Source organism: Hesperophylax consimilis, chromosome 27 (genome assembly GCF_061612785.1).
Source record: "Hesperophylax consimilis isolate HC1 chromosome 27, BYU_Hcon_1.0, whole genome shotgun sequence".
Taxonomy (NCBI): domain Eukaryota; kingdom Metazoa; phylum Arthropoda; class Insecta; order Trichoptera; family Limnephilidae; genus Hesperophylax; species Hesperophylax consimilis.
The window spans coordinates 8,075,335-8,195,245 of record NC_142862.1 but is presented as its reverse complement, the minus strand read 5'-3'; the positions used below and the strand labels follow the sequence as shown (position 1 = coordinate 8,195,245).

The 119,911-nt window shown below is 34.9% G+C and overlaps 1 protein-coding gene across 1 annotated transcript; it reads left to right on the top strand.

The window, feature by feature from the left end:
* The first annotated feature begins 816 nt into the window (after positions 1–816).
* sff (BRSK family serine/threonine-protein kinase sugar-free frosting) lies at positions 817–70,549 on the top strand. Its single transcript, XM_089648282.1, has 25 exons — positions 817–1,004; positions 2,187–2,648; positions 16,525–16,619; positions 29,398–29,483; positions 34,741–34,881; positions 44,266–44,416; positions 45,130–45,345; positions 48,819–48,953; positions 49,505–49,569; positions 53,784–53,928; positions 54,140–54,222; positions 54,535–54,638; positions 55,676–55,756; positions 56,054–56,155; positions 56,925–57,077; positions 57,864–57,950; positions 58,375–58,488; positions 58,763–58,929; positions 59,424–59,528; positions 59,621–59,702; positions 59,859–59,987; positions 60,510–60,685; positions 61,299–61,583; positions 62,322–62,460; positions 63,934–70,549. Exons 2-25 carry the CDS (start codon positions 2,561–2,563, stop codon positions 64,035–64,037), a joined length of 3,033 nt encoding a protein of 1,010 aa, XP_089504408.1. The 5' UTR covers positions 817–1,004; positions 2,187–2,560; the 3' UTR covers positions 64,038–70,549.
* The last annotated feature ends 49,362 nt before the right edge of the window (positions 70,550–119,911 follow it).

The window sequence follows — 119,911 nt, the reverse complement described above, 5'->3', positions numbered from 1 at the left end:
CATTTTAATTGTGTGATATTGAGCTTTTAAATACTCACTTTACTGTCAAAGAAATAGATAATGACACACCAAATGATTTGTTACTTATTTTTCAAAGGTTCAATAAATGAAATAAGATTTCTGAAAAAAAAATTAAAAATGCAAAAAAAAGATACATATTCGCCTTCCTGGGTGAAACAATTTTTTTTGTGGTACATGCTAATTTTTAGTTCTTGAATGACCATTTAGAAAATCATTCAGTTAAATGATAATAAAAAAACCAAAAATGCAACAACGCTTAGATATAGGTACCTAAAATAAATGTAACGAAAGAAATGGTTATTAATCATACATTTTTTATTTTATTTCTGGCAACTTCAGAGTTCCTACTTGGCACTACTTGGGTAGGTACCAACCCCCTACTCGAGTTAACCATCTTCCCTCCACTCCAACTGAGGGGGCGAGAAATACCCCCCGCCCCCTCACTCCCAGCGAGGGGGGCGCGACTCAACCCCGAATTATACCCATTACCCATTGAGGGGAAAACTTCCCCTAGGTTGGCAGCCTGCAACCCAACCCCTTGAATTCCTAAACACCCTCTGCGCAAACGCGCGAAACGCGACAAAAAATAAACAATATCAATGAAAAATGATTGAAATTGTGCTTTTTCCTTGTTTAACCGTGTAAAAATGGATAAAAATCGCAAAATGTTCACTGTTTGTACAAAATTATGTTTTATTCTGTTGTTTTGAGACATGTAAAGTATTTTAGGGGTAGTTGTTATTTTGAAATCGGTGCTTTTTGTATTAGTACAGTGCTGCCACCGTTAGGGGTAGTGCGAAGATTTTTAAGAGAAGCGGGCGCCCGTGTTAAGTCCGTCTTAAAACCATGTAACCATTTTTAAAAAATCATCAAAATGGTGTTTAAAGCGTCGGCTAACGTGTACGCCAATAAAAGTGACGGTTTATAAATGATTTCGGGTGTTTTCCGATACTGTGAGACTAGTTTGCCTAAGGTTGCGCGTTGTAGGTAAACCGTATTGATTTTTCTTCTTGAAACATGTGTTTATATGAATCAGAGTGTGAACCAAATATTTCGACTACAGTCGTATCTAAAACTCTCAGATAGCAACTCTAATCCGGCATAAAAATAATAAAAAAATGTTAACAAGATTATTAGATTAATTCAGCGTTGAAGAGGTCTCTGTGATTTTCGCTGCAAACAATTCTATTAATTGACATATCTGACATATAGCTTCAGTTCTATTGATCGTCGTTAAATCACTACTCAAATTCGTTTTTGACATTAGCATAACCTTCGTGTATCGGAAACTAAACCAGCCTCTTGCAATCTATCAATAATCCAACTAGATTCAAAAGAGAATAAAACAAATATACGTCGTAAATTCAAAGTAATCTCTGCTTTGAAGAGAAAGAAAGCTGGCGAAGAAGTGTGCTGTACAAAGTGAACACAATCAACAATAAACTACGAATTAGATTAAACTATCTTTGATTTTTAGAAAAGAGTCAAGAGATAAGAACGACATAAACAGAAACTGGATTGAATCCATTTAATAACATTTCGATGTTTTATTATAATATTTTAATTGAACATATTTCTGTTGTGATATTTTATACATAAAACCAGCTCTGTTTAATTTTAAACCAATAGGATAAACACAATAAAAGCAAGAAGATAGTCATTTAGAATTTTGATTGAAGATAACGAATATAGAAGTTGGCTTGATTTTTGGCGCATTCTTTATATACAATCTCAAGATGGGTTGATTTTATTAACATCAGAATCGATAAGTTTTACATTGATTTTAAAATCATTACAACATTAAATATAGTTTCATTTATATATTAACTACTTTGTAAAACATTTTTGTAAAGTTTTAATTTTTTCATCCATCAATCTAACAATCGGTTGTATAAAAAGTAAACAGCAAAAACGTAGAGATTTTTAAATTGTTAAAGAAGTAATCTAATTTGTTAAAACACTATAAAATTAATATTCTTTTGTTTAGAATTTGCTACGTAGTATCTGACGTATATAAAATACTGCAAAAACCCCGAAATACGATATCAGTTGCCGAGGGTAGCATGATTATAAGAGAAGTCTTACAAATTCAAGGCTGACTGAAAAATAAATACTAAAAGAAAGTGGTCTAATCATTATCATATCCATAAGTGTTTTGTAATAAGTAGAAGAACGACATTAAAGCTTTTGCAAACATAATCTTAAATAAAAGTGTTTTTTTACAAAACCAAGACGATAAAAAGAACCAAGATGTTTCCGAAATCTAAAAGCTAGAAAAGTGGACTATTTAAAATTTAACAAGTAGGTTGTTATCTAATCAGAGTTGAAATGTGTTTTTAAGAATATTTTTGGACCATGGTTCGACGTGGAATCAGCGCAATTTCTAAATTAAGTGCTAAGGGCAAAATGAGCCTCTGTGCGTTGAGAATGGATGGAAGTGAATGGAGGTATAACACTCTACCTGTTCTGGGAGTGTCGTGAAGGAAGATGATCGTGGGAGAGGTAGAAGTGTCTATCGGAGGTCCTCGCTGGTAGCAAGATGCAGAAAGAGAACGGGGGGAGCACGGAAGGCCAGCAGTATGTTGGGCCCTACAGGCTCGAGAAGACCCTGGGCAAGGGGCAGACAGGTTCGTAATAGCAACAGTGGTTAACACTTTGTCTAATACTATATTCAATAAGTACGATAGAGTTTTATCTGGCAGTCTCCTTTCTTGATAATCTCTTTGAGGGTGGAAGATTGTTGCAATGTCGGCAATATGGGCCCAGGCATGGTCCAACGAGATCCAACACTGGTAACGTTCTTTGGTTTAACTAACAAAATCTCTCATAATATTATCTGGGAGTGCTGATTGCCAAACTCACATAGAAACTGAAAAAAGCACTAAAGAATAGCAATATTTGCACAACAGGTTTATGGTAAAAAATATTAAAACCGTGCGCGGTAAAATGATTCAATTCACAAATGTATCATTGTACCTATTTAGAGATGACCTTCGCTGATTACCAGATTCAGCAGAATGCGGAAATCAAACGAAAGCATAACATTGGTTGTCTGCAGGCAAACAAATATTTGAGTTGGTACTCCCTGTTAATAGCAATATGTAGAAAAGAGAGACTGGGTATGTCGGATCCTACAAGCTTGAGAATATCCTGGGCAGATATTTCACAGCAAAACCATTTCAATAAGAAAGCATTTTGTTGAGTTCTACGGACTCAAGAAGACTTTCGGAAAGTTAAAGGAGGATTTTCTGTGTAACGATCAATATTGGCAAAGAACTTGATCTGGTAATTGAGTTTTGTAAATGTCCCGTAGGGTCTTTTTGTGGTTCTTTCTGGTCTCAATATGCAGCAAATGAGGAAGCTCGGACGGCAAGTATTATGGATTCAAGAAGTTCGAGAAAAAAATGGTTATCTTCCATGATTCAAAAACAAAACTACTTCTCCCAAAGCCCGAAAGTTGGACTCAAGAAAAAATTAGCCAGGAACAACAAATGGATGATGAGGAAACGATTCTATGAATGATTCGGTCATGGCTTTTTCTTCGTCTTCATCTCAAGACTGACGGTAGTCGTTACACTAAAAATTCTCTATACTAGCGTCTTTATAGTGTCCAACATTGAACATGGATCTCCCTTCAATGTCTCCAGTTTTAGCGATTCTTTTATTTGCTTCTCTCAGTCCATATGCAGTAGGTCAATTTGGGAGGCGGGTTTGGGTATCGCCGCCCCGGGAACCATTTATTGGATAACCAACACCTTTGCCATGTGTCAACTCAAGTTCTTTGCTACGTTTGGTGATTTAACGGGGATGCCCGGGTTCATCGGATGAAGTGTGTTTAGGATGCTCCTAGCCAGATTGGGAAAGGTTGGTTGGGTGAGACTCTTTGACATATATATATATATACCTTATACCTTTTGGCTTCCCAGAACTTCCTCTCCTTCCTTTCCCACACAGCATCTCAAAGATGACATAGGCCCCTAGAGAAATTATTTTCCTCAGGGCCTCCAACGTGGGGCCAATGTAAAAAAAGGTCTAATGTGTTCTCTAATTTTCCCAGAGAAATAACTTACCCTTTCCAAACTATCATCCAAACCCCTGTGGTTCTGGATAGAGCAAGGCTGAATAAAGGGCGTATTTTATAAATTTGAAGAGGAAACTGGAAGAAGCGTATTTGTAAATCGTTTAAATGGGCGCATATAAAACGAATGTATTATTCTCCGAGCAGGCCCGCAAATCGACAAATATTAGCATATCCCAAAGTCGTAACGTAGTGCCCCACTGGCCTCGGGGGTCCCCGTCATTGGTCCCATCCACTCGGTCGGTAAGGGACCTAGGGGAAGTACCGTTAGTTTCAACAAAAGTGGGTCAGCATGGCACATCCGGTTCCGGCCGAATACTGCAGGGGAAGCCCACTAATAATACTGTGCTGATAAATTATTTTTAAATTTCATGAACATTAAATTTATACAATGGAATTGAATAAAAGTTGTAAAAACAATATAACAGAAACTATGTATTTATATGTAAACACAGCATTGGTAGTTTTGAATTCGCAAAAATGTTGGTTAATCCAGTATTTGAGAGGAATTCACAAGCCAAAAATGTATGTATTCTAAATGTGCCTTACATCACCGTGAAAATAGGTAATAGGCATAAAAATCGCTTTGCAAACGGACTCTAGAATTAGTTGATAGTTGATTAGCTCAAACGTGGATTTAATTTATTTTTTTAAGACACATAAAAGTAAATCAAGGGAAATGGTCACAAATAATCTTGGCCATTAAATTGTATTTTTTGTTACTTATTTAGTTGATTCTTATATGCGTCCATCTATTTCTGATGAAAAAATACATTTTTTAGTAGTTTACGCTGATATATTTTTTAATGTAATTAAAACATTTATTTTAGTTCTACTAAATGGAAATGCTAGGAAAAACTTCAATTTATCCAAAGCTTATTTTTTTGATAGTCGTAAGATATACCGATTTGTAGTAAAGATTAATCGAAAATAGCCATTTAGCATCGAGCTTCGCAAAAAAACACACGTACTCGTAGGCATTTGTGACGCGAAATTTTGCAACGATTTTACAAACTACGGGCAAATTAATAATTACTGTTTGGGCGCATTCCGTGTGACTTTGTAATGGTTGTATACACTGACGTCAGACGTACTAGATGTGCAAGCGAATTTTAGGTCGCGTGATTACACAATTTTACACCAAAAGGAAAAGTTCATTTCTTTTATTCAGGAATCAACATTTCTTTATTATTATCAGCAATTAGCATGCTACGAAATAGTGTTTATCTCTTTTGACGATGTGGGTTCATTTCCTCTTCTAGCTAATTCCACCATCATTGCACAAGCAATATCTTCAGATTTTAATGAAAACCTTCGTATGAATTCAAATATTTTAGTTTTTTTCTTTCAGTTTATTAGTAACAAGAGAATGTTTCTCTAAAAAAACACGATTTCGCCAAGCATTACTTAATTTAATTCAATAAACATGTTTTAAATTTAACGTTAACTATTTACCCTACATCAACGGTTGTTTATCATTTATATTAAATTTAAAACACGTTTATTTGTAAAGGAGTAGGTACGCATTGAACTTTTTTTTTTATATCTTGATTTAAATTACGTTACGATCTCAAAATTGTTGCGTTGTCCTATAAATTCAAGATAGAGAAATCTATATAAATTTCATGACAACAGAGCCATCACCATTCGAGAGTTTTTGCTATTTCAGAGAACAGACTTCAATCTTTTTTCGTTTTTGTTGTTCTACCTAACCATTTTTGTGAATACAATAAGGGACCGGAAAGTGCTTGAAACGTCGAGTATTGATGAATTTATAAGACCTTAGTTGAATCTACCCCAACCAATTAGCAGTTTACTCGTTAAAAACTCTGTAGCCCCGCTGACGGGAAAATTAAATAAATTCTACTGGAGTGCTCATGGAGGGTACCAAACGTTTGCCAAGTTTCATCTTTCTAGGTCAAGAGAATTCAGACTTTCAGAGAACCAACAACATACGAGTAGGTACCTACATATTCCACTGAAGAGTTTAACCGATAGAAGTGTGTTGTGGGCGTGTCTGGAGGTCTAGCACGGACGGTCGTTAAAGTCCTTTGTCAATAAGATATTGATGAAATCCGTCAGCTAGCGATATTTGCGAGCACGGTCAGAATATTATTCAGACAGTCGGTAGACAAAGGCCGCTGCTTGAAAATGTGTTAGATAAGCTGTGAATATACACATCTTTTTTAACAATATCGTTCGTAATACAAAACAACTGGCTGATTATATTCCACGTAACGAATGGAGGTGAACTAATGAAGCTCTTAGGATTGAAAGAAATCGTATACACGATCCATGGACTTTATTAATTCATCTAAGATGCTATTAATTTATGCCTAAAGACTTCTTTAACTAATTAACGACCATTTTAGTGTCAAAAAGTACATGTGGGCTGCCATAATATTTCAATTCGAAATTGTCGAATTTATTAGTATTTTTTTAATTTATGTAGCCGTTTGATGTTTAGGAATGTCAATTCAGAGCTGTCTACGTCTGTCTGTGCCAGTGTTGCCAAAGTTTATCGAATATCGGTTTGGCTATCAACAGCGCAACCGTGCTCGCGAAATCGGTAAAAAAATGTCGGTAGTTAAGCCTATGAATCCGATATTGTAAAGTTATCGATTCACTCTGCTAGACTTAATTTATAGAATAAAGAACAAAAGAAGAAAAGCGAGTGGGCGTGTTTCGTGATCAAAAAGCAGACAAAAATTGAGAACTGTGTTTAATCATCATCGTGAAATTTTAATTCGATCAAATGAGATGGCGATACACGAAGTCAGCGGCGAAATTCATTTCCATTCAAATCTACTTTTTAAGGCATTTCTAGTGCGCATTATCTATTCAGTGATCCACAAGTTAAAGGTCTTATGTCAATTGGTGACGTCAGTTTTCTTTCAGATCGGTTTGTTAGACTTGTTTTAATCTTAACAGAATTAAAATGAACACAATGACATTACAATGCAAATGGACACGGTATTGTCTCACAAAATGAACTCAACATGTGGCAATTAATAAACATTCTCACGTTTCCAGTAAATTCTTAATTCAAACGTTGTTCATGTATGACAAAGATAGAAATTCAAATAAAATGCACGACCGAACGAAATAGAAATAGAACCATGCAGCGTTTACACACTTTAAATTTGCGGCGAATACTACATTCTGGATCACGGGTATGACTGAGATGACAAGATACGCTTACTCGCTTACACTAAGCGAATACGTAACGCTATTTGAGATGACCTTCTTCCAATAGGTTGTCCTTCTTATTCTTATGTGTTGCTACGTCCTCTATCTCACTTTATTTTAGTTTGAAATTTGCCGTTTGTGGGTAGCTTGCCCAAAAGTAAATAATTGTATTTATTAAGGCGATGCACTACGTCGTGTAGTATTTTAAATTGAGCCGCTATCAATAACAACCCTTACGTAGATGGCGATAAGGTTTAAACTCCCGCTTAACACCATCCGCCTGTTTTGATTTATGCAAGAAAAAAACATGGCCAAAAAGTGCCTTTTATGTTATTTTGTGGATGTTCAGGCATAAATATTTAATTTTTTTTCGATCATTTTATAAATAACTTATTGCCACACTATACAATAAAATTATAACCGAAAATGGGTTTGTAAGTAGGAGATTTTGAATTTTAAAGCAGTTTTCATAGGCCTTATACATTATTTTTTTCTGGGCTTATAAAAAGACTTATCAAAAAAATACTCGATAGTTTCAAAGGCCAAGATGTATTCTACTCACAGTATTTAATTAAAGCATCTGAAACATTTCTAGGCGACCAAATTTTCAAACCAAAAACACATGATTTTGCATTACTACGTATGGCATCGCCTTAAACTAATATGTTATATGGGTGTATTTACGATTGGAAAGAAGCAATACTAAACGCTGGAAATCTTAAGTATGTCCACTGGACCTAGCTCAGTGAAATCACACGCGTTGTCTCAGTAACCTGTCTTCACTTGTTACTTTATCTAAGCATGAACGTATAAATCTAATTGATTTGTTAGATTCTATAGTTCTCAAAGACTGTGATCTCCTGGACGATGGTGGAAGAATGCCAGTTGATAGGACACCACAAATTATGACCAAGCTTGTGCCACAGTGAAAAAAGTGGATAGACGGCGAGAGGGGGCATTTGTTGAAAAAATTTGTTAACAAATTTCGTTTCTGCAAGCCCGAACCAAGGCAGAGTCGTTGGCCCGAGTGGATTCAACTCGCCGCAAATATTAATTCTTTCAATTCTTAGAGCTTCGTTAGTTCAACTCCGTTCAATAACATTATTAAAAAATACGTGTATATTGACATTTAACCGAAGAATATCAAATACTATGGAGGCCGCGCTAAAGATCTGTCGGCGGTCGGAATATTTCTTATCAATCGTTGACCGTGATCGCAAATATCGCTAACTAACCATAGATGACGACTATATTCAATATCATATTTACATAGGGCTTTATCGATCGTCCGTGCTAGACCTCCGTGGTCCAGGGGTAAGGTTCTCCACTAGCAAGCTGAAGGTCACGGTTTCAAAACCCGGCGTGCGCAAGTAAATTTTATTTGATTAATTTGTGTTATTTGATCATTTTCAGAGGGAAAGCGCCAAGAGCGCCCTTGAGGTGATTTTGCACAAAAACGGCGCTATACAAGTCATCCAATTATTATTATTATTATTAAAGATACTCTCAGTATTGCCCTAGTGTAAGACCACCATTTAGAATTGAGACGTGGCTTGAAAGGTAATATATAGCTTGGCCGTGTGTGGTAACCATATCTGAATATCCAAGTACTTCCCAGTCATCCTCTTTCTCCATCTCCTTCACCTCTCCACTACCTTCAGTCTCATAACATACCCCAGGAACTCTGCCTACTGAAGGACACTAAAAATGTATTTCTTATTGGGGATGAATAAATAAATATTCTAGAAAATTGACATCCCAAAAGAATACCATATCTGCAGATAATAGCTTCCATGGACTGGATATCCTAATAAAAAGTGGGCGAGAATGAAAGTTGCATCGACCATATTATGAGTAAAACAAAAGAAATGACTCAAACTGTTTAAGTCAACTATAACTGTTGTATTTAAGTCAATCATAACCGATCATTATACAACTGTTGTATTTAAGCCATCCATAACCGATCATTGTACAACTGTTGTATTTAAGCCATCCATAACCGATCATTGTACAACTGTTGTATTTACGCCAACCATAACCGATCATTGTACAAATGTTGTATTTAAGCCAACTATAACCGATCATTGTACAACTGTTGTATTTAAGCCAACCATAACCGATCATTATACAAGTATGCTTTCAATACAAATAAACAAACCAAATAAAATGATGAAAAGACCTAACTGCACTAGCAGCGGAAAAAAACAGAAACCAACTGGAATGTCATTAAACACAATGTACCGATTGGAATAAACTACAAAGTATGGACAGTACAAAGGAAGCATGGAATTATTTAATGGAACTCATTCGCCATAACATTCTCTCTAATACCATAAAAATTGTAAAGAAAATTTCACATTAAAGTGTACACATTCAGCCATGAATCACACATAATGTTTTAAACTGCATAGTAAAAAAAGATGAGTTACACAAGAAACTAAAATAAAACCATACGAAATACATGTAAAAGATATTGAAACATTTGCAAAAAAGTTATTGCATATAATAGAAAAAATAATAAAAAAATAATTGAAGACTGTAAACAAAACCTCCGGAAAATGTGTCAAATAATAAATGAAATAACCCGTTCTAAATTTACCAACGTTACATCAATTGACGAGCTGAATATAAACAATGTCCCCAGGACATGCGCTGATAACCCTGACGAAATTCTTGAATATGTCAATATTTTTTCATAAATTTAGGAACGAATTTAGCAAAGAAAACAACGCAATGTGATGAAGCAATACAAATAATCGAACCTCGTGAGCAGAGAAAGAAGCTTGAGTTTAAAATAATCACAACTGATGAAATCAAAAACACAATTTCTTTTCTAAAATCAAATGTATCTTCAGGGAGGACTTATTGTAAAGTGTTTTCCCCACAGCTCTCAAATAATCTATTGTTTTGACCAATATTTAAACATGGATGTAAAAAGGTCATAAAAAACTATCGACCAATAAGCCTACTCAATACTTTAATAAAAAATTGGTGAGAATACTAAAATAACAACTCCTATCCTACTTAGAAGATAATAAAATGTTATCAGAAACACAGTGTGGTTTTAAGGAGAACTTCAGTACTGGTGAAGCCATAAAAACTATTACAGATATAATCACAAAAACATCACAAAGACAGTGGAGAAAAAACATTGTCAATCTTAATTGACTTACAAAAGGCTTATAATACAATAGATCACAAAATCGCATTTAAAAACTTAAAAAAATGGTATATCAAATACAACTCCAAACATAGTAAAAAGTTTTTTGATTGAGCGTACACAGGGAGTTCAAATTAACAAGAGAAAAAGCAAACCTCTCCTAATCAACCATGGAGTACCGCAAGAAAGCGTATACGGACCGATATTATTTGTAATATATATCAATGACATCTGTTCACACACCTAGGAATGAGGAGAAAAATCATTAGTTTTGCTGACGACACAGTAATTTTATTTAATGAAAAATATTGGAAAAGTACTTACAAAGAAGCAGAACATAGACTTGGTCTCCTGCAAAACTGGCTTAAGTTGTCCTCACAATTCAAGGAATTACGAAATCACACTTCTAGGTATTGTCTGTTCAGTGACACAATATACATATTTGACACCCTCATATATTTTTAAAATATATGTTCTCCTGGACATGAGTCGCAGTTACAGGGCAAAATCAAACGTCAAGCGTTTATATTACCATTTCTAATGCATGATATTTTAACAAAAATCCAAGTCAGTCAAGGAAGTCAAGAAATTCAATGATAACAAAAAGAGGTTAATATATTTTAAAAAAATCCTTATTATTTTTCGCGACTTTATTGATTGTCTTAGAATTTTTATACCGAAAAGGCGAGGTCTTTTGAATATTTAAAATAATGCTTTTTTTAATATTGTGAATTATGTTTAAAGTCGAGGGTTTGGATCAAAGATATTCGAATATGAGTCTATGATTTGGTAGAAACTTGCTTTAAATATTCTATTCACTGTTGTTTTCGTGAATATTCATTCGAACGCAAATTTTTTAATCAGTAACTAACCCACTTCCCGACGTTCACAGCCCTTGAGGTGATTTTTCACAAAAACGGCGCTCTACAAATTATCAAATTATTATTATTATTATTGTTAACTTCCCGAGTTGAAACTCTGCAGATATACTCGCTGTCGACGAAAATGCATTCCATCATCTTTCAGTGGCAGTCACACGGAAATAAAACTTACTAATATAAAATATTGTTAATTTACTAAACATTTGGTCAAATTATTCGTTCTCCTGTTAATAACGGGACTGCAGGCCATTAACGAATGAATTGACTTTATATAAGTTTCGTAACGCCGTTTTCCGCAGGGGTAGGTAGAGAGGACGGACCGCCAAAAAACTCGGCCTTTGCACACACTCCTTGCCTCATTCACATTCATACATCGTCTCATACATAGGTACTCTTCTATTATTTTGACTTTTGACATGGCTCGAATCAAGTATCTGATTCACTTGGTGGTACCATTTCTTCCTCGGGCGTCCCCGACTTCTGCTACCATTCACATTTGCATCATAAATTCTCCTGACACTCCTTTCTTCGCTCATTCGCTCTACATGCCCAAACCATCTAAGTGTCCCCTTCTTAATCTTAGTCATTATGCTTATATCAATCTTCCACTATTTGCGGAACTTCACATTTTTCACACGATCATACATGTTTTTACTTCACATACGCCTCAGGGATCTCATTTCTGCAGCATTTAGTCTAATTTCATCCTTTCTCTGCCAGTTTCATGCCTCACTTCCATTGTGGACTGTGGACTCCCATTGTGGACTGCTAGCTTCGCTTCTTTGGACATTTTTTTGCTAGCTCCAACAATGTCGTTCAGTCCTCCATGAATGAAGTTACCTGCATTTACCCTTCTTTCGATATCTCTGTCAGCCTTCCCATCTCTCTAGAACATGCTTCCTTAATACAAAAACTCATCCATCTGCTCCAAGTATTCCCCATTCACAACTATATTGCACACTGTTATTGTACTCTCTCTTTCAAACACCATGACTTTAGACTTACTTACATTAATCATTAACTCATTCTTCATACATACTTCGTTCATCCTAGACACGAGAGACTGTAGATCATCTATACTATTAGCAATCAGCACCGCATCATCAGCATACAACAGGCAACATACTTTCACATTACTCAAATTCGTGCCCAATCCTACCTCTTTCAATCCTTGAATGCAATTATCATTGTATATATTAAATAACGGTGGTGACATTACGCAGCCTTGTTTAACACCTTTTGTTTTTTAAAGGTTGATTTCTTCAATTCTAATATAAAATCATCTAAGAAGGATATAAAGTAAATAAATCTAAGCGAAACATTAAATAGACACAGAAAACAAGGTAACGGTCGCAATTGGGAATCCAGAATTTCTGTTTCACCTGGACATGGCCTTTAACCATTTCGCCATGAGACCTGATAACAGTCAATCATTGAAGACGATATTAACGGCTCTCAAACGAAAGATGTGATTCAGAAATGATTCAGCAGCATCTAGGAATTGAACCCAGGACTTCTTCCTTGCCGGGGAAGTGCTCTAAACAAATAACTGAATGATTCACGTTGAAAACAATAATAACTACATTACAAGTCTTAATATATATTTGTTGTTATCATGCTTAATTTGTAGAACTCCATCAACTTCAAGTTTTTATTAATGATTTGCCCCCAAAACATTCAAATTGCCTCCCCGGGGTAAGGCGTGCGCCCCCAATTGAGAAACAATGGGCTAAGGGTTAATTTCCCTTATCCGTATGTTTATTTAAATCGACTAAAAATAGGGAGTTCGACGTAAACTTGTGTTTACATTAAATAATTTACTGTGATTAGTTTTTTTACCAAAACGTTACATATTCAGTATAAAACATGAAGAAGTTACTTTTCAAGAAGACGCAATTTTGTTTATTTATTTATGCTAAAGAATTCGATCTCATGTTGAATAAGTTACGAACATGATGAAAGTTTTGTGTACTTCCAGAAGAGATATTGAATTTCTTCGCAGTACACGATGTCTTGCTCAGGACGGGGTGTTTCAAAAAATTTGAACAATTTACCATATTTCACAGTTTATTTTCAAGTTCTGTGAAGGTTCTATTCAAAGTCTTTCATCATTTCAGGTTTTTGAAACAACTGGCCAATAATGATAACAGAACTTGAATAAATCATCTTTTAATTTTGATGAATTGTTCAAATTCTGCGAAATAACCGGTCCTTAGTATGTCTTTTTTAAAAAGAAAGAGGCAAACGTTCCTTGAGTTCCAAATAATATGATGATTTAATGTATTAAAAACTTCTACTGCCTTCATTATAAGCGAAAAATGCTGATAGGATAGAGGAGTATAACCCACGACGCCAGGGTGGGACCTCGTCGCATTTGTCTACTCAGCTATAAACGGTTAACCTACCTACATATTTTTTTGAAACCTGCCAATGAAAGCCACATTTTTTTTTAAATTAGTTCCACACAGGAGGACCTGAAGAAGACGGTTCCTCAGGGTCTATGTCATCTTTGAGGATGCTGTGTAGAGGATTTTTTAAAGGAAAGGAAGGAGATGAAGATCTGATAATGAAAAAGATAGGGGTGGCTAGGAATCTGGTGTTTAGGTTGTCCAGGAGTGATGGACGTTTGAATTCATCCCTCCCACTACAGTGAAAAGCGAAGTGTCGAGAGAGTCCTGCTAGAGAGGTAAAAATATCTCTCCGAACCAGTCTCTAAATCCGGCCCGTCACACAGTAGGTGGGCAGATGTATCCGCCGCTCAAACCTATTCAATCCTCTCCCCATGAACCCCAGCACCCCTGTCAAGTCACCAAACGTAGTGTATCACTTGAGGTATCAAGTGGTTCACTTCATATCAGAGGTGTTGGTTATCGAATGTAAGTTTCCCAGGGTGACGGTACCCATACTTCGCTTCCCAAATTGATATTTTATAAAACAGTACCTATTTTCCTGCTTGTTCCCGTTTGGTACAGAATGTTCTTCTATTTCAAATGAAAATTGGCATCTCAATACAATGTAATGTATTAAAGTAACAATTTTCTCTTTTTAAACTTACCTGCAAAGAAAACTTCAAACTTCAGTATTCTAGAAAGCGATTTACAAAATAGTTCCAGCGATGCAAGAAGGACTAGACAGAATTAAATATCATTCAATGCATGTTTCTCCGAATTCAAGAAAAGTTTAACGCGTAGAAACGAATGTATGAAGTTAATTTATTTATGCGCTGCCGGAGAATTCCAAAGTTTATGCCTTCAGAGCAATAGCGTAAAATCAATACAAATACTTTGGTGATATATAATTCATTGCAAAATTAAATGTAGGTTACTGAACGAATTGGCTGCATTTTATATATATTTTTTTGGGGGATGCTGTGTTGTGAGTATTTTTAGGGAAAGGAAAGAGGTCTTAAGGGAACCCATATTGTGGGAGGGAGGAAGCACAAATTAATAATAATAATAATACTAATGTTTTTTTGGATATTTGCAGTTCGTTTGGCGAGTCTTCCGGATGTGGACCAGGAAGTCTAGCACAGATGATCGATAAAGCCCCACGTCAATACGATATTGAATAAATCCGTACGGTAGTTAGCGATATTTGCAAGCACGGTCAACGATTGATTATGAGAAATATTCCGACCCACGATAGACAAATTCTAGCGGACCTCCATAGTATCAGACAAGCTTCAGTTAACTGTCAATATACACATCTATTTTAATAATGTCGTTCGTTGCGCAAAATTACTGACTTGTTTATGAATTGAGTTGAACTAACAAAGCTAAGAGCCTAATTGAAAGAATTCACAAAAGCGGCAAGTTTAACTAATTAACTCCCTTTTTAGTGTCAAAAGGTAGGTACGTGTGGACTGCCAATGCATATTTAGGTTAGTATTTCAATTCAACATTGCCAATTTTTACGTAACTTTATGACGTTTTTGAATGTCAGTTTACAGATTGAACTCCAGCGTTGCAAGCGTATGTCGATTTATGATTTATTGCTTCATCAATATCGGTCTGGTTATCAATAGCGTGACCGTGCTCGGGAAATAAATATAAAATCATCGTTAGATAGGCTTATTGATCCGATATTGTAAAGACCCCTGTTGCGAAGAGATCAATACAGCTGTTTCTTTCTTTGAATAATTGGTGAAATGAACACATAATTTCCATCCGACATCGTGATATGTTCAAAAGATTGGTCCTCGTTTTTCTTGCCTGTTATTTATTGCACATAGTCAAGAATTTTTCAGACACGAAGGGGTTCTCGAATTATATATTTTTTTACATTATCTTTACACAGGAGGCCGAAGATAATTTTCTTCAGGGCCTTGTCATCTTTGGTATTGCTAAGTGGAGGGTATTTTTGAGAAGAGGAAGGAGTGAACATGCGTCTCAAAGAGAACTATGTTTTCGGAGGAAGGATCCACAGATGCCATCAAATCTTTCCACAACCGAGCTGTTGAACTCGAGAAAGAGTCGTTAAGACGACCAGTTCTCATATGACAAATGTCAAGCGTGTACAAATTTTTGACGCGCGTTTGGCGTATTTCCCCACTATTCACCGGTGCCAAAGGAATCAATGACGCTAGTTACTCGGAGCATCTTCCATTAAAATACCGGTAGAACCAGAATAGAATTCCCACCTCACACCGCTCAAAAGATTGCAAAGCATTTGTTAAGATCGGGGAATCTAACAAATGAACCGCTACACACAGAGGCAAAAGTTTTTTCAAGTATTTTGGGGCTCCAGACCAGTGGTGGCTGCCAAATTCAACAGTGGGGCTCACTTGCGATTTGCAGAGTATCTGCATGCCCTGTATAGTAGTGAAAAGCTAACTTGACTCTGGCTTCGATGTAGACCTCGCTCCGGAGCTGGTCACTTAGAGTTACACCAAGCATCAATCAATAGAAAGCATGTTTAGAAGATTCCTTTCGTTGAAGGAGACTGGAAAGTCATTTTGCCATCAGTAAGTTAGAGGTTTTTTATTGTGTCTGTCCATGAAACTGTCCATGTCTTCACAACACTATTCTCGCTGTTAACCATTTGATACATACTCACTGCTTTTTGTTTCCTCACTTCGAAGGCTTTTAGTTCCTTCTGTGTTTTATTTTACAGGGTCTACGATTCAGGTGTTATATACGCATGATATTTAGAAGAAAAGGTTATAATTCTAACCATTCCACTATTATCTTTTTCAGGTCTGGTGAAGCTGGGAGTGCACTGCGTTCTTGGGAAAAAGGTTGCCATCAAAATCATCAACAGGGAAAAACTCAGCGAGTCTGTTCTCATGAAGGTCAGTCTAACCTCTTAATCCAATTAATCTAATTAATTAATCAAACTACGTAATGGTGAACTCTCTATCTCTGAGCAATTCCATTCTGCATGCATTTACACATTGTACAACTTACTAACTGGACTACCCAACCACAATAATTAACAACACGCCCTAGACGAACCGCCAAATAACTCGATTTTGGCACACACTTCTTGCCTCATTCACATTCATACATAGGTCTATTATTTTGCCTCTTGACATGGTCTGACTCAAGTATCTGGTTAACTTGAATGTAAAGTATCTGTTGAGTCTTCTCCGACTTTATTTATTAATTGTTACCAAATTTGACATTCATAAAGTTTACATTGGGATGTGCATAGATATTAAAACTCCAATTTAAAATTTGCACAGCGTAAATCAAGTTAACTTGTAACTAAGTGGAGATGATACTAGTGACATAACACAAATAATTATAAGTAAAATAAAATATAATAAAAATAATATCATTATTCAATAATAATAATAAAATAGAAAAAAATATGTCCAATCAAAAAACAGTTGAATTGTACATAAAAAGGAATAGAATGATTATAATAAGAGAATAATATATCTATATTCAGCTATAGAACGAATTAATTTACCTAGAAATTTAGGAGGTAGAGGTATAGTCAAAATAACTTCTTTGAAACCTAATCAGGTAGAAATGCTAAGAACTTTTTTTCCATAGGAAAGTTCATAGCTCAGAAATGCACATAATAATTTGCAAGGCAGATCGAAATATTACCTTTAAATTTATACGATGAGGATGCTAACATTTTTATAAATCCCAACCAGGAATTATTAGATTGCTGGTCAAATAAAATTTTACACGCAAAACACTTCAATTATCTCAACCAAACGTATGTTGACAAATTTTCGTCAAACAAATGGAAAGGAGTATTGGAAAGATACAAATCAAATTGATGATTTATGTAGAAAATATTTGGCTTTTCCGGAAACATTATATAAAGCATCGATGACACGGGGCTAGTTTACAAGCTACAAGCCAGCGAGTTCGCTAGCAGCTTGTAAACTAGCCCCGTGTCATCGGCTTTTTTACAATCTGCTAGTTGACTATCCGATTGTAAAAAAGCAGCGAATAAAATAGAAAGACGGGCTAATTTACTCGCCATTCGCTGGCGTGTTGGCTTATAAGCTAGTTAACTAGCCGTGTGTCATCATCGCTGCTAGTAACTAGTTGCGAGTATCTTTGCGTTTTGGCAGTCATCTATCTTTTATTTTCTAGATTCTTATATTCCATGAAGTGATGATCATTTAAATTTACTGAATTTAAAGTTAATGTTCTTTATACAAATAGAACGGCGTCATATGAGCCTCACAAATTTTACCTCATATGGGTTTATTCAAATATTACCTGGCTTTTATAGACTTAGAGGCCTTGTATTTTCTCGGTAGGGAAAAAATTTGTTACCAAAAAACCCTACTAAAATTGCATTTTTCAACTTAAAAAAATAAACGATAGAATGCAAACAACACGTCACGCAAAATAACACGTGATTCCAACTCGCTAGCTAGTTCGCTACTGAGCGAGTGGAAAGTTTTGTGTGTCATCGACACTCGCTAACTCGCTTACTCGCTAGCTTGTAGACTCGTCGACTAGCAGCTCGTAAACTAGCTCCGTGTCATCGATGCTTTACATTATATCGGAATGTTCTATATTAGCACCGTTCGAGTATACATTTATGAACAATCAAGATTTAAAAATAATTCACCAAAACTTGATTGACTGCCGTAATATAATACCATATTATGAATACGAACCAAATTCCTTTTTAGAAAACGAATTTTATAAAATATATTATGATAAAACTATACTAACAGACCGAACGATTAGTCATAATAGACCCGATATAATTTTACCTGACAAAATTAAAAAATAACTTATATCATTGATGTCGCTATTCCAAATTCCTGTAATATTCAAAAATTTGTTAATGAAAAAATAAGAAAATACACAGATTTAGGAAATGAAATAAAAAGAATTTGACATTCTCAGACTATAAAAATATTACCATTAGTTATTTCGGCTACTGGCATTATACCTAGCTCTCTCATTAAAAATTTAGGCGTATTAGATCTATCAAAAAAATTATATATAAAGATGCAAAAGTCGGTCATTTTGAATACATGTAGGATAAAGAAAGATTTTTTAAATATTTATGCTGAGGGATCAGTAGGATTTATAGGCCCTGTTAGAAGTTCTACCGAGCCGAACCTTCTGATATGAAAATATCTGGAGTCGGTGAATTATTTTCCCATTTGACTTCTGGTGAGTTGACGTGTTGTTCTTGTATTGTTTTGTATTTATTTTGCTTATATAATGCACTTGCATAATGTTGAATGACTAGATGATCATTTGTGGAAAAGTGTGTGGAAGGGTTTAGTTTTTCCTATTGGGAAGATTTAACCCGGACATAAAATCGGAAGTTATTAAAAAATGGTAAGTGGAAGCCTTTAGGGAAACGTGAATATATTAGGAGCTTTTTGTTGTTGCTTGTTTTTGGGGTGTTATGCCGTGTTGCGCTAACTCCTTCTTTAGCCGACGTTTCGGACAGCGTTGCAGTGTCCATCATCAGGGCAGATCCTGGACACTGCAACGCTGTCCGAAACGTCGGCTAAAGAAGGAGTTAGCGCAACACGGCATAACACCCCAAAAACAAACAACTAAAATGCTTTTGGCCGTGAAAATCTAAAAACTTACCATATTAGGAGCTAGTATTTTTCTCCAGTGTGCGTCAATGCTGAAGGATGGAGTGAGGCGGGCTTCCATAGTGAGGATATTTAAAGAGCTGCTTATCCATTCCCTCATTCCTGCCACCCTGGATCTAAGAAGGGCTGCATATCCGGGAACTCGCCCTTCCGTGAACATATGGGAAGCGCTGCAGTATCTGGGGAGACAAAAACTAATTTTCAACTATAAACATGCGAATAGATAGAATACATAACAATTAGATAAAGTTGAGGATTCTCATAACCAGCCTCACTAGGCTAGCGGCTAGCCTGTGTTGAGGCAGTCATATAAAACATAGAATATATGAGGCGTGTTGAAACAAAGACAGCAATCTCCACTTCTTTTCATTTTGAGTAAAATGCAATAAATTTTTTGTATTTTTCCAATACCTTATGTATCACACCAGCTGTTCACACTTTGTATGGGGTGGCGGTTTTAAATATCATATTTCTGGGTCTCTGATTGGCTCAAACAAAAACTGCTGTTTTTGTTCCGTAACCTGAAGGAAATCGCCATGTTTGTTGTGGAACTAAATATTAAAATTCAAAAATGTATGGAATATTCTCGTTTATGCTCCGAAACCTTTGCAGCAGTCGATAGTTTTTTTGATTCTCTATCCATCGCCATATCTAACTCATTTTACACCAATGGTGGAGATTGCTGTCTTTGTTTCAACACGCCTCATATATTGTATAGAACAACAGTATAGAGAAACAGTAGAGAGAAATAATATAGAGAAAGAAAAGAAATAGTAATCATAATACAGCAATTATATAATTTTTGGTTCAAATCTTTTGCCCTGACATCATTTTAGCTTAAAGCTAATAAAAATAATATTTTTTTATACGATGCTGTTTACAAAGATGTCTTTGTCGTCGCGTTATACAATCTACACATTCGAGATATTGGATTGGATTAGGCTTCATTGTTATTGAATACTTTTTCCACCATTCACATTTGCGTCATATTAATTCCTTACCCCAGTTTCTTCGTTCACAAAATAATTATTTGATTCATCTTTTCCTTGGGCGCCCGTTTTTTCTACCCGTAAAGTAGAATGACATTTACATTGTTACTGTTAAAAAACTATATGTTTCGACTCTGTTTCTCAGATAATGCGTTAGGTCTTCCTCGGGCGTCCCAAACTGTATCTACCACTCGCTGCTGTATACCACATTGTTACTTTAAAACAACTACATTCTTCTTCTTTCGTATGGTGGGGGGGTCAGAAAGGGACATCTAGGTCTGCGAGTCAGTCTAGGGCCTCAGGCGTCGCCATGTGAACCTCATCAATCCCGCCGGGGAATGAATGGAGCGGGCATTCGTTGACCACATGTTCGGAGGTCTGCACCGCACCACATTCACACATCGCCGACTCTTCAAGGCCCCATCTGTGCATTATGTGAGGGGAAACTACATTAAATCAACTTGACAAGACTCAGTTCAACTCATTTCAGTGCAGAGATAAAACGATATATTCCTCTAAACACTAATGACACTAAAAAGAACAAACTTTGAAATTTTCTGAGAAATCGGCCAGTCAGTTTTTGAATACACAGTGTTTTCCAATAAGAGGTGTTATTTTGAATAGCCCGCTATTTCGGTAGATGTTACTTTTGATGCTGCAATTTTTTGACATTTGACAAGTAGAAACTACGCCATTAATAAAAATGGAACGATACACGCTTCAACAACGCATTGAAATTATTAAAATTACACATGGTGAAAATTTGGCCGAGAAGGTTCGTAAAACTTGAACATTTTTGGGTCGTCGTGAAGCACCTTGTCGGACCGCAATACAGAAATTGGTGGAAAATTCGAGCTGTTGGGACAACTTAGTGATGTGAAGAATAAAACCAGTGCACGTCGCTTAAGAACAGTCGAGAATATTGCTGCTGTACCCGAAAGTGTTGAAGAAAACCCAGGTTTGTCCATTTCTCATCATTCTTTGGAATTAGGCATTCCACAAACGTCATTACACCGTATTTTGCATGAAGATTTGTGTCTTAAGGCTTATAAAGTTCAGAACACAAAAAATCAAGGCGGCTGATCAAAATAATAATAATAATAATTGGATGACTTGTATAGCGCCGTTTTTGTGCAAAATCACCTCAAGGGCGCAGTAACAACAACACCTCTAAAAAAAATAATACCTCTTATTGGAAAACCCTGTTTAAGCCACACACGTATGGAAATCGCCTTTTATTTATGTGGAAGTCTAAGCGCATTTAGTTTCAGTGAATTTTCTAAGCCTTTTTTTAAAGTCAGTTATTCTCTGATTAATAAATTACACCACTCCCGCATTCCAATATAAAACGGCATAATATCTGGATTGTAATGTGGGTTGGTTAGACAATTTGCCCATTTCTAGAGCAATGTGGAATTTTTCTTCGGCGCTCAGAAATGAGAAAAAATGTGAATTGCTTTCGTCTACTAATATTAATCAATATATCTCTACTAAAAGACATAGACGTCTGAATATCGGTATATACCAACATAAAATGCAGAAAAAAAAACATTTTTAAAAGCCTGAAGAAATATAAGTACTCAATTAAAAAAAGTTTTTCCTGTCTGGATTTTCAACGCAATAGTTTTTATCTCGCAATGTCAAGTCCTACATGAATTCTTTAGTTTTTAAATATTCTTTTATCCCTCTTTGAGAGGCATAGTTTTATCCACTCGAACGATTTTTAGCATTTTATGACAAATTTGCAAAAAACTCTCGAGCGATCGCTTGCTATAATGTGCCAAATTCGTAGAACCTAAACATATGAGATAAACGGTGAAATCTAGGTGGAGTAATTGGCTTTAAACCGCATTATGCAGTTCATGTATGTTTCTATATTAATATTTTGAGGAATGCTATTTGTTGCGTACCGAATCGATTGGTACTCTAGTAATGAACAATCGTGTTTATCACAAGGAATAATAGGAGTAGGAATGAGGTTTTTGGCTTTGTGAATGTTGTGGCTTCATTTGGAAGTGCCGATATTGATCTTGAATGTTCTGTGCATACTAAAGTTTGTATATGTACATCTAGTATTTCACATTTTTAATGGTTAACAAAACGAACGGTTTTTGTATCGCAAATATTTATTGTTTCACTTTTGATAATGTACAGTATTTATTTGATGATTGGTGCTAATAAATTATAATGTTTTCCGATAATTATTACGAGGGGGCGACAAATATGCAACGACGAAAATAACATCAATCATAACAAAAGATACTTGCTTTTTTTTCTTCTATTTTTCAAATCTTCTTGGTTCTTTTTTCGAGGGTAAGACCTTTAGGAAATGGAATTAAAACAAGGGATAGGGCAATTTAGGTAGGAACCGGTTTTTGGAATAACCATAAAAGTGTTTCAATCCTAAACAATATGAATTAAATTGAATGGCGCTCGAGCCGGCGCGGCGGTACAGGTACAATTGTCCCCTCGTATATTTTGTACGTTTTGAAAAATCTCAGCATATCTCATTGTTTTGTCTGTCAAGACAAGATATAGAAACAACGTAAAAATAGAAAAAACCTGTGTAGTTTGCATGCAACCTGTTTGCGAAAAACATTCAGTATCAAAGAAAAATGTATTACTTGTGAAAAAAATGTTGGCATTTCCTTTTAAAATGAATGAACGCACAATTGAACATGTGTGTAAAATAACTTGACCCCTTTATCCCGGGTAAAAAAATGCTTTTAACCCATATTATCCCAAGCATATCTAGACTTGTACGATTTTGATGAAAATTTGGTCTTAGCACCTTATAATGTATGTCATAAAAAATCAATAAAAAAAAATATATAATTTCATTTATTTGCTGAGTTTTGAAACCGATCGATAAATCGATCAGTAGGAATATACCTACGTGGGTTGTATTCATAAGAATGTTACTTATTGTGAAATTAAAAACTGTGTATATACCATACTTTATTATTTTTTATAAAAATTATATATTTTAAAACTGTTTGGAATTAATTAAGACATTGTGTATATGTATGAAATTTATTTTGAATGGAAAACGACAGAACATTTCTGATGTAAAGCGACATTGCACGTTGAACATTTCATAAATGTATTTTTATGACATAATCCACATCGGGTAGATTTAATTTGGTTGACAATGTGATGGGCCTTTCCATCTAGCCTTATAGAGTCTGGAACCCGTTTTATAACAGCCAGTGATGACCTAGGCACCAAAAGTTTACCAACGGAGGTGTTGGATGCTTCTTTCATTAGAAAATATGTCGAAACTATATACCTGGTAAATGATAATAGATCATGACAACTGTTGCCCTTTTTCGATGCTGGGGATATTTTATATAATTGAAAGGCATTGTTCACACACGCATTGAGAGGGAACATAAGTAGTTGCCAATACCATCTCTTCAGCCTAATGGAAATTCGGTAGCACCCCACATTTTGATCTAGGCGATCTACGCCGCCCATATATTTATTATAATTTATAAAACACCTGGGTTGATCAACATCCTTTTTTTGTTTGTCACAAAAACGCTTGACCTTTCCTACAGGTTGTACACCACACTGCGTAGACGCAACCGTAACAATGTTGTTGTCGTTGTATCGAACAAGAGTAATATCAGACATTACATCCGTGATTTGGTTATATGATCCCCTTGGAGTCTTTTTCATCTCCTTTGTATCTTTTAATGGCGCATTATCTACTCTATTCGCCCTGATAGTACCTGTTGCATCATGCCCTAATTTCTTCAGTTCATCTAACAGTGGCAAAGAAGTGAAAAAATTGTCCATATATAGACTATAACTACCAGGTGGCAATTTTTTTAGGAGGTCCAGTACAACAGACGCGCCAACGCCAAGCTCTGGGTGAGTATTTCCAGTGCTAGCTCCTTGGTACAGCTCACCGTATATTATATAGCCGAGACGAGTGCATATAGACCAATTTTTGTACCCAAACCGGATTGGCTTTCCATGTATGTGCTGCTTAGCTCCATGCTTTCCGTAATAGGGAATCATCGATTCATCAATGCTCAAATTTTTGTCGCCGGGATAATATTTTAGCCATCTGTGGTTGAGTAGATTCCAAAGTGGACGAACTTTTCCAAATTTATCATTTGGTGGTAAATTATTATTATCAGCGACATGGAAGTAACGAAGCAAATCTTCAAATCTGTTTCGAGGCATAAGAGATCCTACTACTTGAAAATAGCAATCAATTTGTTGTTCCCAATACATTCGGTACCTCGCCACACTGTTATATCCTGACAGTAATAATATTCCGATAAAATGTTTTATCTCAGTCACAGTAACTCTAAAATTGTGTTTTCCTTTCTGAATGGCATTTTTTTCAGTTTCTGAACGCAACAGCTCAAATACCTCTTCATCAAAAAACAACTCGAAAAATTGTATTGGTGTTTCAACATCTTCAAGGAAACTGGGTATTGTGGTCACTTGTTCAGGCTTATCTGGAATATCTATAGCCCTCCAACGTCTAGATACTGGAACACGTTTTTTTTTCTGCGGAGGTGGTTTTGCTGATGATGTACTAGGCGTAGGTTGGAGAGAGTGATCGTCCAAGAAACTGTCTTCCACGTCAATACAAGTTTCTGTAGCAACAGTGGCCCTAAGTTCAGCTTCTGCTAATAGTTGTTGCCTCGACAAATTATTTATATGGGTAGATTCCTCGTCACCACTATCTTCGTCACTTTTATCATAATTATCTGGTGGAGTAATATAAATATCAGCCGATAAAATATTCGTGTCATCTTCCAGATATGAAATAATTTCATTTACTGACAAACTGTAACAAAAACAACAAAAATATCTAAATAAAACCTTCATATGAATGCATAACAACACACTGGTATATCATCCTACTGATCGAAAAATCGATCACTTTATAAAATACCAATTTTTCTACCCACAATCTATTTTATAATAATTTCAATATGTTACAATATTGTGACAAACATTATTCTTAGTATAAAACCACAAACATAAATAAAATTATATTATAATATACCAAAACTACTTACGTTTTACGACAAGACATATTTTTTAAGAAAAATTGCCTTAGAAACAGTATAAATTGGAATAATATACGCGTGAATTGTGAAACGTCAAAAATGCTGCTTGACAACTAATAGTTTCAGGTGTACCAATATAAAAAAATTAACAACGAATGTGTTCACAATTTCACACAAAAAAATAAAGTATCAACCGATCAAATAAACGATCACTAGGAAGATATGGGTTAATATATGTAATTAATCTAAAAAAAATTAAGAGATTCCACGAAATTTCCGGTAACTAGGACTTCTACAAAACAAAATACAAAAATCTAAACTTCCAAAAGTTAAAAATGTGCCTATTCTTTATCAAAAAAATTAAAATAATTCATACGCCATATTGCGTGGTTGTTGTCTTGTTACATGCATCTATTTGAATTTAACTTTTGTTTTCGGTAATGAATGAATGCAAATCTTGGAAGCAGAAATTAACCCACTTCCCTACGTCCACTTTCAGTGGTAATCACGCACACACACGCGGACATTCATTTCTCTGAAATCGATGACATAACAGCAGTTAATATTAAAAATAAATGTCGGTCCTACCCAATTGGCATTTGGCGAGGTTGGTTGTGAGCTGTGGACTCCAGTTCCTGGGTAGGAAGGTTAATTCCTCAGTCAAAGCAGTTTTTTTTTAGTTTTAAATGACATTCTAAAATCGATGTATTGATTTTTTAAATCAAATTGCCGAACGAAGCCGAGATGTGAAGCTAGTAAAAGCATAAATGTGAAAATGTCGATTAATATTAGACTGTAATTTAATTTCTAAAATTAATTAAGTTGTTATATCGAGGTCTTCCGAAGGGATGACCCTTTGAGTATAATTATGCATTAAATAATTACCCACATCAATTTTGTAACCCGATATGTGGAAACTATCATATATAAAATAATTAGGTACCGTTTCATAATGACGTAGTTAGAATATCAGCGTGAGGTAATTATTTCTACTCGACCGTTTCGCATTTCGTTTGTTAGTAGATTTGTTTGTTCACACCGCTTCCATTTCATAGTGGTGGTAATTATTTACCACCAATACCCTATAATAAACTCACAATACCCTAAAATAAACTCACAATCTTAACGACGTAAGTGAAGAAGCCATGCATAAACATAATTGACGCGCGTCCCTGTTGTATTAGACCGACCCACGGTTGAATTTTCCCTATCAAGAAAAGTGGAAACCTTAACGACATGTATTTATTTTTTTATTGCAAGTAAATTATTTAAAATTTCAAATGATAACAATATGCAGACTTGTAAAAAATTTTTTTTTTGTTATTATTCTACTACTCCATAAATTGAGCTCTGTGTTTGTGGAAGGAGAAGGTTTAGAGTAAGATAATGTTCTAGTGATGTTTTAAACATTAATCAAAAACTTATGAAAAAAATACAAACATAATATTAACAAGGGTACACAAATGAGAAAAATAGTTTTTTAAAGAAAACAAAAATAATATATCTTTTTATAGATAATGTAAGTGTAAGAAAATTAAGGGTACAATATATCATTATCCAATTTTAGGGAATTGTTCATAATTCAAAGTTTCGGTTACACTACACTAATTTTATTTTTGGACAATAATATATTGTACCATCTCACACCTAAATACAAATAGTGGTGCTGAGACGTTTTCGTTCTATACATAGGGATGGCTATTAAGCCATTGGTTTTGAATCTATTTCTTATGCTATCGGAGGGGTGAATTTTATATATAAAATATAACAATAACAACACGACAAAATACACTATTGCATTGCAACACACATAAGCGCAATTACATTGCGAACTCCCCAATACAACGGTTTCACACTATGGGAAACCAATACTTAGGTGATGTCGATATATTTAATATTAACTTTGCGAATTTTGTGGATTACGTAAAAGACTTATTTCAACACTATTCCTAGATGGAAGTTATATTTTTGTAAACCAGTCAAATCGCTGTATTTTTTAATTTATGTAATTGTTATTTTTAATTTTGTTTCTTGCATATATTATTTTTTAATGCAATTTTATTTTTATTATTTCTTTCTCATGTTTCAAAACTGTCATTAAAATTGTACCACCTGCATGTAAAAGCCCTCTGGGCGTTAAATAAATAAATAATAACATAAGTGATTAAGTCGTGTAAAAACAATATTCGGCTCTCGGCCCGACGTAATGGATGGACCTACGGCTGAATTTACCCCAGCAGGCCTAGAAAATTGATATTTCCGTGGGGTTTATTTTAATTATTCCTGATGAACGTATTACTAAGATCTCAGATGTTTCTAGAGGGATCCCTCGGGATGTAACTAATTCATTTTGTAGAAAAATAAAACCTGGTGCTTACCGCTAATTTCATAGTTGAAAGACGTTTTATGAAATTTTCAAATCGTTTTACATAAAATAATTTAATGGTAAGGTACTGTTTTTATTCGCTCTAAATATATATGGATATTATCTTTACGAATTAATCAAGTGTAAATATTGGAATGGATTTGATTGTCAATCAAACGTGACGAAATATGAAACATCACAACCATACCATACCACAAGATATTACGTTTTATTAGTTTTCATTAGAAATTATTTGAATATCGACGAATTGTTTCATTTGATTGATCTGTGGTGGGTTTGCAAATAAGATATTTAATTTGATTTCTGCTGTTGGTATTAGGCGATAATAATCATATTTTAATTAAAAATAAATAATACGTTTTCATAACAAAAGCAAACTTGAAGCACAGTAAACAATATTTAATTTCATTAAAAAAGGAATAATTAATAATCATTCTATGTAATAAATATATTTATTTATTTATTTCACGCTTATTGAGGCTTTTACATATATATATACAAAATATTAACGATTTTATACATGAAAATAGTGCAGGCGACTATTTAAAACAATTGCAGAAAAATAACTATAAAGTCAAAATATCACTGAACTTGATCTAAACAGCATGCAGGCACAAAACATAAAAAATCCAAAATATTTTTTTTTGTTTCAGTTTACAAAATTATTATGTGTTAGTCAAATCAAATTAAATACCTTCATTAAAATCTTCCACTACTTGATGAAAATAACTTCAATAGGGTATGCTTATACAGGGTGTCCGGAAACTCGTAGTACAAGCGGGAAACTGGTGAATCTACATCACATTTGGAGTCGATTTTGTAGTATATATTTTTTTTTATTTGAGCTTTCGTTATCGAGTAAATCGAGTTTGAAGTTGATTTTTTTTTTTTTTTAATCAAATTCTTATAAATTATTACTGAAGATCAAAGTACCCAACTAATTTAAACTGTTTGAAAGTAAAACAAATGAAGAAACTCGGATTTGAAGCATTATTTTGAAATCATCCTTCATTTAACCCGGTGTAATCATAAAATATTTCTGCTCTGCAGGGTTAAAACATCTGTTATTCAACCCTAAACACCAGAAAAAACTTTAACCCTAAAATAGCCGAAAAATATTTTTTTTGGTTTTTTTTTTTTTTTTGAAAATGCTCAAATCAAAAAACTTTATGTTTTTTTGGGTTCCCCATGTGGTGTAGATTCTCCAGTTTCCCGCTTGTACTACGAGTTTCCGGACACCGTGTATATTGAAATTGATGTACTAAATATATCAACAACATCGTAGTATTTGTTTCCTAGCTGTTGAATCCGTCGCATAGGAGTGTGATATTGGGACGTTGAAATAGAATTGCTACAATAATATGGTAGGTATATATGTATGTTATATTTGCGGAAAAATCTATGATTTCGTTACCTTCATAAAATCTCAATTCTGCACTGGTCTGGATGCCCTTTACTTACCTTATAAATTATAATGGCGCTACTCCCCACCAGTGGCGAAAGAGTATAAATATTTGTTTTCAATTACCTTCAAGGTAAACATTTACCACTTTTAACCTAATAACCGTTGACCTAATCTGTGTGTAATTTGTTGGTTGACTTCTGTTTGTTTGCAGGTGGAGAGGGAGATCGCTATCATGAAATTGATCGACCACCCGCACGTGCTGGGCCTGTCAGATGTATATGAAAACAACAAGTACCTGTAAGTTACCGTTTCCATTGATTAATGTAATTGAAACTTAAAGGTTCGTTGCTTAAGTTGAGATAGTGATATTCCTAGTGGGATTCCCAATGCTGCTTATATCATTTATATAAACAAAAGGAATTACTTCATTATATCAATTTGCCGTAATATTATCATTCAGTTGCTTGAACGAAAGTCACCATTGCCTGCCACTCAAACTTTGGACAATAGATTTTAACAAATAATATCATTTAGCCGCACCACCGATGAAAAAACTAGGCATTTGTTACATGTTTACAAATACAAGAAAAAATATACGTTTTTTAAACAATATTAATATCATTGAAACGACGAAGAATATGACATTATTTTTATTTATTTCGCAAAATCAATCTCTAACTTTCATAGAAAATGATTCGGAAACTCCATTCATATGTATTATTCCTCTTGTCAGGATTCTGTGCCAACACATTTATACGTTTGACAAAACACTTCACGTTTACACCGATTTAGAGGAAATAGTAATAAACGGAGACACTAATGCATGCATTGGTCTATTTAGTGGCTTGTCCCATCAACTTAATCAAGCCAAAGTTTTCCTTAATATAATTAAGTTTATAGGATTCAAGAAATAAAATTAAAAAAATAAATAATCGACGTAAATCTATTTTTAAGCAAAAAAATCCACTGGAACAGCGTTCTGATGTAATGAAATTAGCACAGCCCTTTCTGTCTGGAATTTAAAGGTCAATTCAACTAATTTGGACTCCGTGGTTGAGGGGATTCGCTGGAGGTCGCGGATTCAAATCCCGGCGCGCACAATTAAATTTTATTTGATTAATTTGTGTTATTTCACAAATTACTCATTTAGTATATTACCGGCACGTTCCAGAGTGCAAGTTACTTTCAGTATCACCCTGGTGTAAGACCACCATTCAGAATTGAAACGTTGCTTGAAATGGCATTGGCCGTGTTTGGTGACCAGATCTGAATAGCCAGGTACTTCCTCACCTTCCTCTTCCAATCTTAACTTCCCACTACCTTCAGCCTAACAACATACACCGTTTGGGGATTCCATGGTCTAAATGGCTCGTGGTGTTTGGGAGCAGTTGGGACTCTTGTGCAGTTTCACATAAAAAAAGAAAAATATCTCAATATCAATTCCATTGTGAATGAGACCAGGTAAGAATGTTGAAATGACGTCGTTGCCAAAGCTAGGTATTAGTCGAAAAATATATATTTTAAATTTAAAATACTTTTTATTTCTCAAAAAGATAATAGAAAAACTTGTTTATTTTAAACATCAAACCCTCATTTCCCACCCCCAAACGCGTGTCCCCCTAAAGCGGGTTAAATTAATCAATAATCACATCCTCTTTCGGAAGAGAGGTTATTTCGGTATCTTGGAATATATCTACCAAACGGACTGATTAGGTCCGCCTTAGTTAACTTGCCCTAAACTAAATCGATAATGTATTCGGTATACTCCAAAGGAAAGCATCGAAGCGCATTAAGTGAAAATTGTTTTATTTTCTTCGCTTTTCAACACCTTTTCCTGCGCGAATCCATACTTGGTTTACCTATTTTTTTCTGTGCAAAGTGGTGAAGGTGCTGGTCTCTTGGATAAAAAATTATGATTATTATTAAATTATAGATGGAAGAGTGAACAATAAATATAGAACAAAATAAACAGTTATATTCGCAATAATTTCTCTTTTGGGGCTAAATGATTTAAACCGAAAAAGTGTATCAGTAATTTAATAAGAAGACTGGAGGTCTACCAAAAGTATCCTACAATACTGAAACAAAAAGGTTTTTATCAATATTATCAGTGTTTTATTTTCTATTGACATTTTTGACAGTTTATATCGACTAAAGTAAGATTATTTTATCTAGCCTGTTTTGTCCCTAGGTCGTTAACAAAATTTGCGTAGAATCAAAATTATTGACAGCTTTTTAATGAACAGAGACAGATTTGAACTAGTATATAGAGCTAGAGAAAAAAACAATCGGTAAATTTCTAAATTATTTATTAAAATCAATTTTTCATAAGAAAATCGTTTGAATTTGACGTTTCAAAACGACAAATTGTTCTTTATGGTATAGATGGAATGGTCGGCGTTATCGCCCTAGCCCGATTTTTTCAATTCATACTGATACAATTATCTATAATAATTAGACAATTCTGGGCAAGCTCGCGATATTAATCAAACAGCTAGTGTGTCGTGTCGATTTTGCTTAGCTGTCGATATGGTCATGATAGGTGTTGGACCTCTAATATGCGGCATTTCAATTTCTAGTTATGCGTTTTTATTATTCTGCCACTCCATGTCAAAACAGGAGCCAAAGAGTGCTTATCAACGACACTTTAAGCGACCCTGCTAATATTAAATTCAGTGTACCCCAAGGAAGTACACTAGGACCACTTTTATTCAATTTATATATAAATGATCTATGTAACAGTTCCCTTGCCGACCACATTATCACCTTTGCCGACGACACAGTTTTATTATTTGAAGGCAAAAGCTGGAAAGTTGTTCACGGTAAAGCAGAAGTGAGCTTAAACAAAGTCAAACAATGTCTAGAAAACAATCTCCTCACCCTCAACCTACATAAAACCAAATGCATCCGTTTCAGTGCAACACAAGCAGGAAAACCAAAAGAAATACACAACATCTTTATACACCACTGTAACGACCGAAACACTTGTAATTGTATTATCTTAGAATGTGTCGATAGCATCAAATACATAGGAGTTATCATAGACAAATCTCTGAGATGGGGTGAACATATAGACGTATAAAATTAGATCACAAAGATCAGAAAACTAACTCATCTATTCATGTCTATTAGAAATATACTTTGCGTAAAAGATCTTAAACAAATGTACCATGCCTTGTGTAACTCATTGCTGGAATATGCATCGTTGGGATGGGGAGGATGTTGCAAAACTTTATTTGACCCTCTAGCAAAAGCACAAAAATCACTTCTAAGGGTCATTCTTAAGAAACCATTTAGGTATCCCAGTGATCTATTATTTGAAGAGGTACGAGTTCTTGATGTGCGGCAACTGTATATAAGAATATTATTTTACATACACAAAAACATCGACACCACTATTCATCCATTGATCATCTCCACAACACCCGTCATGCAAGGAGGAATCCAGTAGTTCCACCCACTACAAACAAATCTCATGCACAAAAACAACACTCCTACTTAGGGCCTAAAGTGTTCAACCTCATTCCCGATGCATGGAAATCGAAAAGTGCTAGCGCGTTGCGAAAATTGGTTAGCAATTGACTTCTGGACATGGGGAGAATCGAGAGCGAACTCATGCTAACACAAACTCACATATCTAAAATAAACTAATAAGTGTTTAGTAAAAAAAAATAAATTAATTAAACTTTTTATATTTTTTAGTACTTATTTAAGTACTTAGATAGAAAAAAATATAATAGCTTTGATAATATAATGTAAAATTTTATTTTTTATATTTCAAAAGGCTATTTTATACTTATGAGAGATGAGGATCTGAAGTCACTTTTTATTTCAAGTTTAAAAATGGTTATTTTCGTTCCTAATACTTGATCTTCATTGTTGTTATTATTTAAATTTACGAATTTGTATAGTACGATTACTCTATAATAATGACTAGCCATTTAATAAATAGAGATTCGAAATTTTAAAATTGGAAATTCATTCAAATTGACCCTGGTAATAAATTACATCTTTGCGATTCTTTCAAGGATAAAGAAACCATCCTGTCACTTCGAATGCAATCAACAATGTTCCCAAAATTTGTTTTGACAGCATCGCCATTCCATTGTTAGAATATTATATACTAAATACACAATTAGGCTGTCCTGAAACGGGAATCCTTCCCAGTTGGACATAGTCGGCCATTTGACGGCATTTTACGGACATTTGACGGCCGGCATAGTCCAGTGGTAACGCATTGGACTGCCATTCCGAAGGTCGCGGGTTCGAACCCGGCGTGCGCAAATAAATTTTATTTGATTAATTTGTGTTATTTCACAATTAATTAATTAAAATTAAAAATAATATATAGTATATTTGCGGCACGTTCCAGAGTGGAAGATACTACCAGTATCGCCCTGGTGTAAGACCACCATTCAGAATTGAAACGTTGCTCCAAATGGCTTTAGCCGTGTTTAGTGACTAGATCTGAATAGCCAGGTACATCCCCACCTTCCTCTTTCCCTTCCCCACTTACCTTCAGCCTCACAACATCCCCCAATTGGGGATGCCATAGTCTCACTGGCTCCAGACGGGAGCAGTTGGGACTCTTGTGAGGTATTCACTATAAAAAAAAAAAAAAAAAAAAAAAAAAAAAGACAAAGGTTCATTTTGTTAAGTATTGTTTGTAATTTATATATATAAAATAAATAAATAAATGTCATCATCAACATCACGGCACTAAATCCTAGCTTGGGATTTGGCTTCTTCCATAAATGTTCTTCACTGGTTGCGGACCCTCGTCATTCGCATCCAGTCCTGCGTCATTCCTGGGGCTCTATTCCTGAATCGAGGGCGCTCGTAATCGCCGTCGAAAGTATGTACGTTGGTCGTCGTTGCTATTCCCGAAATTGGTCGAAGGTACATACTTCGACGCCAAACGTCAAAAGTCATTCCACACAACAACTACTGGGTATAACCAGTAGAAACAGGGCAGCGAGTGGTAGGTTGTTGGCGTTTCTATGGAATTGGCTGTCAAAATCTAGTCTAGCTGTCAATTTTTGTTTTACCGCGCGGATTCCGCAAATGAAAAAGTGGGTGAAAATTTCCCACTTACTAAGTCTTTATCGGAGCTTACAAGCTCAATTAAGAGTTGCTTTTGGCAATTTGTAATATGTCCCGCAGCCATTTCTGTTTTGAATAACGAATAACTGTTGTCTATTTGACAGTCACACCATAGAAATCCCAAAAACATCAGGAACATAGACAATATTCACAGGGGTGCCAATATAATCATCTCTTCTACCAACTTCGACCGTTCGACGCTCAAGAATACGTAAAATTGAAACATTCGAAAAAGTTAGTCGCGACGACTAGTAGTTTTTCACTCGAAGACGGCGCATACGAAAACGATTGATCGTTTAACTCCAGAATCGCAGGCCTGTCCTGCTCCAATCCTCTTTCACAAGTTATCCATATCTTTCTCGGTCTGCCTCTGGGTCGCTTCCACTAGAGCGTCCATCATCTGGCAAACTTTCTACTCCACGTGACACTTGTATTGGTTGGTTGTTTGCAGGTACCTGGTGCTCGAGCACGTGTCGGGCGGGGAGCTGTTTGACTACCTGGTGAAGAAGGGGAGGTTGACGCCTAAGGAGGCGCGCCGCTTCTTCAGGCAGATCATCTCTGCGCTGGACTTCTGCCACAGTCACTCCATATGGTAAGAAAAACTTCACATATTACCTTTTCTTAAGCCGTTTTCTTACTGCTGGGGATTACCTCTCCTCGCGGTCTAGAGGCAGAGCGTTCGACACTGCTGGGGATTGTATCAATTTCTATGGTCGACAGAGCTCCTTTATTCCTCGCCACTCGCCACCTCGCACTGAGTTAACACTTGTGTTGCATGGAGAGCTGCTGAACTGCTTTTGACTGCACTAAAATTACGTTTCACAACCTGAAAATAGTTCTTGCCTAGTAGTGAAAACTGTGGTTGTCCTTCTGCCGAGAAAGGTTTTTTTCAAGTAATGGATTGTACAATGTTGGTTTTCACCACAGACGAGAGATCAGGGTAGGGAATAGATATGGAAGTCTGTGAAATCAACACCTTCGTTGCGACGAATCCTTCTGAATGTTTCTCATAATCACTCATTTAATTTTTACGGTTCGTTAATCTTCCACTTTGTAAAACGAGACAAGGCTTTATATTGCTTCCGGCAATCTGTCATGACAACCAGCGATTTAATACTGGTTTATTTGTAACTAGCTGCCGTATACCCGGCGTTACTCGTGGTTGGAAATGATTTGGAATAAAATTTGGAGTTTGTGAATTCTAGAATAAACATCAATTTTTCTCTACTTTCTAAAAATATAATATGCATGTACTCTATATATAAACCTTCCAGAAAAAAATCTCTAAATAATATTTAAAAACCCTTTCAAAGTCCGTTGCTTAATTTAGAAGAACTAAGCGCACAAACAGACATACGCGGATAGTGAAGTTATTTTATTTATTTATAGAAGATATATTTAGCTAAGCTGGCGGTGCGGTGTGACAAAATTGTCAGCCGGGTAGGAATAAATAAGGAATGAAATTCGGAGAATTGTTGTAATTTCGCCAACCAAAAGATATTTATTTGTCAGTAAAGCCAATATCGTCCAATGATCCTACTGGAGGAAGTTTCTACGTAATAATAATCAAAGTATATTATACCAAATTAATTTTAATTAAATTTTGTAATTCTTTTTTTTATATTATTTACGTTTCACAGAGCATGTTTAATCATTTTACGTGTATAATCCATTGAAAATACTAGAAAAGCTTTAAAAATTTCAATTATCAATTATATTATTGTTGTTTTGAGGCTGGATATAAGGCCATATGGCGTGAAATGATGTTAATATATTGAATTTCGTAAAATCATTAATTTATCTGACCTGTGTCATTTTTGGGTATGCTGTGTGAAAGGAAATAAAAGAATTTGGGGAAGTTCTGTTGTGGAAGTTGGTGGGTAGGAATATACGGTTCGGTGGGTCCAGGAGTGACGGTCGTATGAATTCATCCCTCCCACTGAGATTCGAGGCGAGAGAGTCTGGCTAGAGAGATCAAAGGGTCTACCTCAACCAGCATCTCCCAATCCACCCCGGGTGCATTCGCCGCCAAGACCTGGACAATTATTGGACATTCCTCGTCCCATGAGAGATCATAGAGGATAGATAGATAGATCATAGATCCGAGAGGACACCCCTCCACGTGACCAAACGAAGCGAACCATTTGGGGTGACTTCTGGGATTGTAGAAAAGGTGTTAGTTATCCAATGAATGGTTTACAGGGTGGCGGTACCCATAACCGCCTCCAAATTGAGGATAACTTTTCAAATTCTCAAGAAAACCCCTTAAATCATCCGTGGTATAAATATTTTTCAATGAGACACTTCAAACATCTTTTATTCTCGTTTTGCTTTTCCGATGAACAAATCGCAAAAGGTTTAGTGATCTAATAATAACCGCCGTCTATTGTTGACAATATTCCCTGTAAGTGAGCGAACGCAAAGCAGGGAAATGAATATTATCTTCCACATCTTTCTTTGAGAAATCACGTGGGTGGAAATGTGGGCGAAGTAATCAAAGGGAGAGGAAAAGATTCAATTCGAGGCGACATTCAATTTATATTTTTATATAGGATTTTCAAATGATGAATATAACCTTCACTAGTATCTTAGAATAACATATTTTTTACAGCATTTTTACTCGCCATTAATAAATAATTCTAAAAAATATCTTCGCATCCTTTGAGTGAAGAGAAGAAATTGAATAAAAATAACCCTTGAAGCAATCATTCATGCGTTCTAAGGCTAAATCAATGTCATCATTATCCTATGGTGAGATTTGGTATTCTCCACAATTACTTATTCTACACTGGCTCCGGTCTCTGGTCTCTAGTCGTTCTTCTTCTCAGCTCAGTTCTCGCCTCCGTGTGAGAACGCAGCGAAATTTTTGCTCCGCAACAAGTCTCTACAAACCGGTTACGGAACAAAGTTTTCAAACCTCAAATAGTGCCAGTCGGTGCCATTTTTTACGGGCTATCCGCCTGTATTGTTTTTTATGTTTAAAAGTGTTAACCCATTCCATTATAAAACAAATTGGTGTTTTTTACGTTTAATTGCCATCTTGGCTGTGCTAAAGAAAAATCCCTGTATCTACTATTGATACAGGGCGTAGTTTGTGGTTCAGCACCCTTAGTGCGAATTTTCAGTTTGATTGACTCTTTCTATGAGCATAAAACTGAGAGTTTAAGTTTTTGTTGTGCGGTGTTACCCGAGGATCGCCCCAATTCTGAGTGATCCATAGTGTTAGTGATAACAAAACCTAGACCACTCGACGCAGAAATTTTTTCTGCGTCTAGTGTCCGTTTTACTTTTTCTGTGGGTGTAATACTTTTCTAGTTATTAGTGTTCAAGTGCTCGCCACGTGCGTAATAATTCTAGAACATTCCACGTCGATTTCTTGTAAAGTGACGAAAGAACTTTTAGGAGGACGTGTCCACTCCTTGAGAACACAGTTATTTTGATACCCTTTTTGGAATTTTTTAAATTCAGTGGTAAATTGACCAACTTTCTTATTATTCACTTTTTTTGACTTTTGATCGAAGTTTAGGTGTAAAATTTTCCCCATTTTTTTTCCCCATTTTTGGGGAAAATTGAAAATCTGGGGTAAATTTTTGCATTTTCCCCACTTTTTCGAAAAAAATGCCGCTCGACTCAGAATTGTCGGGCGAGTCGCGTGGTCCCACTGGCAACCCAGTGGGACCACCAGGGGACGCGGAAAAAATTGTTAAGCAGATCCAAGACCTCTTGAGCCCCACTGCTTCCACCTCTGCACTGTCGCAGACTAAAAAAAGGCTGAAACCAAAGACACAAAGGGAACCACAGTCGGTTGACTCCGACAGCGACTCATCCGCGTGTGAGATGCCCTCGATTGCTCCATCTACCACCCCGAATGCGGAAAACAAAAAACGGGTCCGCTATAGCGACTCGCCGACCAACCAGGAGTGGAAGGCAATTCCAGCCTTGATTAAATGTCAGAAAATCCGGTCTGTTTGTATGGATGGCCTTAACAAACTAAACAAGGCCGATAAAAGCCTGATAAACACCACACTTGATGATCTAATGTCAGACATCACTAGGATGATGTTGGAACTAAACACCCTGTCTACGAGAAGCACGACGATTGACGAGATGCTGTCCGCCCAATCAGCTCTGTCCACCAAACTCGACCAAGCCATCAAAACGCGTCCTGCTTCTTCGAGTACTGCTCCCACCAGAGAGTCTATGTCCTACGCTAATGCGGCGGCAAACCTGCCTGCCTCCAAGAAGATCTTGATTAACGGCTTTGAACGCCCGATCCCCAAGAAGCCTCTGACCGTACTGGTCTACCCAGATGCCCCTGAAGGCAAAACTTCGGAGCAAACACTGAAGGCCCTGGAGAAAATCCTGAATCCCAGGAAGGATGACTTCCAGATCGTCCGATCCAGAAAGATTAAAGGGGCTGGTATGGCTTTCCAAGCCAAGGACGTGAAGGGTTTGGACAACATTAAGAAGGCAGAAGCGAGGCTCGCAGCAGGTGGTTTAAAGATGATCAACCCCTTGGGCCGCCTTCCCAAAATAGTTATATACAATGTGCCAAAGAATGAACAATCCGCTGACCCAGAATTATTTACTGAGATCTATTCAAACAACCTTGCAGGCCAGACAACACTGTCTTTGGAAGATCATCTTCGTACCATGCGGCGAGTCTCCCTATTTGGCAAGCGCGACATCCCCACCATGAACATGGTGGTGACATGTCATCCTGCCGCTCGCAAAGTCCTTCTAGACAGCGGAATGTGCTTCCTTGGGTGGAACGCCTGCCGCACCCGGGATTATACTGGAGCTACTAGATGTTTCAAGTGTCAACAGTACGGACACATTAGTAAATCCTGCTCTCAGGAAAAGGAAACATGTCGCCACTGCGCCGCTGTGGGTCATTCTCATGAGGATTGCCCCAAGAAGGCACTTCCCGCTGTCTGTGCTACTTGTACCCGTTTCAGGAAGTCAGCTGACCACCCCACTGGGGATAGGGATTGCCCTGCCCAACTGGCCGCTATTAACGCCCAAGTCAGAATGACTGACTATGGCTCCTGTTAATCTTCTCTCCTTAGGTCAGATCAATCTGCAGCGATCCCGGTTGGCCACACTGGATGTGCAGCGGGTCATGTCTGACCTGAATATTGACATAATGCTTATACAGGAGCAATACACCTGGGAAGGTAAAACACCAATTGAATTTCCGGGAGCGGTACTCGAAGTCGGCTCATCGCCGGGGGCGGGTGTTCTGGTCAATACATCATTGATCAGCCCCCTCCTTCTGGCAGGGCTGTCTAATGAGTACCAAACCTGTGTATGTATTAAATTTGCTGATACTGAGATCTATCTGATCTCAGTCTATTTTAAATGGGGGAATCCGGTAGGACCACATATCCTGAGTCTGACGCGCGCCCTAAACGCGCTTAAAGGTCGTAACGTAGTTATCGGAGGGGACTTTAACGCTCGCTCTCCTCTTTGGTTTGACAATAATAAAAACCATTCAGTACGATCACGGACTGACGCCGTTGAAGACCTTATTGCTGCGCAAGGCCTTTGTATCGTTAACGAACAGAGTTCGTTCTTTACCTTTTCAAACACAATGGGAGAGAGCAACATTGATCTAACTCTTTGCTCTGGATCAGTTGCGGCCAGGATATCTAAATGGAGGGTCCATGAATGCGCAATAGTTTCGGATCATAGATTAATCACATTTACAATAGGTGTTAAGAAAACTGAAACTCCGAGATCCTCCTGGAATTTCAACACCTCTAGGGCGAATTGGGATAACTTTGGGGAGGCGCTACGAGATACATTAAGGGATTTTCACCACGTAGCAGCTAGTGATCCGGACAATTTGGGGAACTTTTTCAATTCTGCCGTTGTATCTGCGGCTGACTCCTCTCTGGGCAGATCAAACCCAAAGACGAAAATTAGAACGCCGTGGTGGTCACCTGAGCTGACTTCGCTGAAGGGGGCCTATAAAGGAGCCTACAGGGCCTTGGGACTGTCCAGGAGGGGATGCTGTACGGAGGAGGAGACAGCTACCCTTCAGGCAGCTCTCAGGAGGTCCAGGGCAACTTTCAAACAGGCGGTTCTCCTTGCGAAACGAGCTGCTTGGCATGACTGGGTTAATAATGTGGGAAACGCCAACCCGTGGGAAATCCACAGCGCAATTGAAAAATCCGGAAAAGGATCGGATCGGTTTTTGTCTAGTCTCATTGGGATCACAGAAGGTAGGAACGCTGAGACGATAGATGTGGCCTCTACTCTCAATACACTTTTGGGCAAGTTAGTTCCTGTAGAATCAGTAATTGGGGAAAGTGACCACCATAAACAGGTTAGACTCCTGGCACGGCTTCCACCTAGAGACCTCGCCCAAGAGGATAGAGTCATTCCAGTCACTAGAGCAGAAATCGACCTAATAATTAAGGGTTTGGGTCCTAAGAAGGCACCAGGGCATGACAGACTTAATGGCGTGATAGCGAAGCAAGTCTGGATCCACGCTAGGGAGGAGCTCTTCCAAGTGATGGAAACGTGTTTGAGAAGAGGAGTTTTCCCTTCTGAATGGAAGAGAGGCGTGCTCAGGGTCATACCAAAGGGGAACGGTAAGCCACTAACTGATGTCAAGGCCTATCGGCCCATCACCTTACTTCCAGTGCTTGGCAAGATCCTGGAAAAACTTATCCGGCATAGGCTAGAACAATCACTCTCCCCGTCTAGTGATCTCCAATTTGGCTTCGTCTCCGGTAGATCCACCGTGCACGCCATTTCGTTTGCGCTTAACTGGGTGAAGGTTTGTACAAAGAAGTATGTAGTTGCAATCTTCCTCGATATAACTGGTGCCTTCGACTTCGCATGGTGGGACATGATACGTATCAAGGTTAAAAATAGGAACTGCCCAAAAACCCTATTTAAGTCAGTAGACAACTATTTATCGGGCCGAACTGTTATCATTTCTCACGGTGACACTGTTATTGAACGCGAAACCGATATGGGGTGTCCTCAAGGCTCCGCACTAGGTCCTAAATTTTGGAACATAACCTTCGATGACTCCTCTAGGTTACCCTTACCTGAAGGATGTATCATGATCGACTATGCGGATGATAAAATGTATCTTGTCTCTGGGGACAGTAGAAGAGAAGTCGAACGTAAGGCTGGTGAAGGTTTGGACACCCTCCTTAAATGGGGGGAGAGGAATAAAATGACCTTCGCTCCCCAGAAGACTATGGGCCTCCTGATGAAGGGTTCTTTCAATAAGACAAGAAACCCTACCATCCGTATGGGAGACACTAATATCAAATTTGTGGATAACGTTAAATATTTAGGTGTCACTCTAGATCGATCGTCCTCCTTTCTGGCTCATGTCAAAGATGTATCCTGCAGGGCTCAGTCGCTGTTTCTGAAGCTTCGAAGAATCTCCACGGCAGAGTGGGGACTTCGCAGACCGGCTTTGCACGCTCTCTACAAGGGGGTATATGTTGCGCAAGTCGCATATGCCGCCTCTGTTTGGGAGCATCGCCTGGATAACTGCTTAATACTTCTTGCTCTCACTGGGGGTCAGCGCACTCCCCTGCTGGCACTATCTGGGGCATATCGAACCGTTGCTTCGGACGCTTTGCCAATTTTGGCTGGTATATTACCAATCGATCTAGAAATTAGGGAGGTGTTAGCGAAGCAGCGATTGATCCGTGGATCCCCGGCCAACCACCTTGGTGTCGTCCTGACACCGGGTGGACCAGGAACTCTCCCAGGACTGCTCCGAACGATGAGGGACCTGTCGCTCAAAGAGTGGCAGGTCCGTTGGGATAGGTCGAGCAAGGGAAGATGGACCTTCTCCTTCTTCCCTTCAGTTAAACTCAGAATGGAAGGGGCCTTCCTCAAACTGGACCATCACGTTACGCAGCTCCTTTCAGGACATGGGGAATTCAGGGGAAGGCTTCACAGCTTTGCCCTGTCCACCCACCCCAATTGCGCTTGTGGCAATAATTACCAGTCGGCCGAGCACATTCTGTGGCACTGTGAGATTTTGAAGGATGCCAGAGACGAAATGATAGAAGGTCTGAATGTCCCCATTAGACCGGTGTGGAACACCGATCTTGTTTCTAACAGTGTGAATTTCGAATGTTTGAGGAAGTTTACTAGGATCTGGGTTGAGAGATGGCCTGTGCTTAGAGTCGTTGACTAGTGTAATAATTGGGAACTCCCGGTGTACTGCTCCTGCGCCATGACTTATTCTTTTGCAACTCTTTCATTATTGTATATGCTATTCTGTTTTTCTTATTTTATTATTCTTATCTTATTTCTTTTTCTTACTGTACCAGCTGTTGCAGATGATTTCCATTCGTTTATATTTTGTTTTTTTTTAATTAACTTGTCTTGTACTTTTTAATTCTTATTTTCTGTTTTCTCTTCATATGTTTCTTTTTCCCTGTCAAGGTTAACACACTGTTTTTCTTTTTACAGACACTGTAAGCACTCTTATATATTTGTGTTTACTAATTATCTCTCTTACTTTACTTTGTTATCTTATTCAATACTTACTGTCCTCTTTACAGACCATGCAGATCTTATTTTTACACTTTTACTTTTGTTTTTTTACTTATTTACCGTTGCCCTTATGTGGCACTTTTTGGATTGATTATTGTTTTTCATTTTTCCTCTTATTTTCTCTTCTTTTTACATGTATTTTTTCCGGTTTTCTTTTCTTTTTTTTTTAGTAACAGCAACGAGTTTACAGGCGAGAACTGAACTCCGTTGTCTGTTTTGTCTTGTTTATTTTCCCCATTAGGGGTTGGATAACGGGCCTCGTCCCCGCATGCACGACTGGAGCTTCTTATTATTCTTTCTTACCGGGGGACTCCGCCAGTCACCTGCGCCACCCCTGATGAGCGTTGGTGGTCAGAGGGGTGACTGTGCGGGCTGGGGTAACCTCCACCCTGCCTCCGACCTCCTGACGCTTCTTTCCCCTAGGTTCTTTAGGGTTTTATCCCTCTTTTTCCAATACTTATCCTCAGGGCACCACCGGGTGGTCGGCTAAGGGGTGTGGAAGTCCTGACCTGCACCAGTCGCCCCAACCACCACCAATTTCTCAACAGGACTGCCAGTCGTGGTTCGGCGAAACTCCCCCGTCACTCTATTGTTTACTTTACTTTTATGTGTTTACAGGTACTGGAGTGTGGGTCCCCTCCACCAACTATCTGCCTGACTCTTGAACTTGATTGTTTTTTTGTTTATTTTTCTGTGTTGTCCTTAGTTTAGTACTTGTAAGCGCTTGCATACCGTTTCATAACACCGTATGCGGGGACTTTGAAGGCCTAGCTTCATTTATATAAATTGTAGAGCCGTTTATTCAAAAAAATTAGATTCATGCGAGAGCTCCGAAGGGGTGACCATAAGTCACCTATACCGGGGTGGGACAGGGTGGGTGTACCTTCAAAGTCGTTCTTCTTCAGTCCTCAGTCCTTCCGATCCTGCACAAATTTAAATCTACCTCTTCCTCGACTTAATCTGGATCTTTTCCACCGAGGCACCCACTTGTTCTAGACTCATCATCATCATCTAGAGTCATCTGGCATCCTTTCAACACAACCAATCCATCGCAGTCTTTGAGAGAAACAAGAAAAGGTATCTAGGGCTCATTTAGATTCTTGAGATGAGGGTTTTAAGTATTTTGCCATCAATGACAGTTAAATTTGCCTTGGGCAACACGAAACACAATGGAAGGTGTGCTCTTATGTTTTTGCAGTACAAGCAGTAAACTTATTTGATCCAATTTTTAGGAACGTGATAGCCCATCGCAGTTTTTTTAGAACTCACAGAATCTTACATTAGTTTCATGTTCAACTAAATTTTGAGTCCATTGTTCATTTTAATTCTGCAGTATCTAAGAATATTAATCAGTTACATGAGGCATTATCAACGAAAAGATGTATTTATCGTGTTAAATCATGCGTATTTACAACTGATTTTTTATTGTTCCTAGCCACCGTGATCTGAAGCCCGAGAACCTTTTGCTGGATGAGAGGAACAACATAAAGGTTGCGGACTTCGGCATGGCCTCGCTACAGCCGGCTGGCTGTTTGCTTGAGACCTCCTGCGGGTCCCCCCACTACGCCTGTCCAGAGGTCATAAGAGTGAGTGAAGTATTTAGTCATCATTGGTAGACGGTGTTCAAGATTTTGACATTTCGCGAATAGTATAAGGCATTTCGAAGTTCCACAAAATCGTGAGCAACAGCCAAACAATCAATATGTAGAAGCCCGGTAGGGCTTAAAACCTTATAAATACATAAAAAAATAAAGGCTGATTCTTTTTTTAATGCTCCATTCAACTAAATGTTGACCATAAGACATTGAATGGCCTTTGCTGACTGACAAATTCCAATGACAGTGGTCTGATTCTATCCATATTCATAAACTTTTGGCATATTTCTTCAAACAATGTCAGAAACCATCTACGTCGAACTTAACGATCTTTTGAGATGGTTAATAACTAGTTTGTGGTGATATTCGTGTTCATTCCTCAATGTTAGGCAAGACTATCCGGGTTTCCTGTCTTTTAATTTTTCCTTTTATTCCTCTAACATTCACCATCGTACTTCTGTGTTAAGAACTGGTGGTCCATGAACCATTTGTGAACTTTTTAACCTTCTTCTCATTTTTTAAACGAAATGTTTGATTTTGCTTCTTATTTAACTGTGCTCCATACTCTGATGGGTAGAGTCCTGTGTTTCCAATGGTTACTGTTTTGAACCAGTGATATTTCAAATCCATCTGCTGACTGCGCATGCGCTGGTCTGCCCTCCTCTCTCTCCCACATATCACAGATTTTCCGTTCCTGTTTCCAGGGTGAGAAGTACGACGGGCGGCGCGCTGACGTGTGGTCGTGCGGCGTGATCCTGTACGCGCTTCTGGTGGGGGCGCTACCCTTCGACGACGACAACCTGCGCCAGCTGCTGGAGAAGGTGAAGCGCGGCGTGTTCCACATCCCGCACTTCGTGCCACCCGACTGCCAGGCGCTGCTCAGGGGCATGATAGAAGTCAGTCCGGACAAGCGACTCACGGTAACTGATGCACATTAAACACATAACCATTCCATATATAGACATTCATAACAGACATCGTCTAGTAAGGTACATGTATTCAAATTAAAAGCAAAGTCTTCTGATTCAGCAAAATTATTTCCCTACGTTAGCATTCTGGGAAATGAAGAATAGGTACATAATGATACTAGTTAGTCCCAGAATAAATAAATCCCGACTTCTTAATCCGAAAACTTATCAATGCACCCAATTCTGGACTATCAAATGAATCATTTAAAGTTTTATTAATACCAAGAAGGAAAGAAATACCAATTCAGTGAAAATCCTTCTGTGCAACAATTTTTGCATATACATACCATTTAAAAAAGTGCAAAAAAGAGTTCAACAAAATTGCTGGAATACCCATTTCAAAACTAAGAAGATTTAAGAATTTATTTGTACTCTTTCAAAAGCTTGTACACGATTATTGTGATGCGAATTCTGGTCGTGATAATTGTATTCACGTAAGCGTCCAACAGAGGCAAAATAAAACAGTTCAATAGTCAGTGGCAATGGAAAAATAACCTAACCTAAGAAGTTGTCTCCTAACAGATTCTGATTAGTCTCTGGTAAATGTTATTATTTATAACTACTCTCAAAATTGAATGAACGGTCAACTATCTAATCAATTCAACACAACATATAACCCATCCGAAGAAGACATATCCTTAATAGGTGTAAACACAGCAGCGGCTCTACCAGATATCTTCAAACCTCTCCTCTTTTACATGATTGCGTATGCTGGATTCTAGCCAAAGAAGGAGTTCAGTTTAAAACTAGTAGTATTTTAGTATAGTGGACAGTATATGATGTTGATTATTCTGATTTGACAGCTCGTAACGCTCATGCAAACACTGGCGGAGTAAAAAGGTACTATCCAACACGGCTACTATCTTGATAGAATTGACTGGACACGAACATACAAATAAATTTATAGACAGACGAAATTGAAAGCGCTCTAGTTAAAAGAGGACTTCCCTACGGTCAGTCAATAATATTATTTGTGATATAAAATGCACTAAACTGACTGAGTGACACGGCCATACTTGATTGCTCTCTGCGTATAGGACAATCTCACTTTCAAGTCATAGAGACATCTCGCGCTCAAGTCTGATGCGTTGAACAGACTGGTGGAATCTTCTCGAATGAATACTGTGAAGTTTTGTTAACAGAGCATTTAACGCGCTGAGTCTATGTTCTTGGATTAACCTGCAAATTAGGCTGAGCTCAGAAACCGCATTTGAAATCTTTAAAAGTTAAAGTTTTAATTGAAAGAGGATTCATTATAACATCACCGAACCTAACCTTTATTAATGATATTTAATAAAGGTTAGGTTCGTTATTATTTTAACTCATGTTTAATATTACCCCTAATTTCGAATGATTATTTCATAAAGTGATAACGGCCAATCAGTTTTGTAGGCCACGGTTTATGTGATTCGGATTCGGATTGGAATATTGGCTAAATTGTTGGCGGAATTGATTAAAGAGCTGGGAATAAGCTTGGTTAAGTCAATCGGTGGGTTATTTCCTGCCTGCGGCGCCTACTGATGAGCTTTATTTACTCGGCTGACTTGAGGGGGAAATTCCTACCAAGTAGATTATCAATGACGTCAGGAATGGATTTGCTCGCAGCTACTTGTAGATTCGAAAATATTTTTAGAAAATTATCGTCCCAAATCTTTTGCATTTTAACTGTTTTTTGCCTGTAGTCTCAATCAGAGCTGATTAACCTTCGACATGTCATGATCCCAAAATGCAAAACAAAACTTGTGTTACCACGAAGGGTCACTGAGATATCCACACGTATTTCATCATTAAAATGTACTATTTAAAGGTTTTGTAGAAATACAAATAATACCATTATTCGTACAATAGATTACATATCTAAGACGACATTCGGAATCAGGCGAAATCACGTAGTCCTTATGTAAATAGCGAAAAGGATAAAATTCCCGCCGCCCGTTTTGATTTACGCAAAAAAATCTCTAAAAACATTTTTTGTTTTATTTTGTGAAGATCAGGCACAAATATTAAAATATTGTTCGATATTTTTTTGAAAAACTTAATTTTCCTCATTCTACAATCAAACTACATCCGAAAAGGGGGTTCGTAAGTAAAAGATTAAATTTTAAATTTTTAAATTTTTCTGGGGTAATAAAAAGACTTTTTGATCTTAGAAAAAAATGCAACATGATTTTAAAGGTCAAGACGTGTTCTGATTTAATTAAAGTATCTGTAATATTTCTAAGCCTTGAACATTTCAAACCAAAACCATTTGATTTTGCATTACTTCGCCTTAAGCTAAAACATGCAGGATTGTAATTTCAGAGAGTTTGGTTACCTCTATTAGTTAGGTACCTCTGTTAGTTAGTTACTCCTGTTAAAATCAAACTGTTCAAATGCATATAAAACAAAAATAGGACCAGTAGTTACCCACAGTTCAGAGGCGTTTAAATTGAGAAACTTCATTAGTAGTCCATGAGTGTAATATTTTTGGACCTGAGCCAAAAAAGGAACCTTCAGAATTAAAGTGAACATTTTATTGAGCATGAAACTAGGTTTCTGTAGGTCCCAAAGGCTGTGATTGCTGGCCATGTTGAATGAATACCAAATAGTTGGACCCAAAATTGGATATTGATTAAGCATCTCCAATATTTTCAAAAATTAAACTTCTTGAATTCTCGGATTTGGTGACATTCATGTGGGAACCTTTTATCACACATTGCTTATGTGTGGTGAATAGAATCCAATTAAAAGGTGCCTGTTCTGCGAGTGTGCTACTTTAAACACCTTACACTTTCATTTTTACTTTGTGACTCCAAACCAACTTAAAAAATATTTTTATAACACACTTACCTTATGCATCTCCTCTCCGTTCTCAGTATTGAAATACTAATAAAAACGTGAATCGATTGCCTAAAGCACCCTTAAAGGGTCGGATCCAAAAATTGGTTGAAAAAACGTTAACATTTTAAGACTCATTCCGAATTTATATCTTGAAAGAAGACCTTGAAGACTTTAATTTTTTAAGCTCTTAAAAATATTTGTTATGTTTTAAGGTAATCTTTATTCAGATGCCGATTGAAAAGGTGAAATTCATATAAAAAAATTGCAAAGTATGCTCAAACAATTATAAAAACGTCTCTTTTTGTCATTTAACATGTTATGGACACTTGTTTTATTTACGTGGGTAAAATACGTGTTTCTTTAAATGATACTGAACTCAAATCTCGAGAAATTTTTGCTCTACTTTAAATAAGTCGTGTTTGATTAAATATTCTCACAACAGTCGCTTACGTCATATTCCGTATAATCATTTATTTAATAGCGCGCTCCATCTATCATTCGTATCTCCCTTTCAAACCATTTTCAGTAATATTTTTCTTCTTCTTTTCTCTTATAACGGAGTTTAAATAAAATTTAACAATGTTTATTTTATGTTCTATTTTCAGCTGGCGGACATAAACCGCCACCCCTGGGTGACGGCGGGTGGGAAGGGGGAGTTGGAACTGGAGTTGCCCATGATGGAAGTAGTGCAGACTCACATCATCCCCACCATGGAGGCCATGGACCCCGATGTTCTGCAGGTACTCGAACATATCTCTTGGTCTTCGATGGTATTGTACCTTCTCTCATGTTCTGGATGCCGGCCATTGCTTGTGCTTATGGTTCCGAAAGTGCGACTTTCTTTGGCTTCGGAGATGTTTTTGCCGCAATAAAATGAGTTTACTAATTTCACATTGCTTTACCATCAGACGGTTTCTTTATTTTTTTCTTTTTACTTCCGTATTCATCTAACTAAGTCACTAGAGAATTGTTCGAATTTGAACTTAGTAGAAAGATACCTTTGTGATCCTGGTACTCTTTAGGGGATTATTCACAAAAACGGCGGAACGAAAGCCATCCAAACATCACCATCATTTATTATTACCGAAATTCCCTTTAGACTCTACCTTTTTTCTCGAGTATCACATTATACTCGTATAATATATTATGTCACCCAATATTCCATACTGAATGAAACATATTTATTATATCACATTTACATTGCGTTCTTAAAACAGAAACTTTTTGCTTTATGAATAACGAGAGAGAAAAAACAAACATTACTAATTACGAACATGTTTTTTTTTTGCAGGCCATATCGAGTTTAGGATGTTTCAAGCACAGAGAGAAATTAATTCAAGAATTACTTAGTCCAAGGTAAGAACAAACTTTGACTTCTGATGCTACGTACAAACAGGACAAAATTGCGCCGTTTGCGGTTACTTCTTTCCTTTCTCATAATTCGCGGCTCGGCTCGCAGAAATTTTGTCCTGTTTTTACGCACCCTTAGATTTTTCAAATGGCAAAATCTAGGAGATCTAACTCAAAAGCTGAGTAACCAAAGCACAAATCTCAAAATAATTTTTCTGCTTCTGGTGGACTTTCTTATCGGACATAGGTTCCTTTCATCATAAATGCAATCGTACCTACCAGTTACGCTAGATTGGAAGTCATGTAATAATATTGACAAATTGACATATCAACAATATCTCAATTAAATATCACGGTCTATTATCTTCCTGGTCCTCCCGCGGTGGGTGGTGGAGATGAATGTTGGAGAATTCCTCCAGGCCGATGATCGTCACCGTGGATGGTAGAGATAAACGGTTGTGAATTTTCCAGGCCGTTGCGTGACACCGTAGATGGTGGAGATCAACGGTGACAAATTTCTCCAGACCGATGCTCGGTACCGTGGGTGGTGAAGATAAACGGTGGTGAATTCCGGAGTGTGGTCAAAGGGATGGGTTGGTACTCATGCAGGTGAAGGGCTAGCGACGCGAGTGTCTCCAGCCGCAAGTCCCGGTGATCTATTGACTAACTATATTTGAGTACCAGACTAAACTGAGTAGCCGGCGGCAAATGTGTATATAGGCGCACGTCTTGGTGGTGCGGTCCGAACTATTCTAATAACTGTGAGAAAGACGGCGCGTTTTCGTTGCAAATTTCGATGTTTCCAGGCGCGCGGCCCGTATCAGAAGAAGCGTATTGATACAGTTCTTTATCCGACTTGTCGTTAGCCTAAGCGCGTCATTCAGTGGTACCCATAAAGACCAAAAGACCTCGACAGTAGTTCGGTTGAAACACGGGTCAGCGAAAATTAGTAACCTTGAGAGTGGAAGCACTTGTAGAAGCTTCAACAAGTGGAAGTAGAATACTATTATACCCACAGACAAAGGAATTAATAGACGAGAAGATAAAGGCGAGGGGTAAAATCAACTGTTGAAGAACGAAGGGAGTGAAGATGACTGTGATTCGTCAGTAAATCAATCTGACAGTAAATAGGCATCTCGCATTATAATATCACCATTTACTTCTTAAAAGTAAAATCTGCTTTGAATGAATAGACATTTTTACATGGGAGCGCAAATTACTCGCCACGTTATGAACAAATTTGCGAAGTCCAAATTCGGCAAAGTAAATTTCTTCTGTTTGCAGAGTCGTAGTTAGTTTCAGAGTATTTAGTTAAGACCCTTTTACGAATGTTCATAATTTACTTACCCCAGTAAACAGCGACAAGCACACTTGACAACGGCTATATTATTACTTTAAGCAACGGCCACATTCGAACATTATTTCATCACAATAATAATCACAATAATACGTAGCATTTACATTATTATTTGCTCCTTGTTTTTGTAGATACTCTCAGTATCGCCCCAACTACTTGAAATGGCTTTAGGCGTGTTCAGTGACCAGATTTACATAGCTAGGTACTTCTCACCACCACATAGCCAGGTGTGGGGTATTATTTGGGAGTATTTTGTCGATGAAGGTGCTTTTTATTTATTTTTTGGGTATAATATTTGCATAAACATTTTTTTAGGTACATTTAAGCATCATAATATGTCTGCAAGAAATTAGTAAAACAGTATTATATACACCGACATAATAACAGTATTCTAAGACTATGCATAATATTATTAAAAAATATACGAGTTATACATATAAATTATGTATATATAAATATATACGGACAATGGAAGAAATCAAAAGAAAAAGACAAAAGGGTTAATAATTAAAGTATATTTGTGAGAACAGCATCCAATAAACAACTTACAGGGGTTTAAATAATGTACAAAAATAAAAGCACAGTTTAAGAGAAAACAACATGTACAATAGTTATATTATCGATGCTAGATAAATAATAACAGCTGAATAAAAATATATTTTAAAGATGAACCAACATAGAAAGAAGGTATTAATCTGTTGACTGTGATGACGCCCGTGTCCGTGAGAAAAATTACAAATCATAGATATGAAGGTCTCCGTAGTCGAGGGGTAACGCTCTCAACTAGCAAGCGGGAAGTTTCGGGTTCGAAACCCAGCGTGCAAATAAAATTTTTATTTGATTAATTTGAATTATTTCACGATTTACTAATTTAAAATAATTTAAAGGATGTTTGCGGCACGTTCTAAAGTGGAAGATAATATATTCCAACGCCGTCAAAGAAGCTGCGTTTATCAAATAAAAAATATTTCCTAAAGAAATATTTAGCGCAAGCGATTCTGGCCGTATTATTCATACAGTTCCTTTGTAAACACTTCAATTAAAAACAAAAAACATGTTTTTCTATCACACATCGCCACTCGGTATAACCTAGCGCATTACGTGATATGCACTCCTTCTCGTTCCAGCAGTACCGTACATACGAAACAACGCGCGTACCTAACACGTGGTCCGTTGCGACGTGTGATAGTATGATCCAAAGATAATATATGATCGGTGGCGACGTACGATAGAAAAATATAATATTTTTAATTTTAATAGATAAAAATATCATCGGCCAGCAAAATGACACATACATTTTTCATTCCAAACATGCTCACTGTATCTACATTTTACTTCCAAACATACCAATTTTTCGTTTTATCCTATATTAAGTGTTGTTTATGAATTGTGTAAAATTATTATTATTAATAACTATTAGTAATAACGCCATTAAAGTGGAATAAATTTAAAAATGATTGGTTTATTATCCTTTATTAATACGACGGAGTTCCAACAAGAAATAACACATGAAAAAATAGACGTTCCAAATGATACTATTATACAGGGTGTATCGGCAAGTACCCGACAAACTTTAACCAGCTATTTATTGCTCAGCACATTTGGAGTAAAAAATATTATGGGCGCTTTGCTGTCCGGTAACATTTTTTTTCCATTAAAAACAAAAAATAAATAAAAAATCCACACTCCGTCACTGTCATTTGCCTTGTTTCTCGCGTTCAACAGCTGTTATTAGCAAGTGCGTCAAAAAGTGTCCTCGCTCTTTCGTACACACTAAATAATAAAAGTTAAAAATGAGACGAATGGTGCTGTGCCATTTCGTTGTGATTGTAAAAGCGCGCCAACGTAGGTACATAGTACATTATTCAACGAAACTCGAACAAAATATTGCCAGACGGGTTTTCAAACTTAGACAAAGGATAAAACATTGGTGACATGTGGTGAAAATATGAATAGTAAATTTTTTATTAAAAAAAAAATGTTACCGGACAGCAAAGTGCCCATAACATTTTTTACTCCATATGTGCTAAGGAATAGCTGGTTAAAGTTTGTCGGGTACGTGCCGATACAACCTGTATATATTTATATATATCTACTATACTATTATATATTTTATATTATTTAAAATATTTAGTTAGCAACTGCTTGTATCAACCAAGAAAACTTTTCAAATTATTTATAAAGAGCAATAATTAAGTAAAAGTCAATACACTAGACAAAACAAGAATCGCATTTAATAAATCTGCCTATTTCTGACTGTCCTAAAACAGGTTTATCTCCTAGTTGGACAGCCAAAGATCACTGTAATATGTAATGTTTTTTTTTTTAAATTAATAAAAAAAAATATATATATATATATACATATTTTATCAAAGCGCAAAAGGCGAAGGCACATCCCTGATTCTTGTGGACACGGCTTTGTTGTTCGCGTCCATCGCGTGATAGTATATGTTTCTAAAACTGATCTATATTATACGATGTGATAAGCTTAAAACAAATTAAAATAATGCTTACCTATGGAATGTAATACGACAATTGGGTTTATTCTCTTTTTCACTTCTATTTTTACAAGTTTTCATAGCGCAACCGACCATTTTGCCGCGTTATTTCGTAAAACGAACTCGACCGTAGCTCGACGCTAGTTCGAACAAGAATGATGACGTCACATTCTTTTGATTCATGGGAAGCCATACGCGAGCCCAGCCGGCTCAATGGAACCGGTATGGGGAGTGGGGATAATACGCTTTTAATCACTTAGGGCAGGTCTACTAATATTCATATGTCTATGATTATACCGCATTCTGGTTGTTTCCTATGAATCTTTTGTACATATTAACGTAATATTTGCTTTGTCTTATTCCAGTCACAACACAGAGAAGGTGATCTACTTCCTGCTGCTCGAGAGGAAACGACGGAGGCCAGCCTTCGAAGACGACACGGACTGCCTTTTGAGGAGCAGGGCTATCGACAGCGGGGATCCCCCAAGGAAGAGAATCGACACCTGCAAGGTAACTATTTCCACCATCAACAATAAATTATTACAATATTTTTTCCCCTTCCTTCCAATAAGGTCTGGGGTAAATGAGTGTATATAAGGCACCCAAAAAGAAAAGGATAGTCTTAAAAGGAATGAGTTCGTTTAAGGGAAACGCTCGATCAACCATAAATAACAATTATTAATGATTTAACCGATTCAAGATTAATATGTAGCAATTTTAGTTTCAGTTGAATGGACAGACGACAGTACAGTTTGGACAGATTAGCGAAGGATCACCGCTCACTCCGAGAAGACAACAATTCAAGTAAGTCAAGCAACCTACCTCTCATCTAAACAATAGATGTTAAATCGTTTCATACATCCAGCAACTACTTTCTTACGTAACAGGTCAACATTAAACAGAACTCATTAACATAATTTTGTAGCTTGTGTCCTTATAAATATTTATCTCGAAATATTCGATTAAACATCTATTATTTCTGAATCCACTCATTATTTGACTGTGTAGCTTGTGTAAATTTTATTTCGATTAATTAAAAGAGCCCTTTGCTAAAAATCGTTAAAATAAATCTTCATTTCGTAATTAAAAATTAAACTTCTTCATTAACCTTTTCAGTGTCCTTTCGTGTCGACAATCCAGTAGAAGGGAAGGTCGGCGATCTCCTTCTGGAGCCAGTCCTGCTAGATCTAGTCCTCTACACTTTAGCATGGTCCACCAGGGTGAGAATTACAACTTTATTACCTTATTTATGTTAGAATTAATTTTTCTTCTCTTTTTCTCTCTATGGGTCCTATTTATATCATTACTAAGTTGCGAAAAATTTTCTTTTAAGCTTGAATTATTGTTTTTTGTTTTCTTATTGGCATACCATTTTATTGCTTTGTTTTATTAATTCAATTAGTTACCAATAATCTGTTTTAGTTTGTAAGGATTTTGACATTCACTTGATTAAATATTTTTGGTGACATCAACCTCCCCTAAAGGGTATGGTTAGATCCTCATCCCAGCTTCAACACAGGTGACTTTGTTCATCGTTAAGTTTTCTTAAATTTATAAAATAATGAGGTTTTTGGTTTTGCACCATATTTTTCCGAATATTGTTGTGATATTTTTCGATATTGTTGTAAGTATTGTTTAATTTTTGGTGAAATTTCGGTTTTCTAGTTTGTAAATACTAATCCAATATCCACACACATATACATATTACTAATTCCTGCTGCGCAAGAACACTTCTGAGAGTCTAGAATAGTTTTTACCCAAATTTAGCTTCGTTTACTTAAAAAAAAGTATAGTCCTTGTAGTGCGCCTTGAAGTAGTAACCATTTTTTACTTATAACAGGGCGGGAAAGTGGTGGATCCTCTGAACTTACCCATGTCATATTCTACAATTCATTCTAATTTTCCGCACCTACTAGCAATTTTACGCCTTTGTACTAGCAACCAATTAACAATACCTAATGGGAACTACTTCATGATATCCAATATTAGAGGGTATTTTTAGAAATTTAAAAAATCGCTATGATATGGAATTACTTCCACATCAGTAAACTTATATTCTACAATTCAATCTCATGTTTCGCACCTACCCATGTCATATTCAACATTTCTATATCATGTTCTGCACCTACAGGTCAGATATTTGTCGTGGCGACAGGCTTCATTTACCCATAGTTATTTTATCGTGTGTGCCAAATGGCAATTTTTGCCAACATGTTAACAGACTTCTGACAAATTGTGTGTATTCTTTGATTTGCAGGCCATGCGCACTCCCACCGAGCATCTTCTCTGGGCGGAACTCCCCCCTCTCCGATGTCCCCCCAAACCCACGGTAATAAAAGTTCGTGAATTCATACTATCAAAGCACATTATATTTTTATTTAATATTCACACACTTACAACTAAAGACCGGTAATTTTGAGTAATAATTTTTTAGCAAAAATCAGCATAACACAACAAATATTATGCAATTTTGCTGGTTGCAATTTTCCTGGATATACATTTTATAATAAAACAATAATTGTATTTGTCCTAATTTCTTATTTAAGATATTTTAAGCTTTCTTTTGGTCTGTGCTCTAATGATATCCATTAGAATGGCTTCTACGTGACTGTGTAACTAACCATGACATTTTCAGGGGGCACCTCCATGTCCGCGGGGCAGAGTCCCGGAACCAGCCCCCGGGAACCCCACCACCAAAGGGCCAACTCCACGGGACCCACCATCAGCCTCAACATTAGTAATAAATTATATAAACATTTTTTTTTTTAAATCGTTAAAGAAAATAATCTTTAATAAGAACGAAACAAAACATTTTTTTTATTTACGGATTTTAATTTATACAAAACATAAATATATTTGAAAACAGAGTAATAATTTACACGTATAATATATATAGTCAGATATCATTTTATGTAAATGCATCTATATTATATATTTAAAGATGTACCCCCATAGAAATTAAGCTTTTGTGTATGGGAGAGGGGTGTTTTTTATAAAGACGATTTTTAATATTTTGTTTTAATTTAGATCATTTTTTTTAATTTATTATTTTTTCATAAATATATATTTTTTTTAGATTAAGTTTTCAGTATCTTTTTTAGGTTGTGTTTTGAATTCTTTAAAGTTGCTTTTAAGGGATCCTATGTTTTCTGGTAATTTATTAAAGAATTTTGTTCATAGGTATTTGTCTGTTGATCCAAAGTTTTTTTACATCATTTTCGTAATCGGTAACATCTATTTTTGCGTTTCCTGTATTTTTATTTAGTAAGTAAGTTGAATAAATACAATAATAAAAAATAATAAAGTAATTATAATAATAATTCTGACCTAGTTGAAATGAATATCAAATTAGCAGACAAAGACACTTTCACTGTTCACTCTTTGCAGAATCAGCTCCAATCGCGAACTTCGTTTTAGGAGTTTTGTGAACTCAATTTTCTGAGGCCTTTTATTTTTAAAACTTTCCCCCCTTGAACCTTTTTAAAACATAGACATTTATTTTCCAGCTGGCGATCCCAGCGAGGGTGTCATCATCATCAACGACTCCCACCTGGTGGGGGGTAGCGGAGGGGGTGGTTCATCCAATAGCAGCGCAACTGGAGCAGGCAGAGCGGGGGGTGCCAGTCCCACGTCTCTCGCAGGCGACTCACCACAGAGAGGCAAGTCTTTTAAAATGATAAACCATTTTAATAAAAAGCATTTCAAATAATTTATGTTCTTATTACAATTACAGAAAACAAAAATGATTATAGATAAACAACCATGATTTCATCAATTTCTCCACTCTTAGAAAAAATATTTTTTGCTAACTTATGCGAACGAATTTGGAGACCGCTCCGTTACCTCCCACTTTTTTAATTTTTTCTTCTTTCTTTTTCACTTCCTGTGGTGTAGAACTGGGTAGGTACTTTAGATCATATATTTTTGGTTGTACCTCTATTAAGCAAATATTCTATTTTATTTCAAGCATTATATCTTAATTACCCTCCTCCGTTCAACATTATTTCAACTATTTAATTTTGAACTCGATTCCAATTTTTTTCCATATAATTATTGAATTCACTCATATAAATAATGCTTTATGTTTCTCATTATATAAAAGTTATGGCCTTTTATAAAATGAGATAGGGGAACCCTTAAAGAGTCAAAGCCAGAAACATTTAAAAAAATATATTAACACACTTGGAGAGTCCTTGTCGCCTCCTCGAAACTTCTACAGCTACCGTTCGTTATTCCCAAGAAAGTAAGATTTACCACCACATCACCAAATTGTAGATCTCCATCACGCCATCTTGTCATGCAGGTAATCGGCTATCTTCCATCCTTGCTTGTCCTGCCCAGCGGAGCCATCCCATTTTCCCGAATTCTATTGACATCTCATCTCTCATCAAAATTTTTGGAATGGCTCTTGGATAAAAAATCAATGCTTAGCTTTATTTCATTAGATGGCAGAGAAAGGTGTTCTCTTCCTGGTAATACTAGCCAAACTAGCACCGCCGGAGGAATGTTCGGCAACCTGGGCAACCTCACTGGTGAGTTCTGTAATAATTACAAGGCATGCCTATAAAACACAACACAAAACGAAAAACAAAGAATCTTCCACAATCAGTGTGTTTCTTATTTTGTTGGCATAATCAAAATTTAAGGCATACACAAAATATATTACATTTTACAAATACACTCACCAGTAGGTTCAACTAAAAATGGGAAGATTGTTAATCTAAAACTTAAAATCTAAGCTCTCCCGCCCTCTAAATATAAAAGAGGTTTTATCCAGAAAAGTTATTCGGTTCATTGACCAAAACTTACACTGCAAGTTAAAAGCCTAAACAATATATTTTGTTATCTCATGGGACGTACAGACAAAAATTACTCATTCCCTCTGTAGGTATTTATGAATTTGTCTCTAAACGCCAAATGAATTAATGGAATTGTTATGTTTTGATGTTATTTCAGGTATGGTGCTGACGCCACCCCTCTCCCCAACTCCTCCTCCTTGGAGAGCGCGATTGACAACTATCAAGAATTCCTTCCTAGGCTCACCAAGGTTTCACAGGAGAAAAATGCAAGGTAAGATCTGCTCTTTCTACAAACATCTTTCACGGTTCGGTTGGTAGGCTAATTGATGTCCATCCTATTAATCTAATTTTCCTCCATCAAATTCTCTATTTTTTATCCAACAATCATCAGAGATATCTGGTTTATGATCGGAGCAGCTCTTTAACATTAACAAAAATAGGTCTTCAGCTTTAAATCACCGATTTATTTTATGTGGAATCGAAAACTTCTAGTACATTGGGAGGCAATGTTTTGCATCAGTTCTTTATACAGTTTTATATTTCAGCTTCTTCCGAGGAGGTGCACCTGACTCCCGAGTCCTCACCCGAGCTGACCAAGAAGTCGTGGTTCGGCTCGCTGTTGGCCACGGAGAAGGATGAAACCTTCACTGTGCTGGTGAAGGGGAAACCGCTCGCCACGGTCAAGGCGGACCTCATACACGCCTTCCTTAGTGTGAGTACCTATCAGCTAAATCCAGTGTTCTTTGACATTGAATATTACGTATTTCATTTGATACCGTAAAAAGAGTCCCAACGGCTAGAGATGGAGCCATTTGAACTATGAAGCTAGTGAAACTATGAAGTTAGTAGAACTATGACAACATGTTTGTAAAAGCAACCAATCAACAATAATGGGAAACACTGTGGTACAACTTTATGGTATCCAATATTGATGAGTATTTTTAGAAATTATAATCGTAGCCCACAATGAATAGGATAAATCACTACGACACGGTATTACTCCGACATCAATAAACTTATGTTTTTCAACACATCTGCCCTGATGATAGATACTAGACATTGTCAGGCAGTCCAAACGTTGCCTCGAGAAGGAGGAGAAAGAGCAGCATAGATATATTGATAGATATTTACCAGTAGTATTGAATTTTGTTGTTTTAAAACCATACAATTCTAACAGGTCATGTGAATCTCAAATCGAACTTTCAGATAGCAGAGTTGTCCCACAGTGTCCTGAGCCCCATGTCCTTCAGGGTGGAGTACAAGAGGGGGTCCACCGCTCCCGCCATGTTCCAGAGGCATGTCAGATTTCAGGCAAGTTGAAGAATTTCTAAAAACATTATTTGTTTTATTGGATTTATTACCTATATAATTTTTTACTTATATGATACTATTGACTTTTACAGGTGGACATTTCTACAATAACCAAACAAGCTGGAGAAAACGGAAAGGAGTATCTGTACGCTATAACCTTTACATTACTATCAGGTATGTCATCTTTTCTAAGCTTGTAGTAATGTTTTCCTGAAGCTGAAAGGTTTTTCCAATCTTTTCGAAAAGACTTTTCCAAAATGCATGTAAGGGAAATAATACAGGGGTGGTCACAGAACGGATTGATAAACTAATAATTTCATGTATTCCCAGGTAACATAAGACGGTTCCGTCGAGTATGTGAGCATATCCAAGGCTGCGTATGTAGGAGCGCGGGATCTGCATCCCGACCAGCTCCGCCAAGATCTCCTCGTGCGCAGAGAAAACATCAACCACACCATGGTGAGTTTTACTTTCTTCCATAGTTATATTCAACAAATGTTATAATTCATTCATTTTGGTAGTCAAAAGTGATGCACATACATCATATGGGGAGTTAAGATACTTTTATTGCATGAATCTGGACAGGTTCAAATATTGGAAAACATTTTTGAATAATGTTTATTGTACCAGTTCGCAGGAGCAGAAGAGAAGTAATTCAGTTTATTTATTCCATGTGGATCTCACCGATCTTTTCACTACTTAAAAGATTAATAAATAATGATTAATAATGAAGCGGTTCAGGACCGAAAACCCGCATCACTGGGAAAGAGAAATGTAAAGGACAAGTTAAAGACACGCGGGTAGACCAAAACTTCGATGATATAAGATAAGTAGTCGGCACAAGCTGGATTAATAACTTGATAGTGAACCAATGAGTAGCATGACGAACATATTTGAAATATATTCACACGCAGGGTGGCTGATTTCAATGATGATTTATTTGTCTGTTCGGTCTTTCCAAATTTATGGTGTTTGTTACAGGAGGAGGAGAGTCGGCCAGTGAAAGCCTCAGCGGAGGCTCCACCGACAGCTGCGACCGGTTACAGGCACCAACTACACGACCGTTGGAGACGACGGAGATTGGCAGTTGTGATTCATCTGTGTTTGACAGTGTGAAGAGTCCCACTTCTCATACTTCTATGGATGGAGTCAACCAGGTTGCTTTAGCTATAAACTCCTTTATTCCAGACGGCCTCAGTATCCTTCTTAAAGGGTCTTCAAATCAACGTCATCAACGCTTTATCCTCGGGATTTGGGCTCCTGCCCAAAATTTTCTCCACCGACTCTGATTCTTAACCATCCTTCTTCATTCTCTTCAGATCCTCCCGTCTTGTTCTAATCGTCTTCCACCTCTTCCCCTGAGTTGCTTCCATTGACATATACACTTTTGGTCATGTGATCTTAAACTTATTTTTAAAATCTGCAAGGTGAGATTCCACTCGATATATGAGTTATTTGGGTATCTTTTCTTAATGAAACTTCATATGGCAATGTCTGCCATTGTAAGGAATAGGAGTATAAGTTTGATAGTGGTCCAAATACTGAACCATGTGGTATGGTATGTAATGTCCATTTATCTACTTATAACATTATTTATACCATCATTTGGGGCCATAAAAAGTCTTTAATTAACGCAATTTCACACAACAGGTGATGAAAAAGATGCATTGGATAACTGTTTGCACTATTTTATAAGCCGTCTTTTTTACACTAGAAGTCATTCATACGGTCGTTGCAGTCATTTATATAATCAATTTATCATATCTGTAGAACGGTGACGGTCCTTTAAACGACGCCGGAAACGGGAACAGCAATGGGAGGCATTATAGCTCCTCCAGTCAGCACCACAGCAGCACCTCGAGCCAGCACCATAACAATGGCAGCACCTCGAGCCAACACCATAACAACGGCAGCACTTCGAGCCAACACCACAACAGTGGCAGCACCTCCAGTCAGCACCACTCGCCGCACCCGGGACAAAACCAGAACAACGGCTCGAGCACCTCGGTGGCCTCATGTTCTAATACCACGCCTGGCGGATCTTTCAAAATTCATGTGAGTGGATAATCTGTTATTTAAATTAATCAGTTTGAGTAAAACTCAACATCAAATAACGAGATTCTGAACCAATTTTAGGGCGTTGTTTTTTGTAGCATCGAAATTTATGGTAGTCCCCACGGCAGCGAACAGCGTTCGCTTTTGGCGCACCACAGGCAGTCCCTACGAGAGACAGTGAGCAGTAGGACTGGAAGGTGGATGGCTAGACTCCTATGATGACTGTTGGATAGTGGAGAAGAGACTGAAGAACCCTAGGGACTAACCCAGGGATAGCGTAGTGACCAGTGTAAGAAACTGGGCGTTTACACGTTTACATGGGGATATTCCAGCCCCTTATGGGGAGAGTGTAACAATACAGGCGAACAAACAGTGCAATTCTAGCAAGTAAGATAGAAGAAAAACAAATTAATTCAAAGTAGTTATAACCTATTTTACCAGAGCGATTATAACATAAATAAAAAAAGCATTCGTACAATATGCAGCTATTAAAACAATAGAAGCAGAGTAAAATACATCAAAAATAAGTTTTAAATATAAAGATACCTAATTTTCAAAGGTGCAGCACAGCCTGGCACCTGAAACGAATTAATGATTTCAATGAACGGTGGAATTGGACATTGAAAATACTGTCAGTGTTTAAGTCGCGAAGATAGACAAATTAACTGAAGTTATTCCAAACCAAATAACTCATATGTAGATATCACTAAACTGCATATTTAACTCTTATAATTACAGTGCAGCGTAAAGTCCGGCGGCGTCTCTCGGAGGGCATCCTCAGGGTCTGGGTCTCCATCCCGCAGAGCTTCAACCGCCTCCAGTTCCCTAGATCAGGGGGCTCTACGCATGGCCCTCTGTCGAGATACTACCGACAGAGGTGAGATATGACAACACACAAGTAATACAACTGTTTTATGTTTTTTTCAATAAAAAGCTTGTATTTAACCGAGCTTTTTAATCCATTTTCTTTTTGTAACTAAATATAATGTTTTTGCCCAAAAAGTATACATTATTGCTTCATACCTTTTAATTCTTTAAAATAATATGTATTAAAAATAATAATCATTTTCTTTTGACCACTTCTAATGTTCACCTCATCAGGGTTTACTTAAAACTAAATTACAAAGATAGACTAAGACGTAGTAGGCAAAGAAATGTGTACCGCCGCTTCAGGAACCATTATTTGGATAACCAACACTTCTGCGATATTTCACCCGAGTGGTTCTAGAAAAAACTTTCTGTTTTACGGGTTGGTTTTTAGGACACTGTTTTGTTGTTTAAGGAAAAAAAACTCAGCAATTAGGTATACCTTACTTGTTAATAATAATATAATTGCTATATTAATATTATATATATAGGTATAAATTGTTGGTGCCCAATAATTAAGGCTAGATGGCAGCACTTCTGTTTGTAGCTAGCAATAATAATATTATAGATTTCGGTGTAATAAAAAATTGGAGAGAGTTAGTTTTTATTTAATTTAAAGTCTGAGCGTAAGCCGTAATTTTGGCAAATCGTTATTATGTTGGTATTCATATTATTATTTACAGCGCCCTTAAAGCGATTTTGCACAAAAACGGCGCTATACAAATCATCCAAATATTATTATTATTATTTAATAATTTAATGGATATAATATGTTGTATCCATAACATATTATGCTTTATTGTAGTTTATTTTATTTTTATACACCATAATTGCTTTCCTCTGTAAACAGCTTCACAATATCTTGCTGTGTTTGGTATTTCGTGCATTTTAGCCATAGCATTAAGAAAAATAAACGAAATGGCATGTAGACGTGTTCCGGGATCTAAAAGGATGACCATTATTTTCTTAAATTTAATAAGCAAAGCTGTGTGATAACTCAACACAGCGACAATTCAACACACTTTTAAAAAGTGATATAAAGTCATTAGAAACAATAAAAAACATTTTTTAACCTTACCTAACCTAACCTACTTAACCCAGTTAATGAAGTTTTTGTTTCATCACTTTCCATGACTTTATATAACTTTTTAAAGATGTGATGATTTATCCGGTCACCGTGAAATTCAAATAGGGATGAAATATATGAAGTATGAGATATAGAGCTCATGCTAAATGAGCTAGAGCTATCAGAAGGTTTGAAGTTATTGACGACGCTGGTTTCCATTCAAATCTTATTCCATTTAAAATGAATGTCTAGTGATATTCTTTATTCGATAATGTTAGCGCTGACTAAACGCAAAAACCACAAAGAACTATCGACAATTTATTCGAATTACATATATATGTTTTTTTTTATTATTTACATCAAACTAGACGTCTCAATTACGCAAACAAATAGTTAATTATTCCTTTGTTGTTCCAGCTGCCAACACCAAGAGATCTTCATCAGAATGTAAAGAGGCATGGAGAGGAATGCGAGATGAGAGTCCTTGTCCTCCCAGAGAGCACCAACCACCACACACCTGAGGCCAGTCTCCTCCAGACCTCACCCAACACCCGCTGACGTAACCTAACACCGATTTAGATGGACCCCAGCCCACCACTTAATCACGGAGATTTGAGAGAAGGAGACGAAATGGATAACACAACTATGTAGAAGATTACATCAAAAACAATTTCGGAGAAATGGGACAATTTCAATATCAGCTTACCTAATATTTGAGAAATTAGAGCTTATCTATAAATACGTGAAGAGGACAGGAGCTATCTTAGTCATGTAAATCAAGACGCGTATTTAACTTAACCCTGACTTGAAAGAATGTGCAGTTTACCTACCCTTGAAGTTTGGAGGAAGTAATACTAACTTACCTAATCTGAGAGAGACGGAACATATCAAAAAATAGTGAAAGTGCTTCTAATCCTTGACAAATTTTATAATAAATCTATCCCTGAGTGCATAATCCAAGAAATTGAGAAAAGTTTAGCATAAGAGTCAAATGAAAGGTGACGGCAAACTTACCATAAAAATAAAAATTACTTTACCTAGCACTGAAAAATAAAAATCACTTTTCATCAAAATCACGGTGGAACGCAACTACTAACCAAAATATTTCTGCATTAAATGTCACAAAATTGCACGCAAGTATGCGGCTAACCTAACCTAATCTATCCTAGGAAGGAACTCATATTAATTATTGCCTATAATGTTGAAGTGAATTAACAGTTTTAAATTGTAGAGTTTAAAAATTAAAAGCTAAAGAAAAGTGACCCCGGCCAGGTGGAAAGTAATTAAAAGTGGTTTAGGGGCGGGTTAAGTATATTTTATCAAAAAATACTTGTTTTGAGAAGAAGAAGAAATGAAACCTTTAGTCAAACTGACCTAACTATCTAAAATTGCGAGACAACTACTCTTAATATCTTGCTAATCAATTATCTATGAAAACAGAATGAACGAAAATGTCGAGACCCAAAAAATACATATAACAAAATTTTTTTTCAAAATAATTTATCTTCCCTTTTTAGCTTCCAAGGTATATTAAAATAACTAATTAATATTATTTAAGTATTCTTTTTGTCCAGTTTATAAAAAATATTTGATTGTATCTCCATTTAATAAATATCAAAAACATTTTGGTCCAAACCCTGAGCCCTGTGGTACACCATATTCTTAACAATTAACGTTTATATATCTATTTTTGCAGCTGACACTAAATTAAATAGAAATCTATAAACGTCTGTTAGTTCTTTGATGGATGATTATCACAATATATTAAACATGTTGGATATCTAAGTAAAGAAACGATACCATTATTATTTGAGCTAGATGATTTGGCCAAATGTTGAATTAAGTACTTAGTGGATTCTTCAAAGGAATTACATTTCTAGACCTTTCTTCGTTCTGAGGTAACAATTAATTTAGTTTCAAAACAAACACAGAGCAAGATAATTTCGTACAAGAATTTAAATATTTATTTATAGTAAATTTAAAATCTATATTATTATTCAGCTTTACAAAATATAAACACTACTTTTCCATTTCCATCGTTAGATTATATGCAATTGATTACTGCGGCAATTTAATTCATATTTAATCAGTATATTTTTCTAAAGTACCGTCCCATAAATAATTATTATAAAACAAAGCTATATTAAATTACTTGATATTTTTAACAGAAATTAGTTATAATTAAAAGAGTGATTTTAATCGTGACATTATTTGGGGACTTTTTATTTTTTTTAACAAAAAAAAATTTCGCCGAAAATGGTGCCCAAAATACGATTGACTTAAATCACTGAAGAGGTGGACTCATAGAAGTGTGTTATTGACTATTATATTTGTTGTTAAAAGTAAGGTAAATTTTCCCTTATTTCGTACTTCAATCGTAATTGCTGACACTTCTTTGGATTATCTGTTCGTTGACTTAAATGATATATTTCCTCATTTAATTATAACTTTTTTTACTACTTTTAGAAGTAGATAATTTTCTAAGATAGCTGGGACCCAATTCTGCTCATTTTTCGATGAAAAAACAATATTTTAGCTCACAAACACTAAAACTTCAAAGTCAAAAACGGACATAGGAAAAACTTTTTCACGCTTATATTTGCATCACAAACGCAGTGAAGTTTTTCAACGTGGTTTCTGCACAATAATTTATGAATAATTTATTTTCAATTTTTTTTACATTGTAAAATCAGTAGAAATCGGTCCCTATCTCACAATCAATTTAAAGAAAAACAAATTGTTCGATCTCAGGAAAGAGAACTGGTGATATCTGAGGAATAAACAAAGATTTAAAAATCTTGTGAATAATAGAAGACGTTCAGTATGTTGAAGAAAATTAATTAATAAATAAAATTAATATAAAGTATATGCCTGCCATAATTCATAGAGTTTTAGATATTAATCAATGTAATATTAAATCATGAAAACAATTAATTATCACTTAAAGGTCCCATTATTAATTATAATTGTTTAAATATTGTTTATTTTGTAAATATAGGGCATAATATTTATCTACTATAAAAACATTAACGCTTTATTATATGCTTATTACAAACAAAGAAATGTACTACAAACACAATACTATATTAATTCAACTGAAAAATTCAAGGTTGGGTTCATTTCACAAAAATTCAAATATAGCACGAATGTTCAATCATTGCAAATTAGTTTTTTTATTTTAAAAGTTCTGTCAAACGCCGATTCTAGGTTCGTTTCTGCTTTAGACCAAATTATGATCAGCAGAAAAGGATACCTGTCACTTTTTTTATATTTGTGACCTCACCACAATTTTATGAATAAGACGGATCTAGAATCGGCATTTAAAAGGGAACTTTCAAATGTCTAAAAAATATAATGATGTTTAGTGGTCATTTGATGACAATGCTACATTTGAATTTAAACAAAAAATCCAAATTAAATAATTGTATGTTTTACAATATGGAGCGGTCTCCTTTTACCTAATTTCCTTTAAAAAATAAAGTTTTATTATTTCTTTTAGTATGTGTTATTTTGCGTCAACCACGGCACACCGTGTACAATGATAATAATGAGCAATTTGGGCTAGTAACAGATTACTCAAAGTAGATCATCAGCTATTTTGAGAAGAAATTTAATCATAAATAATTCATGTATAAATAAATAAACACTAGATTAAGGTTTATGTAGAATTATTTGTATTGATTTTAAATTGATTTGTGTAATCTTAAGATTTCGGGGAAAACAATTGATTATTTCAACACATTTTTATCGACGATAATTTTTTTTAAATGAGACAATATGCTAATTTTGGCTCTTTTTCAGATACATTACAACTGCTGTCAAAAATTCCCTTTTTTATAAGTTTTTTGTGACACAGGAATTCCCCTGTCCGTACTATGTAAATCCTGGGGAACTGTTTATTTATATTTGTATTTATGATTGAGTATCGTTGCAAATTGTGGGTAAAAGAAGAGGCTGTTTAAAATTGGAAGAATTTGTTTAGAGTTTTTGAAGATTGAATGAAAAGAAAAGGACAAATGACGGTAGTTCTATCCACAATCCACGAAAGCCAATTCTCCGGTTTTTTTTTCAATTTTTCCTTACGTCTGATGAAATCGAGCAAACATTTTAAAATTTCAGAAACCTTTCACGAACAGATAATCATTTTCAATAGCTTGTCTGGTGACCAGGAGTCGAAAAGTCTTATATAAGTTGAAGACATCAGTTTTCTTTCAAATCGGTGTATATAATATTTGGTGTTATCTTTTTTAATGATTAGAATATAATAGATGTCAATAGCAGAATTCTCACCCAAATCTCAAAACATTACACAATTCAATGTTTCGTTATGATTTTTGTAATAAATTATGAAGTTACCGAGTGACTTAGTGTATAAATAATATTGTTCGCTTGAGAAAATCACCAAACATTATCAATAATATTTTATGTAATTTGTAATAATTAATAGTTTTTAAAATAGGGTCGATTCAATGAAGGAATTTTCTTGTATGTAAAATCTTCGATTCAAGTGAATGTACCTAAAAAAAAACAAAAGATGCAGTAAAGAACACTATCAACCTTCGGTTGGCTATAATTCCCAACGGTGTAAACTACATCAGGAATAGATAATTTCATCGCGCTAAAAAACTCCTATTCTGAATGAAGCTTTAACCTTTGCCGGATACATGACGCGCACTGCGAGACAAACAAAGTCTCGCAATCCGCGACACAAAATCCACAATGTTTAAGTAGTATTTTTAAACTTCTGTGAGATGTCGACACAGATGTGAATGGCACCCTTGCACGAAAATATTAATAAAACACACAGACATTTTAGACATCATAATTGTTATTGCTGCACTTGGACTGTGTATACATGCATACATCACTTTGAATTAGAGCAAGACACTGAACAGCTCCGTGAATTCCTACCGTTCCTTTATCAGGTCAGATGAAAGGTAAATTACGATTGGTGGATGATATAAATTTAAAAAAAAATCATTTACACAACATCACAATGTTGCGTTCATTAGTAATGTTTAGTCAAAAACATGCAAAACCAAATATATAATAATATATACTGATCTTATCTTGCAAAACATTCTAACAGGTGGGCCCTTGCCAGGAATAACTTCGAATCCAAAAATATTCTTGTTTTGAGAAAAACGTAACCACTTATGTGTCATTACATTTTATATTTAAAATACAATAAACAAACCATTCTTGAGTTGAAATGAAAAGTGGTGAAGAAAGGCAATTAAATTATAATTCCATCAATAACTCAATATTGATGACTTTGTTGGATACACCATTATTCCAGGCAAAAGCTCGGATATTATTGGTAAGCGTTCGATTCATTGTGTTAGTTCATTTATTTGAATCTCCCTTGAAATTTTACAAGAGTTCTACAAAAAATAATGATTCGTTATCGAGACATTAACTAATCGTTCGACTTGATGAGGTTATCAACTAAACATTTAGAAATGTGAGCAATTAGATTAAAAGATTTTACATACAAGACATTTCTTAACTCAAATCCGATCTGTTTTATAAACGTTAGAACAAATTTTATGCCAATATTAATATTTTTTTTATACGCATTATACAAGCTAGGTGAAATTTTTAAACCAAAGGGTCGGAAGTTATCGCTTTTCGCCAAGGTAAGCAAAATTTGCAACTCCGCGGGATATTTTTGCATATTTATATGTGTAAGTGATATGTAACATAATTCTAACGATATTGTCCTAGTCCTAAGATACAGTGTTGAAGATAGAAGTGTTTTCTCATTTTTGCGGAGAAAATAGTGTTGAATGATTTTTGTAAACTAAATCGCTTTTAATAATATGTATTTAGAATCGCGCCTCGATGAAAGCCTGTTATATTTTTTATTTTTCTTAAAAAAAAATTTTTATGAAATAAATTTTATTATTGTTAAGTTTTTATTATTTTTGTAATTTTTTACTGAAAAATTGTTCTTTTTCAAAAATTGTCGAATGAGCTGCCTGATTGGCGGAATTTTTGCGTTCAATTTATTTAATTTTGAGCTCACAATGTGCGTTTTTCTAATGGATATTAAATGAAGATGTTCCATTCTTGACTAACTTGTTTAACGATTTTCGTGCTGAAATTCCACAGGGTTCTGGAGTTTAAGTGATGTTAAAGAACTACATATTTAAAACGATTAATTTAAAAAAAAAATTACACAACCCCTCGAGAATCGAGAAGATTAAGATCTATTTGGAACATCGAGTGTAAAATTCGCTGTGGCTAATGAAGTGCCCATTTTTTGCAGGGTCCATACGGAACCTTGGTCGTGAATGGATAAATATTGTTTCAGTATTTAATGTCATCATAGAGCGCTATTTTTTTAATCTTTCGGTTTTGAAGAAAAATAAAATAAACAGGTATTTCGATTGTTTTACGTAAATGCGACAGCATTTGCGACCATCGCTGGCATTCAAAAAGGTTTCATTATAGGTTGGTGCGATAGCTCAGTGGTTAGAGCAGAAACCCGGCTAGCGGAAAGTTCACAGATATAGTCCTGGTGGTGCCAATAATATTTTATCTTGGCTGTTCTCTATTTATGAATGGTTTTTTTTAATACTGTTACATTATTATTTATTGATAATTCACTTTATTGGCTTGGACTACTAGGCACCGTATCTTGAATAATTAGTGAAAAGTGCAATATTTTAGTAACTCCACTAGCTTTAAGGGCATTTTTTATTTGTTGAATTTTGACGAATACCTATTGATTTGTTTGTGTGTACAGTCTTCTGCAAAGTGTACTAAAATTGAACGTCTTGTACAATAACAATACTGTTACTGCTTTTTGAGTCTTTTGACGTTCATTATTAATGCAGAAGACTAAAATAATTATTTAAAAGTTTTTACTGTTGCTTGTTAATTTATTTTGTTGATAATATTATCCGAAAATTATGTTAAGTACCTATAATTTGTAATATCCTTCGATTATATTGCATATAATCAATTACATTGATGGGTTAATTTTTTTTAAAATATGCATTTTTTTAGTAACTATCTCTCGATTATTTTAAGAACCAACAAACTTATTTTTTAGTTTAAAGTTTTTCTTATATATATATCTAATAATCGGGGGCTTACCGTATTATTTTGAAATAATTTATAAAATCCAATAACTTGGAATGAATTTGGAATAAAATTTTGCCCCAGAAAATGTTCCCTTATCATTGGAGTTATGTATCAATAAAAAAATTGTTTTCCTTGTTTTCGTAATTAAGTATAATTTTTAAACGTTCCAAATAATTTATTTTAATCGAATTCGATTGGCATGATCGAAGTATAGATTTCGAAAATAATAGATTTTTCGAAAGAATCGAAATTTTGAATCTGGTAAATTTGACGACTGTATAGGCATCGTAGTAAAACTCATTTGTAATGTTTGACATCAAAGATCGATTTCAATTCATAAAACCAATTTAGAATTGAAACAATTCAATTTTTAAACAGGATGACAACATTGGTATTCTGACGGTTGCATTATTTGACATTTTAGGGTACACTTTGGGGAAATACAATAATAAGTCGATGTTGTCATTGCAAACGTAGCGGTTTTTTCTTTCGATTATTTCAAAATCAGATGCTTCGATTATTCCTTTCAAAACCGTATGACAAATAAATTCCGAAAATTCCAACAAAAATCATTCTGGTTAATTGTTTTTTTGTGCATTTTCATAATATATTTCTAATTTATTTATCTTTGACGTAAAAATCTAAAATGGACTATTTGAATTAGTTCATGTAGTAGGTATGGATCGATTGTCTATAATATGATTATTATTGTATGTTTCGTTAAAAAATTTAGTGTTGGATAGCGTATTATAATATAATTATATAATTAAATTATAATACAATTATATTATTATATATAATGCATCGCTTGTATTGTTACGTTTTTGTAAATGATTGTGTCTTATGCCTTGGACTATGTTTTATATTCCATAATATACATTAAATTAATTCAAACTATGCCTCGTATTCTTATTTATTTATCGTGACGTCATTTTTATGGTAAATTGAAACAAATAGTTCACAACTACTGATCCTGTACAGATAGCAAGTGCGCCCCACTGTTGAGTTTGACAGTCACCTCTGGTCTGCAGTCCCAAAATACTTATTATCCTATCTTAACAAACGGATTGCAATATTTAGAGCACAGGCCTCAGATTGAAATGCTGCCCTTGTTCTACCAGTATTGCAATGGAAGATGCTCCGAGGAACGAGCGTTATTGATTCATTCGGCACCTGTGCATAGTCGGAAAAAATTGCACCTGTGCAATATTTGGACACAGTTGAAATGTGTCACATGGGAACGGATCATTTTCATTGTGGAAAAATAAAGTAAGTGCATAAATGTTCTTAAATTATTTAAATATTATTATAATGGTATTCTACCACGAATTTTCGGTGTCAAATTTGTTACTTTGGGTGAAAATGATTTTCCCAAACATTTTATAATATACACATTATTTCTTGTGCAGGAGTAGTCGGAGTTTTAGGAGTCGAAAGGTTTATTTTTTTTCTAAACTTACTCTGGAAAAATAAATAGGTGATACAAATTTCTCGACTGTCTGATATCAGTCAATGAGTATTCTGGAAGAATAGGTACAAAACAGGTGATATGATTACCTCGAATGCCGGACATCGGTCAGAGTGTTCTGGAAGAAAAGGCACAATACACGCCCTACAAAATCTTGAGTTCGTTACGTCGGTCAATGAGTGTTTTGGAAGAATTGGTTCAATACTGGTGTTGTAAATTTATCGTGTACCTGGTATCAAGCAATGAGTGTTATGGAAGAATTGGTTCAATACTGGTGCTGTAAATGTATCGAGTGCCTGACATCGATCAATGAATGTTCTGGAAGAATTGGTACAATACGGGTGATGTAAAGTGCTCGAGCGCCTGACATCGATCAATGAGTGTTCTGGAAGAATTCGTTCAGTACGGGTGTTAAAAATTTCTCTAATGCCCGACATCGATCAATGAGTTTTCTGGAAGAATGGGTACAATACAGGTGATATAAATTCCTCGAAAGACCAATTATTCTAAATAACAAAACATTTACTAGCTAGCCATAAAATTCTTAGAAAAGTATTTCAAAATCTCAGAATAAATTGAAGATCTAAGCCATAAATCCCTAGCGTTAACGTGCGTTTGTTGATTTTCGTGTTTTAATTTCTAATTTAAATACCTTTTAGTCAACTTCTAAATTCAGTAGGCTCTTTGGGGTAGCTGGAAATGATAAGATATGCCTCATAACAGCTGATCTGAGACAATTTTACATCCGGCACAGTCGTAAGACAAGGGTAAGACAAGGAACGGGGATCAAATTTAATAAAAAAGTAATTGACGGAGCTATAAAGACGAGCTCCTAGGTCGAGCGATTAAGATCCTTGATTACGATCATTGATTACACTGGCTAAAATGCCGTCGCTCATAATTTATTTGAATTTCTTTAGATAATTGTAAATTCACTTTGTAGCATCATTTTAATTTAAATAAAATAAATAACATTGTATACTCCACTATTTAATCAAAATAATCGACATGTTTCAAAATCACGAAGAAACCATTGATTTTGAAACATGTCGATTATTTTTATTAAATAGTGGTAAACTAATATAAAGTATTTTATTTTATTTAAATTTTACTGTCACATCTGCCCTGTTGATGGACACTGTAATGCTATCCGAAACGTTGGCTAAAGAAAGAGATAATCTAGCGCAACACGGCATAATACCCCCAAAAATAATTCACTATAAAAAAATTAATGTGTTTAATTTTACGATTATGAATATGTGTATCTGGTTCGCAATTAAACAACATAAAATAGAATACATTCCAGGCGGTACATTCCAGAGTGTTAATATACTCTCATTATCACCATTTGAAATTACTTAGTGTTAATTTTTGATTTTTAGTTGTTTTTAAGATTGTAAAAAAATAATGTTAGTATCGTAATAATCGGTTTACCATAGTTTAATGAGCCAAAACATCGATTATTTTTTTTTATTTTTTTAAAATTAGTTGTAATAAAACAATCGCCAAATCAGTACAAATACGAGAACACTTCACACAAGTGTTAATTTGTTTCCAAGAATTAGGTAAATCGGAAAACCTACAGTGAATTATTCCCTTATCACAATGGCCAATTTGTTGTGTTTAGTTGCGTTGATTGTATTAGGGTGCAGTCATTTGGCAAGTCCTGCACAATTACAACCTTCTTCAGTAGGTATGTATCACCTTTTCCAATAAAGAAAGTTGACAGACAGCTCAATGTACGAAAATCTTTAGACGATGCACTTTTATACACTTAATTGAACTTAAGAGGAAGTTACAAGCCAAAAATGTGCATATTCTTGGTATACATTATATTGTAGGTAATAGGCATTAAAATCGCTTGACAAACGGAGACTAGAAACGGTCGATATCAAGCACAAAACTGGTTTTTATTTATTTTTGTAAATAATTTTATAAGAAAGCAAAAAAGTTAATCAAGTGAAACTGTCACAGATAATCTTAGCTATAATACTGTATTTTTTAAAAGTTGTTCCCTTTATGCGTTCATACATTTCTTCATTTCATTTCTATTAAAAAAAAATGTGGTTTACATTTATATTTTTTATTAAGTAATTTATTTTTTTTATTTGTATTCTACTCAAGTGAAACGATAGGAAAACCTTCAATTTATCCAAAGCATATTTTTTGGTATTCATAATGTACACCAATTCGTTATGAAGATTAATCACAGTATTGATTTGGCGTTAAGCTTCGCCTCTAATAAATTACTCATGATGAACGCATTACTAAAATCTTGAATGTTTCTAGAGGAATCCCTAGGGATGTAAGTTGTTATTTAAGAAAATTTAAAATAAATTCAATTTCTGTCCAATACACCTGGGCCGCGCTTAGCATATTTTTGTGAACGACTGCTTCACTTACGTCGTTATGATTCTGGCTTTATTTTAGGGTAGTGTCTCGTCTTAACAAGATAATTCACATATATAAAGATAGGTCGAAGTTAATGTATGTTTTTACAATTTCTTTATTATTTTTTCCAGATGATAACTCCGGGTTACTTCCCCGTTCCGTCCCCGAGGATGTGGTGTGCCCTCCTGGACAGGTGCGCGACCCGCCGTCCAACACGTGTGTTGACGATGGTATTGACGATGTAAAGATTGAACCAGCTCCTGGAACTGGTTGGTTGCTTGATACAAAAGGTGGAGTAATATTCTAGTAAAGTTGAACACGCATCAAATCAGAAGCCGTAGCAAAAATGATTTGACATCCCAATGATTTCTACAACATGTACCAAAAAGCAAAAACCTACCATGGACTAAAATTATAAAACAAAATGTCCCTCAACTCGATGGCGACGTAAGAAACTGCGATCTGTTAGCAATTCTTATTGACGGGGAGATCTACCACTAAGCCACTGTGCTAAACCCCCTGGGAGAAAATATTCCTTCATGTTCATATATATCCAAATTCAGATAAATTTCAATAATTATTTTGGAACCTACCTAGAACAGCCAATTTGTTTAGTTAGGAATTAATTTCGACCTGGCGACTTCAATTTACTGTAGGTAATTAATTATGTTTTAATGTAATGTAAAAATAAAATAAATTGAAGCAAAATGTAATATTACTTACCCATAATATGTATTATATTTATAGTGTTACTAGCGCAGACCCGTGAAAAATCACGGGACATTATAATTGTAATATTTGTGCAGCTGAAAGTATTTATTAAAAAATATATTTGCCTCCGGATGCCCTTTAAAAATACTATCAAAAATTAATCTTTCGAAAGAACAGAGTAATAAGTAATACACATATCAAATCTAGAATTATTATTAATTAATTAAAATAAATCCCATTTGTAGAGTTCACCAAACCAGAGTTACACATAGACAGCACCAAAGAGACACAAAAACACACCACCGTAATTATTTGATGATCGCTACGATGTACACCGCCGAGATCGGGACTACGCTTGCACAGGGCAGCGCTTGGGCGGGGGTATCTTAGTCGCTGTTCGTCGTGAACTGGTAGCTCACGAGCGCCCAGGGTGGCATTCGCGAGCTGAGGACATCTGGATATCATTAGAATCTAAGGGATCCAAACACACAAATCTTCACATATGCTGTGCTTACCTCCCTAAAGGACCAACATATCGTGAAAATATGGAAAGCTTCCTCACCTAAATTTCAGCACTTACGTTGCAATTTCCCTCAGACAAATTCATTATCCTAGGTGACTTCAACCTCTCTGACATTTCATGGAATAAGTCTCCCAATAACACGTCCCTCATACCCAGTGATCGCTTATCGCCTGTTAGCACATCATTTATAGACTGCATGCATTTTTCTGGATTGCACCAATATAATGGAATTCCAAATACCAACGGTCACTTTCTTGATCTCGTCCTATGTAATGACTTCGTCACGGTCTCTGCATGTGATGAACCATTAATTTCAGAAGACCCTCATCACACCTCACTAATCATAGAAGTTTCATTTTCGGAACCCGATCCACTAGTGGAGGAACTAAGAAGCGGTTACGTCTTTAGGCGCGGTGATTACGAACAAATTAATACATGTCTCGACCAGGTAAACTGGCATGAGCTCCTTTCGATTGGTGATGTAAACACGGCATTAAAAAAATTCTATTCACAATTAAATAATCTTATAGACGCCTACATTCCCAAAAAACTATGTAGGAATTCTAAATACCCGCCATGGTATAATTCGGCCCTCATTAAATTGACATCAGAAAAATACAAATACTTTAAAAAGTTTAAGATATACAAAAACCCATCTGACTACGCCACTTTCTCTTTACTAAGATCACGCCACAAAAAACTTAATTGGGAATGCCACAATATTTACTTATTAAAAATCGAACATGATATATCCTCCGACCCAAAAAAAGTTTGGAATTACATAAAATCCAACTCCAAATCCCACAGTGTTCCGAACACTATGACATTTAAAGACGAAAAAGCTGAAAATGGGTCTGCCATCTGTAACTTGTTCTCTAAATATTTCATGTCTGTCTACAACAATAATGCTCGAAACATCCAGATCCTACCGGACAACCCCAAAGAGCTCTGTGTTGATAACATTAATAATATTGAAGTCGACCAGCATCATATACAGAAACACCTTGAAGATTTAGATCTCAAAAAAGGCGCAGGCCCAGATAAAATTCCCCCTTTCTTCATAAACAAATGTGCCCGCAGCCTATCTAAACCGCTATCCATAATTTTTAGTCGCTCCCTTAAAGAGCGAATAGTCCCAAACACCTGGAAAACGGCATTTGTAACTCCCATCTTCAAAAATGGCCAAAAATCTAACGTTGAAAATTATAGGCCAATTTCAAAGCTCTGCATCTTTAGTAAGGTTTTCGAAAAAATTGTGTATGACCAGATGTTTTCGGCCTTGAGATCGTCACTCAATAATAACCAACATGGATTTATGAGGGGGAAATCTACAACCACTAACTTAACGGCATTCACCGAATTCTTACAAGATAATATGGATCAGCGTATACAGGTAGATGCAATATATACAGATTATAGTAAAGCTTTTGATTTAGTTATTCATGATATCTTGCTGAGAAAACTTTTACAAATCGGTGTACACGGAGACCTCCTCAGATGGCTCTCGTCCTATATTGCAAACCGTAGCCAAGCAGTAGTCGTCGGTGGCTATAAATCGAACTGGGAAACCGTGCCGTCGGGAGTACCCCAGGGGTCATTATTGGGACCATTACTCTTTAATATATATATTAATGACATTGGGAAATGTTTTCACCACTCCAGAACTTTATTATACGCAGATGACATGAAAATATTCTCCCCTGTCACGTGTATCAATGAGTGTACCCGCGTGCAAGAAGATCTAAATCGCCTAAATATTTATTGTGCAGAACACAACCTGCAAATAAATGTAAAAAAATGTGGCACCATCAGCTTCACCCGAAATAAGAATCCCATTTCTTTTAATTACTCCCTTAACGGCACAATACTGAGCAAAATGACAGAGGCTAAGGATCTGGGAGTAGTGTTAGATCCGAAATTACTTTTTGAGCGCCATATCGAATCCATGGTTGCAAAAGCTTCCAAGGTACTTGGCTTTGTACTCAGAACCTGCAAAAAATTAAAAAAAGTAAATACCATGAAAATGCTGTACTTTGCTTATGTACGCAGTTCTCTGGAGTACGCCTCTCAAGTATGGAATCCCATGTATAAGTCACACATAGAAAGGATTGAGAAAGTGCAATATCGTTTTCTACGATACCTTGATTTTCGGGCCTATCGTCCTCATCTGAGTCACGAGGAGTCAGCAGCGTTTTTCAGGATTTCGTCACTGGAAAGTCGTAGAAACTCCGCAGACGTACTATTTTTACAAAAAATTGCCACCTCTGTGATAGATTGCCCGGAATTACTTGAAAGAATTCAATTAAGAGTACCCATCAAACAAACCAGACAAAATCACACATTAAACATCCCTCAATGTAACACGAACTCAAAACAAAATGCTTTTATTCACCGTGCTTCATACAATTTTAATACTTCATACAGTGAATTAGACTTATTTAACTCAGCACCCCACAATTTCAAACCTAAAATCAATAAATAATTATATTATCTTTTTTATTACGTACATGCTACACATTACACAGACTAGATCCATCCCATACCCCTCCCTTCCCCATCCCATCCCTATAGGCTAATGTAACTTTTTTATTACATAAATATTATATATTCACTAAATAATTAAAATACTTCAGTGAAAACCTATTATTGGTTAAATAATTAACACTTAATACACCATACTTTGTAATTATTATAACTGTTGGTTTTTCAAATAAAATAAAATAAAATAAAATAAAATTTATGTCAAGTTATTTTTTTTTTATTTAGGAAACAAACAGTCATTTATATATTAAGCATAAACAGCAATTATTTACTATATTAGACCAATAATGTGTAGCGTCAAAGAATTGTGCAAGTTTGGATTGCCAGGGTAGTGCCCGATTATTTCGGGTGGCTGCCCTGGGATCGGTTGGACGGGTGGGCAAAATAACGCGGGTAGGAAGATCGTGGACAATACGGGAGAGGACGATTCCGCGTTGTGCGTTGCGTTTTACGGGACAAATTAATATTTTACAAAAATGGAAAAGAGCACGCGAATCCCATGAACCGATCCTTCGGAGACTTTCCGTGTAAATTAACCAAACATAAAACAGACGTTTTGACTCCTGCGCGAGATCAGCCGGTTCTTTGTTCAAGTGGTATTGTTCGAAGAGATTAAAATATACAATCAGTTATTTGGATTAAAAAATGGTTTTATTTGTAAAGCGTAATTCCTTGGAGACTACACTGGATTACCAAGCATGCTGTCGAGGTGACACAAAGATGAATCATCATTGTTCCGTTAAACGTTCAATGGATGCTGATTAATTGAGGATGACCTCGCGCACTCCATCCGACGAATCTCTACCCGGCGCAACCTGCTCACCGCTGGCGGACTCTCAAAATACCTTCAGACGTGACAACATGATCAAGGTTCTTCAATGCTTTTACACATAATACCTTCTTGCCTTAGCCCCATCATAGTCCTGGAGATTGACAAGGGTCCATGCTCATCAGACGTGACTACAGACGTGACAAATGTTCCATTAATTCTAGTCGTAAATTTTGCACGTATACAATATATTTATAAATGACAAAGAAATATAAAAAAAAACATTATAAGGAATTACAAAATGTTATAAAACAATTAAAGACAGTTAGTAGTAATACAGTTTTCGCATGATTATAATAAAAACGACAGTAAAATATACTAAAATGATAGGATTATTTCACAAAATAAAAAATTAAGTTATCAGTTTAGTAAGTTGCATTTTATATGTTTTCAAGTTACAGTTGAAAATGTCTACATCTCGCAAGGCATTGTGAGTTTTACAGATAAGTCTATGTGTTCTAAATAAGTTGTTCGATCTAGTGTTGTGTTCAGGGCAACGAAATGCAAGTTTTTCTAGCAAATATGATGAATCAACAAGATTGTTCACGATTTTGCATAAGAATAGGGCATCAGAATTTTTTCTGCGTTTATATAAAGCGGTAGGGTCAAACCGATAATCACTAAAGCGATACGATAGGTGTTTAATAAATTTGTATTGGATATTTTCAATACGATCAATGTATGTTTGATATTGAGGATTCCAAATGACCGAGGCAAACTCGAGTTGTGAACTTACATATATAGCAGAATTAGTGTGTGTGCTATAGTTAAAGACTTTGTAATTATAATAAATCTCAATTTTTTATAAGCTTTTTCTAAAATATGTTCAATATGGTCCTTAAATAACATTTTAGAATCTAGCAGTACTCCAAGATCTCTGATTGATTCTACTCGTTGTAGGGGTACATGGTTTAATTTGTAAGTATAATTAATCGGCTGTATTAAGATAAAGTTGATTGTTATTGCATTTTTTTTTAATTTTGCTTGTGTCTTCTGCAAGGTTGCAGTCATCTATGGAGTCAATAAGTTTATATAATTTCATGTCATCTGCGTAAAATAGGAAAGAAGAATGATTAATAAAACGTTTTATGTCGTTTATATATAATGTAAACAAGAAAGGCCCTAAATGGGAACCTTGAGGTACCTCTGAGGGAATAGTTATAATTTGTGACATGTAACCTTTTAAGGCAACAGCTTGACTTCTATTTTTAACATAAGAAGAGAACCATCTCAGAAGATTTCTACATACACCGATTTTCAAGAGCTTATTTAACAGTATGTCGTGATTTACTTTGTCAAATGCATTTGAAAAATCTGTGTAAATGGAATCAACCTGTTTCCCACAATCCATAGAGTTTAGAACAAAAACAGTAAACTTTCCTAGGTTCTATTCAACAGATCTGCCTTGAAAAAAACCATGTTGGTGGGGGCTAGTAATAGTATTTTTGCATAAGTTAAAAAGTTGATCATATACGATTTTTTTCATGATTTTACTTAAGATATATATTTTAAAGATAGGTCTATAATCTTCAATATTATGTTTATCCCCTTTTTTAAAAACAGTTGTTACAAATGCTTTTTTCCAAATACTAGGAAGTACACCTTCTTTAAAAGATTTTTTAAAGAGCAGTGTTATAGGAGTAACTAGTTTTTCAGCACAATTCACAATGAAAATTGGGTGTAATTTATCACAACCTGCTTTTGAGGTGTTTTAATACTAAAGGTGCGGTTATATCAATTGCATGGAAATTAATTGTGTTCGTGGTATCATCATTAATTATTTCGACATTATTAAAGGAAGTATTACTAGTAGTTTTATCAGGAATAAAGACAGATTGAAAATAATTCCGTAAACACCAGGCTACGATTTCAGAGGTCGGTTGTTAAATTCAAGGCGTGCACAAGTAAAGTTTGTTAGAATAAATTGTGTTATTTCACATTTCATTAATTTAAAATAATATTATACAGGTTTATTATATTTGTGGAACGTTCCAGAGTAAAAGCTACTTTCAGTTTCACCATTCGTTGTTATATTATTATATAGAAACGTTGTTTGAAATGGATTTAGCCGGGTTTGATGACCAGATTTGGAGAGCCGGATATTTGTGCACGTTTGACATTTATCACATCGTTTCTAACACTCATCCATGAGTTCACCTGCTCGGCAGTGGAACGATTTGCCGGCCTCTTTCTCCTTCCTACAAAATTGGTCTCTTCAAGCAAAACCTTCTAGATCACAAGGCCGGGACACTGAATCAAATCAGCCTCTTAACTTGTATGGGAACCTCAAAAAATGTTTTTTATTTTATTTTTTTAAGTACCCAAAATATGTTGAGATGTTTTAATAAATAATAATAAATTGGAAAAATTAAAATTATTTTTTTTGTACGCTCCCATACAAGTTAGGAGTCTGCTTTGAATGAGTGTCCCGGCCTTGTGATCTAGGAGATTTTGCTTCAAGACCCATGTCCATTTTCTCCTCTTCTTATAAAGAACCTCCACACAGCATCCCCAAAGATGACAAAGGAAATGAGGGATTTTTTTTTCTACAACTACTGTGTAATGTTAAAAGATGCACATATTGAGATCTGAATAGCCCTACACCTCCCCACCTTCCTCCTCCCCATTTCCTTCTCCCCATAACCGTTAACTTCACAGGATACAATATACAATTGGGCATGGCATCATCTCACTGTCTCCAGGAGGTGTTGGAGGTACAGAGAAAAATGAGTATTGCTCATTTCTTAACAATATCTTAAAAATATTCGTAATCTGGTCAAAACGGGATTGCAGGCCCTTAAAGAATGAATTAATAGGTTACCTGTTAAACTTTTATTAAAATACGAATATATTATCTCGATGACGGAACACGTGTTCATAAAAATCCTAATATTTTCGCATTTCGTCTTTGTATATTATCAAGGCAAACGCAGATGTAAGAATCCATGTTCCAATATAAATTTACTAAAAGTTTACAAGGAAACGGGGTGCAATCCTGTTTTAACCTAAATAATGTGAAGTACCTAAATTGTAATAAATTATGCAAACAAATTTTTATTTTTTTATTTATTAACTTTCAAAAATACAGTTTTTTACTGTCCCGTTAATTAATTGAAATCAGTTTGTAAATGGGTTCTTTTAACAATTACTTTTTAAATACATATACAATTTTGACAAGTACATAAAATACACACATAATTACATTAGTACAAAAAAATTCTTTCACATAACCATTTTTTTAACATTCATTTCCTTCTGTGAGTCAATTCACAGCTTTTTATTGAGTTTGGTAACATGTTGTAAATTATTGGAACGAGGTATTCTAGAGTTCTTTGACCGTAATTATTCAGATATCTGGGAACTACAAGTCCATCGTTTGCAATTAGTCTTGTATTATGAACATGTGTCACTATTTTATTACGTTCAGATTGAGATGTATGCTGACTCGCAATTTTAAGCCACAATAAAGCACGAACAGATAATAAATTTACAGAATTGTATAGTAATGACTTTAGTACGTCATGTCTTTTTTCGTATTTAGTTTTGTTTAATAATAATTTTACCAAAGAATATTGTACATTTTGGACTGAAAGAATATTTGTTTTTGTTGAATATACTCATGAAGTTATCCCATATCTTATTAGGGATTCCGCCAATGAGAGGTATACTATTCTAAGGGTATTTAGTGGAATAAAAAACTTCAATCTATAAAGTTTACTCACTATAGCTCTAAGCCGTGTGCAGACTTTTTGTATATGTATATCCCATTTAAAATTACAATCAATTGTTAAGCCTAGATATACGTATTTTGAAACAAGTTCAATATTTTTACATGAGCATGGTTGTATTACAAAGTTATGGATGCAATTAAAATCATGAGAAATAATTTTAGGAGTTATGGTGATGTTATTATGAGGAGATCTGATGTGCATAAGCTTCGTTTTTTTAGCATTCATTATTAAACCTACATCATGTGACCATTTTTGAAGAGTGACAAAGTCAATTTGCAGTAAAGTACTCGCCATTAATAAATCCTCATGTGAAATAACTAATGCAGTGTCGTCAGCATAAGCGTAATGTTTTACAAGAGAAAAAATAAATTTCATTGCAGTAACATATATTATAAACAAGGTGAAAACAATATTTTTTTCGCTAAAATGATCAAAAAAAATTGCACAAATCTTTCTATTTTGAAAGTAGTTAACAAATATTTAAGTAGGTTTCCTGCAATTCCAATTGTTTCTAGAGTTTTAAGTAATTTACTATGATCAATCGTATCAAAAGCCTTTGAATTATCAATAAATAATATGAGTACATGTTTTCTTTTGTTAAGATCATTATTAATTTTATTTGAAAAATCTTGAAGTAGTAGATCTGTGCTTTTTTTTGGAAACCATATTGATGGGTATCAATATGGTTGACATGTTAATTGTTTGGAAATGTTATTTTTTTTTAAACGTACCTACCATTTTGTTAGAAAAAGAAGATATGTATTGCCTACTGTATTCTCATATATGTTTTTTCCCATGAAAAACTCTGGAGGCACAGCAAAATAAAATATGGTCCTTACTGCTTACGTGTTACCTATCGCGGAAAAAAAAATTTGGAGTTGCATTACGGTAAAAATTTTAAAGGTTTAATTTTTTGTACACAACTGATAAAATATGACACGTGTTCATTCAACTGCGTTTGTCTTAATAATATGTAATGACGAAATGCGTAAATGTTAGAATTTTTATGAACACGTGACATCGTTAATAAATATTGGTATTGGTACAAAATATCGGTATTTTACTTAAAGTTTATCAGGATACCTATGAATTTGTTCCCGTTTTTAACCGGATTACGAATAATTTAAAGAGCTTCTTAACAAATTAACAATATTTTTTATCAGTTAGTTAAAACATAGAAACCATTTGAAAAAATAAACCCTCAAGTGTCAACTTGACCATTCAAAGTGTAAGGTGACCATTCTTACTGGTGTAACCAGAACAATATTGGTTATTGGTCCTCTGCCCTGCTTAGACGTGACATGAAATCAGTACACAAAATGTACCTACTGGTTAAGGATAAAAAGTCCAAAGATCTAAAAATTATCAATCGTCCAAAATCGATTCCCAAAAATTGCACAACTCATTTCAGGAAGCCAGCTACACGCGATATCAAATAGAGTACCTATAATTTGGTATCGTGGAGCCTTAATCAGTTTGGGAATAAAATTGGGAAGGTTATAATTTTTTTCTGAATTCGCTAGCCACCCTCTCCCCCCACTCTACCCCATAATATTACTAGAAACTCTTTTAAGCACGCCAATAAAAATATACTATCGTAAATAATCGATTCACCATAGCATAATGAGCCAAAGCATCGATTATTTTAAACATTAGTTGTCACAAAGCAATAGCTTAACTCAATATAAATACGGAAAAAATAATATTATCGTTCAGTGTTAATTTCTTTCCAAAAATCTTACACATCGATAAACCTGCACTGAATTATTCAAGATTCACAATGGCCAATTTGTTGTGTTTAGTTGCGTTGGTTGTATTGGGATGCAGTTGTTTGGCGAGCCCAGCACCATTGCAACCTTCTCCCGATGGTATGTATCTTTTTTTGTAATAATAAGGACGTTGACAGAAAGCACAATGCAAGAAATTCATTTAGGCTATGCTATCTTGAACATAAGGCGACACAAGACTCTAATACGGGGGTTTGCTCGAGGCTTACATTTTGTTTAATTCCGACAAATTCGTTACGCTAATATATATTTTATTATATTATTGAAGACTTTAATTATAGAAATATGCCGAGCGCCCCTTCAAGACAAGGGTCCTGTGTTCAAGTCCTAAATGTGATGGTATTTTTATTTTCTTTTTTAAATTTTCTTTTATGAATCGCTTATATTGTCTTCAATAATAAAATATTACAATTTGAGATTTATTCATTAAATTATTACAAAAAAATATTTTCAGACCGATACCTACAGTGATGTAAGTTATTTATATATAAGATAAATAAAAACAGTACATTACCATTAAAATATTTTATGTAAAAATTTTTTCAACTATAAAATTTGCGGTAAAGGTTTTATTTTTTTTATGTTTAGAAACATCTGAGATTTTATTAATATGTTTACCAAAAATAATTAGTATTTTTATCATTAAACCTCGATTTATTGAAATAAAAAACTATTAACAAAAATTGAATCATAATAATTCATTTTAAACCTTAAAAAGGATTAAAATAATAATAATAGTAAATGGCATTATTATGGAAAAAATAAATTAGATTTATACGGATTCCAAAAACAAAATTTTTATATATTATTTATTTATTTTTTGGACAATTTGTTTAGCGCAGCTTATGTGAGATATCACCTCACGGGCCCTTTATAGTTGATGCAGGTATTACAAAAAATATAAATATAACAAAATTAAATTAAAATTAAATAAAATAAAATGAAGTACGGGAACAGGTGACACGAAAATAGAAGATGGAAACTCTGCAGCAAGAATCCTAGGTGGTAAAGAAACTCTACCATCTGCTGCAGCGAAAGAGTGCACTAACAGTGCCAGCAAGAGGTTCGTCATTCGTCGAGGTATGACAAATTATGTCTGCTGCTAATAAAGGGCTGACACAATATCCTCTCATAGATAACAGACCTTGGCAGCACCGCTGTGACGTTTGGCAAGTCCATCATTCATCTCCGTGTAATCTTGTTCCTGGTAATTGTGTTAGTGGTGCATTGTGCCCGCAATAAAAGGCGACGGTCGGGATAATACATTACCCTGGGCTTAGCAAAACACTTGTTAGGGCCTTCAGAGTTTCCGAGAATTCCGTTGAAAACATCTGGCGTACCGCATATATTTGGATGAATACCCATATTTTGCACTTAACATATTTTAAGCATGTCTAAGGTATAGACTGATTTTGTATTGAAAATTGCAGTTACCTCAGCATTATTCCATGAAAAAGAAGATATAGGTATATTTATACACACACAAGGATCTTAACCAGCGATTTCTGAGAATATTTGGAGATAAAAGAAAATATTTTGCTGTCCGATGACTTTTTGTTCCATGAAAAACAATTACAAACGTACATGTTTCTATCACACGTCGCAACGGATCACGTGATACTCGCTCTGTTTCGTATGCACGTAGCTGCCGAAACGAGACCGAGTGCATATGACCCCTTTGACGACTAGGCTATACCCAGTGGCGACGCGTGAAACAAAATTATTTTTGGTTTTAAAAAACAACAAATTCATTTTTTTTTATCTAATTATTCTAAAGAATCGCTTGATATAATCCTTCTGGTACGTTCTGATACTTCCTGTATAAATATATATTATCACCTCATAGTTTTTACTATCTTTAAAAATGAAGAAGAAAGTATGTTTTCAGAAAAAAAATATTATTTTCCAGGTGACAACTTCGGGTTACTTCCCCGTTACGCCCCCGAGGATGTGGTGTGCCCCCCTGGACAGATGCGCGACCCGACGTCCAACACGTGTGTTGACGATGGTATTGACGATGTAAAGATTGAACCAGCTCCTGGAACTGGTACGTTGCTTGATACAAAAGGTGGTGTAATATTCTAGTAAAGTCGTACACGCATCAAAACAGAAGCCTTAGCAGAAATGATTTAACATCCCAATGACTTCTACAACATGTACCAAAAAGCAAAAACCTACCATGGACTAAAATTATAAAACAAAAAGTCCCTCAACGCGATGGCGACGTAAGAAACTGCGAACTTTTACCAATTCTTACTGACGGGGAGATCTACCACTAAGCCACTGTGCTAAACCCCCTGGATAAAACACTGCTTCATGTTCATATATATCCAAATTCAGATAAATTTCAATAATTATTTTGGAACCTACCTAGAACAGCCAATTTGTTTAGTTAGGAATTAATTTCGACCAGGCGACTTCAATTTACTGTAATTAATTATGTTTTAATGTAATGTAAATTTCAAAGTAAAAATAAAATAAATTGAAGCAAAATGTAATATTAATTACCCATAATATGTATTATTTATTTATTTATTTATTATTATTACACGCCCTAATGGGCTTTTACACACCACAAAGTTTAATAGTAGAGTATCACAGTTATTATAGATTCTACAAAATTAAAACAATAAAGGAAACATAATACAACAAAAAAAGAAAAAAATATTAAATGTTACAACAAAAGCATATAATAAAATAAGATACATTAGTAAAAATGATAAGAAGTCTCACATAAATAGATATTCAAAATAAAAATAAAAATATATATATTGCGGAAATTATAGATGTCTATTTGTGTCTCGATCTATAAAAGAATTGAAATAAACAATATTTATATTGATTATTTTTAAGATGAAATATATCTCCCAGATCAGAGTATTTATTTCCGAGACTGTGAAGTCTTGGAATTGGGGAATTTTGATAAGACAGTGTCCTTGTGTTGTAAAAATAAAAGGGTAGTAAATTTCGGCAAGATCTTTTGGGTATGTGGATGCTGATTAATTGGAGTAACTCAGGACAGTCAATTTTGTAATGAAGTATTTTATGTAGTACTATTAAATCTGTGTTTATTCTTCTTTCAGAAAGTTTTAATAAGGACAATTTATCTAGTAAGTAGTTATAATCAATGTTTTCTACAGGAATATGCAATTTATAGTTTATATACTTCAAGAACTTATGTTGAATCTTTTCAATATTATCGGAATGAATATTGTAAAAGGGAGACCATAATGTAGAGTTATACTCTAGTTGGCATCTAACAAGGGTTTTGTACAACATGATAAATGTGCCTAAATTATTGAAGTCTTTTGAAATTCTCAAAACAAATCCAAGAGTCTTAAAAGCCTCATTGATAATGTTATTAATATGATACACAAAAGTTAGTTTGCTATCGAACAATATACCTAGGTCAATAATTTCACTGACGCAATTTAAGTTTTTATCATTTAATGTATATTGAAAAAATATTGGATTATTTTTTCTGTAAAAATTAATGAACTGACATTTCTTTATGTTCAATGCAAGTTTGTTGATAGAGCACCATTCAGAAAGATTTCTCAAATTAGTTTGTAATATAATGCAATCATTTATGTTATTAATCTCTTTATAAAGTTTCAAATCATCAGCAAAAAGTAATACTTTTATGTTAGTAAATATATCAACAATGTCATTTATGAATATAATAAACAAAATGGGCCCTAAATGAGAGCCTTGTGGCACTCCACTTGTGGCTATAAATGTGTATGAATTTGTGCCATTTATTTTCACACTAAGACTTCTATTGGACAAATAACTAATAAACCAATTTAATAAACTACCATAAACTCCAAGTGTGGCTAATTTATTAATTAATATTTTGTGACACACCTTATCAAAGGCCTTGCTAAAATCAGTGTATATTGAGTCTCAAAGGCCTTGCTAAAATCAGTGTATATTGAGTCAACTGGCATCTGGATATGAAGTTTTCGTATATTAGTAAATTAATTAAAGTAGATTTATTTGAACAAAAGCCATGTTGGTAGGAAGTTATAATTTTTTGTATGTTGGAAGTTATCTTAGAGAGTACAATTTTTTCAAAAAGTTTGGGTATCGCTGATTGGATACATATCGGTCTATAATTTGTAATGTCCGTTTTGTCCCCTTTTTTTAAAATAGGGGTAAGAAAACTGTGTTTCCATGTATCAGGGAAACAACCTGTTTCTAGAGACTGATTAAAAATTAGGAAAAGAGGAACAGTTAGGCCGTTTAAACATTCCTTAATTAACACCGGTGGAATATTATCAGGTCCAGCATTTTTTCTAACATCTAACAAATTTACATGCTTTTTGATATCATTAATTTCTATGCGTATTTCAGATATATCCAGACTAAGATTTGATGAGAATTGGGGAATTTCGTTGCTAGGTATATCCTCTTCATATACAGACTTAAAATAATCGGCGAATAAGTTTACAATGTTTTCATCATTACAACCAATTTTCCCATTGAAGTTCATACAAGGAGGAATACCCAAGTTATTATTTTTTTGAGAATTAGTGTAATTCCAAAAATTTTTTATGTTTACACGAATATCATTTTCAATTTTATCAATATAATTTTTATAGCACAATTTTGAGATTTTACAACACTCCTTTCTTAACAATTGAAATTTATTGTAATCACTTGACATTCTGGATCGCTTGTAATTTATATGAGCAATTTTCTTTTTATATGTTAATGTGATCAATTCGGGGCTAAACCAGTTTGGAAAATGAGAAATTTTATTATGTCGAATGGGCACAAAATTTGCAATGGCATCATTAAGAATAGAATAAAATGTATTGACATTATTGTTAATATCTGTGTTTTCCAAAAAAGACCAGTCTGTTGAATTTAAGAAATCAGAAATTTTAGGAAAATTTGCTTTATAAAAATTATAATGCGACTTGACATTTTTAAGATAAGTGTTGTTAATAAATGGAATAGTTATATCAAGAGGAGGATGGTAGAGGTCTACAGGCAATAGTTCATCCAAGGATTTACATACGGTAGCAGTGGGCTCACTGCAAAACACTAGATCAAGAAGACGACTATTTATATTAGTGATAGTGTTTAATTGTGGGATTGATAAGTAATTCGACATACCCAGAATCTCTCTTTCGCTGAGATTTGTAGTTGACAAATTAACACCAGATAATTCGGGGTCGTCATGGTTCCAACATATATTTGGCAAGTTATAATCACCTATTATTACAAGTTTAGCACTAGGATATTTAAACCTTAAAATTTCTACATCTTCCACGTGATTCTTATAAAGCTGTGAATTAGAAGATGGCGGGAAATATACACATCCTAATATTAACTTGCCAGCATTTTTATTTTCGAGCAACACGAATATTTGTTCAACATCACTATTTTTAATTTTAAGCACTTTCGAAGTAACCCTTTTGTGGACAGCTATCAGGACTCCTCCGCCTCTTGTATTGGAGCTGGTTTTTAGACTCCGGTCTACTCGATAGATGTTGTGATTTTGAAATCCAAGTTCAGCCGAGAAGATTGATGGGATTAACCAAGTTTCCGTTAACATGATGACGTCGTGTGAGAAAGTCGGTACATTTATTCTGAAATCATTTAATTTAGTTCTGATGCCTCTGATATTCTGATAGTACAGGTTACATTTATTTAGTTGGAGTTTTTTGGCAAAACATTGATAATTTTGGGGAGGTTATTAATATATTTTATAGTTAAATTTGGTTCGCCATTTTTCTTTCTAGTTTCTAGTTCGTCCCGAAGTATCATAAGTTGTTTTCTTTGTTGACTCGTCTGATCGTTGCCGGCTTTAACACCATCTTTGAAATTTTTGTTATTAATTAAGATTGTCCGGACTAAATGCTCCTCATTGAGTTCTATCTTGATTGGTCTACATTTATTTGAAATTTTCTTCGTTCCCAACCTGTACATTTGAATGTCTTGAGTATTAATGGTAATATCAATATTTTTCAGAGCCGTAGTAACTTTTTTAACATCATCGGAAATATTTATAGATGTTAGATCTGACGTACTCTCAGGGACATTGAAGAGAATTACGTTTTTTGCACGAAGCTTCCTCTCTTCAATTTCGGTTAATACTTCACAAATATTAGGTGGAGGATTTGTGGAGTTAGTATCAGTAGATTGAGTAAGAGCTGCACTTTTTAAGGTCGATAATTCTCCTTCGAGAATACCCATCCGGACGGCCATTAATCCTGTTGTTCCCAAGAGTTCCGTTGTTAAAGGTGTTATTTTTCCCATTTGTTCCTTTGTGAATTTGTTACCCGGGTCATTTATAATTTTGATAAGGGAACTAAGTAGATCTTTTGCCTTTGTCATGTAGTTGAGCGAGTTTTCGTTTAGATCCATGTTTTATAAGAGTTAAGACGATGTTTACACTATTCTTTGAAAAAAATTGACACTAGCGCCTATTTCCCGCAATCAGTTAAACACGATTCAAAAAATGATGACACTATAGCGAGAAAATGATGACACTTGCAACCAATGACAAACTTATTTTTTGCGCCTGCGCGTTCTGAACGTTTATGATTTCAGAAATGTTTTTATTTAATATTTTTAAAACACGATACTGCACAGCACACAATATATTTAAGAAATATAACTGACTGATTACTGAAAACACCAATTAATATAAAGTATTTAACACTTTTTGTTTGTATTTACTTGCAAATCCTTACTGTTTATGCAATTTTAATATGGAGCGTATTTCACTGTGAACTCTAGGCGGTAGGTGATAATTTTTTTTTGATTTATAGTGTTACTAGCGCAGACCCGTGAAAAATCACGGGATATTATAATTTTAGTATTTTTTGAACTGAAAGTATTTATTAAAAAAAAAAATGGCCTCCGGGTCGTTGTCTTTAAAAATACTATCAAAAATTAATCTTTCGAAAGGGCAAAATTACAACTTTCTGTTAAAAATATTATCAAAAGAAATACACATTTCAAATCTAGAATTATTATTAATTAATTAAAATAAATCCCATTTGTAGAGTTCACTAAACCCAAGTTACACATAGACAGCACCACAGACACAAAACACACACCACCGAAATTATTATTTATATCAATATAATTCCATAAACGCCATGAATCCGGAGGTCGGTTGTTAAAATCCTGGCGTGCACAAGTATATTTTGTTTGATTAATTGTGTTATTTCACATTTCATTAATTTAAAATAACATTCTTTTTTTTGTATTAGGCAATTCACCCTAAAGAGAGTGCTATGTGCCGTTAAAGTTAAGGGAGATGGTTATAATTTTATGGGAAATCTATACAGGAATAGGAAATCTCAAATATTGAAGTCATTCAAGTCTATGAACTTGTATAGAACTGAGAAAATGCGAGAATTGTTGAGAGAAAGTAAATAAGGAATACTAAGGGGAGATTGGTGGGTGATTTTTATAAGTAAACGATAAATGCCTTTGAAAGATGAATGATTTTTACAATTAAAGAAAACGTGATCAAGAGTCTCATTTTCCATGCCGCACTGGCAGAGTGGACTATCTAGGACCCGGATTTTAAACAAATGGGATGCAATGGAGCAATGACCAATTCTCATTCTCGAGATACAGGATATAAATCTTTTGGATTTTTTCTTGCCGTGGAACCAAGGTTTACTTGGAATATGATTTTGTATTCCAGCATAAAAAGCACCAGTTCGGGTTTTCGTATTAGTCCAATTTTCTTCCCAGGAGCGAATCATGTTGGATTTAAGAATTGGGATGACGTCAGAGATAGGAATTCTAAAATCTAAAGTATTAGAGCCAGAAATTGTTCCAAGTTTAGCTAAAGAATCGGCTTTCTCGTTACTCTCAATTCCTAAATGGCCAGGGACCCAAACCAATATTGTCTCGAAATTTAATTCATTTAAAGATTTAAGGGTGTTTCTGATATTATAAATAATATAGTCTTCTGGTTTATGGATATTTGAGGAAATTTTCAACACTGCGCTTAGTGAGTCAGTGCACAGTAAGGCTCGTCGAATATTGAAAAGCTGGATTCGTCTCAAAGCTTGTTCAATTGCGAAGCATTCTGCAGTAAATATAGAAATTTATTTAGGCAATTTATAAGACAAATCTAAATCGAATTCGGGAATGTGTACCGCAGCTCCACAATCTTTGTTTTCAGACTTAGAACCATCTGTGTAAATGAGTGAAAATTCTGGAAACTTAGAAGATGTAATGTTTTTTAATTTTTCCTCAACATTTTGATTAGATGAGGTTAAAATATCAGTTCGGAAGTCTGAAGTTGAGTTGAGATTTGTTTGGGGCTTGATGAAGTCTTCAAAATAACAGACGCATAGTTTTTGTTGCACAAAACTGCATTTTTACTTTATTTAATGTTAAGAGATAAAAATTATTCCCGACCCGGGCAAAACACTTTTACAAGTGGTCAATTGACCATAATGACTGCTTGTTACTATTTTTAGGAGAAAAGAAGTCACAAATCCACTCGGCGAGGCTTTTTATAACCTAATCAAATAACACACACTGACAAGCTAATTATCAAATCAAAACACTGTCAAAGAAAAGCCAATTGGTAATTAAAAACACCTGTTTTATCTATAGGCCCTAGTTTTACTTTTGACCGCTAGGTGCTAGGCAGGAGCCTGTAAAATAACTGGTTGTGAACTTAGCTAATAGCTCGTACATTTTTAACAGTTGGGGATATAATTTATAGAATCAAATGGGATGGTGAAAATAGGAAGGATAGGATCTTTTTGTAGATTTTGGAGGGAAGAAGACAGAGATTTGAATGAAAGAAAACTTTTTAGAAGGAGAGGAAGTCGATTTTGATCTGTCGATCTTTTTTCGTTGTTTAAGTTATTGAACAAATAATCAAGGCTTTGTTCTAAAAGGTGACGCGATATAGAAAAAACATTTAAAAATATATTTATCAGCCAGGAATTGTCTCCTTAAAATTAAGGGGGGATCAACACATTCCCCGGAGAGAATTAATTGGAGAAGATTTCATCGCTCCAATAATTATTCTGAGCGCTTTGGACTGAATTCTTTCAAGTTTTTTGTCCAAATATTTAGGAAGAGGATCAAAAAGAAATGTTCCATAATCCAAATGGCTTCGCACTAGAGCACCATACATTAATTTAAGAGTAGAAGGATGAGATCCCCACCACACTTTGGAAACAGCTCGCATAATATTTAGCCCCTTTTCACACTTAGCCGAAATTTTCTGAATATGCGGTAGCCAGGAAAGTTTATGATCCAAAAGTAGTCCAAGAAATTTAATTTGCTTAACGATTTGAAGAGGGACATTATCAAAGCAGACAGAAAAGGGGGGTATTTTTCTTTTGCGCGTAAAAGCCGCTACTTTGGTTTTAGACGTAGCTAAATTCATCCTGTTTGTCAACAACCAAACTTTAATATTATGTAAAGCCAAATTCAATTCCTTCGCAGCGCGCGATAGATTTTTGTGTGATAAATATATAAGGAAATCATCAGCAAAATAAAGTCGCTTGATAGATGAAGGAATTACACTGTCTAAATCACTTATATATATATTAAATAATAATGGACTGATTACGGACCCCTGAGGTAACCCCTTCCATAGTTTGCGATTTATCGTTTTTGAGGAAAAGTGGATAATAATGGATCTGTCTGTTAGTAAATTAATAATAATTGAACTAGTTTTAAGGTAATTTTTATTTTAATTATTTTTTTTTTCAAAATGTTAATTAATACATCGTCGTAAGCTGACGAAGGATCAAGAAATGTGGCCAGAGTGCAAGAATTAAGGGACTGAGATATACGGATGTCTGTTGTTAACACACTTATATTATCTATGGTTGATTTCTTTTTCCGGAAACCATATTGATTAGGAGAGATAATTCTGTGATTTTCAACAAACCATTCCAATCTTTTCTTTATCAAGTGTTCTGCTACTTTCATAAAACATGACGAAAGAGCAATAGGACGATAGGATGAGATTTCAGATGGATTTTTGCCTGGTTTTAAAATCGGAAGGATTTTTTGAACTTTCCAGACTTCCGGAATAAATCCCGTTTCGAACATGTAATTAATTAGGGATAAAAAATAAACTATATAAGATTCCATCAGGGCCAGGAGAAGAGTCTGGAAGGGAATTGATTACTCGATTTAATTCACTTACTGAGAAAGGAGAGTCCAGCCAGCTAGAGTGAGATGGATAAGAAATGAAGGAAGGCATTTCCTCACATCTGGCAACTGACGGAGGAGCTATCTTACCAGCAAAACCTATAATAATTTCTTCCGGAATATGTTTAGAACGCTGCGGAGTATATGACGAACCATTTTTTTTTAAATTGGACCATACGGATGACTGGGGAGATTCAGGAGACAAGCTTTCACGGAATTTTCGCCATCCAGACCGCTTTTTGTAATTCAAAACGCGTTTCGCTTCTTCCTGGGCGCGTTTCACAGAAAGGTAATTTTCGAAAGACATACATTTACGGAAAATGGAAATTGCTTCTCTTCTGGATTTAACGACACTAGTGCATTCTTCATCCCACCATGGGGTGGAATGTTTTATCTTTTTTTTATTAGTTTTTGTATACATACATATGTAACATAATCATGAGTAATTAAGCCTGCAACATTGATTAAAAAACTGTAAAAACACATATATGTATACAATATATAACCTTTACGAGAGTTAAATTACTCGTGTGTAAAGGCGGGAACATAGAGAAGTTTATTAAAAATTAAAATTAAAAGTTAAAAAATATAACACAATATATACGTGCATAGATAAAAAATAATAATATTTATAAATATATATAATAAAAAATAAATTTTAAAAAAAGAAACTGTCAATTAAGTATTCTTAATCAATTTCCAATGCGATTCTAGGTAGCCAAACTATTTAAGATATCATTGTTTAGTCTATTTTTGAATTTATTATAGTCAGGTTCCAGCCTTAGTTCCATTTCCAATTGATTAAACCACATCACTCCATTGTATGTGTAGAAGTGTTGTGCAAAACTGGTATGCATTAATGGCGTACTTAAGCGACCCACTGTGTTATGTCTATTGCTCTCTATGCGTACCATGGCGTGGTGTGACTTCTTAGAATCTTTGTGTATTTGAAGCAGCGTATTTTTTATATATGTATTTTTTAGAGGTGGGACTTGAAAGTCTTGAAAAAGTTGAGAGGTTGAATAATCTGATGGTTTCCTAGTAATAATTTTTATTATTAGTCTTTGGGTAATTTCCAGTGGCAAAATTGAGGTTTTGTAAGCTCCTCCCCACGCAACGATACCGTATTGTATTATTGAATGGGCTAGTGCGTAGTATATATTTTTCAGAATTTTTAAGTTAAGTATATTTCTTAAATTAATAAATATGTATATGAGTTTTCTTAATCGATTTATAATATTGGTTATTTGAGTCTTCCACTTAAGGTTATTATCTATTATTACACCCAAATATTTTATTTCTTTTTTATTTGCTATGCATAGACAATCATTATTTTGGCATGTTAATATTTTAGTGGCGCATTTTCTTGAATGAATTTTAATATTTAAGGTGATAGGAGGTATTTTTTTGTTATTTATACTAAAAAGTATATAATAGGTTTTTTCAATATTTAATGTCAATAAATTTTTGTCGAACCATTCTTTTAAGGTATTGATATCATGATTAGCAGTTGTTTCAAGTACATTCCATGAATTTGCTTGGAATATAATTGCAGTATCATCTGCATATGAAATAAGTTTTCCTGTTATTGGTAATTCAAAGATATTATTAACACATATATAGGATGAATAGAAGAGGGCCCAAAATCGTGCCTTGTGGTATTCCAAAGTCGCTTGTGCTCGGTTCACTAAGAATATTTTTTATTTTTACATATTGATTTCTAGAGTTCAGGAAAATTTCAATCCACGTGTTAGCGTTATCAATAATTCCGATTTCGTTAAGCTTGTATAGTAATTTTTTGTGACTTATACTGTCAAAGGCTTTCCTTAGGTCTATGAAAATTGCAAGAGATTTTTTGCCTTTGTCCAGTGCTTCATATATTTTTGTTGTTAAATCTATGATTGCATCCTGCGTGGTTATTTTTGCGCGAAATCCAAATTGTTTGTCACTCAATATATTATTAATTCCAATAAAATTTTGTATTTGCTTTTTGGCTACCTTTTCGAAAAATTTTGAGATATTTGATAGTACTGATATGGGTCGGTAGTTATTACTTTCTTTTGAGTCACCTGATTTATAAATCGGCGAAATAATAGTTTTTTTGTATATTGATGGAAAGATTCCCTTTTTATGACTATTGTTTATAATATATATAATAGGTTTTTTCAAAAAGTTAAGATGTGTTTTTAGAATTTCAACAGTGATCCCATCGAAACCTGGTGCTGACTTATTTTTTAGGTTTTTTATTATATCAACAATTTCTCGTTCAGTTACCATTTCGAATTTTCCTATTGTTTTTTTTTTTGATGATGCCACTTCATTCTCTACGGCAGATGTGATATTAACTACGTTATTAGTTATTTTGCTTGCCAGATTTTTTCCGACATTAGAAAAAAAATTATTGAAAGCATTTGTACATTGTTTAGGGTTATCCGAAACTTGTACCAAATTATTATTAATATGTAGCTTTAAAATTTCATTGGTTTTCCTTTTTTTATCAATAATCTCATTTATTGTTTTCCAAATTTGTTTATTGTTGTTTCCTGAATTCAATACCTTTTGTTTATAAAATTCCTCTTTGGTGGTTTTAATTAGTGCCGTTAGTTTGTTTCTGTATTTTTTGAAGTGTGAGATGATCGGATTATTTAGTGGATATTTTTTTGTTAGTTTAAATAAATTTTCTTTTTCTCTTATAGAAACCACGATGCCATGAGTGATCCATGGCTTAAGTTTACGAAATTTATTTTTATATGTTTTGTTCGGTATTTCATAGCTTGAATCTTTTATATGTTTTTGAAAGGTGTCATGAAATTGTGATGCACTTATATTCACATCTTCTGTGGTAAGTACAGATTCCCACATTTCGTGAGACAGTTTTTCATATAGTTCTTGGTGATTTATTTTTATTTTAGGAATGGCAGAGTCATTAATATTATTATTAATTTTTTGTGTTTCTATGTTGAGGTTTAGTATACATGTATGATGATCCGTTATGTTGTTTTTCCATATTATTGTTTGGAGATTATCAGTATAGTTGGAATTACACCATATATGATCAATATATGATGGCATCTGATTGTTAAATTCTCTAGTATAACTACTTATACAGGGTTTAAAGTTTAAAGCGGTCATCATGTTGATATAATTTTCTTTTTCAATAGTATGGTTATTTTCAGCAATGTTTATATTAATATCACCAATCAGAAATTTTTTTGCACATTTATGGTTTAGGATAATATTATTCAGTTCTGTTATAAATGTTGGTATTACAGCTGAGTGTGTCCTGTAGACTGTTATTATTTGAATAGGTATTTTATTATTAATATTCATGTTTATATACAGTTTGTAATCTTAATGTTAACATTACGTTTTTTAAGTGTTTTTTCTGCAGCTTTTATTATCATGTTAGGAAATAATTTTTATTTATTTATTTATTTATATTTTACATGTATATTTACAGAATAAAAATATCCATTAACAAAGATACATTATACAATCATAATTGCCTAATTAGCAATTTAAATTTAGTGATGCGCAGGTGGAAAATGTCGATGTCAGAGGCTAGTGAGTTTAGAAGGCCTATCATTCTTCCGAGAGGCATTGCTGATGGTAAGTTAGTCCTACATCTCGGAAGAATGAATGGTTTGTGTCTACGCGCTCTTGCGAAGTTATCAGGGACGTAAAATAAAATTTTATTCAAAATTTCTGGATTGTTGATGTGACCGTTCAACAAGTTATAGGCCATCATCAGCAACGCAGCTTTCCGCCTGTTGACAAGACTATCGATACCTAACATTCCGGAAAGGAAGGCTGATGGGTATAAATAGGGATAGTACCCGAAGTCTCTAAGATAAAGATAACGTAGAAACTTCTTTTGTACTTTCTCTACCATAGAAGTGTACGTTGCATCCCCTGGTCCCCATATTATTGAGCCACTTTCCAAAATACTACGTACTAGGCTAAAATATAGCAAGCGAACCACGGCAGAGCTGCAGAAATGCCTGGAGTTACATAGCACAAATCCAAGCATTCTCAAAGCCCTGCTGCATATCGTTTCAATATGAACGTGAAATGTTAAGTGTGGGTCAAAGGTTATTCCCAAATCTTTCGGTTCAGAAATATGTTTAAGAGAACATTGGGACATCCTATAGTTGTAATAAATCACAGTGTTTGCTCTAGTATAGCACATTATGGCGCATTTCTTAAAATTAAAACCTAATTTGTTAATTTCACTCCATACCACGATAGCATTTATGTCTCTCTGGAGCTGTGCGCAGTTTTCTAAGGTCCGGATTCTTAAAAATAGCTTCAAGTCATCTGCAAATAACAAAAATTTCGCAAACTTTATAGCATGATGAATGTCATTAATAAAAAGGGAAAAAAGTAAAGGACCAAGATTAGACCCTTGAGGAACCCCAGAGTTTGTGGGAAAGTACGACGAGTTAGAAATACCATACGTTACGTATTGCTGTCTACTTGATAAATAGCTTACAAATAAATTTAAAATTTTTACCGAGAATCCAAAACGGTCTAATTTATTTAAGAGTATCAGCGGGTCTACGGTATCAAAAGCCTTTGCGAAGTCGTTGTATGAGACGTCAACTTGGTTGTTACCGTCAAGAGCTTGAGATACATATTCCGTAAAGACCATCAGATTTGACACAGTCGATCTGCCAGATCTAAAACCATGTTGTTCGTCTATTAAATAAGGTTCTACTTGGGCGTAGATATATTTATGAATTATTAGTTCGAACAATTTTGCCGGAGAGGAGAGGATCGCTACTGGTCTGTAGTTAGAGACCAAATATTTATCCCCATCTTTATACAGTGGTGTAACTTTAGAGATCTTCCATAAATTAGGAAATGTTCCCGTGCTAAGTGAAAAATTAAAAATGTAAAGTAGGGGTATTAATAAAGGCTCTATACAACCCTTTAATAAAAATGACGGAATAAAATCAGGTCCAAATGACGTTTTCGCTTTGAGTTTTTTAACTGCAGCTAACATATCAGATTTTGTGATGTTAGGAATATCAACATTCTGCGCTGCTGATGATGTATAAGTCCCCGGTTTAAATGAACTTAAATCCGTAACTTGCTGACTGTAAACCGATTTAAAATAGTCCGCAAATGCTTCGGGAATATCAATTCCCGAGTGTGATTGTCCATTCCAAGTGACATGGTCGACAAACCCACCATCACTTCTTTTGGATGAGACATATTTCCAGAACGACTTGGGATCAGATTTGATGTTTTTTTCAATGATATTAATGTAATTTTTATGGGCCAATTGCATACTGCGTTTAACTTTAGCTCTAAGACAACAAAACATTTCACGTTCTCTTACTAGTCCAGTTTTCTTCCATTTTCTAAAATGTCTGAACTTTCGCTTTATATCACTAATAATTTCATTGGAAAACCATTGAGGATACTTTCTTTCATTCTTCGGAATGCGTTTCCTTTTGAAGCACATATCGAAGTAATTATAAATAGTAGAATAGAAATAGTCTACGGCTAAATTAACGTTATCAAAATTCAACAAAAGTTGCCAATCGTGCGATTGTAAGTGATTATAAATCTGTTTAAAATTGCCATTTTCGAATTTCCACCCGCGCATTTTACTCATAAATTTATTATTATCATTAACTGGTTCATTTTTACATTTTTTTTTCATATAAAAAAACTCTACGTCCAGTGATGGATGGTAAGGATCTTCGCTAACTAGCGAAGAAATAGACTTGCACACATTCAAATCAAAGTTACTCACAATTAAGTCTAATGAACGTCCTTTCGAATTTAATACAAAGTTTTTGTTTGACATTTGAAACAAATCCAATACATACGAAAATTCAGAAGTAGTGTTTTTGAAATTTAAACACGAGTAGAAATTAAAATCACCTATTAGCAGTATTTTTTTGTTATTTAGTAATTTGTGATTTGAGATAATATTTTCAAATAGGCTAGTATACCTTTCAACAGGTGATGCCGGTGGAATGTAAACAATACATGTGTATATTTTCAATCCATTTAAATTAATTTTCAGCCACATATTTTCTCCGTCAGTCTCGAGATGTTGAAGTCTCTCGGCACGAGGTCCATCGTTATTCCGCCGCAAGGCGACCAGTACTCCTCCTCCTCTTGTCTGTCCTGTGTGACGGTCTCTTCTGTGTACTTCATAGCGCTCATCAAACAGCTGTGCATTATATACACTACTGTTCAGCCAGGTTTCTGTAATTACAATGATGTCGGTCTCTTGCCCTAGCACGCTCATTAGGAAGTCCTGCGATTTCGACCTGAGTCCACGGGCATTCTGGTAGTAGAGAGACGAATGAGTGACATCATCATCGCCATCTAATTCACATTGTAAACTAGTGTTGACAAGGGAAGACTTAGATGCTTGAACAATGGAGTCTAATTCTGAAGGAAAAATTCTCCAATTCGCGTCTTTCGTTTTAAATTTAAAACTATTGTTTATCGAAAAGGAATGCGTGGAAGATAGATGGTGGAAGGTAATTATTATAGGAAAATGGTCACTGGAAAGGGGATCTTTAAGAATGTTCCAAGAATATATGGGAATCACCGAAGATGAGCAAAGAGATAAATCTACTGCGCTTTTCCAATGTTGAGGGGCAGTGAAACGAGTTGGAGATCCGTCATTTAGTATACATAAATTATAGGTATCCATAAAATCTAATAGATTATGGCCAGAACGGTTTGTTAACTCACTGCCCCAAGAAGGAGAATGCGCATTGAAGTCCCCAAGTATCATATACGGGGGACGAATCTGGGATATAAATGTTGACCATTCGTTTTCAACAAAAATTGTAGAGGGAGGGATATATATTGATAGTAATGTAATATCAGATATAACAGCAGCTACTATCTGAAAATTATTGGAGAGAGTGTGGAAAACAATTTGTTTAAAAGGGATAGAATTATGTATAATAAGAGCAGTGCCACCTTTGCCATCCAGTCTATCATGTCTTAGACAATGATATCCAGGAATCTTAAATTGGTATGAGGGTTTTAACCACGTTTCGGAGAAGGCAGCAACTAAAATATTATGTTCATCAAGTAACTGTACAAGATCAATTTTGCTGGCGAATAGACTTCTACTATTCCATTGAAGTATTTTGCTCAGTTGCGGATACATCGGGAAGGCTAGAGAGTAAAGATTTCATATAATCGGCAGCGTTGGACGGTACTTTATTGTTATTTGAAAGGATCGTAATTAATTGGATAATTAAAGTTTGAATAAAAGAAGAATTTTCAATCGTGACTTTAGGGAAGATATCAGAAGTGGAACAGTTTTTTAAGGCAGTCCCATTAGGAGCCTGGGATTTATTATTCCCATTCGGGTTAAGTAAAAGTTCATTATGTAGATTTTTATCGAAAGAAGGAATAAATTTTGGATTAGATTTTATCGGTTTAAAAATTGTTTATTTGTGGGAAGATGATAGAGGGGATTTAGGGGAAGATAAATGAAAGAGAGAAGCGTTAGACGTTATCTCTGCAAAAGATTTTTTTGTAAGAGGGAATAATTTAGAGGCCTGAAAGTAGGAAATGTTGTCTGCAGCCATTGACTGTTTGATATTTCTCTGTCTAGATAACTCTGGACAGGCCACACTAACAGCAGTATGGTTGCCCTTACAATTAATACAAATAGGGCTATTCATTGTATTTTGACACTGTTCAAAGGGGTGATCCTCTCCGCAATGGAAGCAACGAGGAGGGGAACGTCAAATAGGTTTTGAATGGCCAAAACGGCAACAGTTGAAACATTGGATAGTCGGGAATCTGTATACTTTAACGGGAAGAGCGTTATAATAAATAAATACACGGGATGGTAATGTTTGACGTTCGAAAGTAATAACAACGGATTGGGAGGGTTTCCATATAGTGGTGCCGGTGGAAGTATCCTTGAAATTCAAACGACGTGCTTTTAAAACTTTTGGAGTTGATTGAGAGTCATTAAGAGCGTCTACTATTTCTGTTTCTGATAGATCGGTTGGGATACCTCTTACTCTGCCCATTCTGGTTAAATTGAAAGTAGGTATGAAAGATTTAAATTTATTATTTGAAAGAGAACCTATTTTTTTAACAAAATCATTAGCTAATGTGGCTGATTTAAATTCTATGGATAGTTTGTATCGACCTTCCGGTTTTATTGATCCATTTATAATACCGAGGTTATTGAGTTTTGAGTTAAAAATAAATTTACCAAAATCCAAGGGATGAATTATTTTCACCTGTTCAGTCCTTTGGACATTGACAATAAATGGAGCTGAAGATGAAATAGAATACATAAGCTCAATGGCTTTTGCTTCTGGAGGAATGGTATCATTATAACTTCCATGAGAGATTGGGGCTTCGTTTGATTGTGAAAGAGATTTAATTTTAGGAGGTACATTAAGGCAAAGCGGAGGTCGTCGTTTTCGGGAAGGAATGGTTACAGAAGTCTGGGTATCATCAGAATCGTAGTCGTCTACAATATTAGAAATGGACTCAGGGTCTGGAGGTCGATTTTCGTCTTCCTCCATTTCAACATATTAAAAAAAAATTAAACAATAATTATTATTTTCGAAATAATAAATGATAGAAATAATACCCGCAACTTCGTCGCAAACCAATAACACAAACAAAAATAATGAATACGAAAAGGTAACAATAAATAAATCTTATCTGTACGCCGCCGCCGTCAGTAAGCCGTCAAACACAGAGCACTGGTAAACACGACTGCACACTTCCGAGGTTCGGTGACTAATCAATAACATTCTTATGAAGGTTTATTATATTTGTGGCACTACGCTATGTGACCGGCACGTTTATGAGTAGTATATATACTTCCAGTATCACCATTCACCAATAGCATCATTCAGAATAATCTCGAAACGTTGCTTGAAATGGCTTTAGCCGTGTTTGATGACCAGATTCGGAGAGCCGGATATTTGTCACATCGTTTCTACCACTCATTCATGAGTTCACCTGCTCGGCAGTGGAATGATTTGCCGATCTCTGTGTACTTCCTACAACATCGATCTCTTCAAGCAAAACCTCCTAGATCACAAGGCCGGTACTGTATTATATTTAGACCAATTAGATTCCATTAGTGCCACCTGTGAAGGTTAGGTTATAGTGTTTATGAAAGGTTCTCGCCTCTGCTATTTGTTTGTATTTAAATCACGTCGGCAAGGACAATTCCTGTATTCCTTTATTGCTTTTGAATTAAAGTTTGTCAACTGTCTTTGTCATATAAAAGGTTAGGTTTCATTAAAAACGCTATCTTGCTCAAAAACAATCAAAAGTTTCACTTTTCCTAAAGAATCACAGGAACTGGCCTGTATCTAGAGTATTTTACTTTAAAAAGTGCCTAGTCATATCATGTGAAAGTGTACATTCACTGTGAATAAAATAATTCAGTTTGCTCTCAACAATAACGGAGTTTAATTAAAAGGAGCCTAATTTATAACAGGGACACTGAATCAAATCAGCCTCTTAACTTGTATGGGATCCTCCAAAAATTCATTTTATTATTTTTTTAATTAATTTAAGTATTTTTTTTTGTAAAATCCTAAACAAGTTAGGAGGCTGCTTTGAATGAGTGTGCCTTGTGATATAGGAGGTTTTGCTTCAAGACCCATGTACATTTCCTCCTCTCCTTATAAAGACGCTCCACACAGCATCCCCGAAGATGACATAGGCCACGACAGAAATTATTTTTCTACAACTACTGTGTAATGTTAAAAAAATGTACATATTGAGATATGAATAGTCATTCACTTCCCCACCTTCCTCCTCCCCATTTCCTTCTGCACTCATACAATCGGGGATGCCATGATCTCACTGGCTCCAGGAGGTTGGGAGCGGTTAGAACCACGGAGGAAGGAAGAGAGTGGAGGTGATCATAGAAACTTTTTCTACGACAATTTTGTCGCCAGTTTGCGGTAAGAAGTAAGGTCCGCGCGGTAAGTATGGGTGGGATTTAAAATGGACACACCCATCCATCTAGCCAGAATGGGGTAAAATCCCCAGTTTTAACCACTTAACACTCTTATTTCTTATATTATTTAATTTTTGTAAATTAATTATAAGCCTACATCATGTGACCATTTTTGAAGAGTGACTAAGTCAATTTGCAGTAAAGTACTCGCCATTAATAAATCCTCATGTGAAATAACTAATGCAGTGTCATCAGCATAAACGTAATGTTTTACATGAGAAAAAATAAATTTCATTGCAGTAACATATATTATATTTAAGGTAGGACCTAGTATGGACCCTTGTGGTACGCCTGCGAAAACAATATTTTTTTCGCAAAAATGATCAAAAATTTGTACACAAATCTTTCTATTTTGAAAGTAGTTAACAAATAATTTATGCAGATTTCCTGCAATTCCAATTGTTTCTAGAGTTTTAACTAATTTACTATGATCAATCGTATCAAAAGCCTTTGAATTATCAATAAATAATATGAGTACATGTTTTCTTTTGTTAAGATCATTATTAATTTTATTTGAAAATTCTTGAAGTAGTAGATCTGTGCTTTTTTTTTGGAAACCATATTGATGGGTATCAATATGGTTGACATGTTAATTGTTTGGAAACGTTTTTTTTTTTTAAACGTACCTACCATTTTGTTAGAAAAAGAAGATATGTATTGCCTACTGTATTCTCATATATGTTTTTTCCCATGAAAAACTCTGGAGACACAGGAAAATAAAATATGGTTCTTACTGCTTATGTGTTACCTATCGCGGAAAAAAAAAATTTGGAGTTGCATTACGGTAAAAATTTTAAAGGCTTAATTTTTTATACACAACTGATAAAATATGACACGTGTTCATTCACCTGCGTTTGTCTTAATAATATGTAATGACGAAATGCGTAAATGTTAGAATTTTATTGTATTTATTGTATTTATGAACACGTGACACCGTTAATAAATATTGGTATTGGTACAAAATATCGTTATTTTACTTAAAGTTTATCAGGATACCTATGAATTTGTTCCCGTTTTTAACCGGATTACAAATAATTCAAAGAGCTTCTTAACAAATTAACAATATTTTTTATCAGTTAGTTAAAACATAGTAACCATTTGAAAAAATAAACCCTCAAGTGTCAACTTGACCATTCAAAGGGTAAGGTGACCATTCTTACTGGTGTAACCAGAACAATATTGGTTATTGGTCCTCTGCCCTGGTTAGACGTGATATGAAATCAGTACACAAAATGTACCTACTGGTTAAGGATAAAAAGTCCAAAGATCTAAAAATTATCAATCGTCCAAAATCGATTCCCAAAAATTGCACAACTCATTTCAGGAAGCCAGCTACACGCGATATCAAATAGAGTACCTATAATTTGGTATCGTGGAGCCGTAATCAGTTTGGAAATAAAATTGGGAAGGTAATAATTTTTTTCTGAATTCGCTAGCCACCCTCTCCCCCCACTCTACCCCATAATATTACTAGAAACTCTTTTAAGCACGCCAATAAAAACATACTATCGTAAATAATCGATTCACCATAGCATAATGAGCCAAAGCATCGATTATTTTAAACATTAGTTGTCACAAAGCAATAGCTTAACTCAATATAAATACGGAAAAAAATAATATTATCGTTCAGTGTTAATTTCTTTCCAAAAATCTTACACATCGATAAACTTGCACTGAATTATTCAAGATTCACAATGGCCAATTTGTTGTGTTTAGTTGCGTTGGTTGTATTGGGATGCAGTTGTTTGGCGAGCCCAGCACCATTGCAACCTTCTCCCGATGGTATGTATCTTTTTTTGTAATAATAAAGACGTTGACAGAAAGCACAATGCAAGAAATTCATTTAGGCTATACTATCTTGAACATAAGGCGACACAAGACTCTAATAACGGGGGTTTGCTCGAGGCTTACATTTTGTTTAATTCCGACAAATTCGTTACGCTAATATATATTTTTATTATATTATTGAAGACTTTAATTATAGAAATATGCCGAGCGCCCCTGCAAGACAAGGGTCCTGTGTTCAAGTCCTAAATGTGATGGTATTTTTATTTTCTTTTTTAAATTTTCTTTTATGAATCGCTAATATTGTCTTCAATAATAAAATATTACAATTTGAGATTTATTCATTAAATTATTACAAAAAAATATTTTTAGACCGATACCTACAGATGTAAGTTATTTATATATAAGATAAATAAAAACAGTACATTACCATTAAAATATTTTCAACTATACAATTTGCGGTAAAGGTTTTATTTTTTTTAAGTTTAGAAACATCTGAGATTTTATTAATATGTTTACCAAAAATAATTAGTATTTTTATCATTAAACCTCGATTTATTGAAATAAAAAACTATTAACAAAAATTGAATCATAATAATTCATTTTAAACCTTAAAAAGAATTAAAATAATAATAATAGTAAATGGCATTTTTATGGAAAAAATAGATTAGATTTATACGGATTCCAAAAACAAAATTTTTATATATTATTTATTTATTTTTTGGACAATTTGTATAGCGCAGCTTATGTGAGATATCACCTCACGGGCCCTTTATAGTTGATGCAGGTATTACAAAAAATATAAATATAACAAAAATAAATTAAAATTAAATAAAATAAAATGAAGTACGGGAACAGGTGACACGAAAATAGAAGATGGAAACTCTGCAGCAAGAATCCTAGGTGGTAAAGAAACTCTACCATCTGCTGCAGCGAAAAAGTGCACTAACAGTGCCAGCAAGAGGTTCGTCATTCGTCGAGGTATGACAAATTGTGTCTGCTGCTAATAAAGGGCTGACACAATATCCTCTCATAGATAACAGACCTTGGCAGCACCGCTGTGACGTTTGGCAAGTCCATCATTCATCTCCGTGTAATCTTGTTCCTGGTAATTGTGTTAGTGGTGCATTGTGCCCGCAATAAAAGGCGACGGTCGGGATAATACATTACCCTGGGCTTAGCAAAACACTTGTTAGGGCCTTCAGAGTTTCCGAGAATTCCGTTGAAAACATCTGGCGTACCGCATATATTTGGATGAATACCCATATTTTGCACTTAACATATTTTAAGCATGTCTAAGGTATAGACTGATTTTGTATTGAAAATTGCAGTTACCCCAGCATTATTCCATGAAAAAAAAGATAGGTATATTTATACACACACACGGATCTTAACCAGCGATTTCTGAGAATATTTGGAGATAAAAGAAAACATTTTGCTGTCCGATGACTTTTTGTTCCATAAAAACAATTACAAACGTACATGTTTCTATCACACGTCGCAACGGATCACGTGATACTCGCTCTGTTTCGTATGCACGTAGCTGCCGGAACGAGATCGAGTGCATATGACCCCTTTGACGGCTAGGCTATACCCAGTGGCGACGCGTGAAACAAAAATATTTTTTGTTTTAAAAAACAACAAATTCATTTTTTACTCTAATTATTCTAAAGAATCGCTTGATATAATCCTTCTGGTACGTTCTGATACTTCTTTATAAATATATATTATCACCTCATAGTTTTTACTATCTTTAAAAACGAAGAAGAAAGTATGTTTTCAGAAAAAAAAAAATATTTTCCAGGTGACAACTACGGGTTACTTCCCCGTTACGCCCCCGAGGATGTGGTGTGTCCCCCTGGACAGATGCGCGACCCGACGTCCAACACGTGTGTTGACGATGGTATTGACGATGTAAAGATTGAACCAGCTCCTGGAACTGGTACGTTGCTTGATACAAAAGGTGGTGTAATATTCTAGTAAAGTCGTACACGCATCAAAACAGAAGCCTTAGCAGAAATGATTTAACATCCCAATGACTTCTACAATATGTACCAAAAAGCAAAAACCTACCATGGACTAAAATTATAAAACAAAAAGTCCCTCAACGCGATGGCGACGTAAGAAACTGCGAACTTTTACCAATTCTTATTGACGGGGAGATCTACCACTAAGCCACTGTGCTAAACCCCCTGGATAAAACACTGCTTCATGTTCATATATATACAAATTCAGATAAATTTCAATGATTATTTTGGAACCTACCTAGAACAGCCAATTTGTTTAGTTAGGAATTAATTTCGACCAGGCGACTTCAATTTACTGTAATTAATTATGTTTTAATGTAATGTAAATTTCAAAGTAAAAATAAAATAAATTGAAGCAAAATGTAATATGAATTACCCATAATATGTATTATATTTATAGTGTTACTAGCGCAGACCCGTGAAAAATCACGGGATATTATAATTTTAGTATTTGTTGAACTGAAAGTATTTATTAAAAAAAAAATGGCCTCCGGGTCGTTGTCTTTAAAAATACTATCAAAAATTAATCTTTCGAAAGGGCAAAATTACAACTTTCTGTTAAAAATATTATCAAAAGAAATACACATTTCAAATCTAGAATTATTATTAATTAATTAAAATAAATCCCATTTGTAGAGTTCACTAAACCCAAGTTACACATAGACAGCACCACAGACACAAAACACACACCACCGAAATTATTATTTATATCAATATAATTCCATAAACGCCATGAATCCGGAGGTCGGTTGTTAAAATCCTGGCGTGCACAAGTATATTTTGTTTGATTAATTGTGTTATTTCACATTTCATTAATTTAAAATAACATTATTTTTTTGTATTAGGCAATTCACCCTAAAGAGAGTGCTATGTGCCGTTAAAGTTAAGGGAGATGGTTATAATTTTATGGGAAATCTATACGGGAATAGGAAATCTCAAATATTGAAGTCATTCAAGTCTATGAACTTGTATAGAACTGAGAAAATGCGAGAATTGTTGAGAGAAAGTAAATAAGGAATACTAAAGGGAAATTGGTGGGTGATTTTTATAAGTAAACGATAAATGCCTTTGAAAGATGAATGATTTTTACAATTAAAGAAAACGTGATCAAGAGTATCATTTTCCATGCCGCACTGGCAGAGTGGACTATCTAGGACCCGGATTTTAAACAAATGGGATGCAATGGAGCAATGACCAATTCTCATTCTCGAGATACAGGATATAAATCTTTTGGATTTTTTCTTGCCGTGGAACCAAGGTTTACTTGGAAAATGATTTTGTATTCCAGCATAAAAAGCACCAGTTCGGGTTTTCGTATTAGTCCAATTTTCTTTCCAGGAGCGAGTCATGTTGGATTTAAGAATTGGGATGACGTCAGAGATAGGAATTCTAAAATCTAAAGGATTAGAGCCAGAAATTGTTCCAAGTTTAGCTAAAGAATCGGCTTTCTCGTTACTCTCAACTCCTAAATGGCCAGGGACCCAAACCAATATTGTCTCGAAATTTAATTCATTTAAAGATTTAAGGGTGTTTCTGATATTGTAAATAATATAGTCTTCTGGTTTATGGATATTTGAGGAAACTTTCAACACTGCGCTTAGTGAGTCAGTGCACAGTAAGGCTCGTCGAATATTGAAAAGCTGGATTTGTCTCAAAGCTTGTTCAATTGCGAAGCATTCTGCAGTAAATATAGAAATTTATTTAGGCAATTTATAAGACAAATCTAAATCGAATTCGGGAATGTGTACCGCAGCTCCACAATCTTTGTTTTCAGACTTAGAACCATCTGTGTAAATGAGTGAAAATTCTGGAAACTTAGAAGATGTAATGTTTTTTTAATTTTTGCTCAACATTTTGGTTAGATGAGGTTAAAATATCAGTTCGGAAGTCTGAAGTTGAGTTGAGATTTGTTTGGGGCTTGATGAAGTCTTCAAAATAACAGACGCATAGTTTTTGTTGCACAAAACTGCATTTTTACTTTATTTAATGTTAAGAGATAAAAATTATTCCCGACCCGGGCAAAACACTTTTACAAGTGGTCAATTGACCATAATGACTGCTTGTTACTATTTTTAGGAGAGAAGAAGTCACAAATCCACTCGGCGAGGCTTTTTATAACCTAATCAAATAACACACACTGACAAGCTAATTATCAAATCAAAACACTGTCAAAGAAAAGCCAATTGGTAATTAAAAACACCTGTTTTATCTATAGGCCCTAGTTTTACTTTTGACCGCTAGGTGCTAGGCAGGAGCCTGTAAAATAACTGGTTGTGAACTTAGCTAATAGCTCGTACATTTTTAACAGTTGGGGATATAATTTATAGAATCAAATGGGATGGTGAAAATAGGAAGGATAGGATCTTTTTGTAGATTTTGGAGGGAAGAAGACAGAGATTTGAATGAAAGAAAACTTTTTAGAAGGAGAGGAAGTCGATTTTGATCTGTCGATCTTTTTTCGTTGTTTAAGTTATTGAACAAATAATCAAGGCTTTGTTCTAAAGGGTGACGCGATATAGAAAAAAGATTTAAAAATATATTTATCAGCCAGGAATTGTCTCCTTAAAATTAAGGGGGGATCAACACATTCCCTGGAGAGAATTAATTGGAGAAGATTTCATCGCTCCAATAATTATTCTGAGCCCTTTGGACTGAATTCTTTCAAGTTTTTTGTCCAAATATTTAGGAAGAGGATCAAAAAGAAATGTTCCATAATCCAAATGGCTTCGCACTAGAGCACCATACATTAATTTAAGAGTAGAAGGATGAGATCCCCACCACACTTTGGAAACAGCTCGCATAATATTTAGCCCCTTTTCACACTTAGCCGAAATTTTCTGAATATGCGGTAGCCAGGAAAGTTTATGATCCAAAAGTAGTCCAAGAAATTTAATTTGCTTAACGATTTGAAGAGGGACATTATCAAAGCAGACAGAAAAGGGGGGTATTTTTATTTTGCGCGTAAAAGCCACTACTTTTGTTTTAGACGTAGCTAAATTCATCCTATTTGTCAACAACCAAACTTTAATATTATGTAAAGCCAAATTCAATTCCTTCGCTGCGCGCGATAGATTTTTGTGTGTTTTTTTCAAAATGTTAATTAATATATCGTCGTAAGCTGACGAAGGATCAAGAAATGTGGCCAGAGTGCAAAAATTAAGGGACTGAGATATACGGATGTCTGTTGTTAACACACTTAAATTATCTATGGTTGATTTCTTTTTCCGGAAACCATATTGATTAGGAGAGATAATTCTGTGATTTTCAACAAACCATTCCAATCTTTTCTTTATCAAGTGTTCTGCTACTTTCATAAAACACGACGAAAGAGCAATAGGACGATAGGATGAGATTTCAGATGGATTTTGCCTGGTTTTAAAATCGGAAGGATTTTTTGAACTTTCCAGACTTCCGGAATAAATCCCGTTTCGAACATGTAATTAATTAGGGATAAAAAATAAACTATATAAGATTCCATCAGGGCCAGGAGAAGAGTCTGGAAGGGAATTGATTACTCGATTTAATTCACTTACTGAGAAAGGAGAGTCCAGCCAGCTAGAGTGAGATGGATAAGAAATGAAGGAAGGCATTTCCTCACATCTGGCAACTGACGGAGGAGCTATCTTACCAGCAAAACCTATAATAATTTCTTCTGGAATATGTTTAAAACGCTGCGGAGTATATGACGAACCATTTTTTTTTAAATTGGACCATACGGATGACTGGGGAGATTCAGGAGACAAGCTTTCACGGAATTTTCGCCATCCAGACCGCTTTTTGTAATTCAAAACGCGTTTCGCTTCTGCCTGGGCGCGTTTCACAGAAAGGTAATTTTCAAAAGACATACATTTACGGAAAATGGAAATTGCTTCTCTTCTGGATTTAACGACACTAGTGCATTCTTCATCCCACCATGGGGTGGAATGTTTTATCTTTTTTTAATTAGTTTTTGTATACATACATATGTAACATAATCATGAGTAATTAAGCCTGCAACATTGATTAAAAAACTGTAAAAACACATATATGTATACAATATATAACCTTTACGAGAGTTAAATTACTCGTGTGTAAAGGCGGGAACATAGAGAAGTTTATTAAAAATTAAAATTAAAAGTTAAAAAATATAACACAATATATACGTGCATAGATAAAAAATAATAATATTTATAAATATATATAATAAAAAATAGATTTAAAAAAAAGAAACTGTCAATTAAGTATTCTTAATCAATTTCCAATGCGATTCTAGGTAGCCAAACTATTTAAGATATCATTGTTTAGTCTATTTTTGAATTTATTATAGTCAGGTTCCAGCCTTAGTTCCATTTCCAATTGATTAAACCACATCACTCCATTGTATGTGTAGAAGTGTTGTGCAAAACTGGTATGCATTAATGGCGTACTTAAGCGACCCACTGTGTTATGTCTATTGCTCTCTATGCGTACCATGGCGTGGTGTGACTTCTTAGAATCTTTGTGTATTTGAAGCAGCGTATTTTTTATATATGTATTTTTTAGAGGTTTGACTTGAAAGTCTTGAAAAAGTTGAGAGGTTGAATAATCTGATGGTTTCCTAGTAATAATTTTTATTATTAGTCTTTGGGTAATTTCCAGTGGCAAAATTGAGGTTTTGTAAGCTCCTCCCCACGCAACGATACCGTATTGTATTATTGAATGGGCTAGTGCGTAGTATATATATTTCAGAATTTTTAAGTTAAGTATATTTCTTAAATTAATAAATATGTATATGAGTTTTCTTAATCGATTTATAATATTGGTTATTTGAGTCTTCCACTTAAGGTTATTATCTATTATTACACCCAAATATTTTATTTCTTTTTTATTTGCTATGCATAGACAATCATTATTTTGGCATGTTAATATTTTAGTGGCGCATTTTCTTGAATGAATTTTAATATTTAAGGTGATAGGAGGTATTTTTTTGTTATTTATACTAAAAAGTATATAATAGGTTTTTTCAATATTTAATGTTAATAAATTTTTGTCGAACCATTCTTTTAAGGTATTGATATCATGATTAGCAGTTGTTTCAAGTACATTCCATGAATTTGCTTGGAATATAATTGCAGTATCATCTGCATATGAAATAAGTTTTCCTGTTATTGGTAATTCAAAGATATTATTAACACATAAGATGAATAGAAGAGGGCCCAAAATCGTGCCTTGTGGTATTCCAAAGTCGCTTGTGCTCGGTTCACTAAGAATATTTTTTATTTTTACATATTGATTTCTAGAGTTCAGGAAAATTTCAATCCACGTGTTAGCGTTATCAATAATTCCGATTTCGTTAAGCTTGTATAGTAATTTTTTGTGACTTATACTGTCAAAGGCTTTCCTTAGGTCTATGAAAATTGCAAGAGATTTTTTGCCTTTGTCCAGTGCTTCATATATTTTTGTTGTTAAATCTATGATTGCATCCTGCGTGGTTATTTTTGCGCGAAATCCAAATTGTTTGTCACTCAATATATTATTAATTCCAATAAAATTTTGTATTTGCTTTTTGGCTACCTTTTCGAAAAATTTTGAGATATTTGATAGTACTGATATGGGTCGGTAGTTATTACTTTCTTTTGAGTCACCTGACTTATAAATCGGCGAAATAATAGTTTTTTTGTATATTGATGGAAAGATTCCCTTTTTATGACTATTGTTTATAATATATGTAATAGGTTTTTTCAAAAAGTTAAGATGTGTTTTTAGAATTTCAACAGTGATCCCATCGAAACCTGGTGCTGACTTATTTTTTAGGTTTTTTATTATATCAACAATTTCTCGTTCAGTTACCATTTCGAATATTCCTATTGTTTTTTTTTGATGATGCCACTTCATTCTCTACGGCAGATGTGATATTAACTACGTTATTAGTTATTTTGTTTGCCAGATTTTTTCCGACATTAGAAAAAAAATTATTGAAAGCATTTGTACATTGTTTAGGGTTATCCGAAACTTGTACCAAATTATTATTAATATGTAGCTTTAAAATTTCATTGGTTTTCCTTTTTTTATCAATAATCTCATTTATTGTTTTCCAAATTTGTTTATTGTTGTTTCCTGAATTCAATACCTTTTGTTTATAAAATTCCTCTTTGGTGGTTTTGATTAGTGCCGTTAGTTTGTTTCTGTATTTTTTGAAGTGTGAGATGATCGGATTATTTAGTGGATATTTTTTTGTTAGTTTAAATAAATTTTCTTTTTCTCTTATAGAAACCACGATGCCATGAGTGATCCATGGCTTAAGTTTACGAAATTTATTTTTATATGTTTTGTTCGGTATTTCATAGCTTGAATCTTTTATATGTTTTTGAAAGGTGTCATGAAATTGTGATGCACTTATATTCACATCTTCTGTGGTAAGTACAGATTCCCACATTTCGTGAGACAGTTTTTCATATAGTTCTTGGTGATTTATTTTTATTTTAGGAATGGCAGAGTCATTATTATTATTATTAATTTTTTTGTGTTTCTATGTTGAGGTTTAGTATACATGTATGATGATCCGTTATGTTGTTTTTCCATATTATTGTTTGGAGATTATCAGTATAGTTGGAATTACACCATATATGATCAATACATGATGGCATCTGATTGTTAAATTCTCTAGTATAACTACTTATACAGGGTTTAAAGTTTAAAGCGGTCATCATGTTGATATAATTTTCTTTTTCAATAGTATGGTTATTTTCAGCAATGTTTATATTAATATCACCAATCAGAAAATTTTTTGCACATTTATGGTTTAGGATAATATTATTCAGTTCTGTTATAAATGTTGGTATTACAGCTGAGTGTGTCCTGTAGACTGTTATTATTTGAATAGGTATTTTATTATTAATATTCATGTTTATATACAGTTTGTAATCTTAATGTTAACATTACGTTTTTAAGTGTTTTTTCTGCAGTTTTTATTATCATGTTAGGAAATAATTCACATTGTAAACTAGTGTTGACAAGGGAAGACTTAGATGCTTGAACAATGGAGTCTAATTCTGAAGGAAAAATTCTCCAATTCGCGTCTTTCGTTTTAAATTTAAAACTATTGTATATCGAAAAGGAATGCGTGGAAGATAGATGGTGGAAGGTAATTATTATAGGAAAATGGTCACTGGAAAGGGGATCTTTAAGAATGTTCCAATAATATATGGGAATCACCGAAGATGAGCAAAGAGATAAATCTACTGCGCTTTTCCGATGTTGAGGGGCAGTGAAACGAGTTGGAGATCCGTCATTTAGTATACATAAATTATAGGTATCCATAAAATCTAATAGATTATAGCCAGAACGGTTTGTTAACTCACTGCCCCAAGAAGGAGAATGCGCATTGAAGTCCCCAAGTATCATATACGGGGGACAAATCTGGGATATAAATGTTGACCATTCGTTTTCAACAAAAATTGTAGAGGGAGGGATATATATTGATAGTAATGTAATATCAGATATAACAGCAGCTACTATCTGAAAATTATTGGAGAGAGTGTGGAAAACAATTTGTTTAAAAGGGATAGAATTATGTATAATAAGAGCAGTGCCACCTTTGCCATCCAGTCTATCATGTCTTAGACAATGATATCCAGGAATCTTAAATTGGTATGAGGGTTTTAACCACGTTTCGGAGAAGGCAGCAACTAAAATATTATGTTCATCAAGTAACTGTACAAGATCAATTTTGCTGGCGAATAGACTTCTACTATTCCATTGAAGTATTTTGCTCAGTTGCGGATACATCGGGAAGGCTAGAGAGTAAAGATTTCATATAATCGGCAGCGTTGGACGGTACTTTATTGTTATTTGAAAGGATCGTAATTAACTGGATAATTAAAGTTTGAATAAAAGAAGAATTTTCAATCGTGACTTTAGGGAAGATATCAGAAGTGGAACAGTTTTTTCAGGCAGTCCCATTGGGAGCCTGGGATTTATTATTCCCATTCGGGTTAAGTAAAAGTTCATTATGTAGTTTTTTATCGAAAGAAGGAATAAATTTTGGATTAGATTTTATCGGTTTGAAAATTGTTTATTTGTGGGAAGATGATAGAGGGGATTTAGGGGAAGATAAATGAAAGAGAGAAGCGTTAGACGTTATCTCTGCAAAAGATTTTTTTGTAGGAGGGAATAATTTAGAGGCCTGAAAGTAGGAAATGTTGTCTGCAGCCATTGACTGTTTGATATTTCTCTGTCTAGATAACTCTGGACAGGCCACACTAACAGCAGTATGGTTGCCCTTACAATTAATACAAATAGGGCTATTCATTGTATTTTGACACTGTTCAAAGGGGTGATCCTCTCCGCAATGGAAACAACGAGGAGGGGAACGTCAAATAGGTTTTGAATGGCCAAAACGGCAACAATTGAAACATTGGATAGTCGGGAATCTGTATACTTCAACGGGAAGAGCGTTATAATAAATAAATACACGGGATGGTAATGTTTGACGTTCGAAAGTAATAACAACGGATTGGGAGGGTTTCCATATAGTGGTGCCGGTGGAAGTATCCTTGAAATTCAAACGACGTGCTTTTAAAACTTTTGGAGTTGATTGAGAGTCATTAAGAGCGTCTACTATTTCTGTTTCTGATAGATCGGTTGGGATACCTCTTACTCTGCCCATTCTGGTTAAATTGAAAGTAGGTATGAAAGATTTAAATTTATTATTTGAAAGAGAACCTATTTTTTTTAACAAAATCATTAGCTAATGCGGCTGATTTAAATTCTATGGATAGTTTGTATCGACCTTCCGGTTTTATTGATCCATTTATAATACCGAGGTTATTGAGTTTTGAGTTAAAAATAAATTTACCAAAATCCAAGGGATGAATTATTTCCACCTGTTCAGTCCTTTGGACATTGACAATAAATGGAGCTGAAGATGAAATAGAATACATAAGCTCAATGGCTTTTGCTTCTGGAGGAATGGTATCATTATAACTTCCATGAGAGATTGGGGCTTCGTTTAATTGTGAAAGAGATTTAATTTTAGGAGGTACATTAAGGCAAAGCGGAGGTCGTCGTTTTCGGAAAGGAATGGTTACAGAAGTCTGGGTATCATCAGAATCGTAGTCGTCTACAATATTAGAAATGGACTCAGGGTCTGGAGGTCGATTTTCGTCTTCCTCCATTTCAACATATTAAAAAAAAATTAAACAATAATTATTATTTTCGAAATAATAAATGATAGAAATAATACCCGCAACTTCGTCGCAAACCAATAACACAAACAAAAATAATGAATACGAAAAGGTAACAATAAATAAATCTTATCTGTACGCCGCCGCCGTCAGTAAACCGTCAAACACAGAGCACTGGTAAACACGACTGCACACTTCCGAGGTTCGGTGACTAATCAATAACATTCTTATGAAGGTTTATTATATTTGTGGCACTACGCTATGTGACCGGCACGTTTATGAGTAGTATATATACTTCCAGTATCACCATTCACCAATAGCATCATTCAGAATAATCTCGAAACGTTGCTTGAAATGGCTTTAGCCGTGTTTGATGACCAGATTCGGAGAGCCGGATATTTGTCACATCGTTTCTACCACTCATTCATGAGTTCACCTGCTCGGCAGTGGAATGATTTGCCGATCTCTGTGTACTTCCTACAACATCGATCTCTTCAAGCAAAACCTCCTAGATCACAAGGCCGGTACTGTATTATATTTGGACCAATTAGATTCCATTAGTGCCACCTGTGAAGGTTAGGTTATAGTGTTTATGAAAGGTTCTCGCCTCTGCTATTTGTTTGTATTTAAATCACGTCGGCAAGGACAATTCCTGTATTCCTTTATTGCTTTTGAATTAAAGTTTGTCAACTGTCTTTGTCATATAAAAGATTAGGTTTCATTAAAAACGCTATCTTGCTCAAAAACAATCAAAGGTTTCACTTTTCCTAAAGAATCACAGGAACTGGCCTGTATCTAGAGTATTTTACTTTAAAAAGTGCCTAGTCATATCATGTGAAAGTGTACATTCACTGTGAATAAAATAATTCAGTTTGCTCTCAACAATAACGGAGTTTAATTAAAAGGAGCCTAATTTATAACAGGGACACTGAATCAAATCAGCCTCTTAACTTGTATGGGATCCTCCAAAAATTCATTTTATTGTTTTTTTTAATTAACTAAAGCATTTTATAATGTTTTAATAAATAAGAATAAATTAAAAGAAAAAAATTTAAGTATTTTTTTTTTGTAAAATCCTATACAAGTTAGGAGGCTGCTTTGAATGAGTGTGCCTTGTGATCTAGGAGGTTTTGCTTCAAGACCCATGTACATTTCCTCATCTCCTTATAAAGACGCTCCACACAGCATCCCCGAAGATGACATAGGCCACGACAAAATTATTTTTCTACAACTACTGTGTAATAGCCATTCACTTCCCCACCTTCCCCACCTTCCCAACCTCCCCATTTCCTTCTGCACTCATACAATTGGGGATGCCATGATCTCACTGGCTCCAGGAGGTTGGGAGCGGTTAGAACCACGGAGGAAGGAAGAGAGTGGAGGTGATCATAGAAACTTTTTCTACGACAATTTTGTCGCCAGTTTGCGGTAAGAAGTAAGGTCCGCGCGGTAAGTATGGGTGGGATTTAAAATGGACACACCCATCCATCTAGCCAGAATGGGGTAAAATCCCCAGTTTTAACCACTTAACACTCTTATTTCCTATATTATTTAATTTTTGTAAATTAATTACAAGGGTTTTTAATGACAATATATATATATATATATATATATATATATATATATATATATATATATATATATATATATATTATCACATATAAAAAAACTTTATTTTATTTATGATTGCCCGTTAAAAAAAAAATACCGTTAAAAAAAATACTGTTCAACGCATTCTGTACTGGCCTGTATACGTGTGAGACATGGTGTCACTACCGAACTTGCTCGATGGAACGACTCCGAATTCAATATAATGATAATGTAAAATCATATTTGAATACCGAAGATACAGCAGCGCATCGACAATGTTCACGGAACTAGGACTGAATGGATTTGCCGGCCTGATGAGACACCGGGTCACTGGAGCCAGGATGCGGCTAATGGCCTCCGCCAATACGTTGGTGACCGCAGCCTACCAGCACCAAGCGCCACTACTGAGTGAGCGCTGGGCCCAAGCTCACTCAAGACCACGCTCTGCATAGTTGTTAATTACTTTGTTGTTAATTTATTCTCTGTCATATATTTTTTCAATTTCACATACATACTGTACAAAAAATATGTATACATTTATGGGACGTGTGGGATTGCACTAACCTCCCCACATCCTGGAATAAAAATTATTATTATTATTAGATATCTTATTGGT

Coding starts and splice junctions, on each gene's coding strand:
- sff (XM_089648282.1), top strand. CDS start 2,561: ATGCAGAAAGAGAACGGGGGGAGCACGGAAGGCCAGCAGTATGTTGGG. Junction 57,951..58,374: donor CAACCTGGGCAACCTCACTG/GTGAGTTCTGTA, acceptor ATGTTATTTCAG/GTATGGTGCTGACGCCACCC. Junction 59,703..59,858: donor AACCTTTACATTACTATCAG/GTATGTCATCTT, acceptor ATGTATTCCCAG/GTAACATAAGACGGTTCCGT.